Raw genomic sequence first — 121,896 nt, 5'->3', positions numbered from 1 at the left:
TTGAGGGACACAAAAGAAGAAAAGGCGGGGCTGTGGGCTCCAGGGCCAGGCGCTCTGGGACGTGTCCGACGGTGAAAGAAATCCTGTGTCAGATTTACTGTCTGTAAGAGGAAGCACCGGACTAGGTACTCTCCAAACTTCCTGTGACCCCAACATTCTGTGACCTTGGTCTGTGGGTCTGGAGTAAGTGTGGGTGCGGGTGCTGGGGAGAGGGCATGGCGACGCTAAAGAACGGAATAAACACGGAGGGTCAGAGAGAGCGGCTTTAGTAAGCGTGACGGAGGACGGTCGTCAGTCCCACCCACCCCCGAGCTTGAAGCCAGGGCCAAAAGTCTGAGGGCCCCTTTCAGGCCACGTCCACGCGAGCGAAGCCGCTGTCCTCGGGCGTGGCCCGGCGAACGGTCACCGTCGTGGTGGTACTGCCGACACGGAACAACACCCGGGCGAGGGGGGCAGAGAGAGGTCCGAGCCGCGGGTCAGTTTACGCGCGCCCCGGACGAGCCCCTGTCCTTGGCCCAGCCACGTCGGGCGCTGGCTCGCCCGCGATCTCCGCAGTCAGCGTCACCGTGGCACCTTTGCGCACTTTAGTGTTGGCAGGTCCCTTTCGAACCTTCGCCGGGACTAGAGGAAGGAAAGGGGAGGGACCTGGAGGTGGGCAGGGCAGGGGCATCATCTCCCCAGCTAATATCTGGCCTTAAATACAAGTGCGTCTGAACTCGCAGTGTGAGGTCGGGCAAATCATCAGCCTCTCTGGTTTCATCTCCTTAGCTGTGAAAAGGGACTCATCCCTGCCCCTCCGACTTCGTGTGGTCGAACCGAGGATCAAAAGAGACAGCGCGTGAAAGCCCGGGAATGTTCGCAGACCTTGCGGTGCCTCGGAGACAGCTCTGGGTGGTGAAAATTGCCCTGGGTTGGGAGCCAGGCTCTAACCCTGGCTCTTCCTCTGGCTCCCTGTGTGACCTTGGGGCCCTGGAGTCGCGTGATCGAAGCCCACAGCGGACTGAGTCTGGGCGCGGCGGGATCCCGAGGTAGGGAAGGACGCACACACGGCGGGCTCGGCGATGCGCAGCCGGGGGTCGGGCTCTCCAGGACCCTATGCTGACTCGTCTAGGCCCAGCGGTAAACGCGCGCGTCTGGGCCGGGCTGCGACGCCCGCGGGGTCGTGCTGTTCTGAGCCCTGGCGCTGCGCCCGGGGCGCGCGTACCTTCCACGAGGATGTGCGCAGAGTCGGAGCACTGGCCAAGGCGTTGGTTACGTTGATGCTGTATTGGCCCAGGTCTGCCAGCTCACCGTCGCGCCCCACCAGTGCCACTACGTCAGGGTCCTCGAAGACGTAGCGGTACTTGGGACCGTCGCACAGCTCCTTGCCGTCCTTGCTCCAGCTTGGCCGCACTGCCCTCGATCAGCACCACGTCTTTCAGCGGCTGCAGCACTCGCGGCGGTCCCTTCTCGCGCAGCTCCTTTCGGGACCTACCCGCGGGCCTGGTTAGGGCCCGGCGCTCCCATGACACGGCTCCCCCTCACCTGTGGCCCTGGTAAGAAGCCTGGATGCGATTGCCATGCTCTGGACCTGGGGGTCGTTGATATCCAGGGTACATCCCAGAGGTGGGGCTGCAGCCGCTGATTTTTTGGCAGGAGTTGCTTTGGACATCTTTGGAAAGCAGAAAACAAACATGGGAGTCCAGGCTGAGACAGAGGTTCCCACCTTAGCCCTTTCCCCGGCTGATCAGAACATCCCGTCGGGTGCGAGTGTCTGGGGCGTCTCTGAGGATGAGACTCACCGTGGAGGGGTTTACTTCAGGACTGGGGTTGACTGGCTGGGTTGCAGGCAGCACAGAGCCCTTCCGGATGGCACAGTAAGGGAGTGGGCAGGTGCTCAGGCCCGGGCCGGGTTTCATGCACTGCTCCCCTTCCTACCTTGTTTGACGAGGTTGCCCCAAGCCCCCTGGGACCCTGGCTCACACCCCCTGATCCAAGCAGATTCCTTATTTAGCCTGAGGATGACTGGGATGCTGGCTCAGCCACTGGGGCAGGCCCGGGCGAGAAACCCGAGTGGCTCTGGGGTGCACCCCCCATCAGCACCTGGACAGCTGCACAACTGGTCGTGGCCCCATTCCCTCCAGGGCAGGTGGTATCCATCCCACTCCCAGGAGGACCGCACATGGCTCCTAGCTGACAAGAGACTCGGCTCACTGCTGGGGCAGCTTTGCACTCAGGTCAGTCTCCACACAGGCAGACAACATGCTGGTCCCTTGACACTGTCAGTTAAGGGGGTGCAAGTGTTTGGAGGGGGGGTCCCTGAATGAAGCCAGAGTAGCCGCAGACTTCATGGTCCATACAGTCAATCATGAAAGGGCCACGTGGCTATCAGGACCAACCTGGAAGCGCCTTACTCCTCTCCCACACCCACCCCTACCCCTAGAATCTAGGGCTGTCGTTTCTGCACTGTGCCACCTGGCGGTAAACTCAGAAAAATCTACGAGGCTGGGAAAGATTTTTGAGACCAACAGCCCCTCCAAATCATCCCCATCCCCACTCCCCTCAATGTGACATGGTAGGTTCAGGCTGGACTGCAGTGCCCCTGGAGATTAACACTACTACTGACTCCCCAACCCTAGGTTTGCCCAAGCCTTTTGGTGGGGGGGGGGGGGGGGATAAACTGATGCATAGGAGCGTCAGACCGCCTGGGGTTGGTGTTCAGTTAACCCCTCTGGGGCTTGCCTGGAGCCCAGTCTGCCCAGGCCAGGGCACCAGGTAGGAGAATTGCTTGTATTCATTGTGACTACCCGCTCAGGTGTGGAGCACTGTCACTTTTTGATCAGAGCAATTTTGACACAGCTCTGCTGACATAAATTACCTTTGCTCCTCCGGGTTTGGAACAAGCCATTCACATGCCATTTCCAATGGAGATGGGAAGGGAGCTCCAGATCAGAGGGGGGACGGGAGAGGAATTTTACCATTTATCAAGATATGAGTTCAGGCACCTCATTTTTATATGAAAACACTAGCAGTGTGTAGGGTATTGGAGATTCTCACTGGCAAAGTGTATATCTTCATCGCTAAAATAACAGGTGGGCAAAGCGTCTCTCTGGTCCACTCCAGCTGGCTTTAACATCCTGTTATTTTATGATGATCGGGCTTGCCTGTTCCCTGGGGTCTTGAGGAGCCAGTGAGGCTGGGCTGGGCTGGGCTGGGCTGGGCAAAGCGTTGTTTGAGCTGGAGCCAAGGGGCCCCTCAACCTCGATCAGCACACACCAGTGCCAACTTTCTCTGCTCATGGTTGGCAGCTTTGTTCCTTTCACTTTGCCAGTAACAGACTTTTCAAGGTGGAGGTGGGAGAGGAGGGACAATCCCTCTGGATACAAGGAGACCTGGATCCACCCATTGCCCCCCACCCCACCTCAGGGAAGGGCAACTCAGTTCTAGGACCCAGTGGCCATTCTGCGGCACTGCAGGGGAGTGGCTAGAATCAGGGTGCCTTAGCACCCAGCAGACCCCCTAACTTGCCCTGGTAACAAGAAGGCCCAGGCTGATATGTCCCTCAGCCCTAGGAAAATGCTGGACACAGCCAACCAGATCACTCCCAGCTGGTGCTCCGTGTGCTCTGGTCTGTGCTCTAACACCAAGAGGGTGGCTTGGGCCTTTCCTGGTTTCTGTTGCAGCTCTTGATGCCAATCACGCTCGCCAACCATCAAGATGAAATCCACTCTGCTCCAGGGGTCAGGACCAGAGCTGGCCTTTTAGGCAGAGTGAAGGAGGCTGAGCCATGATTAGGTGTGGACTGGCTCATTCCAGAGCCTGGCGTCCTCCAAGTTGTGAAGCAGGAACATTTGACAAGAGGTGGGGGCTACCAGAGTCATATTAGAAGATGGGGGGGTTCAGTGGGTCTGCCAGCATTCCAAAAACTGCAGTGGGAAAGCAGACCAGTCTCCCCTCCTCTAGGAATGAGGAGAGGTGAGGGGCCAGGAGGGTCAAGGGAGGGGGTTGGAAGGTCCCAAGGTGCTAGCTGGTATACCCTCAAATGTGTGTTGAGGAATCCTCAGCTCTCACTGGCCCAGAGAAGGGCGAATGCCCAGGTCCCAGGGCTCACACCCCCCAGCCATCCCTCCCCACAGACCACACACAAGTCCTGCTGCTTGCCATTTTTATTTTCCTTGTGACAGACAGATGGACAGCTAGATGGCTGAGGGGATGGTCAGGACGACATGGGCAATAGGGATTGGATGGAAGGAAAAACGTCATAAAAGTCAATAAATAAATAAATATGAGTGGGAAAAGGGGCAAAGGCCATGGAGGGGCAGTAGGGACATCCTTAGGCCAGCACAGAGTGCCCAGAGCTGAATCACTAGACAGGAGGTGAGCTCCAGCTTGAGCCACCACTTGCCTCCAGCCTGCCATGTTTCTGCATTTCTGCTCTGGTGATGCCAGCAGCTGGCCCACCCCACCACCACCACCCAAGTCCTCTCTCCTCTTCCTCCCCAACCTCACACCCTCTCTCACGTCCTGGCTCCTCTCCCTGCTTTACTGGCACTCACTCCCAGATCACCGCCCTGACCCCCTGGGCTCCTTCCTCTTCCTCCTCTCCAGCCACTTGCCCCCCTCCTCGGTTCTCCCTGAGATGCAGTCCCTATCCCCAAACTTCCTGGAGTCTCCCTCTCCTTATCCCTCACCTCCTTTTTCTCTTTACTTCCCCATTCCCTTCTTGCCCCTCTTCCTGTTCCCACCCCTGCCCAGCCTGGCCAATGGGTCTTCCACTCTGGCTCTGGCCAGGGGTGGCATCAGGCCAAACCCCCAGGCCTCTGTCCCCACAGGTCCATGAGGTAATAGCCTGGTCAGATGTTGCTGCTGGTGGTATCTGAAGCCCCGGGGCCCACCCGGCTCAGCTGTGCCCTGGAATGTCCCTTGGCATTGGTGGGAAGCCCAAGTCAAACCCAAGGCTGAGCTGTGGTCCATGCCGCTAGGGGCTGCCGGGGTAGGAGCGGAGCAGCACTTTGTGGCGGGTGGCGGCCTCAGCCCGGCGGCGGCGCTGCTCGCCCAGGAACTCTTTGAGCCGGTTGGTGGTGAAGGTGAGTGTCTGGCGGCGCAGTTTCATCAGGTAAGCGTCCTGCAGCCACGGGTGGGCCAGGCAGTCCTGCAGGGAGGGCCGGCTCCTGCCAGGCCGAGCCAGGGATCGTGAGCCTGGAGGGATGGCTCCCAGAGTGGGTGGGGTCAGTCCTCCCACAAACCACACCCCAATCCTGGATCCACCCCTACATGTGTGATCTTGGGCAACTCTGGAGCTCAGTTTTCCCATCTCTGGAATGGGGACAGTGATTCTACCTCTCGAAAGGCTGATATGAGCATTAAATGGAGAGTAGCACAACCATCCAGTAGAAGTAGCAGCAGCAGCATATTATTAGGGGAAGGGGAGGAGTTGGGGGATTCTTGGCACAGGCTGGACCAGGGCAGTCTGAGGCCAGGGGCAGGAAATGCTAGTGGGTTGGCAGGTGTGGGGCCCACTCACCAGGGATATACTGAGAGGACCTTTCGCAAGAAGAGGGTGGCACTCTGGGATGTGTTGGGGTATAGCTGGAAGGCATCAAAGCGTCCCCCAACAATCCGAGCCTCCGTTTCCTGGGGATCTGGCTCATAGAACGGGGAGCGTCCGCTGAGCCTGTTGTGGAAGACGGTTCAGTTGACACACATGAACTAAGGGCAACTCCCAGGCCCAAGGACATTAGCATGGGGGTTCTGAGGGGCACAGAGCTCAGGGACAGTGCGACCCTGCACTTGGCTGTGTGTGTGCATGTGCACTAGGGAGGCTAGGCACAGGAAAGGGTTTAGGCAGGAGGTGGGTCCTGGAGCTCAGAGTGTGGTTGGGCCGGGGACACTCACATGATGTAGGTGAGCACACCTGCTCCCCAGATGTCCGTGGCAGAGCCGATGGGTTCTCCCTTCACCATCTCAGGAGCTGACAGGAGACAGAGGCCAAGCTGACCCAGCTTCCTGGTGGCAGGGAAGTGGGCAGAGGCGGGGGAGGGGGCAGAGGCAGGGGAGGACCCTGGGAGCTTAAGGAGGACAGTGCCCAGGTCACCAAACCATAGGTATGACCAGAGCAGTATGCCTTGTGAAGGCCAGCAGGGAGGACAGAAGTGGGAGTAGCCCCCAGGAGAGATGTGGGGCACCTGAGGAATAAGCCCAGGAAACAAATGGTGGAGGTCCTCAGAACTCCAGAGGAGCAGAGAGCCAGGGTCACTAGCTCCTTGAATCAACTCCGATGTAGGGCTCCCATCCACAGAGTGTGGCTGACATCAAGATTAAGAGCCTTGAAATCAGCTTGGCAGGCTCTAATCCTATGCCTGCCCCTTCTAGCTACGGTACCCTGGGCCATTTACTAAACCTGTCTGGCTTCCTACTGCCTCATCTGTAAAGTGTGGCTTGTAGAATCACTCTAAAGAATAGAGATGATGAACATCAAGCATTTAGCAGGTAGCTAAATGATAGCTGGTTTTCCTTATTTATATAAAGTAATAATTGATTCTCTTGTCTTTTCAGCTTTAGCAAATCCTGCCTCTACCATTTATAACTGTCTGATTGGACAAATACTTAACTTCAGTGCACCTCTGTTTCCTCATCTATAAAGGGGGGGGTAATATTATGCCAAACTTCACGGCTATTGGAAAGATTAATTAAAAAAAAAAAATCCACGTAAAGGACTTGATTCATTGCTTGCATACAGTAAGCATTCAATAAGTGACACATATATGGGTGAAGTGGGCTGAGCCCTGGCTGCTGCCCTTCTGGCAGTGCCCCAATCCCCCATCCTGGCTGGCAACAGATCCCCTCACCCATGAACTCCAACGTGCCCGTGCGGTGGCCAAGGGGCTGCAGGGCCTGGGGGTTGTAGGGCTGGGCACTGCCGAAGTCCACAATCTTGAGGGCATTGTCAGGGGCCAGCAGCAGGTTGTCTGGCTTGATGTCCAGGTGCAGCACGTGGCGGCCATGAAGGTAGTCCAGGCCTTGTAGCAGCTGCACTACATAGGTGGCCACGTCATCCTCTGAATACCGGAACCTAGGGGACAGGCACGGAGCAGGTGGTCTCACAGCCCAGCCTCCCTGACTGTCCCCTCTGTTCCCCTGGCATGCCCAACTACCTGTCGCTGAGCCCACAGAGGAGTTCCCGGTTGCCGCAGCTCTCAGCGATGATCACGAGGTAACGAGGGGTGATGTAGGCCTCATGCAGGGACATGAGCCGCTCGTGGTGCAGCGTCCGCAGCACTTCATATTCCTGCAGGACTCGCTGCTTGCCCTCAGCTGCATAGGGCACGATCTTGGCCACGAACGTTCGCCCTGTGGCATTCTCTCGGCATGCTCTCACAACACCAAAGCGGCCCCTATGTGTGTGGGGGGGACACCACAGGCTCAGAAGGAGGAGAGGGACAGTTCCATGTGATGGCTAAAGTGGGTAGCAGGGACCCCTATGGGCAAGACTGCAATGGTTCCAGTAGGGGCACCAGATTTTAGTCCTAAGAACAGGGTTTGAGTCCTAGCTCTGCCACTCACTGGCAAATCCCATAACTTCTCTAAACTAAGTTTTTCCACCTGTGAAATGGGTGATGATAATAACACAGAGTCGCCCTTTGAGAGGTGTGAAGATTGAATGAAATCATATGGCTAAAGAGTTTAGTACAGAGCCTGGCACATTTGAACTCAGCAGTTCTAAGGACCCAGATCTCAGCACCTCCCCTGACCCCAGCCAAGACAGTCTGATCTTCTCTGAACCCCTGTATTCTCTACATTTGACCCACTCTCCCCGTCCTTCCCTTCCCCAGCCCTTCTTGCCTGGCCTTCTCCTCCAGAAAGGTGTATGGTTTCTGAGGGGGCCCCTGCCGAAGAGTAGTGCCCTCTGGCCTGGGAGAGATGGGGGGACCACCCCGAGGGGAGCTGACCACCTCCCTGGCCGGGCTGAGGCTCCGCATAGTCACCTTGATGGGCTCAGGAGGGGGTTCAGGGGCTGGGGGCTCGGGGGCTGGAGGGGCAGACACAAAGGAAGTCACCATGTAGAGGGGAGTGGAGGAAGATGCTGTTTTAACCCCTTGAGGGGTGGAGGCTGGGGTTGGGGTCCAAGTGTCAGGGACAAAAGACTTGGGCTCACTTGGGGTGACCTGGGCCCTAGGTGGGGTGGGCTCTGCTTGCCGGGCAGCCTGCAGGCCTCTGTGCTTTCGTGGGGGGGTTTGGGGAGGTGGACCCACAGCCTTGAGTGAGGACAAGGTCTGGCTAGGGGGTGTGGGGGGAGAGGAGGGGCTGAGAGCAACTGACGGGGGCACAGGAAAAGCAGGGGCTGGGGTTGGAGGTGGGGCCAGTGAGGTAGGAGAGTCAGGAGGTGGGGCCCTGGCCGGCCCTGAGGTAACAGGGGCCTCTTGGTGTTCAGCAGATGGCAGAGCTGAGGAATCTAAGAAAAGGCAAAGAAAATCATCACCATGGTGTCCTGAGGACAAAGCCACGGTGCTCTGAGGGGGTGGGCCCTGGGCTCATAGTCCCCTTCCTTCTCCCACCACCCCCCTCCTCATCCCACTGACCTTGAGTGCCCCTGATGAGGACCTTCTCAGAAGGATTGCTGAAGGGCCCCTGCCCAGCACGGTTGGCACAGGCCACACGGAACCTCACAGTCATGCCGATTGGCAGGTGGGTCACGTTGTAGTAACAATCAGGGATGCCTGAGCTCACAGGGTGCCAGGCAGACTCCCCTGCAGGCAGGATGGGGGAGAGGCTGAGGCCACAGAAGGGGTAACCCAAGCTCCCAGTGCTATCTGTGAAGAGCCAGGGAGGGGACCTCTCTCTGGGGAGGACACTTGCCTTCCCAGGCTCCTCTACCTTCCACCTGCCACACCCCACTATCCTGCCCTGTCCCTCACCATCCACCCGCCGCTCCAGCGTATACGTGCAAGGTGCCCGGCTGTCTCCTGGCTTCCACAGCACCAGCGCTGTGTCCTGGTAGGTCTGGGGCACCTCAGGAGGAGCTAGCTTTCCTGGGATGCCTGACAAGGGGAAGAGAGTCCCAGTGAGCCCCTATGCCAGAGCTAAGAGAGCCCATCAAGCCCTGCTCCCCTCCCTCGGGTTCTGTCCCAGGCTCACGGGCCACAGCCACAGTACAGGAGCTGGTGATGCTGCCTAGGACGTTAGTGGCTGAGCACTCATAGAGCCCAGCGTGCCGCTTGCCCGCCCGGGGGATGCTCAGCAGCTGCCGCCCATCTTTGCAGGACACAATGATCACAGAAGGCTCTGACCGCAGAGATTGCTTGTCTGTGGGCAGGAGGGGCAGGAGGAGCTGTTGGCTGAGGCAGCACACATCCAGGCTCCCCTCACTTGCCCCCCACCCCAGCATCCCCTGAACCATGCCCACCCCAAGACCTAGCCTCTCCCATCCCTGGGCTTGGGGCCACTCACCGACTTCCACCTCCAACTCTGTGGGAGACGTCATCTCCTTACCTTTCATCCAGGAGATATGGGGTGCAGGGCAGGCTGCTGGCAGGCAGAGCAGGGTGGCTGCCTCCCCCTCTAGCAGCACCTGGTCCTTGAGTTTGATGTGGAAGACTGGGGGGAAGTCTGGAGAGAAAGCAGAGAAAGCCATCTGTCTGCAGGGACCCTGGCTCACCTACCTCTGAGGTAGGGGGGAGTGGAACCCACCATACCTCTGAGAATTTTCTTCGCAGCAAGCCTCACTTTTCCCAGACCTTCACTGTGTGTAGAACTATCTCTACTTGCACTGACTATTGGAGATGCTTGGTAACTACCTCATATGTCTGTAAATCACTTAGAGCAGGGCCCGGAACTATGTTCTGTATAAGCACTTGTTAAATAAAATAAAAAACAAATATTGAAAAACAGTAATGATTAAGATCCTGCAATAGTCACTCCCTCTGGGCCACCACAGGGCAAGTGAGAAGGGAGGGAGAGGAGAGGGTGATCTGAGCTGAGAAGGGATTAAATGTAAAACATTCGATCAGAATGTGCAGTCTCCCAAATATCTGAAGCCAAGGCAAACCATGGGCAGACCCCAGAAGTGTGTCAGCCTGCCTCCCTGACCCTCTTCCCATGTGGGGTCTGGGAAGAGGGTTCTAGACCTTCTATGTCCTCCTGCAGATTAAGTGGTGAGAGCTTTCGAAGGGGCAAGAGACAGTATCCGCATGACCTTGGGCAAGTCATTTACCCTCTCAGAAGCTCCATTTCTTGTTTATAAGTTGAAGAAAGTAATAATACCAAGCTCAGAAGATTGCTGTGATAATTGAGAGGCATGTAAAGTGCTTAGCATGTGTCTGTGCCTGGCATATAATAAGTGCTCATAAATGTTAGCTTTTATTGTTCTTATTATTGTCTTGTTAATATACCCAGTAGAGAAGCCAGTAACAGACCCCCAGAGAAAGAGGCTGTTTCAGCAAAGCAGGGAAGCTGCTTTCCCAGCTGGCTGTGATTGTGCCCCTGGTGGGGTTGGGGGCCAGGATTTTGGTTCCAGCGCAGCGACCTATGGCTCCCTAGTGCCCTGAGAATTTGAGTTCGTGATCCCTGGGAATGTCCCTTAGAAAAATCCCAATCTGGTCCTGGGTAGAGGAGGCAGGCAGTGGGGGAAGGTGGGTGAGATGGGGGGTTTTTTTTCACCTGGACCGTAAGAGCTAAGAGACTCCTGGGAGTCCTAGCAGCTGCCTGTCTGAAGACCAGGAGGAAATGGAGTGGGGATGAACTGGGCAGGAGAAGATGATCAGGACAGCAGCATGTCCCCTCTTCCCCCTGTACCCCATTGCTCCACAAGTAGTGGTCCCACACTGAGGCTCCAACACTGTGCTGTGAACATGGTTTCATAGATTGCTCCCTCCAGACCAAGTGAGGGTACTGGGTAGAGGGAAGAGAGCATGAGGCCAGGAGGAGAAGTGAAAAGTGACCCAGGCCCAGCTCTGCCAGCCCCACCCCCACTCCCCTGGGGCCAGCCCTAGTTGGTAAAATGGATGTGGGACAGCCTTCTTCCTGCGGGGAGCACAGAACGGGAGCAGGTGAGGTAAGGGGACACCACCTAGGCAGGAAATCAGCTCCACAAGCAAAACAGAGCTGGGAGGGAGGCTCCAGGTGGGAGGGGAGCAGATGTCCCCAGGATTCTCTGTTGGCTGGTCTCTTCATTTCCCCTCCTCCCCACATCCCCAAGCTGGCCTTCCCTCCCTTCTCACTCACTACAGCCCCCACTGCCCTGACCATGGTCGGACACAATCCCCTCAAGCCCAGCTGAGGCAAGACTGAAACCATTCTGACTACCACCAGGAAACAGGGGAACAGCAGAACCAATGGCTTATAGAGACCCTGCACCCAGTCTGGTTGCGGGGGCTGGCTCCTCTCCTGCATTCTGGCCTTGAAAACCTGGCCTCCCAAAGCCTTTGCTTGTAGTCCCGGAGTAATGCCCCTTTTCATGTGGGGGACAGCATGACACCAGGTGGAGAATGCTTCTCTCCCTGCAGCCCCAGGGCACAGGCAGAGAACAGACCAGGGCATACCCCAAGCCTCCCTACCCCTAGCAAAGAGCTCTGAAGGCTGTTTTTCTGTGCAGAAGCCCCTTCTGGGGACGGATCCCAGGAAAGGACAGCTGAGTGCATAGGGCTGTAGAGAAATGGAGAAGTGGGAGCACAGTCCTCTAGGCAGGGAGAGAAAATGTCTTTGGGTACTCACTCTAGCACACACATATCTGAAGGAAGGCTGTGGGGCAGGGGAGCCCTATCCTGAGCTCCTTCAAAACCACATGCAGTTACAGAAACCTTCCAGGGTCTCTGCAGAGAGGAGGCCAGCCAAAGAAAGGCGTAAGTATAGTGTCCTGAGCCACTTCTGGGACCTGGCTACAGTGAGTCACACAGTCCAACTCTGGCAGCTCCACTGACTAGCCCTGTGACTTGGACCAGCTACTTGGTATCACTAAGCCCGTTTCCTCACCTGTAAAATAGGGATGATGTTCATAGTTTCTAAGCAATGTTACTGGATTGAATGAGGCAACGCTTCTAAGGTGCTTAATAGGACACTGCGGTTTTGCTAATTCATGGCAGCTGCTGCTATTACTATCCTTGTTGTTTTCCTGACTCTAGGCCCCTTCCCCCGCCGCCCAGGCTCCTCAAGGGGACCCACTTCCCACCCAACTATGAGTGTTCCCTGGGGTCTCTCTTACCTGACTCACTGCGCACATACTGGTGACCCAAGTCCTCCTGGACGCTGGCAGAGAGGTTTGGCTGTGAAAACCCCTTGTCCTTCCGCAGGCGAGAGAGGCCCCAGCGGAGCCGGCTTCGGCGTTCCCCTGGAGCTGCACAGACCCAAGCCCATGAGCACTTGTCCGGCAGTACCAGCAAGCCCCCACCTCCCCGCAGCTCAGCCCAAAGCAGCAGAAAAGGGCGTCTAGCCGCCGCCTCCCAGCCTCCACCTCTCAACCGCCCTCTCCTCCAGCCCTGCCAATTCCATCCTCAGGGCCTCCAGCACCTCTTCAGCCTCTCTCTGGTAGGTGTCCCCAGCCCTCTCTCCAGCGCACTCCCCTGTCTTCCGCTTTCTGCACCTGCCACCTACCCCCGCCCCTCCTCACCTGAGGAGCCCGACGTGCCGCTGGTCTCGGAGCCCAGAGACTCCGCGGAAGGCGTGGTGGCACCGGCCTGGGCGGCCAGCTGGTTGTGCGGGATGCCGAGGCGCCGTAGACTGTCGCCCTCGGACGTGGCCCTACGCAGCCGTCCAAACAGCGGCGTGCTGCGGCCCGACGCGCCCCCAGAGTCCTCGCTGCTGCCGCTGCGCTGCATCCGGCTCGACAGCCGCTCCAGGGTGGAGCTCAGCCGCCTGCGCACCGTCAGCACCGGGGAGCCCCGCGCCGAGCTACCGCCCTCCGAGCTCTCCCCGTCCCCGCCGCGGGCCTCCCAGGCCGGGTGGCGCTGTGCCGGCGGGGTCCGCCGCAGCCGCTGGGACAGCGACAGCGAGAGGCGGCGGACCAGGCCCGGCTCCCCGACCGCCCTGACGTCCTGCACCGAGCGCGAGCGCTCGGGCCGTCGCACCAGCTCCAGCGGGGTGCCCGCCGGGCTGGGCCGGTACATGCCGTCCTCCTCTTCGGCCCCGCGGAAGGGACCGCGCTCCTCCGAGCGCGAGCGGCTCAGCAGCCGCAGCCCCCGCGACAGGGGCGACTGGCGGCTGCGCTTAAACTTGGCCTCGAACACCGCCTCGGACTCCAGGTTCTCGATGCTGCTGCTGAGGCTGCTGCCTGGCCTGGGGGGCACCATGGGCACCCGGGCTTTCTCGGCTAGCACTGGGGGAGCCCCGGCTGAAGGCACGCGTTTCTCGGGGGCTCCCGGAGGCGGGGAGGCCACCCTGGCAAACACAGCCGCGTGGGGCTTGGGCTCGGACAGAGGCGCGGCAGGACCCTGTAGGGGGCCCTGGGCGTGGCCCGACAGCTGGAGCGACTGCATGATCTGGGCATAGGGCGTGAGGGGCAACGCAGAGCTTTGCAGGGCCACGGGGACCTGTGCAGCCTTGGTGGCTCGGATTGATTCTGGCGCGGGCTCTGGGACCTTCTCTTGAGCAGGCTGGGGTGCCGAGTGCTGCGGGGCATCACTGAGGGTGACGGCGGAAGGTTCTGCAGGCTTGGGGGCACTGCTTTTGAGGGCGCTGAGCCGCACAGGACTCGTCGGCTGAGCCTCACTGAGGGCAGACAGGGAGGGAGACTCCTGTAGCCTGCGGGCCCCAAGCCTAGCCACGGGGATCTCGAGGGGGGCCCCGGCCCGGCGGTGCCGGCCCCGGGGCTCCGCCTCGCCCTGAGAGAAGCTGCTGCTCTTTTGCAGGCCCCGAGTCTCGGGTGGGAGCTGATGGTGGGGCGCTGCCTCGCTGGAGGCAGCCCGTGCCAGCCGTGGGTCCCGGGCACGGTTCCCCAGGCTCTCCAGCAGGGGGCCCCTGAGGCCGCTGACCTTGCCATCCTCAGGGCCTCCCCGCAGCAGCCGCTGGCGCAGGGCCTGCAGCCTCTGGGCGTACTCGCCCTCGCCCAGGCCTCCCCGGGCCAGGCGGGCGGCACCCGGGCTGGGGCTCCGGCGCTGCGGCAGCTCCACAGACGCTGCCTTGTGCAGGCCCCGGCCCGGCTCCCTCGGCCCGGCCTGGGGCAGGGCACTCTCAGCTGAGCTTCCCCTGCGGAGCTCTCCCCGCCTGGGGCTGGGCCCAGCTGAGGGCTCCTGGCCTGGGGAGGGGAGGGCCTGAGGGCTGGAGGCCTCCCGGTCCTGAGAGGGAGCCCTTCCTTGCTCTTGCCAGTCCATAAGGGTGGCAGCTCCAGCCTCTGGAGTCCCCAGGGCCTCATCCTCAGTGGGAATGTCTGTGAGGGACACCCGGGAGCCAGAGAACTCGGGCTGCAGTGGGCGGGGCACTGAGGGCAGCTCTTCCAGCTCTTCCTCTTCAGAGTCAGAGGAGGATGACAGCCCCCCACTGGGGGGTGGTCTTCTGGGCATGGCCACCCACACCCGCTCTGGGGGGGCCCGCAGCAGCTCAGGGATGGGGCGCAGCACCAGGTGGCACTTGTAGCTGATCTGGGAGCGCTGGAGACAGGATATTAGAGTCAGAACTGAGCGACACCCAGGGCAGGACTGGCCCACCCATACCCACCTCAGCCCTGGGGAGGAAGGCCTAAGGCAGGCAGAGGGCAGGGCAGGAGGGAAGCTGGGAACTAGGACAATAAGAAGCAGGGAGATAGAGGAGTGGGAGGTGAGGGCACACGATAGAAAAAGGGCAAGGTTAGAGAGGATGAAAGGTGGAAGGACAAGACAGGGCCCAAGCCAAACTCACCTGCCACCTCCGCCGGGACAGGAATAGCTTTAGGTGATCTGTGCTCACCTCTGCACCCTTTGCCTGTGTCTGCAAATGCAGGAAAGAGGGCCTGAGGAAAAGCTCTCTGTCAACCAGCCCCTCAAGGTTTGGCAGTGGAGTGAAAAAGTCCACATGTGGGACAGTGGATGGAGCAACACTGAGTCTGGGCTCCTGGGGACCCTTTCACCTTGGGTCTGTCAGGATAACGCCCACAGCCAAGGTGCACACCTGTGGACAAATTCCCTCAACCCAAGGGGGCTGAAAACTGCAGGCTCCCAGGGGTGGGCTTCTGAGGTCACCCCAGAGCTCAAGGCCCTGTCCTGGTATACTGGCTGCCCTGGGAGCCTGTGCGCTTAGGCCCCTGGCCTGGGTCCCGGCTCCCCAACTCACCATCTGTCTCCAGGTAGGGCCAGCACCCAGACATCTGGAGCCTTGGTCATCTGAGACAGATGCTTCCTCAGCTACCCACCCAGCCTCTTCTAGAGCTTGTTTCTGATAGAAGAGGAGGCTCTCACTTCAAGACTGATACCAGAATGACCTCAACCTTCAGTTGACCCAACACAACACTCAGTGGACAGTTTATTCAGGCTCTCTTTCTGAATTCATTTGGGCACACAGAAGTGAGGAAGACCAAGGCTGGTCTCAAGTGCCAATGGAGAACCCCCCTGGGGACACTCAGGATGGGGGATCCAGACCTATGCCCTGGAATCCATGATGCCCCAACCTGATTACTGATTTGAGCTTTGAGTTTCTCACAGCAAAACAAGTGAAAATGCCTTCCTTTGCAGAGCTATCGTGAGGCTGATAGAGCATATGTATAGAAAATGTCTATCAGGTTGCTGCACATAGCAGGTACTCAATAAATGGAGCTGGTAGTAATGTTCTCTCTCCTTCCACCTCTTATACCACCACTTCACAGGACTAGACTCACTTTAAACCAAGGATGTTCTAGAGTCTCCTCTGCGGTAGGCCTCCTGTAAAGGAATAAGGATTAAGAAGGGATTTATCGTTCATTCATTTGGTCGGTCAGTCAACACACGTTTGAGAAAATGGGGCCTCTAAGCAGTTGGGGATTGCATGTCTAAGGGCAGAGGCTTGGTAGGGGTAGGCAGGTGGCATGAGGGGGAGTATGCAGGTGGGGGGGCTCCTCGGGACCTCGTACTCACAACCGGTCCTGCACCAGCACTTTGATGAGGAAGCCCCGGGCCTCCCTGCTCAGGCTCAGGAATGTGGTCTCCTCGAAAGCCACATTGTAGTTTTGGATGTTCATCAGTGTTGTCCGATCATTTTCCCCAACAAATGGGGAGATGCCCGTCAGACTGCAGAGGTGGAGAGGGCTACTATGAGAGGTGGGCAGGGCCCTGGAGCTGTGGCAGAGATGAAGTGGGATGCCAGTGGAGGCACTGGGCTGGGGACAGGTGGAGCCCACAGGATTATGGGGATGGCAGATGTTGGGTGAATCTGGGCAAGAGGCCAAGGCTTTCATACTCTTCCTGTCCTGCCCCCTCCACAGCCCTCCTGGATGGGCAGGGGGGACGATGCTGCCTTGGGACCTGGTTGTCTGTGTTTTAGAGGACCTCTCCTTGAGGTGAGGAGTCTGTGCCAAGGGGACGTGCCCACTCTGAGCCCCTCCCCCTTCTAGTCTATGCTCTGGATGCTCAAGACCAAGTCCTTCCCTCCCTAAATGGCACTGAGCTTGCAGTGGCCTTTCTCTGTCCAGTGTGCCCATCTCTTATGGAGGGATGTGGTGGTGGACAGAGCTCAGACATGCAGACTGGGGTGTCCACGTTCATGCACATGAAGCCCTTTACAGTGCAGGAAGGAGCAGGGGGTTGTGGGAGAGAAGGTGGTGGGCCTACCAGGAGACCACTAGGAGACTGTAGAGGACTGCTTACCAGAGGAAGGCAACGACACCCACGGGCCTGTGGGAAAGGAGAGTGGGTGGGTAGGAGGTCAGCCCACCTCCCACTGGAAGTGATCAGTCCTCTGCTACTGCTAATCTGAATGAGACGTACCCTCCCAGGGAATAATGCCATGGACAAATGGGCCCAGGAGTGCCTCCTTCAGTGGACCCTGAACCCAGAGGTCCAGAATGCCTGGAGAAGTCAAGGGTCATGGCATGGCCTCCCAGGAAGCGCAGAGAAGTCTGGGGACCAATGCCACCAGGGCTGCCTCATTGGGGAAGACCCAGCCCCAGGGTAAACAAGGAGCCAAGGCCTGACAAGGCTGAGGCCCTGAGTGATTGCGTCATCCCTGATTGATGAGAGGTGGGGAGTCACACAGGCAGGAGACCCTGTGAGCAATAGTGTCCCCAGCCAACTGTCAGAGAGGGGGTGAGGTTTAGAAAAGCTCCTCTCTGCCAGTGAGCATGTCCCCAGCTTAGCACTGAGGGCAACTGCCCTAGCCCACCCCGCAGCCAAGCATGCCAGCATTACCAGATGTCAGTGACTCCAGACACGGGGCTCTGGTTGACAATTTCGGGTGCCACAAACTCAGGTGTACCATATTGGCAGTACTGCGGCTCTCCTGGAGTCAGCTCCTGGGCATTCCCAAAGTCACAGATCCGCACCTGCTCTTCGCCCCCTGCACCATCCCACACCAGCAGGTTCTCAGGCTGCAAGACACAGGCAAGGTGTGGGGGCTGAGGGAAGAGGGGAGGATACCCACCTCCCGGCTCCCACACGGGCTGCCTGCTCTCTGCCCCCCATCTTACCTTGACATCGAGGTGCAGCACATGGCTCTGGTGTAGGTAGCATATTCCTTCCAGCACCTGCCGTATATAGGTTCGGATCTGTGGAAACAGGGGCCCAGAGTCTGTGGGGGTAGGGTGGGGTACTACCTTTGATCACCACCAGGGCTGTGGCAAGAGGTCATGCATGGGGAGTGGCCTTCAGATGGCCCATGGATTAGGTTGAAACAGGTTTGGGGTTGATAAGATCCAGGGCTACCAGGTACAACCTGAACACAGCACAATTATAGGGTGGAGCCATTTTCATGGTAATAAATAGAATTGTGCAATGCACAACTTGTACAACCCTACATGGCAGGACTGCAATGAGATCAACAGAATCCAGGTGGGCCTCCTTCTGGGGGAAATGTTTATGTAAGAAAGGCTGGGAAACAACAGAGTTAGGGGCTGAGGTGGGTCTGCTGAGATTTAGAAAGGACAGTACAAGTCCCAAATAGGTGGGTCATATGGGGCGGGGCTGCCACCTGCCTAATAAGCTTTCTACCACCACCTCTTCCTTCCTCATGGGCACAGATGGCATGCCCAGGACCCACCCGTTGGTTCTTGGAGCTCAGATGAGTAAGGCTGGTGCCCAATCTGGCCCCTGCCACCCCCGGCCCTCACCTCTGACTCACACACGGTGGGTTTCCTGGCCATTCGCTCCAGCAGCTCCTCTGTGCAGCTATGCCCCGAATCAAGGAGAACAGTGACAAGTACCGACTGCCTGGCCTACCCCCAGAGCTCAGGGCAGGTGCCAGCTCAGCATAGCATAGGGTTCTCCCTCCCCTTAAAGCACATCTGATATTAGTCAAAGACTATGTTTTTACCTATCCCCTTGTCATCTGGGTGCACAGATCGGACAACCATGCTTGAACTCTCACTTGCTGTGGGATCTCAGGTAAGTCACTTAACCTCTCTGAGCCTAGGTCCTCTCAGGTGTAAAATGGGGATAACATTTCCTATCCTGCCCACCCTGTGAAAAATTTATAGGGATCAAATTAGAGCAGAACTTTATTGACTATGGATGGAACTTCTTGACTCTATTTGAGAATGCCCCAGAAGGTCTGTGACGTGGAAATTTGGCATTTTGCCGATATTTGGATTCAAACAGTGCAGATTGGGAGGCTGGTGTGCAGGTCATGGTCATCTGGCTAGTGGGAGTGACAAGCTGACCACCCAGCTCCTTACCTCAGTGTGCCTTTGTTTAACCACAGCTTTCATGAAAGGATAAAATCTGTTCTTTATGAAACAGCCTCTCAAACAAAGCCAAGTGTTGCCTGCCCTTCATCTGAAATGGGGTCACTTCAACTGTGCAGATATACTGTACTGCATTTTGTGATAAAAATCATGTCGTTTGCTGGCTGTGTGACCTCGAGCAAGTTATTTAACTACTTCATACCTGTTTCATCATCCATAAAATGGGGATAATTAAATTCCATGAGGTCGGTATATATGAGAATTAAATAGGTCAAATATAACAGTTTACATTTATAAACATAAAACTCTTAGAACACTGCCAAGCACATATTAAATGTTATGTAAGTTTAAGGTAAAAAATGAGCCAAAAAATGTTGGTTTTCACAGAAGTCTCCAGACTTATGCCCCCCAATTGTCAACAGGACCACTTTGCAAACTGTAAAACATGTTGCCAATTGGTTGTTACAAGGACTAGTCATTCAGACATGGGTCCCTCCTACCCCTCCAAGCCTGTCTCAGGATACAGCTCGGTGACAATAACCAGTCCCCGGCGCCTCTCAAAGGCCTCATGGAAGTAGAGGATGCAGTCGTGCTGGAGCCGGGCCAGCAGCCGGGCCTCCCGCCGTGCTGATGCTTTTGGCTTGGCCTGGCTGGGGATGAACTTGGCCGCAAACTCCAGGCCGGAGCTACGCTCCACCACGCGCCGCAGGTAGGAGAAGGCACCCCTGGGTGACACAGGGAGAGAACAGGGCTCAGCCTTCACTGCAGCCCAGGCTCTCAACCCCCTCCTCGCCTCTGACCCAGAAGCCTCTTTTGACCCCCAACACTGGCTCCCCTCCTAGCCCCACACCTGCCAATCTCCTGGTGGATGTCATAAAAGTCGCTGAGTCTCCTTCCTCGATGCTCCTCATCTTCCCCAACCCCCTCGACCTCCATAGCTGTCTGAGCTGGGGAAGAGATGTCCTGGTGTTAGGTGGGGAGGAAAAGGAGACAAGGGCAGAGACTGGGACAGGTGGGGTAGATGAAGGAGACAGAGGAGGAGCAAGAATGCTGGGATCTGAGGCAGAGATGCTGAGGCTGGGGTATGCAGTGAGTGAAAGGCCAGGTGTTTCCTGAGCAGGGCAGGAGCTCACATCAGATTCCCGGGGGTGGGCGCTTTGTTCTTCTCCCCTTGAACTCCAGCCCACCTACCTGAACGCACAGCCAACTCTGCTTTGCAGGAAACTTCGCCCGCCAGGTTCCGGGCAGTGCAGGTGTAGACGCCTCCATCCTGGGCCCCAGTGCTGAGCACCACCAGGGAGCACTCATTCTCTTCATACACAAAGCTCACGTGGCTACTCTCAGCCAGCAGCACCTCATCCTGTAGAGTTGGGTGTCACTGCCAACCCTGGCCTGGCCTCACCTCCACTGGGAACCAACTTTACCTCTATGCCAGAGACCCAGTTTCATCACCTCAGGGCCAGGAGCCTCTCCCCCAGGCCCCACCCTTACCTGCACCCAGGGCAGCAACATCCCCACCCCAGGGTCTTGTTCCCCCCAGGACCCAGAATCAGCTCATCCCTTATCTCCCACTAATAGCCCTGCACCCCCCAGTTAGTCCTGGGGTCCCACTTCCTCCTCCCAAGGTCTCCCAGAACTCCTCCCCCAGGCCCCTCTGACCTTGTACCACATGATGTCCGGCAGTGGCTTCCCCTCAACCACCACCGCAAAGCGAGCAGTTTCCCCAGCCCCCACCTCCACGTCCTCCATGATGGACTCAAACCGAGGGGCCTCTGAAATGCACGGGGAGAGGAGGGGGCAGGCAGGGGGCAGGACGTTGGCATCACAGGGACCTGCCTCCTCAGCCCGTCTCCAAATCCCCCCTCAGTAGCAGGCTGGGTCAGAATGCCAGGTTCCCGCCTCCCAGCACCCCCCTACACATACACCGGGGCTCTCAAACTCAGCCCCTTGGGACATGAGAGCTCTTACCTGGACCAAGCGCCCTCCCTATAAATGCAAACTTGATGCTCTCAGAATCTCAGGAAGCCTGTCACAAGACTCAGCTTGCTTTGTCTGACCCTCACTGTTCGTTTGCCAGCTTTGAAATTAGCAGATTTTTACACACAAAAGAAATCTGGATTTCCTCCCTTTCATGAAAAATCAGGACTGGCCATCCTGAGCCACTTGCCTCACTGCATTAATAGGCTGGCAAGGAGTGGCTCAATGCTGCCCCCTGTGGGTGACCGCCCTTCCTCACAGTCCCACCCTCCTGCCTCTCTGAGTTTAAGTGTACTTGGCTCCTGCAGGTGGCTCAGTCTGTGACCCTGAATTAAGCTCATGGATGGCTTTGCCTCTGTCTTGAAGTTTTTTTCTTCACATCTTATTTAAATGTTGAGGGGGCCTACTATCAGCTGGGAGATGACAACATGAACAAATGAGTAACCCCCACATATTAACCGAACAATCTAGAAACTGATTCTCAGCCCAGTTGTCCCACATGTGACTGTGATTTTATTCTCCCCACATATCATGTGGTCATATTATTTCCTGATAAAGCAACTTCTAATTCTCATGACGGAATTGAATACATATTGCAACGTGCTTTGTAAAGGAGGCTGTGACTTACAGGTGCCCACTCCTGAGCATGTTTAAGAGGATTGGGAGTGATGAGACATGGAAGACAAGGGTCGCTGCCTACAGACCACTGCCCATATCGTGGGCACACAGCTCAAGCGATGCCATGCTGGGAGTGGGGAAGACACTGTGGCATGGCAGGTGTGGAGGAAAGGGGGCCATCATTCCACTTGCCCTGCCTGGGTGGTAGTGGGGTGGGGTTTGGTGGAATGGGGGATGCCAGCTCCAGGACCCTTTTAGCTCTGACCAGCTGGGACACAATCTCCCTCAGTCACTGTCCTAGCCAAGCCAGGCTGCAGGGGTCTTGGTGCCAGGGCCTCCCCAGGCCCAAGGGCCCCTCCTATATCTAGGAGGAAGGACAAGCCTTGCAGATGGTACTGTCAAGGAACAGAGGGGACTAGTAGGAAGTGCTGGGGTGGGGGGCTGGGCAAGGAGGAAGATAAGGAGAGGCCAGGGACACAGACAATCTGTGGTCCCACCCCACCCACCATCCCCACAGCTGGGCCAGAAGGTTCCCCCACTCTCTTCCTCACACACCCTGCTGCCATTTCTCTTCAACTTTAAAGATGAAGGCATCTGGTCCTCTAGGAATCTGGTCCCCAGTCGGCTGGGAGGTGGGGAGGGGTAGTTTATGAAGGTCAAATTGCCAGAAGGTTTCAAGTGAACTTTAATGACTTTTTCTTTTTGTCTTCATTATTTTATTTTGTTTTATTTTATTGAAAGGTAATTGATTTTCTTCAATGACTTTTTTAAGGCACCAGAAAATATCTATTTACCCATGGTAAGATTGCCTGTGCTAACTAAAATGTCACTTTCCTTGCTTTTGGTTGAAACTATATCTACTCAGCAGGTAACGCTGTTTAGCTCATGTTAATTCAAAGTTCTGAGTGGCAGTTACATATGTCTGGAGTTAATTAACAAGCTTGAAAACAAAGCAATTACTGCTTAATGCATGCTACTGTTTGAGAGACTACATCTTTAAAGGAGAAATTATAAGAAGGGGTCTTGCTGCAAAGGTTGGGAGGCTCTGTCAGTCTTATTTAAAAGGGCAGCCATGAGCCTCAGAACTGGGAATCTGGTGATAGATACACTCATGGGCTTTTTTTTTTTTTTTTCCTTAATCAGTTTGGTCTTCCTATACCTGTTATATTTGAAATACTATTCCCTGTTGTATTTATTTATTTATTTATTTTTCCCCCTGTTGTATTTAACACAGGAGCTAAGAGCAGTCACTGGCTTTGGAGTCAGGCATCCAGACTTGAACCCAGCTCCTATACTTAATGTTGAATGACCTTGGGCTGGTTATTTAGAACCCTCTTTGGGCCTCAGTTTCATCTGTAAAATGGGATAATAACCAACCCAATCTCACAAGGTTGATATGAACATTAAATGAGGTAAAACATGTAAAGTGCTTAGTAATGAATCTGGCACACACTAGGTGCTCAATGAATATTCCATTATTACTATTACTGTTATTACTAGTACTGGTATCATTATAGTCATTAGATGGATAGGCCTGAGAGGGAGGACCTGGGATTAAATCCAGTGGCAGGTGGGTGTATGCACCTGGGGGTGTGAAGAGAGCTGTGGGCCTTGTAGGGAGGAAAGTGAAGACAGCCCACTGTCTCCTACCTGCCAGCTCCAGTGTGACCGAGCAGGCCTGAGTGCCATGGCGGTTTCTCGCAGTGCAGGTGAGGGGCCCTATGTCCCGGCGGCTCACTCGGCAGATCCGAAGACAGTACTGGTTGTCGTCTGGCTGACTCAGCTCGTACACACCTGCTCGTGCCTCTAGGAGGGCCCCTCGGCAGCTAAGGGACACAGGACAGGGAGGTCACCCAGGATCTCGCTACAGGGAGGTCTGGCTAGGCTGGGCTGGAACTGAGCCACCACATGTAGGGAGAAGGTAAATGGGGGGCAGGGGGCCCACCTCCTCCAGACGACCTGGGCCTCCACATGGTTGAAGGTAACAGTGACACTGGCAGGGTGTCCCTCCACCACATACACAATGTCCGGTTTATCCAGCACAGCAGGGGCCTCCTCCAGGGGTGGGCCTGGGAGAAGGAGAATGCAGGCTCTGGGCTTGTTATGGGTCCTTAGCATCACAACACCCAGTCACCACCCCAGCTCCATTTTTACAGATGAGGAAGCGGAGCCTCAGAGCGGTTTAGCAATTCATCCAGGGAACACAGCCAGGAAGAGGCAGAGCTAGGGTTGGACCCCAACTTGCCTGACCCCAAAGCCTCAGCTTTGCCCATTGCACCTTGCTGCCTTCAGAAGAGAGAAGGAGGCACACTGATGGGGTGAGGTCCCATCCAGCCACACTGTTCCTGCCATAGTCATGATGGCCAGACTGGCCCTTGAGTCTTCACCACCGGGCCCCATTCCCAGGCCACCCCCACTTCCACCCTCGCCCAGGCTCACCACGCTCCAGCAGTTGCACAGGCTCAGAGGGAGGTGAGGGCTTGCTGCTGCTCTTGATGGTGGTGCTGAGGACCCGGAAGATGTGCTGGAGCCCCTTACGCAGCCCCGTGGCCACCCAACCAGGCTCCCGAAGGCCCGTGGCCAGCACTATCCACTGGTCCGAGCCCAACACCTGGTGCTGCACCGTGTATGTCAGGGAGTCCGGGTCTGGTGGGGGAAGAGCTACTAGAGGCTGATGTTGCTGGGGCAGCACCGCCCCCACCATCCCCTGCATCCAGTTGGCTCAGGACCTTGGAACTGATCATTAGTCACTCTGAGGATGTGCCTCAGTTTCTCATGTTGCTTCCTGCCTGCCTCCCCATCTGTTCTTGCCCAACCACTGCCCCAGGCAGGCTTAGAGCCAACAAGGTACCAGTTACAGGCATGAAGGGAGCTGGGCTTGTATTCCAATTCCCTGCTACCTGAGATAGGGAAACTGAGGCATGGAGTAGAAAGAGATCATGGTCAAGGAAAAAGAGGGTGTTCCGGGGACCATGACCCAGGCACCTAGTCCCCCTGAGAAAGGGAAGGGAATGTGGCGGCACCCATGTCTCCTCTCCTGACCTGAGTGAGGACCTCATCTGCTGTGGAGAAAAGACAGGCAAAGCACTCCATCCACTCCTGCCCCCTCCTGTGTAAGCTCCTGGGGCCTGGCTCCCTTGGTGCCCCCACCTGAGTGTGCCCTGTCCACACCCACCCCTACTCATAGCCCTGCGTGGCCCTGACCCACCGATGGCCATGTCCAGACTCCTGGGGGGGTTCCATGTGAGCGTGACCATCTTCCCAGTCACAGCCACCACCTGTGGGGCACCATCTGGGGGACCTGGAACCACATCTGAAAGCCACAGGTTGGAGGTCCACTGGGTCCTTTAGGGCCCAACAGCTCCACAGGATCACCAAGACTTAGGGCAGTAGGCTGGGGGTTGAGGGACCAAGCCACAGGGACAGAGGCAAGGCCAGACAGTCTCCCCTGGGGGCTGAGGAGAAGGGAGCTGGTATGGAAGCCCCCACCCATCCCCACCCAAGCCCCCGGGTGGTGCCAGAGGCCATGCTATAGTCACATGCTGATGGGGGATGCCTGCCTCACCTGTGACATAGAGGTGGGCATAGCAGGCAGCTTTGCCCAGCTTGTTGGCGATGACACTCTTATAGACTCCGGCGTGCTGAGGCCCCACAGCAGGGAACACCAAGCGATGTACATCCCTATCTGGTGGGGGAGGGACAGTGACACTGGGGCTGAGCTAGGATACTCCGGGTCCAGGCCAGGACTGGCTTCCAAGTCTATACCAGCAGTCCTAGCCCCTCTTGCCTGTCCCTCCAGCACATTGGCCCAGGAATTTATAATCTTCCCACAACTGAGTCACCCTCTGGGGTCCCTACCCGTGTTGACCGCCTCCTCATTTTCCCACCTCTGCAGGTGGGAGTGGTTGTGGGGAGTCATAACCTCTGCGTAAAAGTTCTGACCAGGCTTCATTCCTAAGGCCCTCCCCCCAAGACCTAGTCCAGTCTCCAGCAGAGCCCTAAGAAAGCCCCCCATGAGAGCACAGCCCAACCTCCCCTCCAGCCAGAGCTCCAACTGGCTCCTCTGTTCCTACACCTATTGACCCAGACAAACCATCAGGTCCTCAACAAGTCCCGTGAGTTCCATCTCCAGCTCTTCACTTGCAAATTCCTTCCTTTTGGAAGGCTCATCTCTTCCTAAGGCTTCCTACTCCTTCAAGATGCAGTTCAAGTGAGGGCAGCCCCATGAAGCCTCATCTACCGAGCCCCCAGACCCCTCTGCACCCCATGCCCTGACTCCCTCCCCAGGACTCCAGCCCCCCCTCACCTATACCACACTGGGCCCCACTGCTTTGGCAGGGGGAGGAGAGAACTTTCCTCTTTACTTGCATGAGCCATAGCTCCTGGTGTGCCTGCAAGCTCCTTAAAGACACAGCTGACTTTGTTCATATCTGCTGGTCCCACCAGACCCAGACAGAGCTCAATGCCTTGCACGCAGTAAGTGCAAAATACATTATATGGTAAATTATAATCAGAGTTATCTGCACTGCGCCCAGCCTATGCCAGGTACTTAGCATGCTTTTTCCACCAATCCTTTCAACAACCCTACAAAATTATCCCCATTTTACCAGTGAGGTCAGAGACATTAATTATCTTGTCCAAAGTCACACAGCTAATAAATAACGAAGTCATTGCTTGAACTTCATTCTGTCTGATTCTGAAGCTCTTTCCTTTCCTTTCCTTATACCCTGCTCCCTGAATGATAAGGAGCTATGTCTGGTGAGGACATGAAGAGAAGACCTGCACTTTCCTTCTTCACATCAGGACTGTCCCTATACACCCCTCCCTTCTCTTAGCAGTTATCTCCCCGTATAACAGTCCTCCATTCATTTATCTCTGCTGACACTATGAGGGAAAAGAAGCCAAGTGTTGCCAGTGATCCCAGAAACAGACAGAAGCAGAGACGCCAGCTCACATCCTGAGACAGACACCCACCCAGGGCTTCAGAGCAGATCAGGAGACAGGGAGGTCTGTGACTAAGCAAAGACAGCCATGGGAGGGGGCTGAGGGCAAGGGTGAGAGCCAGGGTAGTGACACTGGAGATGGGTTGGGGGTGGGGTGGGGACAACAGGGCATGGACAACAGGGGGCATCCTGGTTAGGAGGTGGGCACCAGAGTCAGACAGTCCTTGCTTGCCTTTGGGCAAGTCCCTGTATCCCTCTCAGCCTCAGCTAGCCCATCTATAAACAGGGCTAATAGTACCTGCCTTCAGTCCTGTGGTAAGATTGTCCATGTCAGGCCTTTAGCACTTGGGCAGGGCCTGGCACTTAGAAAAAGTACTTAATATTCAAATCCCCATACCGGCCAGCCACCAAAAAAAAAAAAAAAAAAAAGCACTTGATAAAGGTGACCTTTTGTCACGTTGCAGCTGGAAGAAGAAACCATTACGAGTCACTGTGTGGGCATTGTCTTATGGCAGGTAGGCAGACCCCACATGAGACTCAGATTCCTTCAAGGTTGGAACCTGGATGCTCCCATGAGGACATGTCCCAGGCTGAGAGGACACCGACCCAAACACGTTCGTCTGCGTTCCCCGGCTGCTCCTTCACTGGCTGTTCATTAACAGTCCTGGACCAAGAACCCTTTCCATGCCAGATGCTGCCCACAGCAGCCTTTTCCTGGAAATTTCCCCAGGAAGTGTGAGCAACACCACTTCATCAATAATGATAATGGTGGCAACAGCAACAATAGCAATTAACAATCAGATCTAACATTTATTGACCACTTGCTATTTGCCAGGCTCTGCTCTAAGTGCTTTATATGTATTAATTGAACTAAGTCTCCTAACAACTCAAGTATACGTGAGGAAACTGAGGCACAGAGGGGTTCTGTAACTTGCTGATGATCCCACTGCTGGTCAGTAGCAGGCTATGCTGCCTGACCAGTAAGTGCTAACAGGGCCACCAAAGGGTGAGGCAATGACCTCACAGCCCCTCTTGGCCCCCTTCCCCCCGGGCACCCCTTCCTGACCAGGCTACAAAAAGAAGGCCCTGAGGGAGGCCAGGAGAGGAGGAGGGTGCTACAAGCCAAGACAGTGCAGGAGGGAACTCTCCCAAGGGCCCCTTCCAGACACGTACACTGTGTCATGCGCCGGTCATCACTGCTCTGGATGCGGTGGCCATTGTGGAACCAGCTGATGGTGGGGTAGGGCAGACCAGTCACCTGGCACTCTAGCATGGCCTCCTTGGCCAGTCCCACCTCCAGGTCCTGCAATGGCCGCAGGAAGTCAGGGATGGACAGCCGCTCCAGCTCGCCCTGCTCTGGCTCCTCAGGGATGGATGGCATCTTCTCCAGCTTTGAGCTGTAAGAAGCATGCGGCTGCCCACAAGTCCAGGGTCGCACCCCCCACCCCAGGGCTGGGGCACCTCAGTAGCAATACCTAGGGCCTGAGGAAGCTGTCCGAGGCTCCTCCACGTAGAGCTGGGCTGAGCAATGGGCCTGGCCGTGGATGTTGGTGGCGCTGACCACATACAGCCCCTCGTCCTCACTGCCCACGTGGGCGATGTGCAGCGAGTGCAGGCCCCCATCCTGCCGCAGTCGCACATTCTCACTCTCCTCCACAGGGTGGCCTGGGGGAGGGAGGGGCGGGAGTGCAGAGCAGGCACGGGGGGGGGGGGCCAGCCCTCGGCATACCCCATCCCTGCCTGGGCCCTTGGGGGGTCCCCAACACCTGCAGGGTGGGGAGCCATACCAAAATGCATCCAGGTAACAGAGGGGGATGGGGTGCCACTGATCTTGCAGTCGAAGCGGGCAGCACGGCCCTCCAGCACCTCCATATCTTCCAGCAACCGTGTGAACAGGGGCGCCAGTGAGGGCTGCACAGTCAGCCGGGCACTGCAGGTCAGCTCATCTGGGGGCAGAGGGCAGCTGGGGGCTAGGGAAGGCCATGGAGGCCCAGGCACCCCAACTCGCAGGTCCTACGCTAAGACTGGGCACGAAGCCAGAGCCTAGGCAGAGCCCAGGGGTGAGACAGTGGGCAAAGATCCAAAGACCAGGCCTTCTCAGGAGGGTGGGTGTCAGCAAGGGTAGGCAGCATGCTGCCGCAGTGAGCTGGGGACTCCATAGAAGCCCAGGGCCTGGCCCTAGCTCTCCCCTCCTCACCTCATTCTGCCCACCTAGGATGAAGTGCAGTCCAGCACTGATGGGTCTCAGAAGCCAAGCCCACTCCCTTCCCCTACCCCCTCCCTCAGAACTCTCCTCTGTGCCTGGGTCGTGTCCACACTCCAACCCACCAGCCCCAGACCCAGAGCAGAGGCCCCTTGGCCCCACTCTACCATTCTGCAGACTCTTCTGGAGGGGACAACAGTCCCTTCTGCTGACCTGATGCTTGTTCCTGCCTACAAAGCCCCTCTGGCTTCCTCTCATGTGCTCATCACCCACATCCTAGTGATGCAGGTTTCACCATCTGTGCTCCTCACATGAGGACAGCACCAGGTCAGAGATGTCATTAATAATACTAACGGCCAGCATTTATTAGGTGCCACCCTTGACCAGGTGCTGTGCTTTGCTCTTTAGATACATTATCTTATTAATCCTACCAATCTCCCTGAGAAGTGGTTATTATCATAATCTTTTCACAGATGAATAGTCTAAAGCTCAGAGAGATGAAGTAACTTGTCCAAAGTTACATGGGGGCAAGAGTTGGGACCCAAGTCCGGGTTTGTTGGCTACGCCTCAGCATAAGCTCCCCCATGGGAACCGCTAACGGTGACACAGCACTTCCTTTGTGCCACGTACTACTCTATGCCTTGCCACCCACTGCACATCCCTCAGGATACGAAGCCCTATGTCCTGGGCATCTTATTCTGCAGCTCATTCACCTCCGGTCCCCACCCTCCTGCTCTTGGGTGCACATAGTAGCCCTCAGGCCTGAGTGGGTAGTTACCTTTGGCCGTGCTGAGCTTGCAGGTGTAGATGCCACTGTCGTCCTCGTGCACAGAGGTGAGCAGCAGCTTGCATTTCCGGCCATCAAAGTGCATCTTGCATTTGAGCAGTGCAGGCTGCAGCAGGCGGCCACGGCACAGCCAGTCCACTTCCACGTCAGCAGGACCTGCCACCAGGCACTCAAACAGCGCCATCTCCCCGGCCCCCACGTCCACGTCCTGCAGGGGGGCCAGCACGGCCAGGGACCGGCTTTCAGGGTGTGCTGGGGGGAAGCGGCCACGGGGGGCACGCACAGAGCAGAGACACACAGGGCAAGGGAGACATACATATACACATACATATACACACACACACACACAAACACACACAGAGACAGACAGACAGAAAGAGAGATGCATTTTGTTCCTCTGGAGACAGGGAAAGCCCACCCCCACCCCAGCCAGGACAGCAAGGAGCTCTGAGACCTGGCTTCAAGACTGCAACCCAAGCTAGGTCAGGGGGTGAACTCATGAGAGGCAAGAGGGAATGAGCGAGGGGAAACCAAGACGACCACGTGGTGGCAGAGACGGCGGCGGAAAAAAAAAAAAACACAGCACACCAGCTGGGTACAAATTGAACTTTATTTGAGCTAAGAAATAGGTGTTCCCAAATATCTCCACTCCCTTTACAGCAGCCCCCTGCTCCTACGCCAGGCCTGGTTAACTCCCTCATTCCAGACAGAGCATCCTTGGCCCTGACAGTGAACAAGGGAGCCCCAAATGAGCCCTAAACCCGCCAGGGCCAGGGCCCAGCCAGGTCTCTCTATCGACACAGAGCCCGGGGCCTCTGGCTTTTAGTCTCTTGTAGAATAGAAAGTGTTGTGCCATTTGAAACCCGTCTCTGGAACGGTCAGTGTCCTACCCACTCCCAGTGAGCCCCTTGTCAACAGCCCCTGCACCTCTGGGCCCCTCCATCCCGCAGATGCCATGCCCTATCCTCTCCTGCTCTGTCTCACCCCACCCCAGCTCAGAGGCATCCTTCCCTGACTGTCACAGACACACAGACAGACAAACAGGTAGACAGACAGTGGCCTGTAGCAGTGGTAGCACATGCGATCACTCGGTGCTCCCCTGCAGGGAGAGACTGGGGGGCGCTTGATACCCCTCGTGGCTGCCCCTTCCCAGCACTCAGTCCATCTGGGGGCCTGCACAGCCGTGTGTCCGCTTGGGGAGGGTCCACTGGCCCATGGGTTAGCCCTGGGCTGCATGGAGTGAGAAGGGCAGGGGAGGGGAGGCTGGGGCGGGTCCAGGCCAGCAGGCCGGCTGGGTCTGTGGGCAGGAGGCAGTGAAACACAGCGAGGTCCGAGAGGTGCCTGAGACAGGGGCGCGGCTCGGAGGGTAGCTGGGGGGAGCGCAGGCGGCCCCCTGAGCTCACTCGCCTGTGTACAGACAAAAACCTCAGTCAGCAAGCGGCAGGTTAGTGCAGCACACACACACACATGCACACACAGGCACACAGGCGCACAGGCACACAGGCGCACGGACCTGGCAGGTGCCCGTCTGGATGGAGCAGTGCCTCTAACACTGCCAGGGCAGTGCTGCCACTTTCAGCTCCCCCAAGACCAGCCCTGGGCTGGGAGGGCCGGTGGCCAGCCCGAGACCGGGTCCCCAGGGGCTCCTGAGGTTTCTGGGCAGGCAGAGACCCTGGGCAACCAGGGGAGGGGCATTCACAGGCATCAGGGGCACCCGGAAGCCTGGGGGATGGTGGGAGGAATCCCCGAGAGAGAAGCACCGAGACACGAGTTAGCACAGAGAAGCGAGGCAGAGCCAGACCCTGGAGGAAAAGGAGCAGGCCAGAGAACGGGGGCTAAAGAACCTGGAGACCAAAGAGTGGCAACCACAGGAACGGGAGACAAGGGGGAGGGTCACTGAGGCAAGCAGGGCCCAGCAGAGAGGCCATGACTATTAGGGAACAGGCTCCAGCAGGTACCTAGGTGTATTTTGGGAAGTTCCCAGAGCTGGACTCTGCCAGGCTTGAAGTGATTGAGCCTCATGGGAGGCAGGGAGGGATGATGGCTGAGTGAGGAGCTGAGGAGAGGTCCCTGGTCCTGAGCCATGACAGGGAAGGGTAAGGTGGAAGGCAAGGCCAATAGCCAGCCTGTGGGGAGGAACCCACTCGCCCTTGGAGGGCAGCCTAGCTGTGTCCTGTCATTGCTGCTACCTGAGAGAGATCCCCTGTCCTTATGCCCAGCCCTCTCCATGTTTCATGGCTCTGATCAACCTGGCACCCCTGGAGTCCCTGCAATGCTTCATGCCCAAGTCACCCCAAGGGCCCCTCCGAACGGGTCCAGCCACCAGACTCTCCCCACTGCTACCCCCCAATTACAATAGCTTCTGCACAGCAATGGGATAGGCAGGGGGGCAAGGGGGTAGGAGGGGGGTGTAGGTGGGAGGAAGGGGACTGGGTAGAGCAGGGTGATGAAGGCTTAGAAGAGTGTGGAGAGAGGATGGCCAGTGGCAGGAAGCAGGGTCCTCTGGCTGGTGTGAGCAAGCATGGGGCAGACAGCACTGTGCTGTAAGCTGAGCAGAGAACAATCTGCTGTGTGGCCTGGGGCAAGTTGCTTCCTCTCTCTGGGCCTCAGTTTACTTCTCTACAACATAAGCAGCTGGACTAGGGGAACTCTGAGGCCCTTTCGGTTGTGGCATCCTATAACTGAGGTTGTATGTGTTGTCAGGAGGGCGGGGAGGGGGCTGGGGCCAGGTGGGGGTTCATAACGCGTGTGAGGTACTCACCTCGGACCTCCAGGCGGGCCTCGCACTGCCGAGCGCCATACTCATTGACCGCTTTGCAAGTGTAGAAGCCAGCGTCACCCCGCTCTGCAGCCAGGATACGCAGGCGGCACAGCCCACCCTCAGCCTCCTCAGCAAAGCGCCGCTGGTCCGGGCGCACAGGCTGGCGGTTTCTCAGCCTGTCAGAGAGGCAAGAACTCAGTCCCAGGGCCCACGGTCTTGACCTGTATGTGCAGGGAAATGGGCTACACAGCCACACAGACCTCTCCTCCCCCACACAGTTTGCCCACTCCCCGATTCTGTCCCACTGACCATAGGCACCCCTGAGTTCACCATGATTCTTCCAGCCCACCCTGCTTCAGGCACTTCCAGACCAGCTTTGCCCACCTGGATCTCTCCCTTCTCCATACTCTGCCACACTCAGAGTATAGCCATGATGTTTAGCTCTTCATGGTTCTTAAGTTTCCCCATGTCTTATTTTTGTTTATTTATAACAGACAGCGTTCCCACTTCCCAAAAGGGATATGAAAGAACTCATGATATTTAAAAAAACTCACAGTGGGGACCAGACAATTAATTACAAATGAAAAATAGAACCCAAACCAATAAAAAGAAAAAAGAAAGGGCCGGCCCCTGGCTCACTTGGGAGAGTGTGGTGCTGATAACACCAAGGCCACGGGTTCAGATCCCTATATAGGGATGGCCGGTTGCTCACTTGGGCGAGTGTGGTGCTGACAACACCACATCAAAGGTTAAGATCCCCTTACCGGTCATCTTTTAAAAAAAAAAAAAAAAAAAACAAGTCAAGTAATCGATGTTCTGGGCACCTGGGACGAGCAAGGCACTGCAGCTGAGACCCACATTTAACTATGGGCTTCTGGCAGCTCAGAGACAAATTGTGACTGGGCCTAGCACAGGGCTGGGTACAGAGTAGGTCTCAAAAGTCACCCTACCATCAACTGATGGGAAAGGGGGGCAGAAGGGGACAGCCCTCTCCAGGAGAGGACTCCTAGTCATGTTTCCCCAAGTGGACAGACATGAGACCATTTATTCCCCAAACCTCTCCCCAGAAGGGGATGCCCTAAATAAGTCTTGAGCACCAGGGCGAGGCGCAGCAGTGTGTTGAGGGCACTGGTACTGCCGGCCCTAGCATGAGGCCCCCGGGGCAGATCATGGGAAGTCCACAAAGGGTCCACTCCCTTCCACCCAAAGCCAGGCCTCCCAGGGCCAAGCCTGGAGTGGGGGAGCCAGTGGATGGGGGTGAGTGGTTGCTACTCACCAGGAGACGACCGGCTTGGGCTCCCCCTGCACGCGGATGCTCATGATGACATCTTGGCCTTCTCTTACTGACTGGTCCATAAGTGAGACCTAAAAGGGGACCCCAAAGTGTCAGGGAAGATCATCGGAGCATATAGATTTGGACCCTGAGGGCCCTGGGACAGAGGTCTCTTCCATACCAGTCAGACTGAGGCTGGCTGGGCAAGAAGGGTTAATGGGGCAACATTCCAGGTCTTGCTGGAGCCCAAGCACGGTCCCAAGAACAAGTGGGCACACAAAGGAATGGAGGGTCCACAGGGGGCTGGGTGCCAGCCTCAGGAACCTGACCTTGAAGGTGGGGGGTGCCTTAGAGCCAGTGTCAGAAGAACAGCGGTTCTGGCTGGGACTGAGCTTCATGGTGGGGGTTCGGGGCCAGGTCTCCCCAGGCTCTGGGAACTCCTCTGGGGGGCTCAGGTACTCCTCGTCGGAGGTGATGGGGCTGCTGAAAGGGGATGTGGACCCGCCTGGAGAAGAGACAGAGAGAGGTACCAGGGGACGAAGGAGCAAAGAAACTGAGAGAGCAGCTGGATGACTGTCACACAGAGCCCAGGAGTTCAGGCAGCTCCCTGCAGGATGGCCCTGCCCTAACCTCACCTCCTGTTGTATGAACTTGCCCAGGTGTGTCCTCTCCCTGAGCCCTTGGATCCTCCTCTGCCAACACTGACCCTGCTGATCCTCCTGAGAGGGGACACCATAGGGAATGGCTTGGGGCAAAGAACCTGGGCAGCAGAGGGGCTGCTCCTGGGCCTTGGGGGAGACCCAGAATTCCACTGAGGCAGGGAACCCACATTTCTGGCATGGACTGGGGGCCCAAACTACCATGCAGGCTCCAAAGGCAGGTGGTCCATGTCTCTGGGACCCCAGAAAGGCACAGCCAGGACACCCGATTCTTGAGCAAGTTGGGTCTGGTGCAGAGGAACACACACCTCAGATAAGCCCCATCCTGACCTCAGCCCAGGGCCAACGGGGCGGCACCGTCCAGCTTGCCCTTCCCCCACTCCCTTCTCAGCTTCCTGCTACAGAAACCCCAGGGGCACCTGTTGGCCCCAGTCCTAGAACATGGACCCCAAAACTCTCAGGGTATGGGAGAGTACAGTTGGAGCCATCCACAGAAAAGTGTAGCTCAGCCTGGGGAAGAGGAGGGGGGCACCAGAATCTGCCTTGGGGGAGGGGTGTCCCCAGGGCCCTGACGCCCTTCCCTTGCAACTGGCCAAGGGCCCAGCCTTACTGAGCTGGATCCTATCCGACTGCCAAATACAGACATGAATCTGCCACAGCCCCCGGCCCCTCCTCCTGGTTCCCCCACCCAAAGCCCCAAGCAGGGCTGCACCCCAACTCACCCCAAGACTCAGCACACGGAAACCAGCCTGCGCCTGTCTCGAAGGCTCTGCCTTGGCACCAGGCCCTCCTGCTGCCTGCCCACTGCCCACCCTGGCCTGGCTCCCCTGGGAGCAGGAGCCCAGCCTGCCCAGCCCCACTCACACTGACCCAGCTGAGGCCCCTGTGCTGGAAGGCCCTGGGGGAGGGGGCAGGAGCTGAGCAGGGGAAAGAGGAGGCGGGAGCTGGCCACAGAGAGGCTGGGTGGCAGGCAGGCAGGCAGCTGGCTGGGAAGGTGGTGCCTGCTGAGACCACAAGCAGCCTGAGCCCTGGAGTGCAGTGAGGAGAAGGGAGGGGCAGAGCACAGCCGGCTGAATTTAGCCACCCTGCTCATTCTCGAGCAGTGGGATCTGCCTTTCCTCTCCTTACAGCTCCTGGATCCTGACAAGAGCAAAGCCCCTTCACTGGTGCCTGGACTCAAGGCGTGGGGCCTCGGTCCCCAAAGGAAGATGGGGGTGGGGTGGCAGTGCACTGCGGTATTCAAGATGCTTGCCCTGACCCATTAGTTCCGATGTGTCTACCAAAGAGGCACTGATTGCAAATGGCCCCTATGTTGCCCCTTGCCCTGACCAAACCGCCAAGATCCCTGACCTGGGAAGGTACTGACAAGCTTCAAATACTACAGAGCCAGCCATATCATTTTCTCTGGTGCTGGGAATCAGAACTGTTAGGACCTTCACCCTCCTTCTCAGAAGAAGCCCCCCTCAACCTGACAGGGCCTAGAATCCCACCTCTGGCCCCCCCTTTCCTGCCGTGGCAGGTTTGGCCCAGCAGCCACCCCTGGGCACTGGGCCTACACTCAACCCTCCTACAGGCTCTGCTGGGACACCTTTTGGCAACTTGTTCTTCACCCATCAACCCTACCAGGGCCAACAGTGAGGACAGTGGGGACTGCTCCCCCCAAAGACCCCTCATAATTAGCACCCATTTGTATCTGGGCTCGGGAAGGGGCTTGGAAAGAAAGCAAGAAAAAAAGGGGGTGTTGAGCAGGAGTCACATGTCCTTCTCCCTCCTATCACCTCACCCCCACCCAGGGCCACATTCCCAAGCTATGACCTGTGTTTCCCAGCATGGCCAGTGAGGAAGGAGGGGTGGGGGCCAGGCAGAGGAGGGGCCCACTGTTCAGGCTGTCTTGAGGTAGAGGGGTTGGGAGGGGAGTGGGAATGGCACTTGGGGCTCGAAGCTTGGCCCCCAGCTGATTCTGGGATCAGAGGCGTATCCCTGGAAGCAGGCGCTTCTCTCCCCTCCACAGAGCCTGGGGTTCTGCTCCAGGGTCACCTCCAGCCTGGACAGTGCTGAGGAGGCTCGCAGGCCCAGGGAGGGAGAGAGAATATTAATGCAGGACTGGCGAGGTCTGTAGGGAGTCTCAGAGGCCCCTGGTGGTGGCGGGGGAACAATACCATGTGGGGCATCCAGCCACCAAGTCAGCCCAAGTCCTTGAGCCCTTGGAAGAGGGACGGTCACAGCAGCCTAGGCAGGAGGCTCAGGCTCCAGGGGGGCAGAAATTGGCTTCTTCGAGACAAGGCAGTGGGTTAGGTACCTAACCCTCCATACCCCCAAAACTGTGTGGACAAGGAGGCTGACGGAATCCCTAGGGCTGATGGAATCTAGTGCCACCCACTTTTCACTGGTCCCATAGCCTAAATCATCTTTGTAGCCAGTTCCTGACATCCCAGCCCTGATCCACCCACAAGCCCAGTTCTCACTGTGGGGAACATAGTTATACCAGCCAGGAAGCAGGGAGCAGGTGCCCTCCTAAATCTGAGAGGCACATACACTCAGCAGCCTGAACAACCTGCCAGCGCAGCACCGCCCCTTCACACTTGCCCCACCCCCCACGCTGACCCTACCCACGAGTAGGTCCTTGCAACACTGCTCCTGGATCGAGCTCACTCAATGAATATACTGGTGATAGAGAGCCCACAAATTGGGGAATCTCCCTCCTGGTATCTAGCTGGTACTGATGTCCCCTGATATGTTCTCGGGGATAGGTCTAGTTGCAGCCACCACTGCAAAGATCTAGTACGTAAAAGGCATAGCAGAAGACCCTTCACATCAGGGCTTCTCAGAATGACCCTTGAACCACCCACATCAGGACCACCTGGCAGCTTATTTAAAATACAGACTCCTGGGGGCCAACCCGTGGCTCACTTGGGAGAGTGTGGTGTTGATAACACCAAGGCCACGGGTTCAGATCCCTATATACAGATGGCCGGTTAGCTCACTTGGGAGAGCGTGGTGATGACTACACCAAGTCAAGGGTTAAGATCCCCTTACCGGTCATCTTTAAACATAAAAAAATAAAAAATAAAATAAAATACAGGCTCCTGGGCCTTACTCAAGAATTTGGTTTTCTGAACTGCATTTTTTTAAAAGCACCCCAAGTGGTTTTTATCCACACGAATGTTTAGGAATCGCTCCTGATCCTCATGGTAGGACAACCCTAAGAGAGAGTATCACTGAGTCTGATATAACTCAGCCATTAAACTTCAGAGCAGAGCTTTGAACCCAGGAGATCTGACTCCACAGCCCTGGTGTCTCCCACTGTACCACCTGGCCTCCCATCTCAGGCAAGGTCTCTTAACTCTATGGCAGTGGTTCTCAGGTTACTGTGCATCAGAATCACCTGGAGGTCTCCTTCAACTAAAGCTTGCTGGGCTCCACACCCAGAGTTTCTGATTCAGTAGGTCTGGGCTGGGGCTGATAACCTACATCTCTAAGACATACCTAAGGGGATGTGTGTTGACGCTGCTGCTGGTCTGGGGACCAAACTTTGAGGAACCCGCCCCATGGTCTCCTCTGCCATCCCAACTTCTACTCTTAGGAACAGTCTTTGTTGGGAAAATATAGGAAAAATGGCCAGGGCCCCTCAGATGTTCAGAATCTTGCTGAGCATTTGATGTAACTAGGCATATGTGCTCAGCTGTTCCTTAGTTATCGTCTAGTTTAATTGTGCATGTGCACCCAGGTGTCCTGGCTTAGGGACTTAAGTATAAGGATGAGTGGCTCTGATCCACAGGGCCTCCCATCCCCGGGATGCCCCCCCCAGGGGGGGGCGTCATGGGAATGCCACTACTGCTGCTGAAGGCTGCTGCTAGTGCCCCCAGGACCCTCTGCAAGGCCACTGCCACTGCCGGACCAGTAAGCTGCTGCCGCTGAGGAAGCTGAGGACTGAGCTTGTGTCATCTGCCAACAGCTCCCGGAATCTTTCCCAATTACCTGGCATCAACCTGAGTGTGAAGGGTCTGGTGAACCAGTCTGTACAACGGGTTTGGAGGGTCTGAGCCCTAATTCTGACAATATAAATAGAAACTTAGTATAACTAAAATAATGAAACATTTTGGCTTTAGTTATGATTTGCCTTACTTCACAGCCTTATTATCCTTTGCAGCTGAGCATCGCTCCCAGCCTCTGGGTGCTACGCAGGTTGTTCCAAGGGCTTAGAAAGTCACAGGAATTCCTGTCCCCCGCCCCCCAACTGTCCCCTCACACACAATCCCTGAGGTCCACACAGCCCCTGACTGTCCAGGAGGGCCTCCGGGTGTGGCTGCAAGGGCCAAGGAGTGGTGGAGGCACTGTCGTGTCCTCAGGAGCCTTCTGGCTGGGAGGGAAGACAAGCCAGATACACAAACAGCTATAACAGCAATCTGGAATGAGAAGGTGGCAGGAGAGGAACAGAGAAGGGCCATGGGAGGACAGAGAACAGGAAACAACTTTCGGCTCAGGGAAGAAGAGGGAACTGAGGGAAGAGGTGGAACTGGAATTAGAGTTTGGGTTCAGCAGGAAAAGGGAAAAGCATTCCAGGCAGAGGAAACTGCAAGAGCAGATGCTGAGGGGAAAGGCACAGCAGACTGCAGCTCAACTGTCTTCTGGCCACAGAACTGGGTCAAGCAGCAAGCAGCGGGGCATCACGAAATGAGAGCAGGTGCCTCCCACGGCCTCAGCTGCCTCCAGCCACCCCCAGGTCAGCCTCAGACCTCTGGCCACCCCAGCCCTGTGGGTCCAGATGGTGAAGGCCAGCTTAAGGCAGGTGGCCCACACTCTGAAGGCAAAGAGGAGCTCCTTGTGACATGCTGAAGGTTAACCAGCATATTTATATGTAGCTTGGCCCTTCGCAACCTGCCCTTCACGTGCAATGTCTCGGTAGGTTCTCCACAGGCATTTCTTTAAATGTCTGCCATGGTAATCCCACCATGGAGAAGTGAAGGAAAAGGAGGGCACAGGCTGGCCAGGAGGTGGGAATCTCTGCAGGGTGCCAACATGAATATTTCCCCTTAGACAGGAGAAATTGTGCTGAGAATGTTTCAGGTTTGGTTTAAAATGTACAAGGCATTAGAGAGAATGTCACATGGTCAGCCTGACCTAGCCATTGAAGTGTTTAATTTCTTACATATGTGACACTGGATTGCTCCAGATTAGGTAAAATGTTAGCACCAACTGTAATTTAGGTCTCCATCCTTGTGACAGGCTGTGAGTGATAACCCCCATTCTAGGTGACAGCCTTGGGAAACTGCACAATGGGGTAGACCTGCTGCTGGCAGACAGAAGCTGGGAGGGGGGCTGAGTCTGGTCCAGGGGACCACACCATGCTGTTTTTTTTCAAATGTTGTCCAAACCCCCATCAAGAATGGACAACAGGGGTTGTGTTGCATTCTAAGATCCCCTCCACTGGCAGCCACTGCCACCACAAGGGAGAACCTGCAACTGTGCAGCAGGTGGCCTGGGACCAGGGACAGGAGAAGCGGATGGCAGATGCTGATGCCATGATTTTTTTCCTTTCCTTTTGTACTCATGACCCCAATTACCTCTTTTCTGTTGTGATAGTGTTTTTCTTATATGTGGGACCAGAATGAGCTTTGATGAGCCATCTCCTCTGGCCCAAATATCCTTAGCCAACTCATCTTCCCCACAGAGCCTCGCAAATCTTACCGAGTAGGTAGCCCAGGAGTTATAATGATCCTCACTTTACAGAGAAGAACTGTGGCCGGCTAAGGTAAAGTGAAGAGGCCAAGGTCTTGGCTGGAAAACGCTAGAACCTGAGGCTCAAATACATGAGACCCACGCTCGAGGGGCAGACTGAAGGCAGCAGGATGGAGGTCAGGTGCATGGAGCCTCACACATCCCCCTTCCTCCTGACCCAGCACCCACAGGACCTCCTCTCAGAGCCCACCAACGGGTGAGCCGAGTGCGCTCTCACCAGGCATGCAAAGAAACAAACAGGACCCCAGCCACTACAGAGGTGGGGAGTCCATAGAAAGAGAAAACCCCCAATCTGACCCACCTACAGTGGGCATCGACAGTCCCCTCCCCATGTGCTTATGAGCACAATTCCACCCTAACCCCACTCTTCAGAGCAGCAAGAAAGGGGATGGGATAGTGCAGTGGCTGGGAGTGTAGGCCTGGGAGACTCAGACACAGGGCCCTATCGTGACCCTATGCTCCTAGAGCTGAGCATCCCAATAGGGTAGCTGCCAGCCACCTGAGACTATGTAAATACATGGTAACTAAAACGAAGTGAAACTAAAAATTCAATTCCTCAGTCTCTCTAGCCACATTTCAAGTGCCCAGTAGCCATATGGCTACCATATTGGACAGTGTACATATAGAACATTTCCATCATCATGGAAAATGCTATCAATCAGTACTGCTCAAGAGCAATTTGCTAAAGCTTTCCCAGTCTCAGTTTCTTCACCTGTACCACGGGCATAATAGTAGAACATAACTCAAAGGGCTGGACTAAATGTCATATGTACTGGGCCTGGTACATATGAAGCCCTGAGTAAATGCTAATTTGTCATTTTATTTTTAACTGCGAGTCACACTAAGTTTACTTGCTTCAGGGGTGAGTTATTTACCATCACTTTAAATCACTTGTTCCTTATAACATTCCTAGGCAGCTTGTAGATGCTCAATAAAGGTTACTGGTCTGGTGCTGGTTCCATGTCACTGTGCTCTCCCATTTTTGTCATCCCATCTGCAAAATGGGACTATTGCCACCTGTCATATGTCCCTCCAAGGGATATGGATGGTGCGATCTAGCTCAAGGGAAGAGATGTGAAAGGGTTTGGAAAAAGGATATGGCACTCTCCAAACAGAAGAGACTGTTTAGAGAGATGCACAGCACTTAGCACAGGTCAGTGCTTAATCAATGCTTGTGTGATGGATGCGGGTGGCAGCTGAGAACGCTCCACTACGGTTAAGCATCCTTCTCACACTGCCCAGCCACCCAGCCCAATCCACACACCCCCTTTTGGAAGAATGGCTGTGGTCTCAGCAGAGTTATTCAGTGGGCTGGGAGGGTTGGGGTGGGGTTGCCAGAGCTAGTGAGGACCAGGCCCTGCCAGCACAGACCCTGCCCCCCAAACCGCAGCACCCAGGGCTACATTCTCTAATTACACATGCCCCAGTTACCGTGGTTCCCACCAGGAATTAAGATCTGTGAGCTCTCAAGAGCAGGGCCTGTTGGGATGGGCACCCCAAGAGGGCGCTGGGCAGCCAGCCCTGGTTACTATGGCACTGGGCAGGGGGAGGAAGAGAAGCAAGAAAGGGAGGAGCTCCACACAGGCCACTTCCCACAAGACACCATCCGCCCCCTCCCTCCACCTGCTCCCCTCTGCCCCCACAACCACACTGCTGGATACCCTCCCCCAGCCCCACACCTCACTTCCTACAGCTCCAGGCCTGGGACCCCCTCCCTTGCCAAATGTCTGTGCCACCCACTGGTTCCACCCACTCCTGCTGCTCTACAGCCCACTGGCCCCTGTCCAGTTACTCCAGACCAAACAGTGCCTTGTAGGGTAAGAAAGTCAGCTTCTTTAATGAAAGCTACATCTGGAGCCGCATCTGGACCCACGTGCCTCCTGCCCTTCAGGCCCCGGAGCCCTTGAGCCAGGCTGACTTATAGGGGCTGCCTGCTTGCTGCAATGCCTGTTGCAACGGACTAATGCAACAAAGGCTTTCTGGCTCTCCAAGGTGGAGGAGGCACAGAGATATGGAGATGGGCAGAGGACACAGGGGCTGGGAAATATGCAGGGGCTGCAGGGCTCACAAGGGCAGGGGTGGCGTTCCCAAGGCACAGACAGTGTGAAGAAAGGGGCAGAGAAAAATAAGGGGCTTCCCAGATCTTGGAAACCTGAGCTCGTCTGCACATCACCCCTTAATAACGATAACAACTAACATTTGTCTACAGCTTTACAGTTCATAAAGCTCGTTCACACATTCGCTTTCATCCGTGAGGATGGCATAATTATCTCTGGTTTACAAATAAGGAAACTGAAGCTCAAGGAGGCTCACTGTGGCAAGCACAGAACTCACAGTCAAGTGCTGACAGCTGCCTCACCCCAATCCGCCTTCCCAACCTAAAAAGGCTCCCAAATGGCCCTGAGCCAGTATTGGGGCACCCCCCATGCACCTCCCACCAAATCTCAGACCAAGTCGAGTTTTGACCAGAGTCCTGGAGCTGGGCCTGGGCCCTCTAAGGGTAGCTGGGAGCTGAGTCAGAGGCCAGATCCCAAAGGTGATGGTAGGACGGAATCATGTGGTGGAGGGATGGCTATGATTCAGTGCGGTGGGAGGGGCAAGCAGGACAGAGACGAAAACATGGGCTCCTGGGAGGACATGTGAGCTGAAAAAAATGAAGACCTGCATTCCACAAAGCCACATGGTGCAACTAAAGGGTCTACATAGCACAGGGACAGAGATCAGACACCACCAAGAACTCCCTCATCGTGAATGTGCTGAGGCCCTGGGACCAAGGCACACAGGCTGTCATCTTGTCCCCTGTAGCACTTACGTGAAGAAAGGAACAGAACAGCATGTGCTATTCCCCCTTCTGGCATGTCTGGCTCCTCCTCCTGCTGGTCTAAGTCCCAGTCCCAGCCTCCTTCAGGGCCCTGATGTCTCTCAGTGCAGGTATCCGAGAACACTGACCAACTGCTCAATTGTTCTAGGCCCTGGATTCACCTGTCCTGCACTGTCCTCCAACCTAGATCCTCTGATCTAGGTTTGGTCACCCAGGGGTAACCCCCTCAAGGGATGAGTCTGTGTCTTTTCCTTCTGTCCCAGCCCCTCCCATCCTCACTCCCCAACCCCACTGCTCGGGGTCAGCACACTGTCAGGCCCAGCAACCTGAAAGGGTTGAACTGCCTGTGCACACCAACCCTGGTCCAGCCCTGCCTGAACCAGAAACTAGACTGAAACTCAAAGGAATTAGCCCACCACAAAGTAAGGGCTTTCACAAAAATAGAAAACAAGGCAGCCTCAGCACCGCCATCTCCTGAGAGGTGCTCTCAGCTGTACCCACTTTATGGCTTGGGGCTCAACAGAAGGAGGGGGAAGGGGGTTGTGGCACGGGAAAGCATCTCTTTTAACTAGTGGGGGTGGGGGGAAGGCTGTCCCATAGAAGAAATGATCTCAGAGGGCTCCTGGTGGCTCTTAAGCTCTTGCAGCTGAGAGATTCTTTTTCTTGGAGACTCAAGGACAATTTGCTTTTCCCACAGGACCCTGTTCAGGGAAATGCCATGGGAGGATGGCATTTAGAGGATGTCTAAAGACAAATTTCATTGACTTCATGAATTGGCCAGCCTGGTGTGTGCCTTGGGAATTTGGCCCCTGCCTGGAGGCCAGGGCCATTTAGAATGCTTTCACCAGAGCAGCCAACATATGAGAATGAACTGTGCACTCTGGCTAAGAGCCTGGGCCCATAGCCTCAGAACCACCGAGAAGGGTCATGGGCTCCCCTACCTGGTCTCACAGCCAGTGCAGCAGCACAGCTGGCCTGGCCCAGCTCATTGGTGGCGGTGGCCATATAGATCCCGGCGTCAGCTGCCTGGGCCTCCCTGAGCAGCAGCGTGTGCCGCTCACCCTCAGCCCGGATGAGAAGGCGGCCCTCACTGCGCAGCACTGACCCATCTTTGTGCCAGGACACTGTGGAGACACGGGAACCAGCTCACCATGGCCCACAGGGCCCACTGAGAAATCTCATCCCCATGACATGCACCACACAGGAGCCCAAATCACTCCTCTCCCTGCCCTATGAAACTCCAAACAATCTGCACTCCCCTCTCTCAGGGGATCCTGGGAAATCTCCCTACATGCGCACACACACAAACACAAACAAACACACACCACACACATACACACACACTCAGGACAGCCCCCATGGAGGAGATAACTCCCCTCCCTCCTTCCCCACTCCCAACTCCCTCCAAGGATTCTGAGTGAACCTTCCCTTCCCACCCCACCCCACCCCACCCCACCCCACCCCACCCCACCCCACCCCACCCCACCCCACCCCACCCCTTGGCTCACACACCACCCCCAACCTCAGCCTGGCCCCAGTCCTGGAGCTCACCTTGGGGTGGGGGGTTGGCGGTGATGATACACTTGAGTAGCACGTCGGCCCCTGGTGCTACCACCACGTTCTGCAAAGGGATCTCAAACACAGGGGCCTCCAGTGGCTCTTCTCCAGCAGACACATAGGAGTCATCTGAAGACTCTGACAGACACAGGGGTGACAGGGTAAGGGAACATGATTCTTGTGGGGATGACTCAGGAGGAGAGAGGGCATTGGCAACCTCAAATCCTAGAAAGCCAAACCCAGAGAGAAGGGCTTCTAGAAGGCAGGGGCTGGGGGAAAAAAGAGTCTCTCTCCTGAATGTCCTGAAGCCAGAGAGTTCTCTAACAGAACAGAGTAGCCATAGCTCCACACTACTTGTTCCTAAACTTCATGTACAGTTAAGAGTGCTGGTTTCAGGGACTGCGCCATGTATGTCTTCACATAAACCAGTCGGCATGTATGGTATACCAGGTCCTATGCAAGGCACTCTGAGGGACACAAGACTGTAACACACTTCCAAAGGGACAGAGGACAAGCTAACAGCAACTCAAGACTTAAGCAATAATAGTGGTGTCACAGGGCAATGTGCAGTAAACTGTCAAATTCATGATGCCCCCAGACTCAAAAGAGGGAGCGGCAGGTAGGTCAGAGAGGCCTGTGAGGTCAGCTTTGGTCTCATCCATTCACCAGTGACACGGCACTTACTGCACAGTGAGCACTGTATGGGCCCCAGGGATACAAAGGGAGATGGGATGTGGTCACTGCTTACAGAAAGATCGTACACACAGAGATAATAAAACTCCGATTTCATGGATCTCTCAGATATTTTCCAACTCTGACATTCTACAAGCTACATAAAAGACAACACGGATAGCCAAAAGAGCAATGAGAATCCCAATTCTGATGTTTTCTAGCTACATGACCTTGGGCAAATCAAATAACCTTGCTGAGCCTCAGTTTTGTCATCTGTAAAACGGAAGATATAACACCTAATGTTATGCAGAGCTGGCATTCAGACTGCAGTGACATAATATCCCCAAGGGCCTAGTTAACACAACCTCTGGGATATGGTTGTGAGTATACAATAATGACGGCTAGTAGGGTGATGGATCTCACCATTTCTAAAGATTACAAGGTGGTAATAGTTAAATGCAAGATAATTCTGATGCAGAAAAATACAGGGTGGTAAGTGCAATGAAACAGATACTGGCAGTGTGTCCCAGGTGCAGTGAGTAGAGTCATCTAGCCTGGAGAAGCAGTAGGGAGTGGAAGCGAGCCAATGATGGCTTCCTCTGCTTCTCTCCAGGATTGCGCCCCAAGCTGATGTTCAGAGTTAAGGGCGGGAGCATTCCCCTGTTGGTGATGTTGGTCACCACCCATGGGATGGCTGGGAGACAACACACAGGCTGGCATGTGTAAGGACCACAGTCAGCTCAGCGATACAGGCATGCAAGGATGGGAGAGAGGAGCCTAGAAGGGGAGGGTGGGTCAGATCGTAGTGGCCACAGAGGTGTCAGGGGATTGGTGCCGGGATGAGAACAGAATAAAGAGTTAGCTGGCCCAAAGCTTGCCTGTAACAGAGACTTGACAAATTATTTGAGACCAGCTGCCACCTGTTCTCCCACAGAGGAATGGGGGCTGTGGAGGAGCTCCTTAGGTTCCCACCAGTGCCTCCCCCCATTTTTGGTCCTTGACCCAACAGCTTAGTAGGTCACTGGACCCAGGGGACCTATGGCAGGCATATGAGCACCAGTCTTTGCTCACACCTCAGCTCCACCCAGCTCCCAGCAAAACACACTCACACTCCCCTCACCAGCGGCAGGTTCTAGCACAAACACCTTCACAGCCCTTCGCTCTAACTCGAGCCTGCCCCCCTGCCGTCTCTGACAAACCGCACCCTCGCAGCCCCCCACGCCAGGCCGAAGCTCCTGCCGAGCAGACTTGCTCTCCCCAAACGCCCTCCCCATCAGTTCCGGGCACCTTCTAGGCCCTCCCGGTGGCCTTACCGAGCTCAGGGGAGGTGGGCCGGACCCGACGACCTTTGCCCTGGCTGCGGGGACCTCGGCGGTCCCAGGCCCCCCAGGGACCGTCCTCCTCTGGCCCTCGGCGCAGCCTCTTCTCCGCCTCAGGCCCCGCCCTGTTCTTCTCCAATGTCTGGGGCACAGCAGCGCCCTCCAGGCCCGGCGTGGCCCAGGGCAGGAAGCGCACGGCCTGCGCCGGGGGCTCCCGCTTCCGCCCCGGGGGGCCTTTCGTCCTGGCCTCGGGGGGATCGGCAGCGGGAGCCGGCACAGGGCTCCGGCACTCCTGGATGGCTCTGCCCCGGGTCAGCGGGAACTGGTCCCGGCGCCTAACCTCCTGCTGCGGGCCTTCCCCCGACTCCGTCCGGCCCACTGGTCCGCGGCTCCGGGGCCTCCCAGGCTCGTCCCGGGGCCTCCCAGGCTCGTCCCCGGGTCTCCCCGCGACGCTCGGAGGGGCTGGCTGGGCGGCGGCGGGGCTCACGGCCTGCGGGGTCTTGGGGGTGGAGGGCCGGGAGAAGAGCGGGGGCTCGCCGGGCTCCCGAGGGGACGGGGCGCGCTGCAGCGTGGCACGCAGGGACTCGTGCGAGCGCACCAGCTCCTCCCGCGACGTGGAGCGGCGGATGCGGCCCAGCTCCTGGGCGAAGCGCAGCTCGAGGTCGGAGGCCGGGCTGCGCTGCCGCGTGCGCTCGTCCAGTGAGGCGGCCTTCTGCTGGAACAGGCGGCGCCGCTCGGCCACGCTGCCCGGCGGCGCCCGCAGCTCCTCCTGGGAGGCCCCGGGCGTGTCCCACGGCCCGCCGCCCTCGGACTTGGGCTGCTCCAGAGAGCGGGCCTTGCGCAGGGGCACCCAGGGCCGAAGGGGCGCCGGCGGTGAGTCGCTGCGCTCCAGGCTGCGCCGGCGCTCCTCGAAGAACTGCAGTTTGTCCAGGATGCGGGAGCCGGCGCGCACCAGCCTTGGCGAGCGGCCCAGCGCCGACAGGCGGCCCGAGGCCTCGCTCAGTGGCGTCTGGGGCCGGGACTCTGCTGTGCCCGCCAGCGAGGGCCCCGACGACTTGGACTTTTTCCCTCGCTTCTCTTCGCCGGTGGCGTCCTCAGGCAGCACGGGCTCCTGAGTGCGCCGGTGGGGCGAGGTGGGGGGGGCTGGGGGCTGGGCGCCGGGTCCCGGTGGGGACCGCTTACCCACCCGAGGGGACGGTGGGGGGAGCAGCGCGGATTTGGAGGGAGGCGGAAGGGCCGGGCGGCGCGGGGCTTCGCTGGCCGGCTGAGGCTGAAGGTCAGGCTCCTCCCTGTGCAATCCGCTCTGAGGGACGCTGCTGCAGAACCGAGACGGAGTAGGAGATTCAGCGGGCTTCCCCTCCTAGACCCTAAGCTTGTGACAGGAATTGGGCGGTGGGACATGCTGGGCAGGCTTGGGGGTGACATGGGCCAGACCCTCCTGCCCCCCCACCCCCAAGAAGAGGGCACAGCCAGAGCAGGTGCTGGGGAGAGGCTGGCGGCTCTGGCACCGGAAGTTTGGTATCATGGCTGGGTCCAGGTACAGACTCAGCCCCACGGGCTCTGGCCAGCCCCCTCCCCCCAGCCCCGAAAGCTGGGAAACAGCAGAAACAGAACTGAGCATGAGGGAGAGAAAAAATGAGGCTTAGGACCCACAGGATAAAGTGGTGAGGGAAGACAAGAAGGATGGATGGGGAGGGACACTCTCAGGAACGCAGTCTCCCACTCATTCCTGCCCCCAGTTGGCCTCCACATCCCAGCCCATCCTCAGCAGGACACACCCCCTTCACAGTGACCCCTAGAAGAACAGCAAATGCCTCCACGACCTGGCACAAGCCTTCAGGGAGCAGCACCCCATCCCTGAGATCACCCGTCTCCTATGCAGACCTGAGCACATGCCTAACACCATCACCAGTGCTGATAGGACACAGCAGGTGGCGTGGCAACTGGGGTCCCTGGGAATGGGATACCCAGGCTCCCACGCTCTTTGCCCAATCTGCCCCAGTATAGGCCTTTGACCTTGTTCTGCCCCTGTTTAAGTCCTTGGAAACCCCCCTGAGAAGCACAGAAGCCTCCCTGCCCCCAAGGGGTATGCTCATTAACTACTAAGTGGGCCTGAAAAGGGGTATGGGGGGAGAGGAAGAGGAAAAGGGCAAGTCAGCCCAGAGTGCCCCAAGAACCTAACAGAGCTTTGATGCCCAAGAGCTGGGCCTCAGTTTCCCCCATCTGGATCCCTGTGGAGGGGAGTACATGAAACATACAGATTAGCAAGAAAAGGAATCTTGAGAGCTATTATCATACCTGACACATTAAAGAGAGCTTAATACAAACTTATGAAATGGCTCATTGAATACTTAGTGTGTGCCAGGCATGTACTAAAGTGCTTAAATGCATTGAGTCATTTAATTCTCAGAACAGCCCTTTGAGATAGGAACTGTTATTACCTCCATTTACAGATGAAGAAACTGAGGCTTAAAAGAAGTTAAACGCCTTACCAAGGTGACATAACTAAGAAATGTTTGGTTCTAGGATTGAAACCCAGGTAGTCTGACCCCTGGGCCCTTGTTCCCTCCAAAATGTCTATGTTTCTGGGCACACAGAAGGAAGGAGAAATAGTAGGGTACCAGCCATGAGCAGAAGTTCTAGGGGTGCCTGGGTGTAAGGATGCTTTATCCTGCCAGGGTCAGCCACCCACACTCCAGACCCAGAATGGGGGGAAAGGGGTGAGTTGGTGATCCAGAGTGCCCCAAGGGAGGAAAAACCTCAGCCAGCCACCTTCAAGCTGGCAGAACTCTGGGGGAGGGGCAGCAGAGTCCCTGAGGAGTGGCCTCTGGGAAGTGGGTGAGGCCTGGAGAGAAACTGGGGACAGCAGAGGAGACCTCTTGCTGGCAGATCTGAGCTTCAGGCCAGTCTCTGTACCACAGACATCACTAAGGAAATGGGTTCCTCTGAAGTTGCCATAGCAACTCCAGGCTCCGGCTGGGGCCTGGTAAAGAAAGGCAGGGAAGGAAAGGCGAGTCTAAGGCACAGGAATGGCTGGTAATGCCAACAAGATAAGCCAAGGGATCCCCCTGCTGCCCCTGCCCCGGACCTCTCCCCTGCCTACCACTAGCCACTCCAACCACCCTCAAAACAGCCTACCCCACCAGGCCCGTTCTTTCTTCTGCATGATGGTACCTCCCCCCCAAACACACCCATACCCATCACAAATCAGGTCCCCTCTCAGCTCCCCAAACGCCCCCCCTAATACCTGTATCATCAGCCATTCCCCTCTTCTGCTACAGCACTCCCTCCTGTATCTGTCAGCCCCAAAATCTCCAAAAATGGCTCCAATGCCTCACTACAACATCTCTGCTCCTTACCACCCCCTACCAGGACAACCTTGAATCTCAGCATCAGGCGTTTCCCACTAGATCATCACATGTCCCCTACAGCATTCAATCCAAGCCCTCTACTTCCACCCCAGGCCCCTGTCTGCAGCCCCTCCTTCTCCCAGCCCCTTTCCTCCCCCACAGCCCACACAGCATCCTCCTGCTTCCGCAGGCCCTTCGCCCCACCTGTCCCTGACCACCTTGCTCTCTTCTCTCTCCCGGTGGCTCTCTTGCTCCCCTGCTCTCTCCTGCTCTCCCAGGAGCTGCCGTGCAGAAAGGTTCTGTTCCTCCCAGAAAAAGGCCCACATGGGAACAGGAATGTGCAGAGAGATGAAAAGGCAGCAGCTGCTGAGACAGCAGGCACGGAGGGGGCCCCCGAGGGGAGGGGAATCCTGGGGACAACTGGAGCCTGAATGGGTGAGGCAGGAGAGGGCCCCTGAGAAACTGGAGATCTTGGAGGAGACGAGGAAGGGACAGAGGGGTCCACAGGACCGTGGAGATGGCATGGGGAGCCAGGACAGGTGGGAGCAGGAAGATGTGGGTGTGATGGCACAGGAGGAGAAGGGAGTGGTGTGGGAACACAGAGTGGGTGGCCAGGGCCAGTAGTGGAAGCAGTGGGGGTGAGAAAGTGCACAGAGAGATGGATGGGGCAGGGAAGATGGGGTGGAGGCTGACAGAGCAGTGAGGGGCAGCGCAGGACAGCATGGTGACATGGGACAGTGCAGGCCTGGGTGAGGCCATTACTTACACGTGGATTGAGAGCGCCCGTCCTCTGTACAGACTGAACGCGCTGCCGTACAGGTCACTGGCCACCGAAAGGCTATCCTCTGACCCCCAGCTTGCGCCCACCAGATTAGCTCGAGAAGCCCGCACCAGCGGCTCCACCCCCAGGTGCCGTGGCCCGGCCCCGGTTGCCTGTGCTTGCCTTGGGCTGCCCGGGAGGCGGCGGGTGCCACCCCCACTGCCCGCTTCCTGCTCCAGGACCGTCTGCCCGCTGCCCCACCAGCTCACTTGCTCCTCCGAAGTGCCTGTCACGGAGGTCGGGGGTGTGTCCAGGGAGGTGCCCACCAGGGTGTCAGAACCCCCTAGAGAAAGGAGCACTGTGAGACCGAGGCAAACCTTGTGGGGAGCCCACCTGCCTGCTCTTTGAGCACCCCAGAGAGCTCACCCGTGGGGGTGCTGAAGGCCCCGTCATCCCGAAGCTCCAGGCGCTGGGTCCCCTGCACATCACTGATGTCATCCTCAGCCGGCTCCGAGTCTGGAGAAGATGGGGTCTGTGTGGGCAGGCCCCCCTCCCTCTGCCTCCGACTCTTCCCTATGTTGCCTCCTGCCTCCCCCATGGCAGGCACCATCTTACCACAGGTAGGGCTTCCAGCACCCTGTCTTCTCCCCTCTTTTGCTCCCCCCATCCCACTGCCCAGCCTGGGCTGCTCAGGGTAACCTCTCCCATGCCAGTGCCCTGGCTCCATCTCCAGGCCGCTGGCTACTCACCCTCACCTCCATGGGGCCCTCAAAACTGCTATCCCCACTCCTAACCACATAATGGATTACCAGGGCCTCCTCCCTTCTCCCCTTGTCAGTGATAGCGTAAGTCACTGTGCAGTCCCCAAAATGACAAGGCCCTAGGTTCCAAGGCTCTAAAGTCTGGGTTCCAGTACCCCAGGAACAAAGAGGAGTCACCTCAGAGTCATACTGTCAGGGCACTTGACCAACCGCAGGGCCAGCCTCTCCTCTACCCCAAACCAGCTGGAAGGCATCAGGGTGCAGCTGAGGCAGGGTGAGGAGAGGCTGGGGCTGGGTGGGGAAGAGCAGGGAGTGGGGGTCTAGGGCAGGAGCCAGTTTCCTACCGTAACTTTGCTTTCTGCAGGAGCGGAAAACTTCGCTTCCATAGGAGCAGCAGGAGAGAGACATGGACAGACTGTTATCAGAGCGTTTGTGGGGCAGGGCATGGACAGCAAGCAGGACACAGGAGGTACCCAGTGCCCAGAGATGCCCTTGGTGGGGTGGTAGGAGAGGAAGACACCTGTGATGTGCCTAGTACTGAGGAAGCCACATGCTTGGGCTGGGTATTCCGACTGACCAGCAATTTTGGTAACTTGGCACTTACTGGTGCTCCCATTGGCCACACACACACACACACCTGCTTGTGCCCAGCCCCACCACAGGTCCAGGCCTCCCATCAGGGGTCAGGCCCACCCTCTATGACAATATTTGCATTGTGCTTTGACCCTTCCTTGCAAATCAACCCCCCATCTGTCTGCATCGTGATGGGACAGGCACCTTCCTCAAGATTCCTCTCTTCCACTATTGAATGGTCCTCAAAAATACCCAGTGGTTAGGTTACCAGCAAAGTTTCCTGGGCGTATTTTCAACTTTCCCAGATCCTATCAGGTTCTGTGCCTCAGTTTCCCTCTGGGTGCCATGACAAGCAGGAACCATGTACTGGTTGCCAAAGCATGGCAATGAGTTTCTCCCCACTTGGTCCCACAGATGGGGAACAGGGAGCCCAGGCACCTAAGCCCATGTTGGGGTGTGCTGGGGAGCCCCCCTTCCCACTGCTGGGTCCTCTCTCAGCTGCAGGGCACAAGAGTCCTTGTAGGGTAGGTGGGTAGATGTGTGAGGGGCCCCACATCTCATGGGCTATCTTCAGGGCCCTGATGCCTCATGAAGGGACATGGCCCAAGAGGAGCAGGGGGCATGGCTAGAGCAGGAACGCCCATGGTCCACGCACCATGGGTGATTCGGCCAAAGGCCCGGCGGGAATGGCCGGTTTTCTGAAAGAGAAAAGCCAGAATGAGTTGTTGATGAGAGGTTCGTTCCTTAGGTCCCTATGCCTCCTGTCCAAACACGCTCTATCAAGCAGAAACTCATTCCAGGACCACTGTGTATGTGAGTGGGGGAGGTGGACAGAGACCCAGAGCCACCAGCTTCCCTGCTAGGGAACGTCTCCACTCTGCCTTCCTCCAAGCCAGCCAGCTGGGCTCCTGGGAGGAGCAGGGGAGGAAGGAGAGAGAGGACAGCCAGGCTGCAGGTCAACCGCTGGGACTCCCCGCTGGACAGAGGCTCACAGTCTGGGGCCTGAGCAACACCCCCAGATATGGATGATAGGAGACAAGGTAGTCAGGCTGAGGAGAAAGGAAAGATGGGGGGTGGGGAGGATACTTGAATTATTGGGAGATGGAGGGAGAAGGACATAGATTCCTGCTGGCAAGAGTACAGATACTTGGGATAGGTGTCAAGCGGGAGGGAGAGGGGGATGACGGGCAGAGGGTAAGGTCCCCTAAAGGGCCAGAGCCTCACGAATGCAGGAAAGAGGCCCAGGTACGCGGAGGACAGGGCACGGCTTAGGAAATTTATTGAGCAGCGCGGATCCGTGTGCGTTGCTTTCAGGAGCTCCGGAAGATGGAAGGCTCCAGAGTGGGGGGCTGGGGAAAGCCGGGCGGGGGGCCAGGGCCGGGGTTGGACAGAGGCGAGAGAAAACAAGGTGGCAAAGAAGCAAGTGAGCGCTCCACGCCGAAGTCTGCGGCGGGGGCCTCCCCCGGTGGTCGCCGGGATAGGGGCGATTGGGGAGCGGGTCTGCCCTGCAGCGCGGGGAGGGGCCTGCGCGCTCAGGACGCAGACTGGGGCGCCCCCCGCAACGCGCCCGGCCGGCCGCCCTTGGCAGGGCTGGGGTGGGGCAGGCGCCGCTCCAGCGCCCCCTCCCCCGGGCCCGGCCGCGGTGACCCGCCCTCCCTCCGGGGCGCTCAGCCCTTCCTGCCCCCTCCCGGCGCCTCCCGCCCCCGGAGCCCTCACCTGGAAACGCTTCTTCACCCACAGCTTCTTCATGGCGGGGGAGGGGGCCGGGCCGGCGGCCGGGCGAGGAGGGGACGGGCGGGGGCGGGGCGGAGTCGGAGGCGGGGCCGGGGGCGAGCTGGGGAGCGGGCGGCAGCCGGCGCGGGTGGCGGAAGGAGCCTCGGGGCCTCGGGAGCTCGGGTGGGGATAAGGCGGGGGTGCCGGCGGCGGCGCCCAGAGCCCGCCCCCGCCCGCCAGCCTGCACCCCTCCTGGCACCCCTTCTCTTTCCTGCCCTCCGGCGTCCCCTGGGGCGGCCCTCACCTGCCCCCCAGCACGACCTCTTGGGCACCTCCCGGTGCTGAGAGCCCCGCACCCCTCCCATCTGCCTCCCGGGCCCTGGGCACATGGGGAAACTGAGGCACAGAAAGGCATGTAATGGCTCCTGCTTCAGGCCTCTCATTGGCAGCCGAATGCGGCCTCCTCGCCATCCCCACCTCCTCCCGTGGGGCCGCTCTGGAAGGTCGGCAGCATCTCGACTTGCTAACTCTACAAACATGCGCAGGCGTCCACTGTGCCAGGCAGTACCGACCTCACCGCAGGGTGGGGGCGCCGAGGTCAGACGCAGGGCAAGGGTCCTTGGGGGTGGCGGCTCCGTGCTGACACGGACCCAGACTAAGAAAACCCCCAGGCTGCTCAGGAAAGCCAGAGAGGGCTTTACCTCGCTTTACCTCGCTTTACCTCCCCTGCACCGCCCCCTGCCCACCATACAGACACACAAGCCCAGGTCCTCCGCGCTCTCACTCACAAGTGAGCACATTCCCTAAACTATGTGTTCCTCCTCACCCACCCCACACCCGCCCCATTTGGCACCATGCGCACTTGGTATAATACACAAAATTTTATCCCCCCCATAATCATAGCTAATTTTCTTTACCATTTGCTAAGTGCCAAGCACTTCATAAATGTTACCTCATTCACAACATCCCCATGAGCTTGAACCCCTTCTGAGCATTCCCATCCCCATTTAACTGACAAGCAACTGAGGGTCAGAGAAGTCCTATCACTTATCCAAGGCCACACAGGTTCTGGGACTCCATGTGTCTCCCGATCAGAATTCCCATCCCAGCATGCACAGGTAGTGCCAATCCTGGTTTCTGAGTTGTGACTAGTAAGTATGCGAGTACTTCACAAATTTCATGGAAAAATAGAATTAGAAGATAAGGGGCCAGCATGTGGCTCACTTGGGAAAGTGTAGTGCTGATAGCACCAAGGCCACGGGTTTGGATCCCTATATAGGGATGGCTGGTTAGCTCACCTGGGAGAGCGTGGTGCTTACAACACCAAGTCAAGGGTTAAGATCCCCTTACTGGTCATCTTTAAAAAAAAAAAAAAAAAAGAAGATAATACAAATCTTTCCATGATCATTTTGAAGACCCCTCATACAGATAGTCTCAACTTACAGTGGTTTGACTTACGATTTTTTTTTGGTTTTACAATGGATTTATCCCAGTATTAAACGCATTTTCCACTCATGATAGTTTTTACTTACAATGCGTTTGTCTGGACATAGCCCCATCTTAAGTCAAGTAGCATCTGTAATTATTAACACTGATCATATGCTTGGTACATACCAGGCATTTGTGCTAAGCACTTCATATGAATAATCTCACTTAATTCTCACAACAAGGGGGGAGACTGAGGCACAGAAAGGTTACTTGCTTAAGGTCACACAGCCAATAAACAGAGAGGCAGGATTCTACCCAGGCACTATGACTGGGTAGACCACTATGCTGTAAAGCCTTACATGCTGATTGGTCAGCAGGTCCCCTATCCTTATTTCTTTAAAGCCTGGATCTAAAATACAAGAACAAATTGATGAGTTTTGTTCAGCCTGCACAATGTTTCAGGTGGGGCAAGCCCCTGGAGTTCAGCTCACAACAACACCTCCTTTTCAGTTTCTAGTTGGCTCCTGAAGGTATTTGAGTTTGTGGCCCCTTTGAAGTTTAAGGTCATGTCTTGTACATTGTGGATGCATATAGGTGTTCTTGTTTCCCAGACCAAAGGAGGCAAATGTTACATGTACAGACATGCACCAGGACGTGCGCTGAGAGGGTACATGTGTGTCCATACTAGTTCCAGCCAGAGGACCCTAAACACCCACAGGCACTTTCCCTGTCCACCCCCAAACACACCCACTCACAGATGGGGGAGCTGAGTGGGGAGAGGGGGTAACTTGAGCCCCTGTTCCCCAGGAGAATCCGAGGGGCTGGCACATTCCTTAGCAAAAATAACCAATGGGCAGCGGGCGTGAGTGATGGGACAGCTGGGCCGAGGAGGGGCCGGCAGGATTCTATGTTCCTGCCCTGGGCCTGTGCTGCTCACCCTTGGCTGGCCTGGGGCATGGTCTCATGGTGGGCCTCCCCTGCTGGCCCTACAGTGCCCAATTTTCCCCCATGGCTGGGCAGCTGTGCCCCCTGCCACTTCCCCAAACCCAGACTTCCAATTTCTGCACTGCTGGCATTTGCCCTGAACCAGAGAAAGTTCAAGTCCTCATGCTATGCCTGATCTTTCAGGCAGACCATCCTCAGAACCACTTGCACCCACTCCCCTCCCCTTTGCCTCCTCTCTTACCTCTCTCCCCTTGCTTACTAGCCTGCTCTCTATTTCTGACAAATTATGTAATTTACTTATTTACTACGTTTGTTGCATATTGTCTGTCTCCCCTCACCAGAAAGTAATCTCCAGGCAGACACGAATTTTGGCCTTTTTTCCCCGATTCATGTATCCCAAGCTCCTAGAACAGTAACTGGCACATGGAAGGTATTCAATAAATAAGGGGGGGTGAGGGGCACAGAGCTGCGGGTGGGGAGGATGAGGAGTGAGGATGGTACAGTATATCTTCCCAGAACAGCTCCATTTAGCCAGCCTTCCCCCTCCCCTGTCCTGATCAGACCCTTTCCCAAGAAACAGCTGAAGAAGGGACCATCTCCCTTTCCACCAGGATCTTCCTGAGAGGACCTGCCCTGATTCAGGAAAGTGTCTCCTGCATGCCTTTGGCTGACTTCAGGGTGGGGGACTCTCTCTCAGGACTCCACAATGCTCCCATTCTGTTCCCTCCTTCTCTCCCTGATTGGCACTTGTCATGAATAGATGGTGACCCTGTCTATACTCATTCCCAGCTCCTTACTAGTTTTCTCCTGGCTTTTCATCCAGATATTCCAAATTCCAGGTGAGAAAGATGATAACTGCAGAAGATTCCTCAGTGCGGGTTCTGGTGCATTCCCCACCTTCTCCTAGCCTGAATTGGCTCTCTCTCTCCCTATCTCTAACTTCTCCTCCATACCTTCAAGTCCTCCGGATGGTTCACTACCATCTATTGACCTCTGGCCCTTCTGATTGACACCAGAATCTTCCAGACGCTGGCTATGAAATTCCAACTAATACACATGGTGAGCATGGTCAGCTTGCCCCTCCTCTCGGCTGCACCCTCCCCTCCTTACCCTCTAGCCTATCATGCAGGCCTCCCCGCAGCCACACGTGCCTGAGCTTTGAGGGTAGCATTTGCTCTGGTCACTTGATTTGCATGTAGCTCAGCCTGTGTAGGTGGGAGCCTAGTGTTTTGAAAGAGAAGAATGCCTACCTTGGAGGTTAGGCCAGAAGATGGATCTGGTGATATTAACAGGAAAAAGATGGTTATGATGACACATCCTTGACTTAGTCTTCCTACACTTCTCTTTCTGTGGACAGGCAATGTGGACCCAGACTCAGAAATGCAGCTTTCAGACCCAGCTCTGCCATCTCACTAGCCATGTGACCTTGGGTAAGTTTCCCCTTTGAACCCCAGTTTTCTTATATGAATAGTGGTCATACTAGTAACCTGGGGTTTGGAAGATTAATTAAATGAAATAGGGTGACTACACATGTTATGGATTCTACAACTAACCTGCATTTCTGTTATTTTCACCTCCTTTATTTCCTATTCTATCTTCACTTCTACATTCCCAAATCCCACTACCACATATACCCCAGTTTCCCATCCTCCAAACTCTCCAGCCTGTAGCCCACTGGTCACCTCAGAGCACCAACCTCCCAGAGCCATGCCAATATCCCTCCATCCTTGAGCTAACATCTCAGGCTTCAGGAGTGCCAAGAACCTTAGCATCACCCTGTCTGGCCAAGCCAGAGAACAATCCCAGCCAGGAAACTGCCTCCTTCCCTCTGCAGCCAGGTCCTTCTTTGGCTTCCTCGAGTACCCTGAAGTCCTCTTGCTGTTGATTCCAACCGAGAAAGTTTCCCATGAGTGAGTCTGAGCAACGCTGAGCTGCTTGCCCAGCTACCCTGGACAAGGAGCTGTCACTGGGCGGGGGGTGGGGGGACTTGGGGTGGAGGTGGGAGTGGGCAATAGAAGGGTGAATAAGCCAGACTCACCCAGTCAGTCCCTCAACATCACCAAAGCAGAGCCCCTCCCTCCCCCAAGTCATGCAGGAGGGCATAATAGTTAAGCACAGCATTGTCTGCAATGGAACAGACTGAGGCTTCTACCTGTGCTGCCACCTTCTATCTGTGTAACCAGGACATGCCCTCAAATGTGACTTGCTGCAACCCAGTCTTCTTCCTGTTCTAACACGAATGTCAAAAGGCCCCAAATCCAGCCCTACAGCGCCCAGGGCCTTTTCCTCACCCCAAGCCTCTCCAGCCTGCTGTTCCACCAGTGCAACCCGCCTGGAGACTGTCCCCCTGGCCTCTATCTAGGTATGCCCCGCCACTGCCCAGCTCTGCTAACCATGCCTTACAGAGGCTTATAGAGGTGCTCAGTCCTGCTGGGGTGCTCTCACACCTCATTACTCTCCCCACCTTGAGGGACCAGGGCAGGCCAGGAGGCTCCCATCTTTAGAAATGCCAGGCCTGGACCAAACGCTGGACAACTCTCCCTCCCTCTCTCTCTCTCTTTCCTCCTTCCAGAACTTCTTGAGTAGTAAAAAGCCCCCAAAACCAGGAGGACTGGTCTCTCAGCTCTGGGATGGCCATCACTAGCTCTATGTCTTAGGCAGACCTCCCTCCCCTCTGTTCCACAATGTCCTCACATGTAAAAGCAAGCATTTGGAGCTTCAGGGCTCTGTGGCCCTTTCCAACTTTAAACAAACATTATGACCACTACTCTCCTCCTCAGCCCTTCCTTTCCCTTCCCTAAAATCTCTCTCCCCTTAGTTGTATTCTCATCAATTTATGTATATTGCCCTTTGATTTATGTCCTGTTTTCAGCCCCCTAGGCCCCTGAGGAGACCACAACTAAGATCACCAAGGAGTCCGCTCCTTCCCCAACTCAGTACTCTGCCAGGATGCGCCCTACCCTGACACCAGGCTCAGAAAGCCTGTACATGGCCAGGTGTTAGGCCAACCAGGAGAAGCCAGCCTTGGCCCTCTCGGGCCCAGGTCCAGCCACAAGGACCACAAGGAACCAATTGTTGGAGACTCTAAGAGGGTGGGCAGGGTAGGGCTGGGAGAGAGGAGGTGCTGACCGAGGGAGGCTAGCCTTGCTCCACCTCCTGAGTCAGCTGCACCCCAGAGCCTCCCCTCCCTCCAGCTGCGAGGTCCTTCATCCCTATGCCTCCTCCCCAGCCCCCAAGGATTTAGCCCTACATGACACCACCCAGCTAGAGTGAGAAATCCCTCTTGAAAATGCCCAGGACAATGACCCCCAAGCTCTTTGCCATCTCCTTCAACTGCATCCTACTTCCTCAGAATTCTGTTTCTCAAGGCTCGGACTGCATGAGGCTGTGTTTGACCTAGGAAAGAATGATTTGGCTAACTCAGGGACTGGGGAAATCAAAAGGAAGCCCTAAACTGACCCAGGAGAATCAGCCCTGGTATCCATACCAGCCCCAGCAGGTCCATGAGCACAGGGCCCAGGCTCCTGCCCTTCCCCTTCTGCCCTAGCTCATCAGCCGTACCTTCACACACCAGCCTGGAAACCTACCCCCACATGGAGCACCCTCCTCCTGTGCCCTACCTCTGGAACCTCAGGTAAACATGGTCCATGGGCTTTCCATACCAAGTCCACATACCCCTGCCTGTCATGTTTATACCACCACACTGAGTCCAGAGCCCTCCACAGCTGCTCAAGCACGTAAGGCCGTTCTTGCCCATGGGGCCCTAGCCCTAGCTTCACCTCCTGATGCCCTGGACCCTGTTCATACGTGTCCACCAGCTAGCCTCTTCCACCCTGACTCCTGTGACCACACCAACCCTGCCTTAGCAATGGCCTGTGAGGAGCTCTGGTCTGTCCCCTCAACAGAGCAGCCTGGACCAGGGGAGCTGGCCCCCTCCTTCAGACATGCACGCACCTGTAAGGGACTGATCAGGAGGGTCTCAAGTCTAAATTATTGGTGCTTCTCCCTGCAGAACTAGAGGGGTTTCCACCACGGAATTCCCAACAGGTGTGACTGAATGGGGCTCAGGCTGGGCTTACCAACTGCTGACCCTTGACCTCTGCCCTTCCTGTGGGAGCCTCTCTACCTCCACACCCCTTTCCTCACTTTCCTCTGGGCCAGCGCAGCCGGAAGCCAGGGCACCTGGGAGGAAGGCGGAGGCCCCGGTCCCCCCACCACGTGGCCTGGGCAGCCCGGCTCCGCCTCGGAGCACCCCGCCCGGCCAGGCGGCCCACCTGCCATTACCTCCGACCTCCAGCACCGTGACGACCGCCTCGCAGGAGGCCCGGCCCCGCTCGTTCTGGGCCCTGCAGCTGTACGCGCCGGCGTCCCGCGCCCCGCAGCTCCGCAGCCACAGGCAGCCGGGCTCCGGGGCCGGCGTGGGCAGGGGCTGCCCATCCCGGAACCAGCTGAGGCTGGGCTGCGGCGTCCCGCTCACCACCACCCGAAGCCGCACGTCGCCGCCCGCACACACCGCCGCGTTCCGCAGGGGCCGCAGGAAGACGGGCGCCCCGGCCGCGGCCGCCGGGGCCCCTCCGCCGGCCCCCACCTTGGCCCTCTTCGGGGGTACCCCGGGGCTGGGGGGTGCCCTCGTGCCCGCGTCCTCGCCTCGCGTGTCCCGGGCTTTCTGCATGGCCTCGGCGAGCTGGGCTGGGGGGACACTGGAACTGGGCGGCCACCGGGACACCGGGGGATGGTGCCCTGGGAGGCGAGTCCTGGGGGCCGGCGGCCTGCCTTCCTGCTGCCCGCCCGCCTTCGGCCTGTGCTACCCAGAAGGTCACCAGGGCGGCCGGCGGTTGCGCCTCGGGGGCTATTTTTAGGCCCCCCGGCTCGGGTTGCGAGGGAGCTGTGGAGGGAGGGGGCAGCAGAGGGGGGGGGACTTGGACTCCACTTGTCTCCTTCTCTCCCTCCAGGAGCCCCCGGGCCAGCCCGGGCTTAAAGGAGTCCCTGGGGATCTGTTACAGGTCCCCTTCCCCAGGGGATGCCTGCCCCACAGCCGACCCACTCTCAGGAGTCGGGTTACCCCTGGGCTCAATCCCATTTCCCTTCCTCCCTCTTCTCAGGCCCCTGATTCCCAGACTCACAGGGCTGAGGGAGAGGAAAGGGAACGGTCCTGGTAAGATGCCTGGAGAGGTCAATGGGGAGGCAGGCCCACGTGGAGGTGAGCAGACATTGGCAGGGGGGACCCGTGGCCTCCTCCGGAGCCTCCATTACTTGGTGGTGAACGGTAAGACCAGGAGCCTGGGAGGCAGGTGGATTCCGGCTCCTGGCTGATCCTGCCCTCACTTGCTGGGTGATACCAGATCTCTCTACCTCCAAGTCTTTATCTGTAAAAATGGGTGCTTGAATGGACTTGCAACAGGCAGAAAAGAGTGGGAAGGCCTTTCCAGGCACAGGAACAGCATGAACAAAATGAGAGCATGATGAAAGTAGACGAGTCGCCCTGAGAATTAGAGGGGTTTGGAGGGATTGAGCCACAGTGGGAGGGTAGTGGAGGAAAGGGGGCGGGGGGCCTGATGGAGAAGGTTTTGGTTGCTCAGGTCTCTATCCTGAAGGCAGGCGGTGCCACCACAGGGTTTTAAGCAGCAGAGTAACATGGTGTGAGCTGTGCTTTAGGCGGATCCCTTCGGCAGCCACAGCGTGGGTGGATGGTGAACCAGAGAAGGAAGACAGAGGACAGTTAGAGTAGTGGTTTTCAAGGGATGGCATCTGTTAAAAAGTATGGATTCCTAGGCCCCACCCCCAAAGACGCTGGTTCAGTAGGCCTAGATGGGAGGGTGCAGCAATCTACACATTTAACAGGGGACCCAGGTGACTCCGATGTGTCTAAGAGTTGCACTTTGAGAGACATCAAGAGAGAACATTACCATTTTAAAACTTCCAGATGAGACCTTTGTAATAGAACAGTTCTGTATATTGACTGTGGTGGTGGTCACATGAATCTACACACGTGATAAGATTGCATAGAACTAAATGTGTGTGTGCAAGTATACACACACACACACACACTAAAAAGTGCATGAAAACTGGTAAAATCTGAAAAGGGTGGGTGGACTCTACCAATGTCACTTTCCTGGTTGTGATACTATAGTTTTACAAGAAGTTACCACTGGGGGAAATCAGGGGAAGGGTATACAAGGATGTCTCTTCATTGTTTCTTAAACTGCCTGTGAATCATATAGTTATCTCAAATTTAAAAAATGTTTAAAAGGCTGTGTGAGAGACCCAGGCCTGACCTTGAGCCCTGAGGGATGAAGTCTGGGCAGGGCTAAGAGGAGCATGAGTCATTCAGAGGAGAAAAGTTCTCTTGACCTTGCCTCCCCATCCCCCACCTTCCTTCTGAGATACCGAAGTCAGGAGGGGGGGAAGAGAGAGAGAGAGAGAGTGTGTGTGTGTGTGTGTGTGTGTGTGTGTGTGTGTGAAGAGGTTACAGAAGAAACCATTTAAACACTGAATTAATGTTCATAGAGATTAAGAGCCTTCAGGAATAATTTTTTTAGTTTGCATACATTAAAGCTTATTCTTTGTGATGTGCATTTCTTTGGGTTTTGACAAATGGATAGACTCATGTATCTGCTACCCCAGGACCATACAGAGTAGTTCCATCATCCAAAATATTTGCTTTAGATCCCCTTTGTAGTCAACCACACCCCCCTCCAGCAACTCCTGGCAACCACTGACGAGTTGAATTCTAAAATGTAAATTGAATTCTAAAAGGTAAAAATGTGGGGGAAGGCATTGCAAACAGATGGAACATCAAGAATGAAGAAAAATAGTTTTTTTAAAATGAATAACCTAAAGCCATCTTATACTGGGCCTCAACAATTTGCGTGGAATGCAGTGGGTGGTCTGTAAATGCTGGCTGATTAGCTGGTTGGTTGAGTAAATGAACTGTGTGATCCTGAGCAAGTCACTTAACATCTCTAAGCCTCAGTTTCCTCATCTGCACCGTGGGGGTAGCCCAACTCAGGGTTTGTTTATTCATTCATTCAATAAACATTTTTGAATTCCTACTATGTACCTAGCAATGTTCTAAGGACTAGAGATACAGCAGTGAACAGAACAGACAAGGATTCTTGCCCCCCTCGTTGCTTATATTTGAGGAGAGACAAAAAAGAAATAAAGACATTGTAAAGATTATTAGAAAGCGATAAGTGCTGTGGGAAATGCTGAGCAGGGTAAGGGGGATTCGAGTGTGGTGGGGGATTGCACTTTCAAATAGGGTGGCTGGAGTTGGCCTCCATGGGAACATCTGAGCCAGTCCTGAAGGATTGAGGAAGCAAATTTTAGTAATGCAGCCATCTGGGGAGGATTGCTTCAGGCAGAGGTGGGAATATTCCCAGTGGGCTCTGAGAAGAGCCAGGAGTCCAGCAAGGCTGGAGGGAATGAGGGGAGAATGGAGGAAAATGGGTTAGACAGGTTGCAGGCCATGGTGCTTTTGTTCCTAGTGAAATGGGAAGTCATCTCAGGGCTCTGAGCAGAAGAAATTACATGATCCGACTTACGTTGTTGTGATGGCATTAAATTATTATATTAAATATTAAAATAAATATTAACTATTTAAAAGGGCCTGGCACAGAACCTGGAACAAAGCTTGTCTCCTGCCTTCTTATGTCCCTAATAGGGGCACTCATTGATTTGCGCGCAGGGGACTGTGGGCCTGGGTAAGGAGGGCACAGGCTGGGGCTAGTCACTGGCGCCCTCTCCTGGGAGGAGCCCACACTTGTTGTGACAGCTAGAAGTGGTCAGGTTCCAGCCAGGCTGGTGACCCAGAGCAGCTGGCTGCAAGGCGCTTGTCTGTCCCTCAGCATGGGCCCCACAGTGGCCCCCGGCCTGGCGCCGGGCTGGGCGTGTGTGTTGCCAGTGTGCCCTGCCTTTCAATCACAAGCCTATGGTGTCATGGAAAGAGATCTGGGCTCCGGAGGCCAAGGAGCCTGGGGCCCAGTCCTCCTTTGCTACAGACTCCTGTGTGACCTTGGCAGGTCACCCTACCTCTCTGGGCCATGGGGTGTTTCCTCTAAGTCATAATGATGTAGCACGTGTCTGGCACATGGGAAAATCTCAGTAAATGTTCATTGAATCAGTGAATGAAGTGGGGGGTATCAGCCCTTCCTGGTGAATATTTAATTTAAAGAAAAGTAAGTAAAAGTGCCTGGTGGGTATTCATTAAACAAGTATTTAAATATGTAATGAGGGCCTACTAAGTACCAAGCACTTTTCCGGGGATAGAGTAGTGAATAAAATGGATAAAACCTACCCTTGGGTAGCTGCATTTTAGGTGTTGAATAAAAGGTCATTGACGTATTTGCATATGTGCCCTGGGCCAGCTTGTGGTGAGGAGAAGGAGGAAAGAGGTGAATGCGTAGAATGAGGCTGGGGTCTCAAGGGGCAGGGGGTGGGAGGGTAGCCAGAGTAGACACACAGGATAGGAAAGTGCCCACTGAGCCCTCGGTTCCTGGCATAGAGACCTGTCTGTCTCCTCCACCCCTCAGATGGGGTCGGAGCTGGTCAGGCCTGATACCTCCGGCCCAGTGGGAAGATGGTTAGCCCTCTATGAGTCCTCATTTCTTGACGTTCAGATTCTTAAAGGAGGAGGCACCAAAGCATCCTGAGGAACAGAGAGAGGTTTTGCCATGGAAGTGACGGTGTGTACGTGTATGTGCATGTGGGGAATGGGTACATTGAAGATCTGGTTGTACATATATGACCAATGCGACCCAAATCTTCTTTGGTTTGTTTTTGCCCATTCCCTGGGTTCCCTGGGTCACTGCCCAGCTCCCAAGGAGACAAGCAAAGCTTAGAGCCAGAATTTCTAGTCCCAGGCAGCCTCTGCTCAGAGAATGCTTTCTCCTGGGGACAGGTGGCTCTGGGCCTTCTCTCTTCCCTGAGGACAAGTAGGTAGTAGTTACAGGAGACAGAAGAAAGCGCTTTACTTCAGAGCTGTCCCCAGATGGAAGAGGCCACCACAGAAGTAGTGAGTTCACTGGAGACATTCAGACAGAGCTTAGATGTCTGCTCATCCAAGGATGCTAGGGCAAGTCTGGGGAGGGGATTTCCGTACTGTGAGGGTCACTGCCTGGGGCACTTCTGAGGTCTGCCTCAGAGTCTAAGATTCCTACATTCCCTCCACCTTAGTGACCAGTATGTGCCCAAGTGCTTTTGGGTTTTTTTTCTGGTGGGTGGAGGGGAAGCCTCCTTCAAAACATTTCCTGACCTATGTGTCCCTTTATCCTTTCTGGGGCAGTTGAGTGCACATAACTCACTCAGCGAAAAGAAGGGGCCCAGGGCTCCAGAAACTGTTCACAGATACCCACACCACTTCTTACCCACCTGGGCCCAGCCTCACCCAAGTGTGCCCTCGCAGGGAGGCTAGCTCAGATTCAAGGCCCCCAACAGGCTCAAGGATAAGAAGCCCCTCACCTGCCCCCCACCCCCTATCCCAGTGAGAAGACACTGGAAATGCTACTTCCATTTTCATTTTTTGTGAGGGTTGTTGTGGAGTTTCTCCACAGGTTGATTGAGGTAGTTCTAGGGCCTATAGGATTCACCCCTCTTGAGCACTGGGGAGAAGAAAACGACCATGGGTCACTGGTGGCAGAGGCTGGTGACCTGGGTTGTAGCCCCAGCTCCTCCCAGGGCAAAGGTGAAGAATACCATGGAGAAGGGGCCTTCTCAGAGAGAGGGAGCAACTTGTAAGTGAGGGCTGCATCAAAGGAGGGGGAGAAAGAGACACCAGAAAGGCTTTTGGAAGTTCCTCGAAAAGTCAGTTTGGAATGTCAGACTAGGGACTTCCAGACTAAAACCCATTAGGTTTGTTAGTCTCAGACTGTCTGAGTTTATTACCTTTGTGATCTCTACCCTCTTCCTTGAAGAATAATCTCTTAAATTTGGGAGGAGCAACTTGAAAGCTGAGGCCTACATAGATCCATCAAGTTTCCTAAATCTTTGATCCACCTGAAATATATTTTTTGGAAGGAGTGAAAAGACTCTTGGAAGGGGTGAAAAGCCTTTACTCCTGCCCTCCATCTTCACCCCTTGGCTACCCGATTGCCTTCCAACTCCATAATGAATAATTAAGGCTTCCCCATAGATTTGAAATGCCTCCTTTAACATATCCGGGAGTCTTATGTGCATGTGGGTCTTGTTCTAAACACTCTATTTTATTCCATAAATATTTGTATACTCCCTCTTCATTAACAAATCTGTTTTAATTATAGTAGCCTCATAATATAATTTAATGTTTTATTCCATAATTTTCTAATTTTTTTCATATGTCCTACACTCCCTCCCCTCTTCTTCAATTCTCCCAAAATTTCCCTTTCATGTTTTGAGATTCCATTGCATTGAAATTATAGATGAATGTAGGATGAACTGACACTTTTAGAGTATTGAGCCTTCTTATCTAAGCATAAGATACGTCTTTCCACATTTCTGAACATTATCATTTTTCCTGAAGTAGTCTCCATGCAGGAAGGGTTAATGGAAAGAGGCTGTATGCTTCTCTGGGGAAGGGACTGAGAGAGCCCTAATTCACAGTGCATTTGTGGGGAGCAGTGGCATCATTTGAAAAGAACAGCAGGTGGTGTGTCCCTCCCAACTCATGGCCCTGCTGATGTGAAGGTAGGGTAGGAAGCATCAAGGGGCAGTCCAGGAACTGGGGCCTAACGGGAGGTATTTGTGGTTCCCCAACAAAAGCCTCTGGTTCAGCCTGCCTTCCCCCCTTGTGCACATATGGCAGGGCTGGGAGGCCCTGGGGGACAGTCTGGCTGGGCAGGAGGGCAGCACAGTCCATCTCACGGTGATGGGTGGTACAACAGGGTCCTGGGCCCCCAGAGGAGACCCAGTGGTCAAAACAGCAGGGGGTGCACTAGGTTGTGCTTATCTCTTTATTGTTCTGTCCAGAGTCCCTTTGGTGGGGGAGGGCAGGCGTGGGGAGGTGGGCGCCCCTCCCACCAGCCGAGACCGCTCTCTGCCTCTCTCCTCTCCTGTCCTCTCCAGCATCTCACCCACCCTCTCTCCTTCTGAATCTCCTGCTCCCACATCCGGCACCTTCGGGGTTTCCCTCTTGCAGCCCCTGCTTCCTAAGCCCACCCTGGGCTGGGGAAAAGAAAGTAAGGGACCAGGGGGACAGTTTCAAGCCCCCCAGACTTCACAGAGGCTAGTCCCCCTGGCTACCTGCCTGGCTTGCTGAGGAGGCTACCCTTTCTCTCTCTGAATCGGGCTGGGGGATGGGGAGGTCCATGGGGCTCAGTCCTGACCCTGCAGTGTCCCAGATCTGGGGGCCCTCTCCAAAGCCAGAGGCTAGAGCCTGAGGTCACAGAGGTGGGAGGGGCAGAATCATGGCTCTGGCCTGGGTTCCATCTGGCATAAGAGCCAAGGTTCACTCACTTCCAATAGCCAGGACTCATGCCTGGGGTCTGCAGAGGCAGCTGGGGTGCTCCCTGTGGCAGGACAGGAATGGGCCATGTCCACTGTGGGGACCATTAGGGATGGGCAGTGACAAGGGTTCAGAGGCTGTGGGGGGGGACTGTAGCTGGGTGTGGTGTCCAAGGCTGGCTTCAGGAGGCAGTGAGGACAGGAGCGAGGACGGTCTCTGGCAGCAGAGGGTCTCTGGCTTTAGAGCACCTCGTGTTGCTGCTGTGTGGCCTCACTGACAACCTGGGGAGGAAGAGAAGCCCAATCCAACTCAGTGCTGGCCAGAGAACGAAGCTTCAGCCCTGTGTCGTCCCTAACCCCAGGGCAGCAGGACCCTCTTGCCACCCAACCAGGGGCCTGAACCAGCACAGCTGGTGGAAGACACCTGGCTGACAGTCCTCCTCCCACACACTCATAGCCTCCATCCAGGATAAGGGACCAGAAAGACCACTCACCTCCCCGTCCCGGGTCTCAATGGTCTTGATCATCACCGTCTTCTTGGTGTGCACCTCAGAACCCCTTTGCTCAGGGCTGGTTTCTGTAATGGATCCGACGCATGCTCAGCCTGACTAAGGCCAGGCCTGGGCTGCACCAATGGCAGGGAATCCATCCCTGGCCACATCAGACAGCACCCTGGCAGACTCCTACTCCCCTTGAGACAGGCTTGTTACTTCTTCAACAAGACTTTAGCACCTTTCCTTGAGCCCGGCACTCAGCAGGTGACTCTGCAGACCCTGGGGTCAGTCCCACGGTTGAGGTGGGCTCAGGAGCCAACAGATTGAGGGCAGGGGAGCCCTGAGGCCCAGGCTGCCCAGCACTGACATGCCCCACACCTTCTTTCTTCCCTTCCACCCCTGGGCTCCAGGAGAGCCCTACACAAATTTGTATTCTGGGACTCCCCGCCTCTGAGACAGAACCCCAAAGTCCAGTCCCAAGAAACTCTTTTAGAGGATCCTATAGTACCCAGCTCTCTTCAAAACTCAGGATGAGCAACTTGATGTCTTAATGAAAGTGAGATGGAACAGGAGTCAGGCACTGATTCACTGTGCTGATGGTCAGTCACTTTCCCTCAGTTTCCCCACTGTGAAATGGTAACAATGATACTTGCCCCTATCGTGGCCACAGAACTATTGATTTGAAAGTTTTAAATGCAAGACACACTTGGTGTCTGTATAAACAACTAATTGTAAAGAGAGGTTCTGAGTTTTATAGAGAGGGTCAAATTTAGGTCCTTCTATTATGAGTTTGTTTATGAATCTCCTTAGCAAACAACTAGCCTGTGATAAACGTTGTTGCTCAATGGAGCACAGCATGTACTTTTTCCTGATAGAAACAAACATCGAAGATATAAAAGGTTTGATCTAGGAAAGGAGACACTGCCAAAGACTCCGACTTGCTTTCCTAATGTATCATTATAGTGTGTTTTTCTGCTCTTTGGGATTGGAAAGCCACTCGATCTGCACATTACTAATGGCAGAATGGCAGAATGCCCTAAGAGCTCATTCTTTTCATTGTTTGGCTTTGAAGATTTGGCTTCATTTTTTTCAAACGTGCATTGTTTGGCTTTGAAGATTTGGCTTCATTTTTCAGCATCTTGCTCCAGCAAACTGGAGGTGTTCAGCTGACAGCCAGGGGGCACTTGGCGACATGCCAAACAGACAATGGGCGGGCGGTAGGTGCCTTCTAGCCCACAGCATCTGAGATGCTCCTACTGCCAGGCCCCCAATGACACCCCTGGTACTTTCAGAGATTGGGATTCAGAGCAGAGACTGTTTCCTGATGCCCAATACCCCCAGAAGCTGCAGGAGACATGGTAAATAGAATCCAATACAATAAAATCAAATGAAAAGCTCTCTGTCAGAAGGCACCTCATCTGCCTCTATTTAAACTTTCCAACCTACCCTCAGCAGCCCCCTTTCTCTTTCCCAGACCCCAGGCCTGTTACTGGCTCCATAGTCCCATCCTCCCTTCCTGGCCAGCCTTGGACAGTGCCCCTGCTCGACTCCGGGCCCCTGAAACCCCAACCCCCACCTCCCAGCATGCACTCACCTCGGAAGTTGAGGGCAGAGAAGGTCTGGATAGGGAGATTGATCCTGAAAGAAGAGAGACCAAGCCCCCAAAGGGTTAACGACCCTCCCGTCTATCCCTGCAACCACCCATCATGGGTGGAGGACCCTGGTGCTCCATAAACACCATACTCAGCTGTCCCAGCCTCACTGACCCTAACACTCACACGGCCCACACTGCTCAGGGCATGGGGTCAGACGCCAACTTCAGCTGTTCCAGGAACTGTCCCTCCTGGAAGGATCACCCATTCCAGCTCTGACCTGCTGGCATGACATATGGATGCCTAACCCCCACTGCACCCCCCAATTAACCAGGATTTCCTTCTTGCTCCTGGCACTATATCAATAGCAGCTGTGGGTGACATCCATTACGTGTGCCCACCCTCCATCCAGGCCAGTTTCAGGCGCTGACCGTCTATGCCTCATGCTGGGGAAATGTAGCACGAATTTAGCTACCTTAAAAGGCCGTCATATGTAGATGTTATTTTATGAAATCTGATATCTCCATGTGAAAGTCTATATCTAAACATGTCTGCTGCTTTTTAAAAACTTCAGATGTTATCATTTTTTATGAGTATCAATGGGTACCATATTTTGGAGTAATTGACCTGTTTTAAATTGAAGTTAAATTTACATACAGTTGAATGTACAGATCTTTAGTGTACAATTCCGTGAGTTTTGATCAATGTCTATGTCTATGTAACTACCGGTCCAATCAAGGTATAGAACATTTCTGTCACCCCAGAAGCTTCCCTCGTGTTCCCTTCCAGTTTATGTTGTTTTCTGTCTAGAGGTGGGTTGCTCTGAGCATGTCATCTGTGTCTTTTCCTCTGAGCACGTGTGTGTGTGTGTGTGTGTGTGCCTCCGTGTACAGGTCTCTTTAGTACTTCTCTTCGCCTCCCCATGTGCGAGACTGTCTGTCTCTCCTTCTGTCTCTATTCATCTCTAACTGCCCCTCCCTTTCCTTCCTCATCACTCCCCACTCTGCTTTCATCTCTCCCTTGACTGGCAGCAATGTTTTATTACCAGTTGCTGAATATGGTTTAATGCTGCTGATTCTTAATTCTGAAGGTGGATAAGGGAATACTTTTCTCTTTATATAAAGCTGTTAATTAAATCACTTTTTACCCAGGTGGCCTTGGTTAATTCTCTGCAATTAGCAGAGTGGTGGCCTCTCATATAAAGTTGTTTCCAGGTCTTGTTGAGGTGATCCCAGGGCCCCTGGGCGCAGGAATGGGCCCCCCAGCACCCCACCCCCAGCCCCAGCCTCGCCCCTCACCGGCTCTCCTCGCCCTCCAGCAGCTTCCGGTAGGTGGCAATCTCCACGTCCAGGGCCATCTTCACATTGAGCAAGTCCTGGTACTCGCGTAGGTGGCGGGCCATCTCATCCTTGAGGTGCCGGATCTCCTCCTCCAGGCGCGCGATGTTGTCCTGGTAGCCGCTGGCTTCGCTGGCAAAACGGTCCTCCAGCTCCCGCATCTGCCTCATCAGGGAATCGTTCTGCGGGGGAGGGAGAGCCCAGATCAAGGTCAGGCTGTCCAGGGGGGAGGACATTTGGGGCCCAGGGAGGAGAGAGAAATGGCTTCCAGTGGAGAAAAACAGCCTGATACCCTCTCTGATACTGGGGTCATGACAGGCCAGAAAGGAAACAGGACTTGCCCAGGTGGCACAGATCATTAGCTGGGGAACCTCCAGGGTGAGCACCCCTATCTTAATCTCTGGTTGACCATTCCACCCTTCCCCCACCTCTACACTGTACCTCCCACCTGTACCTCCCAACGAAATGCCAAAACTGGTGACAAGGAGCCTAGGCTCCCAGATCCAGGGAACCCTGAACTCAAACAAAGTCTTAAGTGGACATTCAGGGAATAAAATGGATAGAAAGGAGCACCTAGGTTCAGCCTCCCTTCCCCTGCACAAGGAGATGCCCTCAGAACCCTCTGATTCCTTAGTGCCCAACTGGGAATCCAGCTGTCTGGTTTTACTTCCGTTGTGGATTTGAGGAGATGGAGGCCCAGAGAAGGTCTGTAATGGGCCCAAGGTCACAGAGTGAGCATGCGAACTGCAGGCAGGCAGGCAGGCAGGGACTCACAGTGCCCTTGAGGGCATCAATCTCGCAGGTGTAGGACTGGATCTGGTGTCGGTATTCCATCATCTCCTGCTTGGCCTGGCGCAGTGCATCATTGTTCTTGTTGGCTGCCTGCGTCAGGTCGGACACCTAAGGGCAGAGAGGGGCCCTGAGGTGAGGAGGACGCAGGATGAAGGTAGGCCTGGGCAGAGGAGCATGGGCACTCTGGGCTCACTCTCCTCCCCTTGGAAGGAGCCCCAGCAGCACCTCCAAACTGGGATTGAGGGGAATAGAGGTGCCAGTCCCTAAGCCAGGCTGCCCACCTTTGACTTGTACCACTCTTCAGCTTCAGAGATGTTCTTAGCTGCAATGGTCTCGTATTGAGCCCGGATGTCCCTGAGAGCGGCGGTGAGGTCTGGCTTGGACATGTCCATCTCCACCTGGACCTGCTGTTCCTGAAGCTGGGCCTGCAGCTCACGAATCTCCTGCAGGGGATAGTTGGGCTTCAGTCCCCTCCCAGGCCCCACATAGCACCCTGACACCCTCATTCCCAGAGTCCCACCTCCACCCCACTTTCCAGCTGCTTTCACCATGGCCCAAGGACCTCGAGGCAGAGGGGCCAAGGCATACCTCTTCATGCACTTTCTTGAGGAACGCGATCTCCTCGTTGAGAGATTCAATTCTGCGCTCCAGGTCAATGCGAGCTAGAGTGGCTGCATCCACATCCTGGGAGAGGGCAAACAAGGACAGGTCACTGACCACCCAGGCAGGACAAAGGAAGACTAGGGGACATGCAGGGTGGACCGAGGGGGGCTCACCGCTCGGAAGGCAGCCAAATTATTCTCTGCCTCTTCCTTCAACTGGATCTCCTCCTGCAGCCTGGCCAGGATAGACAGAAGGACAGACAGTTGGGGGGATAAAGCTGGCAGTGGAGATGACTGGCTGGGGGCTGACCAGGGAGTGGGCTCAGGACAGGGAGAAGGCTTGCCTGCTGGGTAGAGACAGGAGGCCCAGAAAGGGAGTGGCAGAGGCCCTCCCCACCCAGGGAGGGCACAGGAAGTGGCCCAATCTCTGTCCTGGAGCCACACCCTTGAAGTCTATGTTCCCACCAGACTGTGACCTCCCTGGGGTTAGGAACTGTGTCTATATTATCCAACTCTGTGTTCCTGGTTCTCAGCCCCAGCCTGGCCCATGTAACTGTTCAATCAATGTTTGTGACTTTGGTGGCAGGAGGGTGACTCTGCTCACTTGGGCTGTCAGAAGAAAGACCCATGAAAACTCTATACTTGTTGCTCTTTCACGCTGGGAGCCTGGTGGAGCCTACAGTCCCGTCCTCTCAAGTTTTCTGAGGGCCATGGTCCCCTACCCACTCTCCCCTTTCCTCCAGCTTATCCCTCCACCTCGTGAAATGACTCAGCCTCAGCCAGGCCCAAGGGTCAAGCCCCCCCCACCTCCCTCCCCAGGGCCTCCTTACAGCTGAGCTGAGAGCTATTACTTAATCTCTGCCCCCGCCCTTCCCAGCCTGCCCAGCTTCCAATGTCTCCTGTCAACCTCCCCTCTCCCTCTCGGGTTTACCTCCAGCCGTTCCTCCCCGCATCTGCCTGCCTGACTCCATCCACATTACCCCAGCATTTAAAAACGCTTTTAAAGGGGGCTGCCCACAGGGCCTGGCTCTCCAAAGGTCTCTCATTTCCACCTAGATGTATCTCCCGGGGAAAACTTCTGTGCAGGATGGAAACACAAGGGAGAGACTGGGGCCCATCACCCCTTTGGGGACTCAGGTGGATGTCCCTTTCCCTACGTAGGGCAGGAGAGGGTTCCTGGCCCTAGGAGAAGAGGGGTGCTGACAGCTGGGCCCCAGCCCCCAGGCCTAGCCTCCTACTCCCTGCCCGGGGGAAGGGGGTCTGGTGCGCCGGGCCCTCACTTGGCCTTGAGCCGCTGCAGGTCGTCGAGCAGGTTGTCGCGCTCGACGTCGACCCGGGCGCGCTGGTTAGTGAGCACCTCCACCTGGCGCCGCAGCTCCCGCAGCTCCTCCTCGTAGAGCTCGGCGACACGCGTCGGCTCGCGGCCCTTGAGCCGGTTGACCTCGGCGGCGAGCGCCGCGTTCTGCTGCTCCAGGAAGCGCACCTTCTCAATGTAGTTGGCGAAGCGGTCGTTGAGCTCCTGCAGCTCCACTTTCTCGTTGGTGCGCGTGGTCAGGAACTCCTGGTTCACGGCGTCGGCCAGCGAGAAGTCCAGCAGCTCGCCCGCGCCGTAGGAGGAGGGCGCGCGGGTCGCCCCCAGCCGGCTGGCCCGCAGCGCCCCCAGGCCCCCGGCCCCGCCCGACGTGCGCGACACCTGGTACACGCGGGACGTCACCGAGCTCGAGGAGCCCTTGGTGCCGAAGCCCGCGCGCGGGAACACGGGCGAGCTCAGCGGGGAGCCGAGCGGGAAGCCAGGGGCCCCGCCGAAGGTGCGGCGGTAGGAGGACACGCGCTGGCTGGACGAGTAGGCCTGGCTCATGGTGGCGGCGCGGGCGAGGCTGGGCGGGCGCACGGAGGAGGCGGCGGGCGGGCTGCCGGCCGGAGAGTGGATGCGGCGAGGGAGACGGGGCCCCCAGCCGTCCGCACTATTTGTAGCCCTCCTGACATCAGCCCCCGCCGCCCCTCCCCTGACAGCTGCAGGATCCCGCTGTCCTGCCAGGAAAGGGCGGCCCCTGGCCGTGGGGGCGGGGAGGCCAGCTCCCCTGCAAGAGGCCCGCGCCCCTGGATCGGCGGGTGGGGGGCCCTGACGCGCTGACCCACCCAAGAGGGCAGAAGACAGGCAGGCCTGCCAACGGCCTCACCGGAGCAAAAAGCATGTCTGGAGCCCCCGGGCAGGCCCCCTTTAGCTCATGGGTGTCTGCCCTCTACTGAGGTTGGTGAGGCGAGAGAGGCTAGAGGCTTCCATTTAGTCTGAGGGTCTCCTTTCTGCTCTAAGGAGAGACTCTGGGTCATTTGAAGGGACAAGGCCTGTTCCCTAGAAAGGCTCCTTATTTCTAAAGATTCTCTGGAAGTTGCAGAGGTTTGGGAAGGCTTAGGCAAAGACCATAAGTCCACCAGCCAAGTCTAGAGGGCTGGGGTCTCTAAGAAGGCAGGGCAGGAGGGAGGGTATCCAGAGGGCAGAAAGCAATCCCGGCCAGAGCCTGCCTGCCCAGGCATGTCCACTGGCACCTGGGCTATAGCTCTGAGCCTCAGTTTCCCTCTGGACTACTGTAGGTCCTCTTTCTGCCTCCTACCAATGAGGGCAGGGCCTTAAGTTTATAAACAACAGGGTGATTCCCAGAAAGGGTCTGATGAGCTCTCAGTTTCCAATTGCTATGTACACTCTCACCCCCACACCAACTTAACCGGCTCCTGCCCCTTTGTTCCCCCCACCTCCACCCCCTCTCTGATTCATCCCCCTACTCCTCACACCACCACCCACCGTCCACACACACCAGGGATTTGTGTTTTGTCAGGAGCCACATGTCAACCCAGCCATCTCCCTGGCAGCAACAGCTGCCAACCCGAAATACCAGAGCTGGTATTTATAGAGGAGAATGCATCGGTCCGGGAAACAAGGCACAGGAGAGGAGATTGGGGGGAAAGGGGGGCCGGGTACCTGAGGAGGCATGGGCATCAGATAGTCAAGGAAGGCTGGAGGTGACAAGCCCCAATCACTTCCCACCCCCATAATGCTCCAGACCCCCAACAGGAATGGAGCCCAGCAGAGGGCTTGCCCATCTTTCACAACACCCCTCCTTAGTACAAGGTACTCACTGACCCCTAGGGACATCCACACTTCTCCGTGAACACTGGCTGTGTCCCTACACCTCCACCTGGCACTCAACAGTCCTTTCTTAGGCCTGACCCTTTTGGAATGCAAACCCTGGAAATAAAGCGCTGGGTTAAGAGCCTGTAGCTGGTCCTACCCCAGCCCTGCCCTCACCAGCAGGAGTAGTGACTAGCAGGCTGAGCCTCAGGCTCCTGAGCTATAAAGTGGGGACAGTCAGCCTCACCATGCCTAGCCCAGAGGGGTTTGAAGAGGCCCAGGTAACAATAATGCACACAACAACACCTTTCCGGTACTGACCACCTAGTGTGCCAATCTGTTGAGCACTTCATACCCATGACCCCCACTACTCCAGCAACCCTAAGCCTGGCATCATTCCCATTTCATAGCCCAGGAAGCTGAGGCGGTCTGACTCCAGAGCCCATGCTTTGGCCCCAGCTTTGGTGTGAATGTGCCAGGTGAACTATAAAGGACTTTGTTACTGCTGTCTTTTCATAGCTCTTTCACATTAAGTGTCTAATTTTTATCCAAGAGACAAGCTTATGAGGTGGATGGGGAGTTGCAGATATTCTTATCCAGGCTTCGAGTCAGTGCAAGCTGTTGTGTTCTGGTTATTTTTGTGTCTCATCTCCCAAACTAGACTGGTATGTATGCTCCTGGAGGATTTTGGAGGCTGTGTGGATTCGTAACACATCCCAGGCAGCACTATCCTTGTTGCTGTCATTCAAAGTAGCCTGCAGGCTTTTCTTTCCCATCCCCTTATTTTGATGACAAATGCTGTACCTCCTCCCCACACCACCCTCACCCCCACAGAGAGGATAGGGAACTCTGATCCCAGCCAGTTTTATTACTGCATCCCCCTGACTGCAGTGATTGGCTCGAGGGATGGGCCTGGGCCTGTGCAGGGCCAATCAGAGGCCTTCCCTGGAATTTATAGATGGAAGTGGGATTACTAAACTGGAGCCTGTGGTGGTAGTGTGTTCTGCCCCCTGGGGGCGTAGGAGGAAAGAGGTCAACCTGCAAGGAGAAGCAGAGAACCCTGGAGAGAAGCAGGAGCTTCCAATTTTGTGAGTTCCCCTACCATCCTTCCTGGCTTTGGGCCAATAAACTCCCCCTTTTTTCATTTAAGGCACTTGGTGTTGGCTTTGATCACCTATAGCCCAAAGAATCTGACTAATCCACTGTAGGAGACTGTTTCCCCATTTTTATGATGCTACTGAGGACAGCTTTTCTGGTGCACCTCTCTGAACGGTCTCCAGACCACAAAAGGAAATTGCCCTCCAGACCAGCCTGAGGTCTCAGTTCCTGGGTGAAATGATGCAGAAAACAAATGAATAAATTACGCCATCTACTCTCTAGTCAAAATCAACAACTACCAGATTTGGCTCCAAACCACTTGGGGCTGTTTCCAAAATTCAGTTCCACTCTTGAGGATTTGCTACCATGGAGGGCAGCAAAACAACACCCCAGGGCTTGGAAGGCAGGTGAAAGAGGAGCGTTCCAAGACATGTCCCGAGCTGCACAGCGCTGCTGCAGTTAGAGCTTAGCCTCCCAAGGGGACTACTCAGAGTTGGACGCACTGAAAAGACTCATTTATCTGGATGGGTAATGCGCCTGCTGCAAAACTCAGGGATGTACAAAAAGGTATAAAGTGAAAAGTAAGTCTTCCTCCCACTTTTGACCCCCAGCCACCCCTTCCCCCTCTTCAGAGACAATCAGTTTTAGGTTGTCATTGGTGTCTCCTTTCAAAGTTAACGTATGCATAAACAGCACATTTGCATATATGCACCCCCTATTTTTTTAAAACTACATATAGTTATGAATCAAGCAATTTTCAATGAACATATATCTTAGAGATGATTTCATTTCAGTACATTGACAGCTGAGTCATTTTTTTTCTTGTGATAAAATATACATAACATAAAATACACCATTTAAGCCATTTTTAAGTATACAGTTCAGTGGCCTTAAGTACATTGACATTGTTGTACAACCATTATCACCATTCATCTCCAGAACTTTTTCAGCTTCCCAAACTGAATCTTCACACCCATTAAAAATAACTCCCCACTCCCGCCTCCTCCCAGCCCCTGGTAACCATCATTCTACATTCTGTCTCTGTGCATTTGACGACTCTAGGTACCTTACGTAAGTGGATTTATAGAATATTTATCCTTTCGTGACTGGCTTATTTCGCTTAGCATAACGTGTTCAAGATCCATGCATGTTATAGCATATGTCAGAATTTTCTTCCTTTTTAAGGCTGAATCATATTCCAGTGTATGTATATACCACTCTGTTTATGCATTCATCTGTTGATGAATGTTTGGGTTGTTTCCATCTTTGGGTTATTGTGAATAATGCTGCTGTGAACTTTGGTGCAGAAATATCTGTTCAAATTCCTGCTTTTGATTGTTTTCCATATATATGCAGAAGTGGAATTGCTATATCATATAGGAATTCTATGTTTAATTTTTTGAAGAACTGCCATACTGTTTTCCACAGTGGCTGCACCATTTTGCATTTCTACCAGCAACAGAGAAGGTTTCCAATTTCTCTACATCCTCACCAACAGTTGTTATTTTCTGTTTGTTTGTTTGTTTTATAATAGCCATCCTAATTAATGGGTATGAAGTGGTTCTTCATTGTTTGCTTGTTTGTTTTTTTTTAAAGATGACCGGTAAGGGGATCTTAACCCTTGGCTTGGTGCTGTCAGCACCACGCTCTCCCAAGAGAGCTAACGGGCCATCCCTATACTGGATCCGAACCCATGGCCTTGGTGTTATCAGCACCACACTCTCCCAAGTGAGCCAAGGGACTGGCCCCTCATTGTTGTTTTGATTTGCATTTCTCTAATATTCCATGATGTTGAGCATCTTTTCACGTGTTTATTGGTCATCTGTATATCTTCTTTGGATAAATGTCTATTCAAATCCTTTGCCCATTTTTGGATTGGGTTGTTCAGTTTTTTCATTGTAGTTGAGTTGTAGGAATTCTTTATATAATCTGGATATTAATCCCTTATCAGGTATATGATTTGCAAATAGTTTTTCCGAACTGTGGGTCACCTTTTCACTCTGCTTTGATGCACAAGTTTTTAATTTTGATGAAGTTCAATTTATCTGTTTTTTTCTTTTATTGCTTGTGCTTTTAGCATCATATCCAAGAAATCATTGCTAAATCCAATGTCATGAAGTTTTCTCCCTATGTTTCCTTCTAAGAGTTTTATAGTTTTTGCTTTTATATTTAGGTATTTGACCCCTTTTGAATTAATTTCTGTATATGGTGTAAGGTAAGGGTCCATCTTCACTTTTTTGCATGTGGATATCTAGTTTTCCCAGCACTATTTGTTAAAGAGATTGTTCTTTCCCCATTGAATGGTCATGGCACCCTGGTTGGAAATAATTTAACCAAATATATGAGGGTTTATTTCTGGTCTCTCTTTTCTATTCCATTGGTCTGCATATCTGTCTTTACACTGCACTGTTTTGATAACTGTACCTTTGAAGCAAGTTGAGAAATCAGGAAGTGTGAGTCTTCCTCCAACTTTGTTTTTCTTTTTCAAGATTGTTTGGCTATTTGAGGTCCCTTGAGATCCCATATGAATTTTAAGATAGATTTTTTTCTATTTCTGTAAAAAACATTGATGGAAAGGGCTGGCCTAAGATTAGTTCAGTTGGTTAGAGCATGGTTTTGTAACACCAGGTCAAGGGTTCAGATCCCTGTACAGGCCAGCTGCCAAAAAAAACAAAACAAAAACCAAAAAAACATTGACGGAATTTTGAAAGGGCCTATACTTAATCACTTTGGGTAGTATTAGCATCGTAACAATCTTTAGTCTTCTAGTCCATGAACATGGTATGTCTTTCCATTTATTTATGTCTCCTTTATTTCAGCAGTGCTTTGTGGTTTTTAGTGTATAAGTCTTATGCCTCCTTGATTATGTTTATTGCTAAGTATTTTATTCTTTTAGGTGCTACTGTAAATGCAGTTATTTTCATTTATCATTAATTGAGACGATCATTTGATATTTTTCCTTCATTCTGTTAATGTGGTGCATTACACTGATTAGTTTTTATAGGTTGAACCATCACTGCATTCCAGGAATAAATCCCACTTGGTCATGGTATATACTTCTTTTCATTTGATGCTGAATTTGGTTTGCTAGTATTTTGTTGAGGAATTTTACATCAATATACATAATGAATATTGGTCTATAGTTTTCTTGTAGTATCTTTGCCTGACTTTGGTATCTGGATAATGCTGGCCTCATAGAAGGAGTTAGAAAGTATTCCCTCCTCTTCTCACTTTTGGAAGAGTTTGAGAAGTTCTTTAGATGTTTGGTAGAATTCACCAGTGAAGTTATCTGGTTTTGCACTTTTCTTTGTTGTAATGTTTTGAGTCATTCTTCTTAATATTTTCATTTGTATTTTACTGTATGGATTTGGCATAATTTATTTGGCAAGTTCCTTATTGGTGGACATTTATATTGCTTCCAATCTTCTGCTATTATAAGCAGTGCTGCTGTGAACATCTTCAGGACACAATTTTGAATATATAAATTTTTTAACATGAGAGCAACATTACTTTATGGTCATGCCTCTTTCTTTAGCTAAGTGATATTGGAAAGGGGAAGGTCCACTAACGACAGACCATTTCATCCAACGTTTGTCAAAAAAGTGTTGTTGTAAGCTTGCTTATGTAGTATGGTACCTTGCACAGTGGGTATTGGCAATACATTTTGTTGAATAAATTAAGGAAGGAAGTGAGTCCCGCTATCTGTTTGAAATCTGCCCAGATTATTCAAACCTCATAGAGTCTTAGACAGTTAAGGTTGAACCTCACAGGTCATGAGATTGACCAGTTCCTGCTCCCACTTCTCATTTAAGGCTTAACTCTTCTCTAGTGTGACTCCAGCAAGCCCTTGTCCAGCTGGAATCCCTCCTCTGCCTGGGAACTTACTGTCTCCAGTCAGCCCATTCCATTCCATGAAGAGTCATGTCTAACATGTCTCCATTGGACCTAACATGTCTCCATTGTGGAACAGTGGACAGCTCTGCTGTTGGAAAATATTTCCTTATATTTGAAGCCAGATGGTGTGTCACTTCTATGCCACTTATTCTAACCTGGAGCCAAACACAGCAAGAACCCCCCTTTCATAGGTCTGCCCTGCAAATATTTGGGGGCAGTGCTCATACCTTTAGGAACTTTGCCTATTTCACCATTCCCAGCTTCTCTCCTTTCCCTGAACTACTGAACTGGTAAGACCCAATGTCATTGTGGCCTCCAAGGCCCCACAGGACTGGCCCTGCCCACTGTGCCCACCTCAGCTCCCTCGCCTCTCCTCCAGCCTCTTTCCTGCTGGGTGATGCTGCCAAGCGCTTTCCAGCCTCCAGACCTGTGCATGTGCTGTTCCCTGCCTTCCCTGAGTGCAGTGTCTGGAAGGCTGATGGACACCTGGGCAGATCTCTGAAGCTCACAGAGGGCTCTCTGCCATGGATAGGGGACAAGTGGGACACCAGGCTGGCCAGCACAGGACATTTTGATTAGGAAAAGCTGAAAGGGGTCAAAACAGAGATCTGGACCCGTGCCCTGTCTGGGAGGACCTCATTTACCCCAGGATGCCAGGCGAGAGACAGTGCTGATCCCTCCCCATGGTGTGCCCTCCCTCCACTGCCTGACACTCCCTCCAGGGTTGCCCTCTGCTCCTTTCTCCAGGACCCATCCTCCTCCTCCTTCCATTTCCCAGCGAAGGCCTCCGTGCTTCCACCCTGAGCTGGGTTGGGCCAGGAGGCAGCCATTGCATGAGAGAGCCTTGGGGACAGTATGGCAGATGTCAAGTCTGGGAGCCTAGGCTTCTCTTCATCAGCTTTGGCACTTGTTTGGGAGTACAGGTGGGAGGTACCGCATAGAGTTGAGGGAGGGATGGAGTGGTCAACCAGAGACTAAGATAGGGGTGCTCAGCCTGGGGTTTCCCCAGCCAACAATCTGTGCCACCTGGGCGAGTCCCGTTTCCCCTCCAGCCCTGTCATGACCCCAGTGTGAGAGAGGGGATCAGGCCAGGTCATCTCTGAGGTCCCCTTAGCTTCTGACATCCTGAGTCTCTGAGCTCCAGCAGAGGGTGGGAACAGTGAGTGGTCCCAGCTGAGTCCTTCCTCAGGACTCATTCCCTGATGCCACCCTGCCTCCCTGCGCATGGCCCCCTCCCCTCAATGACCCCTTCCCATCACCCCCCTTCCACTTTCCCTTCAGCTGTAGTAGCTGTTTAACCTCACAGGCTGCTGCAGAGCTGGGAGTGACTGTAAAAGGGAAGGAATGTCCAGAGGCAATTGTTTCTTCCTGATATCACCCGGGGGAGGCAGGAGAGTTGGGGCCCCCCCCGCCCCCCCCGCCCCCCCCCCCTGGCAGAGCGGCGTCAAGATTCTCCCTGAAACTCATCTCTCTCCTGCTGTGCTGCCCACCCCTCCTCCCCCAGGCTCCGTCAACAACCCACCCTCCCCCACATCTGCCACCCTCCACATCTGACCGGCTTCAGACCTTCGGGCCGCATCCTCCCTCTCCCAACTTTCTCCTCCAGGCCCTTTCCTGGGCCCCTTCCTTTACTGGCACCCACACCCCAATTCTCATAAATCCCTCCTCCACCCCCTCTTCATCATCCCGACACCCCTGAACTTGCTCCTTCTCCAGGGAGGGCCCCATAGCCCCAACTCCAGCCCCCTCCTGCCACACTCCTTTTACAGACATGGAGAGCTGCAGGTTTTCTGCCAAAGTAGGAGAAGTCTGAGGCTAATCTCATCTCCTCCCCAGTCCCCAACTTCTCCCACCAAATAGGCCATCTCTGCCCATGAGGGAGGTTAGGAGGAGACTGAGCCTCGAGGGGAGGAGCTCATGGGACGAGGGAGGTGGACGTGCGGTGTGGACACTCAGTCCCGTGTAAATTGGGGGGAAAGGGAGGGGGCTTTGGTAGCGTTAAAGAAGATACCAGTGAAGGCTTCCTGTTGGGACCTTGTGGCTGGGAATTAGGGACAGGGTGAGGCCGGAGTCCTGGGGTTGGCTCTAGGACAAGCTGTGTGACACTGGACTGGTCACCTCCCCTCTCTGGTCTCAGTTTCTCTTTGCTTAAAGTGAAATATCTTAGGCCGTCCCTCCCTACTCTGACCCTACAGAGAAGAGTGAGAGGGCTGTTTCTTCTCTGAGCTTCAGGGCCTCTTTGGGCAGCCTGGTTGGAAGCCTCTGTGTTCTCCCTACACTTACCACAAAGCAGGACCCGGATTGTGGACGCAACCCCAGCATAGGCCCAGTCCCACCACATCTTGGTGAGACGTGGCTACCCCAGCACCAGCCGAGATGGAATCCACTTCCTCCTCCACACTGACGCCCTCCCTTCTCCCCAGGCTTTGACCCTTACTGTCTCAGCGGCTGGTCCTCCTCAACAAAACACAGGCGGCCCCCCACCCTCTTGCGGGCTCTCAGAGTCTCAGTTGTCCCCACCCCACTTGTGGCCTCCCCGCAATCCCAGCAGTCTGTAGGGGATGCCTCTGAACTTCTCCCCTCTCTGCTCTCCAAATCCCACCAGCCCTGAGCCTTTCCCAAAGAGACAAACCCAGGAGCCCCTTTCCCCATCAGACGTGCACCTTCCCCATGGCTGTGACTTCCACAGGAGGAAAGGAGAGAACTCTCTTTGACCAGACTGGGGCATCAGGTTTTGAGAGCAAAAGAGGGAGGGGATGTCTGAGAACCATTGCAGGATGGCAGACCTGGAGCGCGCAGGGCACTCCCGCAAAGGGGTTCCACAGGCTCCTTCGCTCACCCACAGACACACCCCAGGCAGCCCCTCAAGGCCTCCCTCTCATAACCTCCTGCTGGAATGTAAACCCCTTCGTTCTTTATAACACCTTCACCTAGATGGAGAAAAGTGGCTGCTTTGTCCCTTCCCTGGAATTCTGTTAGGATCTTCGCCCTGATTCACCCCATTCCTTTCCTCTTTCCTCATAGGCTTTTTTGGTTTCAGCCCCTCCAGTTTGGTCACATTTCTGCTGTCCTGGGCCCTTTCCAGGTTTCCTACATCCCTCTGAGGCTATGGAGTGCTTTAAACAGGGCTTGAGCAGGCTGGCAATGACCTCACAGGGCCACTATGCACAGTTGCTATTTATAGCCTTATAGGATCATCCTCTTCTTCCTCCAACCAGCTGAGTCACAGTCAGATTGGGGTCCACTCAGACCCCAGGGCCTTGTCTGCCACTTCAGACCACAGCCCGTCACAGCATCCTGAACAGTTATTGCTGCTGGTGGGATAATTTATTCTCCAAACCATCCAATTACACAATGAAAGTGAGCCTTGGATTCCAGAGGACACCCCTTCTTGGGCCCTCAGCATTATATATTCTTATAGCCCCAAGCCCTTCACCCTCCTAACTTCTCACACCTGCCAGATAGGCAGACAATGGCCTAAATTCCATGTGACTCTGCAGAGGTATTGGCAAGAGGAGTTTGAAGAGCAGCCAATGGGCTGCTACCTGGGTTCAAAATTCTGGATCTACCACTCCTGAGCCTCTCTGAGCCTCAGTTTTCCCATCTGTAAAATGACAACAGCATAGGGTGGTTGGGAAGATTAAATGAAAAACTGTCTGTAAAGCACTTAGCACAGTGCCTGGCTCACAGTGAGCACTCAGTAAGTGCCAGTCACTACTAATATTTTAGCCCCTTTTGACCAATAAGGAAACTGGTTCAGGGAGTTTTAGAAACTTGCTTGAGTCCTTGTTTAAGGTCAGCAGGTATCGGGCCAAGATTCACAGCCAGAACTGCCTGACTCCAAAACTCCTGCTCTCTCCACAGGCTACGCAGCGTCGGGTGATATCGCAGCTACCACTTACTGAGCACCTGCTTTGTCCTAGGCATGGCTTTATGGATATGCCATATAAAATCACTGTATCTCTGATCCTCACAACACTGTGAAGCAACTATTATCCTCACTTTACAGCTGTTAATACTAGGCTTAGAGAGGTTAGGTAAGTTCCCTAAGGTTGCACAGCAAGTAAAAAACAAAGCGTATGTTTGGACCCTCCTAGAAGCCCTGCTCCTTTCTCAGTGTGGTCTCTAAGGCCTTAATACAGACTGATTTGGTTTTAGGGTTTGGCACAGCCCTAAGTTCTTCTGTTTTTAACTCAGACCTATTGGGGGATCTCCATGGAAAAAAGCCCCTTGTCCAGTACTGGGCAAGTCCCTCCCAACATTCTGCTCTGATCCTCTCCCCACCCACTGCCCTCCAGATTGGGGGCTGGGCATGGAGGGAGAGGCTGTCCGGGAGTTGGGCTCCAGTGGCAGAGGAGTCTGGCCTTCATCCCATAGGAATTGGGGGTGAGGGGGGACCGAAAATTTCCTGTCTGGGGAATAAAGAAGCCAGAGGGGACTGCTCTGCCCTGTGCCACACATAGGGCTAGCCAGGCTCTGGGACTCCCCCACTGACTGAAGAGGCTCCCCCGAGTGTACTCTGGCCCCAGACTGTCCCCAACTGGCCTGGGAGTTGGCCGCTGGCTGCAGCAGCCACACATCTGTCCTGGAAGGGCTGCCTGGGACTGGGGACCAGGCTTGATCCTGTGGCCTCAAAGTTAGAAAGAGACTCTGGGGTCCACTGCCAGGTGCTGGGGATTCCCACCGCCCCAGCTCCCAAGTGCCACAGCCACCAATGGATGTCCCAGATATATTCCCCTTACCAATTAAAGATCCCAAGAGTTTACAATTTGCTGAAAATGGAGAGCTGGAGTTTTTTTTCCTCTCCACCCATGACAGTCAGAACCCTATATGCCAACCATCCCAAAGAGCCCTCCTGATGCCCCCTCCCTATTCGGCCTCAAAGAAATGGGGCAGGCCCTCTCTCTGCCCTCCCCCAGGCTCCCCAGCCACCCTGGGTACCAGAATAGACCACTGACCGCCTGCCCTGGGGCCTGGGAGGGACCACAGCCGGTGCCGTCACTCAGGCTGGGGGAGGGGTTAGGAAGAGCGAAGGGACAGGCCGAGGACAGGACTGTGTGAGCACTGCTGGCAGGCCCCAGGCTGTTTCCAGCTGCTCCTTGGTGTTGTGCAGAGAGCTCCCCACTTCCTGGCCAGGATGAGGCTTGGAGCTCCAGATACCTTCTTAGGATGGGGCTCAGGCTGAGTCTGCACCCTCAACTTCTCTCTCTCGGTCTCTGCTTTTCCCAAACCTCTCCTCTTCTCTGGATTTCTGTCCCACCCCACCCCCAGCTTCATCTAAGTGAGGATGCCCTTTCTTGGTGACCCCACATTCCAGCCTTACTGGGGTCAGGAGGCCTTCCGGCCTGGTGTGGGATCCCTGCCCCCATTCTTAGGTCCCAGGCAACTTCTCCTGGCCTCCCAGCTGCTGACTTTTTGAAGTCCCCTTCTTGGACACCTCCCCGAGCCCCAGGCCCGATTTAGCTCCTTTAATCTTCCCTGTAATCCAATCCGGCCAATTCCTGAGCACACACTGCACTTCCCAAACGCCTGTCCCTGGAGAGGGCCGGGCAGGGTGGCCTCAGCAGTTCCCTGGATTGAAGCACCCCTCGCCCTCTCCTGGCTCCCTGGAGAGGGCCGGGCAGGGTGACCTCAGCCGTTCCCTGGATTGAAGCACCCCTCGCCCTCTCCTGGGCCCTCCTCCTATGCCCCTCTTCTTTTTCCCACCCCTAGGAGGCCCAAGGAGCTCTGGCTGTGCAGACCTCAATTCTGCTGTCCCAGCCTCTAGGTAGTCCTGGCCTGAGCCTATCCTGACTCCTACCTTGGGCTTCCCCACCTCTGGGCCTTTGCTCGTGCCATTCTTCTGCCTGGAATACCCTCCCCTCCACAGTGCATTTCTTCCAGTGGAACTCTTACCACACCCTTACCCCCACCCCAAGCCAGCTCCAGCCCAAATTCTTCCCTTCTCAGAGCCCAGAGTGATTCAGGGCACAAACTGGAACCGGACTACCTGGTCCTTAATCCCAGCTCTTCCTCTTACTAGCTGTATGACCTTGGCCAAGTTGCTTCCCTCTCTGTGTCTCCATTTCCTCATCTGTAAATGGGGGTTATAATAACACATTCCTCAGAGGATGACTATGAGGATTAATTAAGTTATTTTATGTAAAGTGCTTACAACAGTTCTGGGTACATAGTAAGTGCTATTTGAATATTAAATGAAAATTATCTTTTCCTGCCTCAAATTACTATGACTTTATTTCCTCCAAGTTAAGACATCATAAATTGTGAAACACTTCATTTACTTAATACCATCATTTCAGGGGGAAAAAACCATTACCATATGAAGTGTACAAATTGTCTGTAAGCCATCTTCCAATTCCAGAATGTGTAAATTGTCCAGTAACAATAATATTTGTGCAGCATAGGGTCTCCCTGCTTCTATCCTGAGAGTCCCCTTTTCAGCTTCATGTACATCATCATGTATGACTGGCGCTTGAGGGCTTGGGTTCAAGTCCTTACTCCCAAAATTTTATTCAGCCGAACGACCTTAAGTAAGTTCTTTGACGTTTTTAAGCCTCCGTTTTTCCTTAATAGCCAAAATAACTCACAACAATTTGTGAATATTAAATAGATTTATATAATAACCCATATATATATATAAAGACATTTGAGGCAGTATTGGATATCCAACACATGAGAGCTATCATTATTATGATGATTTTGAAACCTTTGCTGGACTGAACCACAGCTCTCCAACGATGGTGGGGGGCGGGGGGAGGAATCTGGTATTTCGTGCTTCAAGTGCCCTCCAGTGGTCGTAATGGGAAACTGCAGGCTTCCTTCTGAGTTTGGGGGAGCCATTCTTCAGCTGGTCCGGGAAGAAATTCAGCCACCCCCAACCCCATGCCAGGCTTATCCAACCAACCTGGAATTCTTCACATTATCTTTCCTTTTACAGAGGCCTTAAGGGGCTTCTAAAAAGCACTTAATAGGATAAGAGGGTAGGGGCAGAGCTGTAGCCCAGGAAGGCTACAGCTAGACATCCACTGTCTCTCAAATCTTGTGGACCTGGGGCCCCGCGGCAGGGAGGTAGGATGGTATGCGCTGAGCATCAGTTTTCCTCTGACCCAGACACTGTGGGGTCTGGCTGGTGAGAGACCTCTCCTGCTGCCCACATCCAAGAATCCAGCACGGAACAAGCTTAGCCCATTCCAAGAATCTGCTTTTGCACTTTAACTGATTTGTTATCAGTGCACCCAAGCACTCCTTCCTTCCTTCCTTCCTCCCTCCCTCCCTCCTTCCCTCCCTCCCTTTCTCCATCCATCAGTATGTATTGAACACTGGCTGTGCAACAAGCCTCATGTCTGAGGTGTCAGGGGTTAAAAAGATCAATTTAACAGAGACACAAGCACAGCCACCAAGGGTTGTTCACAATGTCCCAGACACCACATGCAGAGTTAATCCTTGTATTTGAGTGTTTACAGCTTCTCTGTGTCTGAGGGGGAGGGCATAGGCAGAAAACCAAACATCACATCCAGGCTGCCTTATTTCCCTTGATGAAATGAGTCCATAGTGGAAGCTTTGGCCAGGTTAGGGGGCTGCCCTCTTCCTCCTGGACCAACTGTTCCTCTGAGAAATCCTCCCCTACCTCAAACATTGACCAAACTTGCCAGTTCCACCTACACTGGAATCTCTGATCTCTCCTTCCCTATCTCCTTCCTGGTCCCTTTACGCAGGACCCAGAGCTGGAAACCAGAGAGGAGTGATGTGTTTTCAACCCACCCTTGCAGTGGATGGCCTGCCTAAGGATTTGAGTTACTACTACTCAGCATTCAAACCCAGCTCACTGGCCATCTCTTGCCAACTCCCCATGGTCTAGGACTGAAATGAAGGAGCCTTACTCTAGAGTCATTGCATGGGAGGGTGGCTGGAGGTGCCCAGGGTATTTTTGGAAGACAGCAGGAGATGGAGGAAGAGCTGGTGAGTGTCTATTACCAATGTGTGCATTGTTCCTGGGACCCTGTGGCCTCCTGGAACTGTCATCCTCTCTCCTTCCCTTCATGATCAAACTTCTCAAATGTCCTCCCCACACCCTTCCTCAGCACCACCTTGCTGGCTCCTAATTGTCCCATTTCCTCAGAATTCTTACCAACTGAAGAAACACAGGCTATTGGTGCCCCACTGGGTCTTCTCAACTCCTAGATCAGGGATGTCCAGTAGAAATATAATGGGAGCCATATGTATCATTTTAAATGTTCTAGAAACCACATTTAAAAATGTAAATGAAATAGTGAAACTAATTTTAATAATATAGTATATTTAACTCAACATATCCATAATATTATTTCAACTTGTAATCAATATTTAAAAATTGAGATATTTTATACATTTTGTTTGTAATCCAATGTGTACATCATTTTATACGTATAACACCTCTCAACATGGGATGTACTTGAATATGCAGCCACATTTCAAGTGCTCAATAGCCACAAGTGGCTGGTGGTTACTGTATTGGACAGCACAGATCCAGAGCCTTTATTCACTACATGACACATACACTTTCAATTTGCAGTTAATCATCTCATCCCCATGTGTCCTGTCTCCCTAGGGAGATTAGAAGCCCCCTCCTGGGGCAGAATCCTTGTTTTATTCATCGCTCTATCTCCCATGGCACCTTAAAACTGTGCCCCACTCTTAGGAGGCCCTCAAAGCATGTTTGTTGATGGGAGTGAGCATTGGGGATTGATTTTTGTGGCTCAGTTATGGCTGTAAATGGTGTTTTATAGATTGCTTCTATAGAAGCACCCTGCTGCAATATTAGCAGAAACAAGCAGCCGTGGTTGTCAGCAGAGGCACAGGCCTCAGGGCAGAAGGGGCTCCCTGAATCAGGCAGCGGAAATCCTGCCAGACAAGATACCATTTCTCTGGTTTAAAAGCCTGTCATTGCCACAGCAGGCTCCTCCGAGCAACCCCGTCTCCATTAGACCTCAGATACAGCCCTTGTCAGGGTGCATTACACAAAGGATGTATCTTCAGCATCCCACCACCAGCCTGGGAGCTCCGTGGGGCAGAAAAGGAGTTATTCAGGTCGACAAGAGCCTGGCCCACAACAGATGCACAAAGCACGCTTGTGGAATGAATGAATGGATGGATGACTGGAGCCAGTGAAGTCTCTCATTCATGTATTCATGCACTGTAAACATCTTCAGTGAGTACTTACTATGTCAGATACCGTGCACTGGGACCCAGCAGTGCCCTAGTGGAGCTCACGTTCTGATGGGAGAAAGTAAACACATACGCATAAAATAATTAGCACATTGACTGGCAGGAAGGAAACAAAGGGGCCGAGAGAGAGAATGAGTTAAGAGTTCTTCGAGTAAAGAAGAGAGTCCCTATCTGTAGCCTCCTGGAATACAGGGCTCCCCTCCCCCAGGTCAGGAGCCGCCCTTTAGACATTGGCCACAACAGGCTAGCCACAATAGGCTAGCCAGAGGCTCAGGGTGCTGGGAGCATGTCACTATTTCAAAGTGCCCTGACAATGTCATAATGGGTTCTGTGCCATGGACTGAGGACCCCATTAGTCAGGGCAGAGGGGCACAAGGCAGGGGGAGGAGCCTGCCAAAAAAGGCACTTGGTCCAGGCTGTACCCGCTCTGCCTCTGACAGACCTGGCCCTGGCCTCGGGAGGAGGTGGGTGGGTCACCATAGTACCCAGTCTCCATGCCACACCAGTTCCCAACAGCTGGTTCAGTCACTATCCCAAGGGTTACCAGGCATGTCTCTAGTTCTGTGTTACATGGGAGTGTCCCAGCCAGTGCAGACACAGCTGCCTGTGCCCGAGCAACATCTTCTGTGAGCTGTGCACTGCTTCAGCAATTATGACGGATAAGAAAGATGAATGACATATAGTTCCCGCCCTCAATCTACTAACAAATTAGACCTTGAGCAAGTGGCTTAACAGATAACACTCATCATTACCTTGGCTACCTTTGGAGGAGCAGTGTGCTAAGCGTTGATTTAATCATTCCAAACAACCCTGTTAGGTTCCCCCAACAACACGGCAGTAGCCTCAAGGGCAGCCCACCCGTCAGCACCAGCGTTTTTGAGAATCTAGATTAGTGCTCCTCACGGTGGTCTAAGACAGCAGAATTACTTGCAGCACCTGTTAAAAATGCAGCTCCCTGGGCCTTAGCCCAAATAGCAATTTTTAGGTGCAGGGCTCTGGAATCTGCATTTTAAAAAGCACTCCAGGTAATCTGTACCCTGAGCACCACCCTAGAGTTGAAACACCTTCCACAGTTTCCAAGCCCCATGTCTGGCTGACCAGGGTGGATTGGTTTCTCTGCCTGAGATGGGTGCTGACTTTTGATATTTTTATTACTGATAAAAAGCCATGATTCATAAGCAGCTGGTGGCTAGAGGTCAGCCTGGAAGAAGTGAGAGGCCACTGAGAACAGAAATCCCTATCTTTTCGACCCATCTATAAAATGCTTACCTGAGCAGACACTGTTTAAAGGCCATTAAAATAGCAGACACAGAATCACCCAGTCCCTGGAACTTTATAGACATATTTACTCAAACCCAAGTGCTTGCAAAGAGTAAATAAAAGGGAAGCAAAATGAGTAAGTGCCTCTAGAAATACGAACTGACAGTAAACAGCCCTGTCCACTAAAATAAACAGGACAAATCCAGTGAGGATTAAATGACCTCTAGTCAGACAGGCTCAGAGCTAGAAATGCCCCATCTTGGCTCCCAGAGGAAGGAGAGGTGAAGACCTGCCCCCGGCACCTGGAGAGAGTGCACCAAGAACCTGTTCCTGGGGAGGTCAGGGCCAGGCCTACAAGAGCAGACATTACCCCTGGGGGGTGGGAGTGCTCCCCAGACCTCCCTGGCAGCCTGCCACCGGGCCTGACCATCCCTGGGATTAAAGATTAAGACCTGTGTCCTAAAACACCTCTGGGAAAATGCAGATTTTTCTGGGAGCGTGTTATCCCAAGTTACTATTATTTGCCATTTATTCACTAATTTGACAGACATTTATTTAGCACCTGCTGTTTGTCCAGTCATGTGTCAGTCACTAAAGACATCACGATGAGTAAGACAGAGACCTTCCCTGAAGTGGCTCACAGTTTAATATAAGAGATGGTAATATGAACGAGAATACCAGCTCTCGTTTACTGCTCACTTACTATTTGACGAGCTTCGTGAGAAGCATCCTACATTCCTTATGGATATTATCTTCCCCCATTTTACAGATGAAGAAACTGAGGCTCAAAGTCTGTGGAGTGATAGTAAATGTTTAACCACTAGCTCACTCTCTGGAAGGGAAGAAAACCTCTGATTTGTGGTGTTTGCCAATCTCGGTAGTAGAAATACACCCAGGCCTGTTTCAAGCTTCTGGCCTGCTGTCACTGAATGTGGAGTAGGAGAGAGACAGGAGTGGGTGGCTCCAGCACACCACAGCAAATATGGCCCATAGCTGATATATGGAGGAGGCAGGATTTGAGCCAGGTGTGTTTGATCCTGAGCTCATGCTGACACACTTTGTTATAGGGTCAATAACCACACAAGGTCATTGACATTTACCAGGGATACAAAAGTGTAAATGAGAAAAAGAAAGAAACTAAATCTTACCATCACAAAAAAACATAATAACAATGTAATAATACCCCTGCTTTATTTCTGATTTTAGTAATTTTGGTCTTGTCTCTTTTTTTTTCTTGGTCGATCTAGATAAAGGTTTGCAAATTTTGTTGTTCTTTTTAAAGAACCAACTTTTGGTTTTGTTGATTTTCTCTATTGTTTTTTAATTCCCTATTTCATATATTTCTGTTGTAATCTTTGTTATTTCCTACTTATATTTGCTTTTGGTTCAGTTTGCTCTTCTTTTTCTATTTTCTTAAGGTAGAAGTTTTCATTACAGATTTGAGATTTTTCTTATTTTTAATATAGGTGTTTACAAGTATAAATGTTTCTTTAAGGGCGGGCCCATGGCTCACTTGGGAGAGCGTGGTGCTGACAACAGTAAGTCAAGGGTTAAGATCCCCTTACCGGTCATCCTTTTAAAAAAATAAAAAAAATAAAAAAAATAAAAAAATAAAAATAAATGTCTCTCTAAACACAGTATGAGCCGTGCATCCTATAAATTTTGATATGTTGTGCTTTGATTTTTACCTCAAAGTACTCTCTGATTTCCCTGTGATTTTTCTTCTTACCCATTGTTTATATAGGAGAGTGTTGTTTAGTTTCCACACATTTGTGAATTTTCTAAATTTCCTTCTGTTATTGTGGTCAGAGAACATATTTTCTATGATCTTAGTCTTTCAAGTGTATTAAGACTTGTTTTATGGGCCAGCCTGTGGCTCACTTGGGAGAGCGTGGTGCTGACAACAACAAGTCAAGGGTTAAGATCCCCTTTACCGGTCATCTTTAAAAAAAAAAAAAGACTTGTTTTATGGCCAATAAATAAATAAATAAATAAATAATTTTTTAAAAAGAGGATATACAGATGGTAGATATGAAGACAAGAAGGTGTTCAGGGCCGAGCCCGTGGCGCACTCGGTAGAGTGCTGCGCTGGGAGCGCGGCGACGCTCCCGCCGCGCGTTCGGATCCTATATAAGAATGACCAGTGCACTCACTGGCTGAGTGCCGGTCACGAAAAAAAAAAAAACGACAAAAAAAAGACAAGAAGGCGTTCAACACCATTAGCCATCAGGGAGATGCACATTAAAACCACAATGGCTTTAAGCACAACCTATAAGAATGGCAAAAAATTAATAATAATAATAGTAATCATGATGATGATAAAACCAAATGCTGGTAAGGATCCATAGAAATTGGATCACTCATACATTGCTAATAAGAATGTAAAATGGTACAGCCACTCTACAAAACAATTTACCAGTGTCTTATAAACTAAACATGCAATTAGCATATTATCCAGTAATTACACTCTTGGGCATTTATCCCAGAAACCTGTACACATATGTTCAGAGCAGCTTTACTCATAGTACCCCAAAACACCCCAGATGTCCTTCAACAGGTGAATGGTTAAACAAACTGTGATACATCTACACCATGCACTACTACTCAGCAATGACGAGGAATGAACCACTGATATACACATCTAGGGTGAATCTCCAGGGAACTACGCTGAGTGAAGAAAGCCAATTCTAAAAGACTACATACTATATAACTCTTTTTATATAACATTTTAAAAATGGCAAAACTTTAGAAATGGCAACAGATTAGTGGTTGCCAGAGGTTAGAAACGGGAGGCAAGGGTGAGAGGGAGGTGGATGTGGTTACGAACATGATTCTTGTGGTGATGAAACTATTCAGTATCTTAAAATATTGAACAGTAGTTTTGCAAAATGTTAAAACATTGAAAGAAACTGGCTAAACTATATATAGTATATCTCTATTTTTTAAAAATTAAAACTGCAAGTGAATGTACAATTATCTCCAAAAAAAATTTCAATAGAAAATAAAAAGTTTCTTCTGGTGCAAAAAAAAAATTCATCTTACCACCTGTTACTTTTTAAATTTACTTATTTAGTTTTCAAAAGTATTTAATACATGTTCATAGAAAAGTATAAAAGCTTTTTAAAGTGCAAAAGAAAAGATTTACAGGAGAAAGGAAGTGTCCCTTCCACACCAGTCCCTCAGCCACCCCCTTTTTCCTTCCCAGAGTCAGTTACCATTTTCTTTGACTCCTGGCATATTTTAAACATATAAGAATATGTGTGTGTACATATTTACACATAACTGGCAGCATACTATAACTGCTGTTCTGCACCTTGTTTTTTCACTTAGTATTATATCTTGTAAATTTTTCCTATCAGTACCTATAGAGGAGCTTAAAGAGTACTTTTTGACATAAATACATTTTAAACCTCCCTTCTAAGAACACAATTGGTTGGAAATGATAATGTCTGCCTAAGAGTAACTTAACTCAAGGCATCCTGGGATTTGTAGTTCTCAGTCAATTAAGTACTGCAGGGAAAACAGGGTTTCAGCAGAAGACGTGTGTTTGAAACTAAAATGCCCGCCTCCCCCCCCCCCAGCAACACTGTAAGAGGACAAATTGTACCTTGTTATGCAAGTTCCTATCATTAAACTCAGAAGCAAATTATTTATTCCTTTAAACCACCAAGATATCTATTAGCAGGAAATCAAGATCATGAGATTCAGCCCCTTACTGCACCCATTTTAGCAGACAGGGGCAGGACACACCTGCTCACGCCACACACACCCCCCTTCTCTTCCTTACAGCATTGCTTTGGTCTTCTGTATCCAAATCACCCGTAACAATTGTGTGACAAATTACTACTTAGGAAGCTTTTCTAAACTAATGGATCAGAAAGGACACATATCTCAATCTCATATCAACTCACACTGAAGTGTATGACTGATTGCTCTGTTAACTCATAGGCATTTGCACTTCAATATCTGTTAAACCAAAAGATAAGTAACATTATAAACACCAGCTGAGGGCTGGTGGAGAAGAGAAGGCTGAGGGCAAGACTGAGTCTTAGAAACTTTGTTTGGATCCTTACAGTCATTCTGTGGCCTCTCCATCCCCACTCTACACCCAATACCATTCCCTTATCCAGAGATGACCACTCTCCTTCCAAACCTATTTCTATACATTTACATTTATATTTATATAAAATCTAAAACGTTAGCTCATTATGTGTTTTACCTACATGCTCTTACCGTGTAAACATTCTGGAAATTGCTTTTATTTTTCACTTAACAATGTATTTTGAAGTTTTTCTGGGACAATACATAAAGATTAACCTCATTATTTTTTAACTGCTGCATGGTACTCTAAAACACTGTGTCTCAAATGTGCATTCAAGTCACCTAGGGATCTTGTTAACATGGAGATGTTGATTCAGTAGGTCTGGGGTAAGCCCTGAGGTTCTGCATTTCTAAAAAGGTCCCAGATGTTGCTGGTCAATAGATCACACTTTTAATAGCAAAGATATAGAGTATGGGTGGAGTAATCTGCTAGAGCCAACCTAGACCAGCTCTTTAACTAATTGTCAATTTTCCAGAAATTTGGTGAGCCCATTGTTAAATACAGTAATCATTAAAAAATTAAATTACATAAATTTACAATTAAATAAATTAGAGACAGAGATAATAAGAATTCAAAAGCAATCACCTTTCCAATTATTTTACTGCACTCTTAAATCTATGCTCTTGAGGTTATTTGTCTATTGTATCTGTAGGGTGGAAATCTATATAATGGCATGCTTCTGCACATTTCTTCCCAATTCTGTATTCAGTGACATCGTGTTGGCAGCTTGAAATCAGTTATGGGGAATATTTATACCACAGAAATTTCAGTATAACAGCATGCATTATCCCAAGCCTTCTCCAACACTTGATATTACCAATCTTTTTCATTTTTGTTAATCTGATAAATCAAAAATGGTACCTCATTTTTAATTTGCTTTTCCCTAATTAAAGTGAGATTGGGTCTCTCATATGTTCATGCCGAGAAATTTATTAGTATTTCTTGCTCTTGTAAAAAGGACCTTTTTACTTTTAAATGTTCTAGCTGATCGTTGCACAGAAAAGCCAATGATTTTTTAAATCAGGTCACCCCTCCTACCAGTTCTAATAGCTTGACAGTTTGTTTTCTTGGGGATTCTAGGTAATCATATAATCTAAAAATAATAACCAATTTTACTTTTCCATGTATATAATTGTTTATTTTGTTTTGTGGCGCTGGCTCTGACTGCAGGGCCATATTGACTACCAGCAGTAATAGTTCATCATGTCTTACTTCCAGTTCGAAGAGGAGCACTCCTGTATTTCCCCACTAAATTGTGCTGTAGATTTCTCGTAGATGTCCTTTATCCTTTCTCTTCCTGGTTTCTTAGCAGATTTTTAAAAAATGAACAATGGAAGTTCAATTTATCAAACGTTTACTTTCACTTTCTAAGTTATACATTTTAGTGATATTTGAATTTCTACGTAAGCATGTACACTTTTTTTGTGATCAAAAACAACATTAAAAATTTTTCCTTAAGTCTCCTTCCTTTATACATGGTAGCCCTGTTTCAGCTCTTCTAACCGTTCTCTTTGAATGTGTGCCCTCCCCAGGAGCCTCAGAGGACAAGCATGTCCCACTCAGCAGTGAACTTCATACATATGGTATTTCAACAAACAGAATTCTATGAATTTAACCCATCGCCCTAGTGCGTGTATTTTTGAAAACTCCCCTGCAATAGCCATTCATGTGAAGTAAGGGCTGCAGACCTTTCCAACCTCTACCCTTTGCCCCATCACCCACCCCAAGTACATAAATGGCAGACCGCTCCATCGATATGTGATCCCTGGGATGCTGATTAACCTCTGGTAGGTGGGCCCTGTTTTGAACCTAGGGGCCACCAATTGTCTTCATCAGAATCTATAGCTAGGCAGGTGCATGGGTTTTAAAACTGCTACTCAGCACCATTGACATGGGCATATTGGAACTGCCTCTGAGAACATACGGAATTTTTTTTCTGTCGTTTTGAGAAGTGAAAAGAGCACAGATATCAGCTAAATCCCAGATCTACTCAAATAGCTATGTAATCTTGTGTCCCTCAGGGACCTCCCGTGTAACATAACACCCACCGTGGTGCATAGAAAAAGGCCCAGGAAAGAGCTGAGAGAAACCTGTAGCGGCTGTTCCAGGCCTCTGCAGACAACCTCACCTGAGCCATTACTCCCTCGGACAAGTTGCTCGTTTCTGGATTTCAGTTTGTTCATGTACAAAATGTGAGACAGTAAAAGAACAAAGGTGACAGTGCAGTTGCGAAGATTTTTAAGAGATAACACATGGGGCTCTATCATAAAGCTAAAGCTCATCGGGAACGCCCCGTGAACATTAGCCATGCTTTTATCATCACAAACGTGGCTGTGGCGAGAGAGAGCACCTTTGTACCCATCCGACCGCGCGAGCTGGCGGGGCCGAGCTTTTTCTAGGACTCGCCGCTCCGGGCAAGAGGAGGCGGTCGGTTTGCGGCGGTCCTAGCACCTCCGAGGCGGCAGATGGCTCTGGCCAAGGCCGCCAGCAGCGCTTGCGGGGCGGTGCAGGTGGGGCGGACAGCGTGGCGGACGGCGTGGCGGACGGCTCGTCTGGGAGCGTGGGCGGATGACACGCGCGGAGCAGCCTGGCGAGGGGCGGGGCGGCCGGCGAGGCGTGGGCGGGGCGGCCTGGCGAGGGGCGGGGCTGCCGGCGCGGTGTGACGAGGGGCGGAGCGGACGGAGCGGTGGGGGCGTGGCCTAGCGAGGGGCAGGACGGCCCGGTGGGGGTGGGGCGGTCGGCGCAGCGTGGGCGAGACGGAGCGAACAGTGCGGCGGGGGCGTGGCCTGGAGAGGGGCGGGGCGGGCGGCGTGACGGGGGCGGGCAGAGAGTTAGGACCCGGTGAGCGGACGCGGGCACGCGCGCTGGGCTATGCACGTAAGTGGCCGCCACTGGCCCCGCTTGAATTTCAATTCCAGACTCGGCCTGGCGCCTGCTAGGGCCTAAGCTTAGCGCCCCACTGGGGTGGGGACGCGCCTGACCCAAAGCGAAACCGAAAGCCTCACCGCGGGTGACCTGACCTTCCCGGGGTTAGAGGGGGTGTCCTGCGAGAAAGTGGGCGGTGGAGGGGAGTTGGGGTACTCCTTGGGGAACAGGGCTTTGGCTCCGGGACGGGGCTGCGCACGTGGTGCAGGCCGGCTCGGAGTTAAGAGCCCGCCTGGAAACCCGGAGTTGGGGTACAAATCTAGACTTCCTAGTCGGCAGGGACGTCGGGGTGGGACTTAGGGGGCCGGGCTAAAGCTCGGATTAGGGGCGGGCCGTCTTGAACCAGCTGGCCCCGGAGCGCCGCCGGGGTCTCGATCCTTTGGCGGGCGTGCTGAAGCTTTAAGCGGAGAGAGGTTTGGCCCGGGATCTGGGTCTCTGTGGGCAAAGGGGCAGAAGCAGAGGTCTGAGCCTTGGAGCCCACACTTCCGTGAGTGGGGATGAGGGAGTCCGTGAAGCAGGGATGGGAGGTCAGGGGTTCCAGACCTCGTAGGAGTCTGAGCGCTCTCCTTCCCTAGATGGCCATGACCGGCAGGGCCCGAAAAGAGGCGGTGCAGGCCGCGGCCCGCGAACTCCTCAAGTTCGTGAATGGGAGTCCCTCTCCTTTCCACGGTAAGGGACCAGGGCAAGGGAGGAGGTGGGGGCTGGTGTGCCTCTCACCAGCTTCCATCACTGTGAGGGGGTCTTTTTCCTACAGTTGTGGCTGAGTGCCGCAGCCGCCTCATCCAGGCTGGCTTCCATGAACTCAAGGAGACGGAAAGCTGGGATATCAAGCCCCAGTGCAAGGTACCAGGGGTGGGGTGGGGAGAGGCTGGGTCTCAAAGTCTTGTGTGCCCGCTGGCTAATGCAGCTCACACCTGTCTCTCCCATCCTTCTTAGTACTTCCTGACGAGGAACTCCTCCACCATCATCGCTTTTGCTGTGGGGGGCCAGTATGTTCCTGGCAATGGCTTCAGCCTCATTGGAGCCCACACGGACAGCCCCTGCCTCCGGGTAAGGAAGTGGAGCTGTGCTGTGGTCGGGGGAGCACAGGGCAAAAGACAGCCAGGAGGTACAAACTGAGGTCTCTATCCCCTGAGCAGTGGAGAAGGCCTGCTTGTTGCCCCCTTCCTCCACACTTGGGCCCTTCATCTAGCACTAATGCCCCTCTATGCCACTAAACTGGTGAGTGGTCTGTTTGATCTCCACATCTGTCATTCACCCTTCTCTGACTTCCCCTTACCCCTCTTCACGCTCAGGTGAAACGCCGGTCTCGCCGCAGCCAGGTCGGCTTCCATCAGGTTGGTGTGGAGACCTATGGTGGTGGGATCTGGAGCACCTGGTTTGACCGTGACCTGACCTTGGCTGGACGTGTCATTGTCAAGGTGGGAACTGGGCTTTGAGAACAGGGAGGCTCTCAGCTTCAGCTGCCTGAAGACTGAATGTCATATTCCTTCAGAGTACCAGTGGAGAACTCTCTGGGGAAGAGGGATAGGGATTGTCAGGTCAGAAGGCTGCCTTGGTTACTCTGGTGAAGTGGGGGCACTAGCCAGCTGGAGTTGGGATGTGCCCTGGGCTGATCTGGCCTGGTCGGCCACAGTGTCCTACCTCAGGTCGGCTGGAGCAGCGGCTAGTGCACGTTGACCGGCCCATCTTGCGCATCCCACACCTGGCCATCCATCTGCAGCGAAATATCAACGAGAACTTTGGGCCCAACACGGAGATGCACCTGTGAGACTGGGGTTGGGACTATGGTGGCTGGGAGAGACGGGATATGGCACCAGATGACAGAAGGGGCCCCAGTGGGAGCTGGAGACTACCAGCTAATGGTGGCCACAGTCAAGTTCTACTCTGGGAACCCAGTTGATGTCCCCTCACAGCTCTGCCACTTGGGGACGGGGCTGGGATTTGAAGGGCAAGGGCAGTTACAGGAGATGCCTGAGCTTATGGGTGCCCCACCCTGCTGTGCCCTCCAGCCTTCCCCACACCGCCCCCCACTTCTCCCCACAGAGTCCCCATTCTTGCCACAGCAATCCAGGAGGAGCTGGAGAAGGGGACTCCTGAGCCAGGGCCTCTCAATGCTGCAGTAAGAGAGTCCCCTGTTCACGATGAGGGTGGGCAGAGGGGCAAGGGACCAGTCCCCTAAGAAGAGGAGAGAGGAGAGCAGGAGCAGACCCTCCTCCCGGCATCTTTCTATCCTGCAGGATGAACGGCACCACTCGGTGCTCATGTCCCTGCTCTGTGCCCATTTGGGGCTGAGCCCCGAGGACATCTTGGAGATGGAGCTCTGCCTTGCAGACACCCAGCCTGCGGTGAGGAACAGCTGCAGGAACTTGTGGGGGGGGTCTCCAACAGCCAACCCTAGCATGTCCCCTGGAACACTCATCCCTTCCACCAATCCCTCAATTCCATCCCTGCTCTATCCAGTTGACACCATTCCCCTCTGCTTCTGGGGCAGTGATTCTCAAAAAGGCAAGTTCTCCCCCTAGACCTTCCAACTGTCTAGGCAACAGGGTTTGGGAATTGGCCCTTTTTCACAGATTCCCCAGGAGTTTTTGCTACTCCCTGTCTGCTTTGGTTCCAAAATTCTGAGGGCAAGGGGCCTGGATGTGGCCACCCCTCCTCTGTCTCCCTGTTGCTGACAATAGGAGATTGCTACGTCTCTGGATGCCCTGTCCCATTAGGATATGTGCTAAGTTTCTGTTTATCAACTGCTCTCCTCTGTTTATCTCCTTGACTTTTTTTGTGACCATTCAGCTATAGACCCCCACCCTTCCATCCCTCAGTTCCAGCCTGATCCTTCCTTCCCTGCTCAGTCCTGCACAGTGAGGATAATAGAGCCCTAAGCCAGGGGTCAGGGAGGGTTTGCATAAGAAACCAAGAAGGCTTGCTCAAGCTCAGGCCCTTGGGAGCAGGAGAAGCAGGTGAGTGGAGGGGATCGAAGGTCAGGCAGACTGTCGTGTCTCTCTAGGTCCTGGGTGGTGCCTATGATGAGTTCATCTTTGCCCCTCGGCTGGACAATCTGCATAGCTGCTTCTGTGCCCTGCAGGTGAGGCACGGGGGCACCCCTGGGCAGCACACACCATCAGGAGAGGAGGAGTATGGTGGGGGTAGTTTCAAGCCCCAGCAGGTCATGAGAGAGTGCCACTGGCCACCCCCTCAGTCTGCTGGTGCTAGGTGGACCATGGGGAGGGGGCTTAAGTGCTGCAGCCTCCTCATCACTACCCTTGGCCTCTATCCTTGCCCTGGCATGGGCCGGGAAGGATGAGATGTTGTTTAGAGCACCATGTGTCTTGTACTGACCCTGTTCCTGCTGCTTTTCCTTTGTTAACAATCTCTTCCTCAAGGGAAAGGTCTTATCATCCTGTAAGGCAGTGTCCACCTCCTTCTGCCTCCCTCACATCTCACCCCGGACTTAATCCCACCAGCCTTCTCTCTCCGTAGTAGTCTCTTGGGATCTCGGTAGGGTAGTCTCTCTTCTTGCCAGCCACCTTGATATTCCCCACCTTCTTGCCACCCTAGTCAGTTCCCTTTCTTCCTATACTTCCCTCACCACTCCCTCTGCCTTTTGCTACCTTTCCTTCCCTTTCCATCCTGTGGCTGGAGTCAGGCCTTGGGCTGTAATTGAGACCAGAGCCAGACCTGGGACTTGCATCCACTTCTGCAAGCAGCCAGCCAGTTGTGTCGCTTTGATGGAATTGTGGTCACCTCTGTGGACCTCTTTTAACCAAGGCTGATCAATTTACACGATCTCTGCAGTCCTGACTTTCCAGGATTTTGCACTCTTTCTCTTCACCTTCCACATCCTCCTGCTGCCTTTGCGTGGGAAGGTGCGGGAGAAGAACACCAAAGGGGGGCTTCTCCCCACCCCAGTTGGAAAGGTCCCCACCACACCCGTAGCCAGCCAGTCCCCTGAGAGTTGAAGGCTAGTGAAAGCCCAGCCCACTTCACTGTGGCCGTGACAATGAATGGCGGGTGGGGAGCATGCACTTCCGAGGTGCTGGTGGGCTGAGTTACAGCAAAAAGGATGGGATGATGTTCTCATTTCCCTCCCCGAGCCAGGCCTTGATTGATTCCTGTGCAGCCCCTACCTCCCTGGCCATGGAGCCTCACGTACGCATGATCGCACTCTACGACAACGAAGAGGTATGAAGAGGGCTCTGGAGAGGGTCCCCTCTGCAGTCTTCTGTAGCCAACTTGTGCCAGGTACCCACTGTTAGCCAGGGCTATTCTGGAGGCACCAAAGATGGGGGGTGCTGTGTTGCTTTCTGAGTACTTGACATCCCCTTCTGGCACAGCACATGTCTGCTTCTCCTAGTGTAACTCTATGTCCCGTCTCTCTGTGTGCCATGTGGTGAGCTCCTTTATTGAGGACAGGGACTCTGCCCAGGTCCTCCTTGTAACCCCAGTGTCCAGCACATAGTAGGTCCTCATGATGCTGCAGTCTTAGATGCTGTAATAGAACTTGAAGGTAAATGTGACTGCCCAGGTCGGAGTTAGCGGTTCAGAACAGGTCTCTGCCATCCTAAACACATGGCTTCCATTTCAGGATCCAGGATGGCTGTTCCAGCTCTGACCATCATGTCTATACCAAGTTAGTAGGGAGGAAGGAAAGGACAAAGGAGGAGTGGATGCCCATGCCTTTAAGGGCATAATCCAAAAGTGTCATTCATCACTGCCTACATTGCATAGAATGTAGCGTGGCCGTGTTGAGCTGCAAGAGAGGCTAGGAATGTCATCTCTAACTGGGTAGTCATGTGTCTGGCAACAGCCTGGGTGTTCTGTCATAAAAGATTGTGGACAGTTAGCAGTCTGTTGCATGTGTAAAAGACAATTGGCCAGTGTGGTGGGGCACCTTTGCTGAGCCCCAGATATGAGGGTTGGGGAAAAGGAAGGGGACAGTGCAGGAAACCCACCAGTAGGTGCTATTTTTGGCTTGGGGCTGTTGCTAACAACACTCCTCATTCCCCACCCACTGCCACAGTGGGTTTCTGGGCCAATTTGGGCATTGGGCCCCTCCTGCTGGCCTCCCAACTCAGCCCTCTGAGCCCAGACCCCCAGAGTCATGTCTCTGCTGGTGCCAGGTGGGGTCCGAGAGTGCCCAGGGAGCCCAGTCACTGCTGACGGAGCTGGTGCTGCGGCGGATCTCAGCCTCATCCCTGCACTTATCGGCCTTTGAGGAAGCCATCCCCAAGTCCTTCATGATCAGCGCAGACATGGCCCATGCTGTGCACCCCAACTACGTGTGAGTCTCCTGTGCCAGACACCCAGTCCTCACATAGCCAGAGACCCAAGCATAGCTTGCCTTGAGGTTCAGCCCCAGCCCGGCCTCACTAATCCTCTTTCCTTGTCCTGCTGGGAGGTTCAGTGGGGAATTCCTTTTGACTGCTCCAGGGCCCGACCAGGTCAAAGTCATGTAATGCCTAACCCAGATGTGATAAATAGGCTTTATCTACAAACTTATTTTCATCGTTGCTGGAGGCTGCCTGGAAGGGTGTGTTTACAGTGACTGAAGTCTTACAGGGCTGGGTGGGAAAGAATGCTGTGGTCCATTAGTGATGTCTGCCATAGGAGGGGTGGTGGCTGTTGACAGGCCACATCTGTTTGTCGTCCCTGGTCCTTAACTGTCTTTTACAGGGACAAGCATGAGGAGAACCACCGGCCCTTATTCCACAAGGTGAGATGCTCTTTCTCCTCAGGGACTTGGAGACCGGCCCCTTGGTTCTGGGCCCCGTCTTGTTCCCTCTGGGCCTGTCACCATCTCTGCCTCCCCCTTGACTCTCCCCAGGGCCCTGTGATCAAAGTGAACAGCAAGCAACGCTATGCCTCGAATGCAGTCTCAGAGGCCCTGATCCGAGAGGTGGCCAACAGTGTTGGGGTGCCCCTGCAGGTGAGGGTGGGAAGTTGGAGGGGGCTTGGTGGGGGCACAAGCAGATGGGCCCCCCATGAGCAGGGAGCCTGGGAGATGACCTTCAGTGGAGGGAGTCCCAGGAGATGGAGAAGAACAGGGGTTTTGGATACAGAGCTGGATTCAATACTGGTTTGCTGTGGTGCTAGCCATGTGACCTTAGACTCCTAAGGTTAGTCTCCTAACCTTTCTGAGTCTCAGTTTCCACATATGTAAAAGGGGGGTGATAATGGTGCCTACTTTGTTGGATTTCTGTGAGGATTAAAGGTACAGTGTGTTTCTGGTATATATGAAGATACTTCAGAAAGTTCAAGGAAAGATAAAATTAAAAGATAATACGAATCTTTCCATTAACTTTTTGAAGTACACTCATAGTAAGTCCTGCGTTTCTTCCCCCAGTGCCCCCTATTCCACTGTGTCTCTCTTACACACCTTGGGGACCTCCACAAGGGAAGTTCAGGGCTGGGGCATGTGGAACCCCAGCTACTCATTTTCTCTGTTAGTCCCTTTCCCTCAATGTGCACACACGTGTGTGTGTACACATATGAGTATATATATCATATATTTCCCTATCTTATCTACCTCTCTAATCAGGGACTGGGGCCTAGGGTGGTCCAGACAAACAGCAGGCAAGTTCTGGTGGAGTCAGGAGTAGCATCCTGACTCCCAGCTCGGGGCTCTTTCTGCCGCACTGTCCCCACCCTGCCCCATGTGGAGCTGAGCTGTTCCACTCTCAGGAAGGCCTCTCTGAGGAGGTGATGTTTGAGCTGAGCACTACTGAGAAAGAGGCAGTTATGGGAGGCTCTGGGGAAGGAGCACCCTAGTCAGTGGAAATGCCCAAGGGGGACAGGAATGAGCTTGGTCTATTAGGAAAAGAGAAACCCGGGATGGTAGAGCCAGAGTAAGCAGGATAGGGTGACGGGAGAAGCCCACCTAGGCCAATCCTGCAGGATTTCCCAGGCCATGGAAAGACATTTGTTTTTTATTCTAAGACAGTGAGAAGACAGTGGGGGATTTTTCTTCAGGATCTTATGGCAGAAGGAGTTAGAAAATTAGGAAATGCAAATAGAAATGAGAAAATAAAACAATCCCCAGAGATTTGTGCATATTTTTCTAGACTTTTTTCTATGCATATATTTAACATGCATAAAAATGAAATCATATTGGGCATTTTTTGTTACCTCTTTTCCTCAATCATCTCCACCTTTCCACTTCAGTAAATTTTTGTTTCAGCAAATTTGTGTCCCTCTAATGCATAAATCATTTTCAATTTTCCCCAGTTATCCCCCAAATATTCTTTACAGGTGTTTGTCCCTGCCTACTATCCAGTTCAGGTTCAAGCATTACAGCTGGCTGATAGGTCTCTTAAATGTCTTCTAATCCAGCACAGCACACATACACCCCTTTTTTAAAAATAACATTGGCTTGTTGAAGAAACCAGGCTGATCATCTCATATAATGTCTCACTTTCTAGATTTGTCTCGTTGCTTCCTCATGGTGTCAATTAGCTTGTGTTCCTAGCCCCTGTATTTTCTGTAAACTGTAATTTACATCTAAAGACTTGATGGATTCCACTTAAACATTTTTGACTAGTGTGTCCTTCATATTGCAGCACAAATATAATACCTGGGTGACCCACACTAAGCCATACTAAGAATGACCACTGGATTGGGGATGCCCTCCAATTCCTCCATCCTATATGGTGGTTTCTGCCTTTGACTTGACAGTAACCCATACAAGTGATTAATTCCCCATCACCCACACACTTAATGGTTTTAACATTAATTGGTCATCCTTGCCTAAATCAATAATTTCATTAGGATTTACTGAAAAATGACTCTTCCCCCAATTTTTTCATCCCATCTATTCATCCGTGAAGTGGAACTCCCCCCCCTCCCACCGCCATCAACTAGGACTGTTTGGTTATCATGAAATATGGAAAAGATGGGATGAATGCTAATTCTTTCCCTTAAACACTTTTCAAGGTGAGGTGTCATCTCAGATGTCAACATCTCTATCATAGAATCATAATTTTCATCGATTTAATGTGATCCAGCCCACTATAATTATTAGATTCGATGCTCAAATTGTCATAACTTTGGTCAATGTGAGCCCTTTCAGTATAACTCCTGTACCCTTTTGTCATGACTTTAAAGTGTCCTTGCTTTTGGCTCAACAAGAAATTGGAGGCTCATCTCTCTCATTTTTCTTCCCAGACTTGGTAGCTTTTGGTGAACAGCGGTATTAGAGACCATGGTCCGGCACTCCGAGTGTTCATTGTTTTGGGGGAGATAGTGCTTTGGGGCCATTTCCATGGCCCTTGCTAGAAAAAAATGGATGTATTTTAAAAATCATGAGTTAATACAGTAATTCTTACTCAAAAAATAAGAATAGTTATTATTTAATTTATTTGATTTTATAATTCTGTCTTCTCTTACACTGAAAATCTTGATATTGAGCATCATGTTATGATTTTCTTCTTTACTTTCTTACCATACTATAAAGAAAATAGTTTCAAAATGCCAATGGCAACATTTTTAAAAACACTAAAACTACTAGTGATTTTTCTTTGTGTGTGTATGTGTGGGAGGGTATTAAGCAAGAGAGTGACAAAAGGATCAATGTTTTTAAAACCCCCTACCTGCTATATGGAGAATGGGCTATTTATGGGAGATAAGGTGATGGTAGCTGGAACTAAGGTGGTGACAGTACAGTTGAGAGTATGGCACCAATTCAGAATATATTGTCCTTTGTGGTCTGCCATGTAGTGTTGGCGTGGCGATTTTATGCTGCTCATATCCACACTCCAAGGGGGTAGAACTGGATGATCACCCATGTCCCTTCCAGCCCTACACTTCCAGGCAGCTTTGTCCTTGGCTGTAATGAGCACACACGGCACGTGGTCATGATCTCTCTTCCTCTCTCTAGGACCTCATGGTCCGGAACGACTCGCCTTGTGGCACCACCATCGGACCTATCTTGGCTTCTCGTCTGGGCCTGCGGGTATTGGATTTAGGCAGCCCCCAACTGGCCATGCACTCCATCCGGGAGACAGCCTGCACCACAGGAGTACTCCAGACCCTCACCCTCTTCAAGGTAGCTCCCACCTACCCCCTCCCCGTGGCGCTGGGCTCCTTCCCCCTCTGGTTCCGGGATTGGTTGCTGAGGCAACATCACCATCATGGAGCAGCTGGCCTAAGTGATGGGGGCTGGTTGTCATGGCACTCCATGTAGGAAAGCCAGGGTCCCCATTCTTCTCAAGGCTCAGGGTCCCTGATCAACCCCCAAAGGAAAATGAGGGGATGCAGAGGGGATGAGGGATGAGAAGACTGAGGCCGTTGACAAGCAGGGGTGAAACCTCTGTGCTGCTCTTGCTGGGGCCTGTGTTGGCAGGAAGTGAGTAGTGGAGCACCTCCATCTGGTCACTCACTAATCCCAAATCACATGTTGCCTCCTATTTTAGGGCTTCTTTGAGCTGTTCCCTTCTCTGAGCCGTAACCTCTTAGTGGATTGAAGCCTCTTGGAGACGTCTTTCTCTTCCACCCCTTTGCACTTGAGAGGGGAAGTTCTCAGCTGAGCTGACTGGATTATTATTAAAGTGGATTTTTCATTCCAAGTCTCTCTGCTGTGCTTCTTTGGAGATTGGAGGGCTGAGGGTTGAGCCTGGCTTGAATATTTGGAACCAGAACAGAGGGGGAGGTTGAGGTGCAGGTAGAGGAGGCCACAGCTCCTGGGAGCTGATTGAGCTCTGATTTTAAATCTTTTTTTTCGGGCCGGCCTGTGGCTCACTCGGGAGAGTGCGGTGCTGATAACACCAGGGCCGCGGGTTCGGATCCTATATAGGGATGGCCGGTTAGCTCACTGGGTGAGCGCGGTGCTGACAACACCAAGTCAAGGGTTAAGATCCCCTTACCGGTCATCTTTTTAAAAATAAAATAAAATAAATCTTTTTTTTCCTCTCAAGTCCATGCCTGGAGTGGGTGAAGGGTAGGATGGGTCCACAATTGGAAGCTCACTTCTTCTCCCACCTCCTTCCCTCCTTTCATTCCCGGAATAGTCCAGAAGCCCAGCTCAGCCCTCTGAGGTCTCCATGCTCAGCATTAAGCCCCCTCCAGAGCTGCCTTGGGCAGCCAAGACTGTTTCCCACGCTCCCCAACCCCTCCCAGTTGCTGCGAAAGAAGGGCACTTCTCGAGAGACCCTGGTATTACTTGATTGGTAATATCAGGAAAAAAGATTATCACTGAAAAAATTAAAATAGGAAAAGTCAAAGACAGCTTATAAGCCAGCCTCCCTTCTTCCACCAAAATAATTGTGCTAATGTGTTCTTCCAATTTTTTGGTACCTATATGAAAATTAATTTCTATATAAATATGATCACTTAAGCTTTCTAAAGAACAATGTGGTGTGGAGGTATTTCCATATTGATGCACATCAAGTTAATAACAGTGAAAAAAGATTAGGATTCATCTAAAGGTTTCTTAGTAAAGGCAAGGCCAGATACACTATGAAATGTCCATAGTGTGTAGCTGTTGAGAAAAATGTAAATCATATGTACTAATATGAAGAGCCACAAAGACATTGTGGGGTAGAAAAGGCATCACAGAGCTAGACATAGACTATGAGCAATTTGTGTAAAACTCATGTACCTGAAAAACATTATTATATATTTTTTATGGATATGTAACTGTGCATGTAGATATATAGGTGTATAGAAAAAAGACTGAAAATACACAAATCAGACTTTAACAGTGATTTTCTGGGTTGGGAGTGACAAAGGTATCTTACCCCTTTTTTCGTAATGGTGTTTTCTTTTTTACAAGAGAATGTATTCGTATATTACTTATGTGAAAAAACTTTTCACCTTGAAACTATAACTATTCTTACAATTGCTGTACAGTATTTTATTGTATAGATATACCATTGTTTATTCAGTCCCTTAGTAATGCACATTTAATTTTTTTCCACTTGCTGACAATTTTGAACAAGACTGACATGAATATCTTTATACATATATCATTGTACACTTGTCTATTTTTTTCACTTGGGATAAATTCCTAGAAATGAAATTATGGAATCAAAGATATGCAAATTTTAAATGTTGTTTTAAATATTGTTATATTGTCCCTGGGAGCTTGAAATCTTAGAAGGGGAAGTCAGCCCTATACTTAGGCTCAGCTCACCTGAACCAGAGTGTTCCAAGGAGCTTCAAATTTATCAAAGCACTTTCATACTTAGCTCTTTAGGTTCTCACAGATTTTTTAAGAGGTTGGGATTTGGCCATAGAACATTCCACCTATTTAAGGAACTCCAAGAAGTTAGGTTGACTTGTGTATAACACAGAGGCTCAGAGACACCTCCATGTGTGCCTTTTCCATCTCTTCAGCTGCTTCCAAAGACAGCCAAACCCGACCTTGCACTCGTCATATTTGTTTGTACCTAGTTTGATTGGACTGGATAACCCCTGTGATGTAGTTTCCCATCATAAATTACTTTCTCTTTCATCCAATAGACATTTATGGAGTCCTGTACCCATACCTGCCCTCAGGTAGCTTATTGTCTAGAATGGTAGGGAGGTTAAACATAAATTATAAGATGGTCACTTCATTCACTTAATTGATACTTAGTGAGTTTCTACCACAAACCAGGCAGTTTTAGGTACTAGAAACACCATCGTGGTGATATAGAAATCCCTGCTCTCAGCGAGCTTAGATGAAGATCTGATATGTCACTTTCCTTCTGGAAACTCTTGAAAGACCTTGCTGTGTTGTGGATATGACTCACAGGTCCTTCAAGGTGCTTCTTGTCAACTTTTCTGGGCTCATTTGGGTGCTTCCCCTCATGTGGTCCACCCTCTAAGGTCTGCCAGTTCCGTCCCACCTGTGGATCCCACTCATGGCCACTGGGCTCACAGTCCCAGGTCTGCCTCCAAGTGCCTTTTACCATCACCACCCAGCTGTTCCACCAACTCGGAAATCACTTGATTTTAATGGGCTTCAGTTTCCTCTAAAAGGGAATAGGAATATGTGGGAAGCCAAGGTGACATGGAAGACATTTGAAAATTAGAAAGTGGAAACATCAGCTTCTGATGGTTTAAACCAACCCTCCTACTGAAGACAACTAAAAAATCTGGAAGAATTATTTTTAAAATCTCAAAGCATCCAAAAGGTAATAAGAGTGAGAAATTACCTGGCTGAGAGCAGGGAGGGAGGGAGAAACAAGAGGGGTTAACCAGGCACTGAGAAGCACTTGCTCTGGAAGTGTTGCCAACCCCCAAAAAAGACAGCCAAAGGACTAGGCTGTGGTCTTGAGAGTTTTGAGGGACTGGGGGACAAAATCTGGAGTTCAAGTCCTACCAAGATTTGGTACCCCAATAAGCTGTGTACCATTATGAATTGGAACCTCAAAAGGCTGTATCCAAGGTACGAAGGGAAATGAAATAAGCCATCTCTCATGTGGAATGTAGCCTGGCTTTGCGTCATTTGGGTGGCTCAGAAAATCCAATTTTGTACTTGGATTACAATGAACCAGGTTACTTTTTTTTTTTTTTTTTTTTTTTGGTATTTCTATGGCATTTGCTCACGTTTATTTTTTTTTCAATATTACTAGTATATATGTTACAAATTGTACATATTCTTTATGCCCCTTGTCCAATCTCTCCCTATCCCCCTCTCCCTCCTCCCTCCCACCACTGATAACCCTAGATTTCTTCTCTCCCTTTGAAAAAGTAATGGTTACTCTGTTGATTTGTTGCCTAGATGATCTGTCCAATGCTGAGAGGTGTGTTCAGGTCCCCAAATATTATCATAGAGCAGATGCTTCTTCTGTCACTCTGGAATGGGCTTTGTGGAGAGAGACATCCTCTTCTTTTCTTTGGTCTTTGCTGGTGACTCTCCTTGTGTCAATGCACTCCAGTGCCTGGTGGACCATCTGTATGGTGGTTGTGACGTCTAGCTACTTTTGCAGCAGCCATGGTTACTGTGGTGGGGAACCCACATGGAGGTGATGTTTTTGGCATGCTCCTTGGCGCTGGCAGTGTGCCTGGATGTGGGTGTGGGGTCTGGTCCCCGGCTCCATGTGCCAGGCCCCTGGGTGGGGCCCCGAGGCGCTGGTGGAGTGCCTGGATGGCCCCGAGGTGAACCAGGTTACTAACAGGTCCATCCAAGTACCTGACAAGAGCAAACAATGAAACTACAGAAAAACAAAGAAAAAGAGAAATCTTAAAATGGCCAGGGGTTGGGGAGGAGAGGGGAAGATGACTTTCAAAAGAGCAGTAGTAATGGATCATAGACCTAAATGTACAACACAAAACTATAAAACCCCTAGAAGATAACAGGAGAAAACCTTGATGACTTCGAACATTGGGATGACTTTTTAGATACAACATCAAAGGCACGATCCATGAAAGAAAGAATTGATAAGTTGAACTCCGTTAAGGTTTAAAACTTCTGCTTGCAAAAGACAATGTCAAGAGAATGAGAAGACAAGCCACGGACTGGGAGAAAATATTTGCAGAAGACACATATAATAAAGGACTGCTATCCAAAATATACAAAGAACCCTTAAAGCACAACAGTAAGGGCCAGCCCTGTGGCTCACTCAGGAGAGTGCAGTGCTGGGAGCGCCGAAGCCACAGGTTCGGATCCTATGTAGGGATGGCCGGTGTGCTCACTGGCTGAGCGTGGTGTGGACCACACTGTGCCGAGGGTTGCGATCCCCTTATCGGTCAAAAAAAAAAAAAAAAAAAAAAACCAGTAAGAAAACAACCTAATTTAAAAATGGATCAGACAGCTCACAAAAAAAAAAAAAAAAGGATATACAGGTGGCAAATAAGCATTTGAAAACATGTTCCTCATCATATGTCATCAGGAAAGGGCAAATTAAAAAAACAGTGAGATACCACTGCACACCTATTAGAATGGCCAAAATCCAGAACACTGATAACACCAAATGCTGGGGAGGATGTGAAGCAACGGGAACTCTCATTTATTGCAACTGGGAATACAAAATGGTACCGTCACTTCAGAAGACAGTTTGGTGGTTTCTTGCAAAACTAAACATACCCTTACCACACGATTCAGCAATTGCACTCCTTGATATTTACCCAAAGGAGTTGAAAATTTATGTCTACACAAAAACCTGCACATCGGTGTTTATAGCTATTTTATTCATAATGTCAAAACTTGGAAGCAACCAAGATGTCCTTCAGTAGGTGAATGGATAAATAAACTGTGGTATATCCAGACAATGGAATATCATTTGGCACTGAAAAGGAATGAGTTATTAAGCCATATAAAGACAGGGAGGAGACTTAAATGTATATTATCAGATGAAAGACGCCAATCTGAAATGGCTAGATACTGTATGATTCCAACTACATGACATTTTGGAAAAGACAAAGACATAGAGACAGTAAAAAGATTAATGGTTGCCAGGGGTTGGGGGTAAGGGGAGGATAAATAAGTGAAGCACAGAGGAATTTTTTTTCCCCTATATAAAGATGACTGGTAAGGGGATCCTAACCCTTGACTTGGTGTTGTCAGCACCACGCTCTCCCAAGTGAGCAAACCGGCCATCCCCATACAGGGATCTGAACCCATGGCCTTGGTGTTATCAGCACCACACTCTCCCAAGTGAGCCATGGGCAAGCCCTAGCACAGAGGATTTTAAGGGCAGTGAAAGAACTCTGCATGATACTACAATGATTGCTACATATCATTATACATTTGTCCAAACCCATAGGATGTGTGATACCAAGAATGAGCCCTAATGTAAGCTATGGACTTTGGGTGATTATGATGTGTCAATGTAGGTTCAGCAATTCTAGCAATTGTACCACTCTGGTGGGGGAATGTTGATGATAGGGGAGGCTAGGGAGGGGGATGGAAGGGGTGTCTGGGAAATCTCTGTATCTTCCTCTCAATTTTGCTGTAAACCTAAAACTGCTCTAAAATAAAAGTCTTTAAAAGCTATTTTTTAAAAAGCTTCCGTGATTTTGTTTTCAGGAAAATACAGTAAGATTTAAAGATGAGTAATCTATAGGAAGGAAGAGAGGGAGGGAGGGAGAGAGGAAGGGAGGAAGGGAGGGAGGGAGGGAGGGAGGGAGGGAGGGAGGGAGGAAGGAAGGAAGGAAGGAAGGAAGGAAGGAAGGAAGGAAGGAAGGAAGGAAGGAAGGAAGGAAGGAAGGAAGGAAGGAACCTCAATAAAACACAAACAGGAAATAGAAAAAGGCAATAGGCTGAGAGCTGATTTCTCAATAGTAAAGAGGAAGCCAAAAGATGATGGACAAATAACTTTATTATTTGAAAGAATTCTATACCCCACAGAATTATGCTTAATGAATAAATGTAAAACAAAGACACTTTTTAACATTCACAACCAGTAGACATTAAAGGAAATTTTATAGGGCAGAGGCAAATGACCGCACCTGGAACATCAGAGGTGAAAGAAGGAAGAAAAAAATCTGGCAAATTTGTTGGTAAACTTAAGTAAATCCCAAATGCATAAAGCAACAATAATAATGTGTATATAATATATATAAATATATATAATTAAATTATATGACCACAATAGCATAAAACTCAGAAGAGGTAAAACAGGGTAAGGTGTATTAGTATTCTTGCAATGTCCAGGAGGAGAATGAAAGAATGAATGAGTACTATGCTTTGATAAGTCAAGAATAATATTGTAATGTGGAAAAATACTTATTACTCTTGGATATATACCTAAATTTAAAATAATTTTAAGAGCATATAGCTTCTGTTATGGGTTGAATTGTGTTACCCCAAAAGATGTTGAAATCCTAACCCCCAGGACCTCTCAATGTGACTATTTGGAAATAGGGTCCTTGCAGATAATCAAGTTAAGATCAGGTCATTAGGTGGACCCTAATCCAATTTGACTTTGTCCTTGCGAAAAGGGGAAATTTGGACACACAGACAGACATGCACAGAGGGAAGATGTGAAGACACGTGGAGAATACCATGTGAAAACAGAGGGACGGAGGAATAGTACTAGCCAAGGAATGCCAAAGTATGTTGGCAAACCATCAGAAGCTAGGAAGAGACAAGGAAGGATTCCCCTACAGATTCAGAGGGAGCATGTTCCTGCTGACACCTTGATCCCAGACTTCTGGCCTCTAGAACTATGAGACAATAAATTTCTATTGTTTTAAGCCACCCAGTTTGTGGTACTTTGTTACAGCAGCCCTAGCAATCTAATACAAACTAACTGAGTGGGGAAAACGGAATGGTAAAGCATAATGAGTCCACTGTGCAACTTAACTTCAAATGGTTCAGCAAAATCATATGTGTACCCGAGGGCACTTCAAAAAGCTCACGGAAAAATAGAATGAAAAGATAATACTAATCTTTCCAGAAATGTTTTGAAGACCCCTCATATATGTGTGTGTAATATAAATATAGGAAAACATATGGACTCTAGGTCAAAAAGTCTTGACTCTGTGTAATGACTATGGGTATACATTGTACTCTTCTTTCAAATTTTTTTGTATGTTTAAACATTTTTATAATAAAAATGTGGGGATAAATTTTCAAAATTCAATCCAAAAGAAGAGAAAAAGTGATAAATAAAAAGTTAGAGTAGGTGAAGCAAGAGAACGTATTTAATAAGATGGTATATTGAAACCAAGATATATCTAGTTACACACTAAAAATAAGCAGACTATCTCTGAAAAGCTGTTATGTTATTTTTTTAACTTATTTTTTAAAAAAATTTTGGCAGCTGGCCAGTACAGGGATCATATCCTGGACCTTGGTTCAATAAAGCTGTTATTTTAAAAAAAAAAAAAAAGAATAAGCAGACTAAATATTTTAGTTAAAATACAAAAAATGTCAGACTGGATATAAAAGAACTATAGCTGTTTTTCAGTACAAGAGACACACCCAAACCGAAAAGAAGATTGACAAAACAAAACTATAGATTCATTTGATCTGTTTTTGAATTTTACAAATCTCACACATGGAACCATATACACTACTTTTTAAATCTGGCTTCTTATGATCAACATAATTTTTTGAAACTTATCCACATTGTTATCATGTTTATCCAAGTGGAAGTAATTTTTTTCCTCTTTTTTACTGAGTAATATTCCTTTGTGTGAATAAGCCATTTATTCCCTCTTCTACTGATGGACATTAGGTTGTTTCTAGTGTTTGGTTACAATGAAAAAAGCTATTATGAACATTTTTGTATAAGAATGGACAAATACTCATTGCTCTTGGATATATACCTAGGAGTGGAATTGTTAAATCATAGGATAGATGCAGGTTTATCTTTATAAGAAAATGCCAAACAATTTTACAAAGTGGCTATCCCATTTTACACACCCATCAGAAATATACGAGTTCCAGGTGCTCTGTGTCCTTACCAACACTTGGTATTGTTTGTCTTTTTAAGTTTAGCCATTCTGTCAGGTGTATGTGCTTTTTATTTTCATTCTTTTGATAAATAATGTTAAGCATTTTTTATGTGCTTATTGGCCATTTGGATGTCCTCGTTTATGAAGTTGCTATTCAAATATTTTGCCCATTTTTATTGGATTTTTCATCCTGTTTTTATTGATTTGTATATTGAATATACACACACATACAAGACTTGTATTCTGAATGTACGTGTATGTACATAGATATACAGAATATAAGTCCTTTGTTAGACATATGCAACATTGTCTTAGTGTGTGTCTAGTGAAGGCTGTTGATTTTTTAAGTTTTAAAAATTTTTATTGAGGTATAATTTCCACATAATAAATTATACCCATTTAAAGTGTACAATTCTATGGATTTTGACAGATGTATACACCTGGGAAACCACCATCATGATCAAGACACCTTTACATCACCCCCCAAAAGTTTCCTTGTACCCCTTTATCTATTTGTTGTCTGGAAGCTGGTATGCTTAATCTTTCTACATCTAATGGGATCAACTTTTGTAAATTTTATGTTTTTAGAAATTATTCATTTTATCTAGTGGTGCACACTTATTTGCACAGTTCTCTAATCTCCTCATTAAAATCATTAAAATTAGAGTAAACTCTTATCCTTCTCCGTTTAATCATTTTCCCTTGTTATTTCCCTCCTTCATCCCTTCGTTTCTTCCTTTTTTCCTTCTTGTTCTCTTCCTCTTCCTCTTCTTTTTCTCTTACTCTTTATTCTTCTCCTTCTTTTTCTTGTTTTTGTTCATCCTCCTTTTCTTCTTAACTTAGTAGTTTGTCTATTTTGTGTATTTTTTCTTAACACCAGCATTTTTATTTATTTGGTAGAGCTAAGTATGGTGGTGATTTCACCGTTACTAAGGCTTTTGCTGAATGGTGGCTGTCCTTTGCAGGCAAGGGTCAACAGTAGGGAATGCTGCTGCAGAACTGAGCTTCCTGGTGTTAATGGTGATGACAGGAGTTCAGAGTAGCTGCCAGGTGACAGCACTTTACAATCAGTTTTCAGTATCCTCTGTCTCCTAGTTATGCATGGGTTACAAGTAATTCTTTCTTTCTCCCTTTATTGACCTGAATGATTTTTGGAGGGTGTATAGAAAGATTTGGACTTGGACAGCAGCTATTATCCTATGGGGACTGCAAATGTTATTTGTAATAGTAAAATGTTGCAGGTGTTTGCAGAAGACATGGTCGGTAACCTATTCGTATCCCTCACTTACCACTTCAGTGTACGCAGTTTCACTTCCAACTGCCAATATCGGCACCTCTTTGCCTGACGGCTTTCTCTTGCTGCTTGACTACAGTTTTCCACTCACATGGCAGTTGGTAGTGCTGGGGAATTCATGCTTCACCCCCAGGGCCGCTCTAGCCAATGACTGGCAAGACTTTGTGTCTGAATACCCAGCTCCCTCATGTGTGGGGTGAGATAGCTGAGATGTGTGTAGTTTACACTGGCTCCCACAGTCTGCCTTGCAGAATTAAGCTCCAGAATTAAGCCTGACAACACACCCCTCTACTGGCCACCTTCCCTTCCTTGTCTAACTTCCCCACTCCCCTACCTGTTTTCTTTCACCTCGCAATAAACTCCATGCACTCAGGTCCTCGTCTCGGGGTCTGCTTCTGGGGAAACCTAAACTGAGCTGGAACTCCTTTGAGACTGAGAATTGTACAAGGATGTCTGCTGTTCTATTACTATTCAACATTGCACAGCTATGTACTATGGTGAGAAAAGGAAGAAAAGATAGAAGGGTTGGAAAAGGAGGAGCAAAACTTCCTTTTGATATGATTTATTATGTAGAAAATCCAAAAGATGTACTATTTGAATGAATAAAAGGTTATCAAGATAGCTGGCTGAAAAATCAATACACAAAAATCAATTCTATTTCTATATTCTAACACTAAATGGTTAAAAAATGAAATTTCAAAATGGTTTACTTGTACAAAGCATAAAAGCCAAGTATCTGTGAATAATATTAAAGATAAGAAAGATCCCTACAGATAAAATTATATAAAAGAAGGTCCAAATAATTTGGAATATATGTCTTGTTCATGGATGTGAAACTCAATATTGTTAAAAATACCAGTTATCATCCCAACTCTTATAGATTCAAAGCATCCTAATAAAAATGTCAAAACCTTCTTGCCTCCTCCTTACTTTTCTTTTTCTTTTGTGGTAGTTGACAAGCTGATTCTATTTTATAGCCAAGATTCGAAGAAAACAACTGCTCTGCCAGTTGTCAAAGCCTATTACAAAGCTACAGTAATTAAGATAGTATATTAGTGGCTCAAAGATAAACTGATCAACAGAACAAAGTAGAAACAAATAAATATTTAATACTTTGTTTATGACAGAAGCAGCAATTCAGATGGTCTTTTCAATAGGTTGTGTTATGAAAATTGGATATTTATATGGAAAAATAAAATTGGAACCATAGCTCCTACAATACACAAAATCAATTGCAAGTGGATTTTAGACCTAAATATAAATGGTAAAACAATAACGTTTTTAGAAAATAGTAAAAATGTCTTTATAACCTTGATTATGGGAAAATTTAAACAAGATACAAAAAACACTAAGCTTAGAGGAAAATATTGGTAAATATAACCTCATTAAAATTGACATCATCTGAATAGATTTAAAAATAGTGGTACATATACACAATGTAATACTCTTCAGCTATAAAAAGAAATGCTATCCTATCATTTGCAGCAACATGGTTAGGACTGGAAACCATCATGTTAAGTGAAGTCAGTCAGGCACAGAAAGACAAATATCACATGATCTCACTCATATGTGGAATCTAAAGAAAAGTGGTTCTCATAGAAGTAGAGAATAGAATAATGGTTACCAGAGGCTGGGAGGGAAGGGAGATGAGGGGAGGAAAAGTGGTGGACTGATGGGTACAAAACTATGCTACCTACCCTAAGTGAATCATTGTGCAGTATATGCATGTATTGAAACCACACACTGTACCCCACAAATACGTACAAGTAAATGTTAAAATAAAACAAAATACTGAGAGAAAAATAAGTAAATAAATAATATTGACATCATTAAGAGAATTAGAAGACAAATCACAGAGTGAAACAAGATATTTGCAACACATATAACACACATAGGGTACATATTCAAAGTATATATAGACCTACAAATAAAGAAAAGTCAGTACACATATAACACACATAGGGTACATATTCAAAGTATATATAGACCTACAAATAAAGAAAAGTCAGTACACAGATATTGATGTTCAATTCTGTACCCTACAAGTATGTATAATCAATTACGTTACATAAAAGAAAAAAAAATCAGGCATCTAAATAAACAATGGGCAAAATACTTGAACAGGTATTTCACAAAAGAGGAAATCAAAATGGTCGTTAAGTACATGAAAATGTAAAGAGAAGCAAAATAAATAAATAAATAAATAAAATATATGAAAATGTGCTCAACCTCATTAGTTATCAGAGAAATATTGGGTTGAATCATGTGAAATTGATAGTTTGACCATTTTGACCTACAAAATGGCAATTTCATACGGTTTAACTTAATTCAAATTAAAACCACGATAAGATAGCATTACATAACCATCATAAAAGCTAAATTTTAAATCTGATGATTCCAAATGTTGGTGAGGATGTGGAAAAATGGAAACTGTCATACAATGTTAGTGGGAGTATAAGTTGGTAACAGCTTAGGACATCAAGTTGGCATTACACCCATGGACCCAGCCATTCTACTCCAGATGTACACCCCCGGTACATGCATTGGCATGTACACTAGGAGACACGCACAAGAATGTTCAGAGAAGCACCATTCATAAGATTGCCAAACTGGAAATAACTCACATGTTCATGAACAATACAATGGATACCTGGAGAGATCCCAGTTTTGTTGGGCCTAAAAATATATACAATTTGGGGACCCTGTTTAAGTAGGTGAATACAAAATTACAAATATAAAACTTAGTATGAAAGTAAACATTTATTAGAACAAGTACAAACATTTAAGGAAGAAGTAACATCAATTCGTCACAAACTCTTCCAAAAAGTAGAAGAGAAGGAAAATTTTCCCAACTCATTCCATGAGACCAATATTATTGTGATACCAAAACCAGACAAAGACATCACAAGAAAAAGGAAGAAATTCATCCCTTATGAATACAGACTCAAAAATCCTCAACAAAATAGCAAATGGAATCCAGCAACAAGTTAAAAGAATTATATGCAATGACAAAGTGGGATCAACCCAAGAATGCAAGATTGTTTGAACGTATGAAAATCAGTTAATGTGATACACCGAATTAATAGAATAAAAGACAAAAACCACATGATCATCTCAATAGATGCAGAAAAGCATTTGACAAAGTCCAATAGGCTTTCATGATAAAAGATATTCAACACCCAGAACTAGAAGGGAGTTTCTTCAACCCAATAAAGAGCATCTATGAAATACCCACAGCTAACATCATACCTAATGTTGAAGGACTGAAAGCTTTCCCCCTAAGATTGGAAACAAGACAAAGACGTCTGGTCTTGCCACTGCTATTCAACATTATACTGGGGACTCTACCCAGGGAAAGAAAAAGGCATAAGTAGAATGAGAAAATATACCATAATAAATTACTTTTACAAATTATACAAAAATTTTTGTTATGTGAGCACATTGCCGGGTCTCCTTCCAGAGACTTTGAAGGGTCTGTGAAAATGAGAACCCCTGAAGCTAAGTTTGTTAGTTTCACAGTACATCCAACTCTGCATTGCAGGGCGAGGTAATGACACAATGGAAGATAGAGAGATAGAGATAGAGATAGAGATAGAGATAGAGATAGAGATGAGAGAGAGAGAAAAGGAAGGAAGGAAGGAAGGAAGGAAGGAAAGAAGGAAGGAAGGAAGGAAGGAAGGAAGGAAGGAAGGAAGGAAGGAAGGAAGGAAGGAAGGAAGGAAGGAAGGAAGGAAGGAAGGAAGGAAGGAAAAGAAAGAGAGAGAGAAAGAAAGAAAGAAAGAAAGAAAGAAAGAAAGAAAGAAAGAAAGAAAGAAAGAAAGAAAGAAAGAAAGAAAGAAAGAAAGAAAGAAAGAAAGAAAGAAAGAAAGAAAGAAAGAAAGAAAGAAATCAGGGTAAGAAACTGGGGGACATTTAGCAAGGCCCATTTGTTGAGATTCCTCTCTGTCAAGGCCCATTTGTTGAGATTCCTGCTCCTTTCCTTTAGGGACAGGGAGGGCGCTCTCACACGAGGGCCTATGTCCTGCTGCAGGGGAGGAGAGCTGGGGAAAGTCAGAGACTGTCCTGCACATGCTGTTTCCCAAATTCCTTCAGCTTAAAATATTCAGTATGCCAGGGTGCCATATTTTGAGGTAGTATTCCTGAACACTGTCACTGGACAGTATAACAAGGTTGTTCACTCTCTAATAATCTGCTGAACTGCATCTTTATATTTTATCCACTTTTGTTCATCTGTAATATTTTTCACAATCATAAGGTAAAATACATTTTTTAAAGAGGGAAAAAGGAAAAAGCATAAAGGCCTCTAAACACAAAAGTTGACATCAGAAATATTCTAAATCAAAAGAGGAGAGGAGTGTCTTCTAGGATGATTAGATTATTAGAAGTGATGAAATGCCCCCTTCTTGCCCAATAAACCCCAGTAGCTCCAGGACTGGCCCAGGGCAGAGAAGAGAGGAGAGGGTTAATAGGGCTCCCCAGGGACATGCCCTTCCCTTGGCTGGTCTCCCTGTGTGTCCCCAGGCCTGCCCCAGGGGGCGCTGCTCTCCACTGAACTCTCACTTCCAGACACTAGAGACAGCCCTTCCTCTGCTGCCTTACTGCACAGCTCAGGAAAGACTGAAATGTTCAAATAAAAATGAACAACAGCAAAAAGGCTTGACAAAGGAGAGCCAAATGCAGAGGACCATGGATCCACATACCCTGCATACAAGGGACAGCTTGTTCTCTGGGCTCTCGGTCCCTTCCATTCATCTGCTGCCTCAAGAATAAGAGGGACTCCTCCCTGGGCCTCCCCACTCCTGGCTCCAGGCTTTCCTCCACATAGTATCTCTAAGCTTGCATGTGTGTGCCAGCACACATTTGCACACACAAACACAACATGCTCATGCATACTCATATTCGTATAGTTACACACATACACACCCCATACACATACATAGCTACACACATACACACCCCATACACATACATAGCTACACACATACACACCCCATACACATACATAAACATAACACACACCTACACACAGACATTTATACACATGCACACGAATGCACATACATAAACATACATGGACACACACAACACATGCTCACAGGCACACACATACATGCACACAAACACATACAATGCTTGTAAGCATATACTCATACAGCCACATGTATATACACACATATACACCTGCATATACATGCAAACTCATTACACACACAAATACACACACTCATGCACATACCACAAATACAGATACTCCATGATTTACTATAGGGCTAGTCCCAGTAAACCCATTGTTAAGTTGAAAATATCGTAAGTCAAAAATGCATTTAATATGTCTCACTACCAAACATCATCACTTAGCCTAGCCTCCCTTAAATGTGCTCAGAACACTTAAATTAGCCTAAAGTTGGGCAAAATCATCTAACACAAATTCTATTTTATAATAAAGTGTTATTATGTAATTTATTTAATACTGTACTGAAGTGCGATTTCTACTGAATGCGTATTGCTTTTGCACCACTGTAAAATCAAAATATCTTAAGTCAAACCACTGTAATTTGGGACTGTCTGCACATACATACAAAACTCAGGCATACACATACAAACACATATATACACACACACACAAACACATATACACACAAATGTAGGCAATACATGCATGTGTGTGTATCCATGTGCACAAAAGCAAACATACATGCACTCACACTCAAATACACATATACATATGTAGGTACATATATGCACACACATACACACATACAGACAATACACAAATATATACACATACCACACAAATGTATCTATCTATCTATATATCCACTCATATATAC

General features: G+C 51.8%; 4 protein-coding genes across 12 annotated transcripts; 1 reads left to right on the top strand and 3 right to left on the bottom strand.

Moving 5' to 3' along the window:
• Nucleotides 1-346: 346 nt before the first annotated feature.
• Nucleotides 347-1,651, bottom strand: SPEGNB (SPEG neighbor). The gene is given in 6 exon segments (XM_063086602.1): nucleotides 347-621; nucleotides 1,205-1,246; nucleotides 1,249-1,382; nucleotides 1,384-1,470; nucleotides 1,525-1,555; nucleotides 1,558-1,651. Coding segments are annotated over 6 exon segments (663 nt in total).
• A 2,476-nt stretch (nucleotides 1,652-4,127) lies between these two features.
• Nucleotides 4,128-60,447, bottom strand: SPEG (striated muscle enriched protein kinase). 6 transcript variants are annotated; one of them, XM_063112868.1, is made up of 42 exons: nucleotides 59,882-60,446; nucleotides 51,293-51,327; nucleotides 50,614-50,703; nucleotides 50,194-50,530; nucleotides 46,072-47,393; nucleotides 44,081-44,224; nucleotides 43,471-43,653; nucleotides 33,640-33,815; nucleotides 33,314-33,402; nucleotides 32,038-32,213; nucleotides 29,268-29,528; nucleotides 28,074-28,232; nucleotides 27,762-27,951; nucleotides 27,460-27,683; nucleotides 24,909-25,028; nucleotides 24,552-24,656; nucleotides 23,783-23,989; nucleotides 23,289-23,412; nucleotides 22,994-23,169; nucleotides 20,408-20,520; nucleotides 19,940-20,108; nucleotides 19,599-19,695; nucleotides 19,273-19,473; nucleotides 18,176-18,233; nucleotides 17,537-17,614; nucleotides 17,259-17,437; nucleotides 16,719-16,745; nucleotides 15,990-16,142; nucleotides 15,755-15,797; nucleotides 14,803-14,871; nucleotides 12,581-14,555; nucleotides 12,176-12,307; nucleotides 9,469-9,585; nucleotides 9,115-9,282; nucleotides 8,895-9,017; nucleotides 8,559-8,726; nucleotides 7,822-8,431; nucleotides 7,134-7,373; nucleotides 6,828-7,051; nucleotides 5,875-5,950; nucleotides 5,504-5,653; nucleotides 4,128-5,150 (listed from the first exon to the last, which is right to left on the bottom strand). In XM_063112868.1, exons 1-42 carry the CDS (start codon nucleotides 60,277-60,279, stop codon nucleotides 4,958-4,960), a joined length of 9,879 nt encoding a protein of 3,292 aa, XP_062968938.1. In that variant the 5' UTR covers nucleotides 60,280-60,446; the 3' UTR covers nucleotides 4,128-4,957. The 6 variants fall into 6 exon arrangements, with proteins under 6 accessions (XP_062968938.1, XP_062968955.1, XP_062968943.1 ...); XM_063112885.1 differs by having other exon boundaries at nucleotides 50,371-50,530; XM_063112873.1 differs by having other exon boundaries at nucleotides 51,293-51,322; nucleotides 59,892-60,446.
• A 6,067-nt stretch (nucleotides 60,448-66,514) lies between these two features.
• Nucleotides 66,515-73,799, bottom strand: DES (desmin). The gene is made up of 9 exons (XM_063114554.1): nucleotides 73,120-73,799; nucleotides 72,014-72,074; nucleotides 71,826-71,921; nucleotides 71,519-71,680; nucleotides 71,220-71,345; nucleotides 70,407-70,627; nucleotides 69,111-69,154; nucleotides 67,517-67,599; nucleotides 66,515-67,304 (listed from the first exon to the last, which is right to left on the bottom strand). Exons 1-9 carry the CDS (start codon nucleotides 73,695-73,697, stop codon nucleotides 67,263-67,265), a joined length of 1,413 nt encoding a protein of 470 aa, XP_062970624.1. The 5' UTR covers nucleotides 73,698-73,799; the 3' UTR covers nucleotides 66,515-67,262.
• A 23,539-nt stretch (nucleotides 73,800-97,338) lies between these two features.
• Nucleotides 97,339-106,990, top strand: DNPEP (aspartyl aminopeptidase). 4 transcript variants are annotated; one of them, XM_063097732.1, is made up of 15 exons: nucleotides 97,339-97,401; nucleotides 98,025-98,118; nucleotides 98,204-98,292; nucleotides 98,386-98,499; nucleotides 98,745-98,870; nucleotides 99,086-99,216; nucleotides 99,496-99,571; nucleotides 99,690-99,797; nucleotides 100,457-100,534; nucleotides 101,548-101,631; nucleotides 102,570-102,730; nucleotides 103,123-103,162; nucleotides 103,274-103,375; nucleotides 106,322-106,489; nucleotides 106,857-106,990. In XM_063097732.1, the coding sequence occupies exons 1-15, from the start codon at nucleotides 97,396-97,398 to the stop codon at nucleotides 106,905-106,907; spliced, it is 1,428 nt and encodes a 475-aa protein (XP_062953802.1). In that variant the 5' UTR covers nucleotides 97,339-97,395; the 3' UTR covers nucleotides 106,908-106,990. The 4 variants fall into 4 exon arrangements, with proteins under 4 accessions (XP_062953802.1, XP_062953811.1, XP_062953829.1 ...); XM_063097741.1 differs by lacking the exon at nucleotides 97,339-97,401 and adding an exon at nucleotides 97,427-97,553; XM_063097759.1 differs by lacking the exon at nucleotides 97,339-97,401 and adding an exon at nucleotides 97,640-97,700.
• The last annotated feature ends 14,906 nt before the right edge of the window (nucleotides 106,991-121,896 follow it).

This window comes from Cynocephalus volans, chromosome 1 (genome assembly GCF_027409185.1).
Source record: "Cynocephalus volans isolate mCynVol1 chromosome 1, mCynVol1.pri, whole genome shotgun sequence".
NCBI classification, from domain to species: Eukaryota; Metazoa; Chordata; class Mammalia; order Dermoptera; family Cynocephalidae; genus Cynocephalus; species Cynocephalus volans.
The sequence above is the reverse complement of the archived record's forward strand: the minus strand, read 5'-3'. Positions and strand labels throughout refer to the sequence as shown.

What these genes read in the sequence shown, in the direction of transcription:
- SPEG (XM_063112868.1), bottom strand. Translation starts at nt 60,279, where the DNA reads ATGCAGAAAGCCCGGGACACGCGAGGCGAGGACGCGGGCACGAGGGCA. An exon ending in CGCCAACCCCCCACCCCAAG is followed by an intron (nt 43,654 to 44,080) that starts GTGAGCTCCAGG and finishes GTGTCTCCACAG; the next exon opens with TGTCCTGGCACAAAGATGGG. An exon ending in TGCACTGGCTGTGAGACCAG is followed by an intron (nt 33,816 to 43,470) that starts GTAGGGGAGCCC and finishes TCTCTTCTCCAG; the next exon opens with GCGGGTCCACATCCCCTTTC.
- DES (XM_063114554.1), bottom strand. Translation starts at nt 73,697, where the DNA reads ATGAGCCAGGCCTACTCGTCCAGCCAGCGCGTGTCCTCCTACCGCCGC. An exon ending in AAGAGTGGTACAAGTCAAAG is followed by an intron (nt 71,346 to 71,518) that starts GTGGGCAGCCTG and finishes CTCTGCCCTTAG; the next exon opens with GTGTCCGACCTGACGCAGGC. An exon ending in TTGATGCCCTCAAGGGCACT is followed by an intron (nt 70,628 to 71,219) that starts GTGAGTCCCTGC and finishes CCTCCCCCGCAG; the next exon opens with AACGATTCCCTGATGAGGCA.
- DNPEP (XM_063097732.1), top strand. An exon ending in CTGGACGTGTCATTGTCAAG is followed by an intron (nt 98,871 to 99,085) that starts GTGGGAACTGGG and finishes GGTCGGCCACAG; the next exon opens with TGTCCTACCTCAGGTCGGCT. An exon ending in TTGCAGACACCCAGCCTGCG is followed by an intron (nt 99,798 to 100,456) that starts GTGAGGAACAGC and finishes GTGTCTCTCTAG; the next exon opens with GTCCTGGGTGGTGCCTATGA.